This window comes from Lissotriton helveticus, chromosome 9 (assembly GCF_964261635.1).
Source record: "Lissotriton helveticus chromosome 9, aLisHel1.1, whole genome shotgun sequence".
Classification (NCBI taxonomy): domain Eukaryota; kingdom Metazoa; phylum Chordata; class Amphibia; order Caudata; family Salamandridae; genus Lissotriton; species Lissotriton helveticus.
Genome location: NC_136070.1, coordinates 1,020,123,187 through 1,020,267,365, shown reverse-complemented (window position 1 = coordinate 1,020,267,365; position 144,179 = coordinate 1,020,123,187).

Genomic DNA, 144,179 nt, shown 5'->3' with positions numbered 1-144,179 from the left:
AGCTCAACTTTTTTTTTTGCATTGGGAGAAGCACTAATGCTGTTCCAGAGGTGAATACAAATGGCAATTTTCCTCTGTTTTGAATTCAACTCAGAAATTTTGCCCACCCTTACAAGGAAGCATCCACTAGAGGAGAAGGTCCACTATTCCACCTCAGCAGAGCCGGAACCATGAATGCATGCATTGGCAGACTCTGCAGAAACTGAAGAGCAAACAGACTCTGCATAGAATTAAACAGCTGGACACTTGGCTGATGGAGACCCACTTTGGTTGCTTTAGGTACCTTTGGCAGGTCCCCAGATCGCACAGGTGAAAGTAGCAAGGGTTGTGCAAGGGAACAAGGGGCAATGTTCTGCTCTAATACTTACCGTAATCTTCATTATTCCTGAATCTGTTGTCCTCGTCCCATTCATGACAAGTGGGGATAGTCATCTTCTGACAGAAAAATAGAATAGAGGAATGCTGGGACCCTGACCCTAACCCCAACCCTCCCACTGGGAGTACATAGGTAGTACTTACCCAGCATTCAGCCTGAACTACCAAGCCCCCAACAGGAAGGCCGGCCATCCAGGAGGGAGGGTGGTGTGTAATGTGACGAGGACAATGGGGCCAGGAGTAATGAAGATTACGATAGGTAATAGGGCATTAAACCCAAGTCCCTCCTGTCCTCGTCCCATTCATGACAAGTGGTGAATACCAAAGCCAGAAACCCAGTTTTTCAAAACTCTCAACCACACCAAAGGCAGTGACCCAAGGGAAGCAAAAAGAGGGAACCAAAGGAAACAACAGGCAGAGCACCCAGTCAGGAAAGCACCCCACCAAAAAGCAGGGGTGCACCCACCCAAAACAAGCGGAAACGACCAATATGAAGAAGAGGAAAACCCACAGAGGGCATTCAACACCCTGAGCCAACAAGGAAGTAGGAGAATCCACCAAAAAAACACCATAGGCAGCCAACAACAAAAGGACAGCAAGGAGACAACACATGGAAGAAGACCCCAAGTGGACAAACCGATCAGCAAGCCAGAAACAGGCCAACAGGGACACAACCAAGGACTGAAAACCGTGACCATGGAAAACAGAAGGTGACAGCGACACCAAGGAGGGAGCCAACCAGAGAAATGAGAAACAGGGCACCCAGGCCCTAACAAAAGGCAAACCCCAAATCGCAAGCGGAAGGGAGCACGCCACAACGGTGACCAGGCAAAAAAACAAAGGCCCCCCTACAAAGACCTCAAAGGCAAAGCCCCAGAAGGCAAACAAGGGCCAAAGCAACCAACATCAATGGAACCCAGTGGACCTGATAAGACAAAGCTTCAACAAGACACTAAAAACCCACAAGGGCACCCACTGGACAAAAGGCTGACAAGCCCAGCACCACCAGGCAGCCACACCGACCCGGCAGTAGCACAGACACAGAGCGAGCCATAGCAAGAATAGAAGGGAAGCCCAGACAGCCAAACGGACACACAAACAACCCCAAAGAAAGACGAGGGGGAAAAAAGAAGACCTCACAGCCCCCGTCGCAACTAGGCACAAAGGGCCAACCACAGGGCAAACACCAACACCACCGGGCAGTTCCACCAGAGACCAACCCAAAAAGGAAAGAGGACAGGGCCAGTCAACAGGGCATAGGCACAAACCCAAAGAACCAACCAAAGGAAAACCAACCAGAACAAACCAGGAAGGGGGGAAGGACCAGCCAGGGACCAGCCCCCCTAACCAGAATTACCTGGCCCCCAAGAGATCCCAGAGGACGACGCCACCGAAATCCCAAAGAGGAGGACCAGGCCCCAGAGAAGAAAGTCCAGCATCAACCACCAGAGCTGACACAGAACAGTCGCCAGGGACCCAGCCCGGGAGACGAAGATGGAGCCAGAGCAGGAGCCCAGGGACAGTCCAAGAGGCAAAGGCCAAGGTACACACATGAAATTCAGGGAAACACGAACACAACCACTGTACTGCCACCCCACAAGGACCCTAGAGCTGGAAGGGAGCAGGCCCAAGTACCTAAAAGAAAACCAGCCTCCGAATGATCAAAAGACCAACCAGGAGGACCAGACAGTCAGACCTGACCCGGAAAGGACAGGGGAAGAGCCAGAGACCAGAACCCCATGAGACCCAACACCCCACAAGGAACAAAGCCAGCAAAAGAACAACAAAAGGGTGGAAACCACCAGACCCAGACCCAAACCGATCCTGGGCCAGACACGAAAGGCTAGATCAGCACAGGCAGGCAGGGCAAATCTCCAAGCCCACAGAAACCCAAAGAACAAAGAGGAACAACAGGGGAGACCTCGCTCCAAACAAAACAGCCCCAGGAGGACACCCCAACCACAAACCCAGGAGTGGCCAGAGCAGGAAACCACAGCCCCAGAGAAGGCACACACCGACCACTGTAGAAGAGGCACAATGGACCCCCAACTGAACAGCCAGCCAACCCAAGCGTCCCAGAGAACCCAGGACTACAGCAAGGGCTACCCCAAGCGAGCCCCAACACCAGCAGCAGAAGAGCCAAGACCAGAAACAAGAGAAAGAACAATTTAGCCAGTGAGGCCTCCAAAGAGACCCAGCAACCAGCCGACCAAACCACAGACAGGTCAGCAAAGACCGGAGGTCACAAACACAGAATCCACATAGGCATGGAAGGAGCGGGACAGGGCCAACAGCTGAAACCCCAAAACCCCCAACCACTGAGGGGAGTGGAAAAAAAATGAAACCAGCCAAGCCACAGAGGTAACAGAAGCCAGGGCGGAAGCCAAACAGACCGCACAGGCACACAAAATCCATGTCCCAGAATGTACTCAGGGAGAGCAGGAGTAGGGGAGAAAACTTCCAGGGCAGTAAGACAAGGAAACCCGCTACAACCAAGGCAACAGAATGCAAAAAGCAGCCGGGAAGCCAGGGGCCCAGGCAGTTGGACCCAGCGGCTCAACCCTCACTTAGGGAATGCCCATGCAGAGCACAGACAAAGCAAAGGACAGGGAGGTCGGCTGAGATCCCTGGCACACAACCGCCGGACCTCACAGGACCAAAACACAAACAAGACACCAGCCCTACGGCCCAGACCAGCAAGGGCTGAGAACAGAACAGCCCGGATAAAAACAAAACAGCGGCAACAGACAAAGCTCCACAACCAGACCGGGAGCTGGTTGGACATGAAAGAGGCACAGCACCAAAACCACAGCCCAAAGCAGGAAGAGCCCAAAATAGCGAAACACTGACCCAGGAAACATAGCCGCTGGCAGAGGGACAACAGCCCAGGAACAGGCAGGAGTAGAGAAGCCAGAGGAACAAGACCCCACCCGAACCACAGCCCCATGCCCCTGGACAAACAGCAGCAAGGTTGGCAGGCACCCAAAGTGGCAAGACAAACACCACAAGACTGCACTCCTGACAGGGGGAGTGGGGGCACACCGACCAACTGAAACCCCCGTCAGGAGTAGGCCCAAGGGGAGCAGGCAGGGAAGACAGGAGCGGGTAGACAGCCAAAGATCAGCCCAGCTGGAACCACTTGCCGAAGCCACAAACGACAGTACCACCTCACCCCTACAAGGACCAGGACCCGACTGCAGAGGGACCAGCCACCAACCAGCCTGAGACCATGCAAGCAAGAGACAACAGGACACCCCCAATGCTGACACCACAGGATCAGGCAGAACACATACACCAGAAAAAAGGGGGGGCAAGAGGCAGAACATATCCCAGAGCGGGCACAAACCCCACAACACAGCCAGCACAAACACAGACCCCCAGGCAGCCCAGAAGGACGCCAAGCGAGCGCCCGAGCAACAAAGAGCACACAACACCGTGAAATCCAGGCAGACACTCATCCAGGCAGCAACCAGGCCCGAACCTGCTGAACCACCGAGAGTGGAGGAGAGCCGGTGGCACGGCCGGACGCCAAGCCATAAGTGAGCCCACCCAGGGCAACCGGAGAACAGCCACCCGGACCTGCAACCACACATGGGCCAAAGAAAGAAGAACACTCACAGCGGAGTAATGCAGGGGGAACCAAAATAAGGCAAATGAGGGACCCTGGACCCCATCAGCCACAGGACAGTACCATAGAGCAACAGCCCCAGGCAGTCAAAGCACAAAATGAGAAAGGACAGCAAGAAGCACATAGCACCAGGCAGTCCCAGGCAGGCCCCCACATAGGCACGAACAAGGCCTGACCAAGTGCAACTCCTGAGAGGAGACAAGACTAGGGGCAAACAGGGTGGAATTGCCGCAGGCCACAAAGAAGGGCCATGGAAGGAGGAGCGCAGGGCAATGGGGAAAGACACCCAACTCCCACAGCCCAACACCTGCAAAAGAAAAACCCACCAGCACAGAGCAGTCACAGGTGGTCTTCCAAACAGGGACTTTAAAGATTACAGCACCTGGTAGTCCCAGGCAAACTCCCATCCAGGTAAAAACCAAGCCCGACACTGCACATCTCCAGAGAGCAGACGAGAACAGGACCTCGCATGCGGGAAGGCCGTAGGCTGCGCATACATACTCCATAGCACCAGGTTCCCAGGTGGACTCCCAATCAGGTAGAACTGCAGAGAACAGAGGAGACCAGGTGCCAACAGCCAGCTTACAGCACGGGAAAAATCCAGCAGAAAGGAAGGAAACAGGCAAACAGCTATGTAGAACTCACCCTGGGGCAGGGGGGAGCTGGGAGACCCCCAAAACCCCAAAAAGGCCCCCCTCCAGCCAGCCCAAGGTGCACCACCATCATCCATGCCAGGGAAGGAGGAAAGTAACCAGCTTGGTCCCCAGGCACTCCAGGGGCATGAAAGTCCTACCTTTCCACAGCAACGGGCATCCCAAGGTGGTCTCACAGCAAGGCATAAGGCAGGTCCAACCGCGCCTAACTGCAGAGAACAGACGAGAGGCAGTACGGCATGGAAACCAGCGACCGCGGAGCGTCTTCTACCCGACCAGGCCTTAGGAAGACGCGCCTTCCAACGCGGAACCGACCAGGAGGCCAGTGCACCGGCCACAAAGGGCCGGCTGGAAACATCCAAGCCCAGCAGGCCGGGAGGCAGCACAAAAAACACCCCGTCCAGAACAGCCAGATAGGGACTGAAGAGGAACGCCACTCCAGCCCAACAGGAGCAGCATCAGCACCTCATCCCATTCCTGTTGACAGACAGAAAAAACAAACAGGTGGAATGCTGGTTAAGTACTGCTTATGTACGCCCAGTGGGAGGGGTTGGGGTTTTGGTCCCAGAATTTCTCTGTTCTTTTTTTCTGTCAGAAGATGATCATCTCCACGTCTCATGAATGGGATGAGGACAGGAGGGACCTGGGGGTAATGTCCAGGCTACAGCTGGTTGAGCTTTGCTCAGATGCAGTTGTGCAACTGTCAGTCTGGTCCACCTCTCGGCTAGCACTGAACTACTGTGCACCTGCGTTCTGAACTAAATCTTGACAGCTACGTGTCCCACCAGATAAATGCCGCAGTGAACAGGTCAGCTCACTCAACCTCTGTGCAGTTGTACATCCCCCTGGGAAGATGGGGAAGGGAGGGTGGAGAGATCCCGACAGGCACAAGGTGATCCATTCCAGAAACAAACACACATATACACCCTTCCTCTCTCGCTCTTCTATTGCTATTGCTCCTGCCGCACATGCTTTACTACTACTGTGCCCGAGGAAGCATGCACTACTACTGCCTGTCACCTTGTGTATGCAAGGAAAGCATGCAATGCAGCTACAGCTTGCATTACTCTCTGTCTTCTTGTGTGTGATAGAAAAGGATGCAATGCAGCTGCAGCTAGCACTACCGTCTGCTTCTTGTGTGTGCAAGAAAAGGATGCAATGCAGTTGCAGCTTGCAATACTGCCTATCTTGTGTGTGCAAGAGGTTGAAATGCAGCTGCAGCTTTCACTACTGCCTGTCTTCTTGTGTGTGCAAGAGGATGCGATGCAACTGCAGCTTGCAATACTGCCTGTCTTCTTGTGTGTGCAAGAGGATGCAATGCAGCTGCAGCTTCAAATACTACCTGTCTTCTTGTGTGTGCAAGAGGACAATGTGATGCAGCTAGCACTACTGCCTGTCTTCTTGTGTATGGATAGAAGTATGCAATGCAGCTGCAGTTTGCACTACGGCCTGGCTTCTTGTGTATGCAAGACATGATGCAATCCAGCTGCAGCTTGCACTACTGCATGTCTTCTTGTGTATGAAACGCAGGATGCAATGCAGCTGCAGCTTGCCCTACTGCATGTCTTCTTGTGTATGAAACGCAGGATGCAATGCAGCTGCAGCTTGCCCTACTGCCTGTCTTCTTGATATGCAAGATACGGATGCATTGCCACATGTTCTGTATTTCTACGAGAAAGCATGCAAAGCAGCAATCTGTGTATTACGAGCCGTATTTGCGTGTGAGTGTGTGTGTGAGGGGGCTTGCACAGCTGCGCATGTCACCTACCCTATATCTGTTTTTGTTGTGTTGAGGAAGCTTGCACTGCTCCTGTCTAAGTTGCATATTTCAGTAGTGCTATTGCCTAGTGGCCTAGAGCGCTGAGAAGATTGCAATTGGCAAACTATGGGGCAGATTTATGTTGGACTTGCGCCATGTTTACGCCGCCGTTGCATCACGCAACGGCGCGGAAATGTGGCGCATCCCTGCGACCTATTTACAACGTGACGCATCTAGGCAGATGCGTCACGTTGCAAAGCCCTGCGCCACATGAAACCTGCGTCAGGTTTCATGTGGGCGTTCTGTCGCAGGGTGGGCGTTCCCTCGTAGGAAAGCCCCGTAAAACTGATGCAGTGAAATCTACAAGATTTCACTGAGTCAGTTTTATGACGCTGCTGGGTCAAATCCTTACGCCTGCTTTTACGCCTGCGTAAGGAGTGACGCACCACGTTATGTATGGGTGGCCTCTGTACATTGCAGGAGTTGCGTCGCACTTGCGACGCTACTCCAGCAATGCGCCGCCCGTACACCACAAGATGCGTCACGCATCTGCCCTTCCTTGCACCATGGTGCGCCGCATTGTAAATGCGGCGCATCTGTGGTGCCGCAAGGAGGGAATTGCGTGACGCATCAGTTCTGGCGCATCCCTGCTGATTTGCAGAGATGCGCCAGAACTCATAAATCTGCCCCATATGTTTTCTCCTGTCTGTCCCATTTCTCTTTTATGTCCCTTCATTTCTCGTCCTGTGGATCTAAGCCCTGCTCTCCCCTCCCCTGTCTCGCCCTCTCTTTTCTTCCAGGTGTTAAGACTGATCACTACAGATAACTTTGCCTTCTCCTAATAGTCTTCAAATGTCTTTTTAATTGGAGAGGGCCTCCTCCGCCTCTCCCGGCGCTGCATTATTTATAACGCCGCCGCGAGCTCCGCATGCGGCGCGCGCATTCATCACAGGAGACGTCGCAGTCGTCGAGCTCTTCGCAGCCTCCGTGTAATTGGGCAGACTGCGGCAAGGCCTAGCAGCGGATGACGAGGCGGCGGCGGCACGAGGCAGCGCCCGTGGGCAGGAGTGGGATGGGGGATGCTGCTGCAATCCGGGGTCCATCCATGCATTGGATAGTGGCTGGAATCCAGTGTTACCTTCCGTTCACCCCTTTGTTTTCGCAGGCACGCACCGACTGACGCCTTCGCCCCTCCTTCTCCCCCAGCATCAATCAGCCCCGGCGTTAATGTTCGTGTTTAAATCCTGGCACGCGCAGTCATGAGCTGCTGATTAAAAATAATGGAGAGGCATGTGCGAAATGTATGAAACGCGAATATATTAACCATCATCTCCCTCTCCGCTCGATTCCCCCTCTGAGGATTAAGCTCGGCGCTCCTCGCCTAAGTTGTCATGTTTAATGTTGAGTGTTGCAGATCCTGAACATAACGAGCAGCTCCATCCTGGAGGATGACGAGAAGGTGCGCGCGCAAAGGCATGCCGGGGGGGGGGCGCGCGATGGCGCGTGGTTAGACATCAAACAGCACAGAAACACAAACAGCTGCTCCGTACCGAACGGCGAGGCGCCTACCTGCGCACCAGCAGGCAGCAGCACCTGGATCTGTTAAAAAAGGAGTTCATGCTGCAGGACCAGGAAGTGGCCCACAAGGCCTCATAAACTACTATCACGAAAGCGATTTTAGAGTTGGGCAAGCTAACAAAGTAACAGGGCGAGCCACAGCCGAGCCATGGGTTGGGCTTGGCTCTTACAGTCCCATCCTCGAGCCAAGCCCGGAAAATGTTGCAATTTAAAGCATACAACAATCATCACGAAAATATGGCAAAGTCTCTTGAAAAAGGAAAAACATTAACTTAGAGCCATTTCTACCCCACACTGGCTACACTGCCAACAGTGAACAAAGAGGCAAGACAGTTGTCATGTGAACCCTGCACGTGGAGCAGATTCATGTACACAGACCAACATTACGGTTTATTAAATCAAACACGATTGGTTTTTGGTCTGCTGGTATGTTGTATCCAAGTACTTGAAGGTGCTTTCATATGTGAAAGTGAAGAAATAGAAGGACCAGTAAAATCAATTTTCTGCCTAAGATCACACAATTTGGTTCAGCTGGGAAAACACGATTAGTTCATGGTTTCTGGTTTCACTTTGTACAAACCAGCTACTAAATTGTTATCGGTCTCTCTTTTTCCTCCCAAATGCTAGTGCTTTTTTTTTTAACTCCCTGTGAATGAGGGTAGTGTGGGAGGGTGGCAGGAAAAAGCCACACGAAAGCTCAGCTCTTTCAGTGTTTAATTATTTAAAAAAAAAAAGTGCTGGGGCTCTAGGCAGGAGGCCTCTGCAGCTTGCACCACCCATTGCCCCTGCCAGCGCTGGAAAATGACAGTACCTACACAACTAATAAGTAGCACATTGCTTCAAGTGTGACAAGTCAGACTATTTCAGGCCCCCATAGCGATGAAAATACATCTTGGTTGGCAGGTGTTCGTTGTTTTTAATGCTTACTGAATTAATAAACAATTACTGTTCTGCTCATCTCTAAATTATACAAACAGCGCCACCATATGGCAGCTGTCGTAAGTGCTAGTGTCACCAATTATGTACTGGTGCCGACAAGTAAGTGCTGGTGCTGATCACCGGAAACCAACGGCTCAAATTAAGCACTAGGGGGGCGTGGCCAGCAGCCAGCGAAAATGGTCGCAGGCTGAGCCAGGTGCACTAGCCGTCGGCCTAAAGCCCCGAACAATATCCGTCAGCATCCATGCAGACCATGAGAGCTGATCACCATAATCATTGGGGAGGCGCCCTGACCCCTGGGGGGAAAATCGACTGTAGCGGCTGATAGCCTCAGGCCGCAAGAAAGGAATCGTGGCACTGCAGAGCACAAGATGGCGGCACCTGACACCTAGCGCAGAGGCTTACGGCTGGAAGGATGAGTGCGGCGTGGTGCCAGCAGCCGGATCAACGGAGTGGCGAATGGAATCCTGACAACAATCGAGGGTGTTGCGGGAAGACGGACGCACAAAGCATTTTGCGATGACGTGGGAGTGTGGGCCTGCAGCGACTGAGCACTGGCTCGGAGGCCGAAGACCGAGGAAGCACAGGTGCAGTCGAGCCTGCAGTCCGAATACTGTGGCGCAGACTGGGCACCCTCTGCATATCGAGGGGGCTGCAAGGAACAAGCGTCAGTGAGCAGGTGAGTCCTAGAGGAGCGGGGCTCTAAGGTCGCCGTCAGCAGAGTGATGGACCTGCCACCTCCACCCCCTCTCTTGTGGCAGGGAAAACTTCTTGGTCTGTGGCGTGACACGAAATCGGAGTGTTGGTCCGCCGCAGGCAATTGCTCGGACGAGGGCCCAGTGCGAAGGCTGCGCTTTGAGGTTGGTCCAGTGGCGGATGGGTTCCTCACGTGTCAAGAAGAGCCTGTCCCAAGTGCTGGTCGGCGGCCCCCTGGTCAAATAGAAATGGGCCCAACGTGCACTTTGGGTACATACCCTAAGCAGTGGCTAATCATTCCAATGTTTTCAGGCAAAAGAGGCTAGCCCCAATGGTGGTGAAGGATGTGAGTAAAGCTTAGAATTGGAAACGGGCAAGACCATTGAGGAGACTGTTGGGGGGTCATATTTTGGTTCCCTGGCCCTGCCGCAGAACCAATAAAGAAGAGCCTGTGTACCACAGCAGGGGGCGAGACAGAGACGCCTGTTGAGACTGCGCTGCTGAACCAGGAGTACTGTGCCATATCCCTAGACTGCTAAGGCAGGTGGAGTTGCTCCCTGGTCCTGGGGCATAAATCTGGAGGCTGGGGGTCACCCACTTGTGGTGCCTTTAATAAGAGTTACTGAAAGATGGTAGAGAGGACGCCAACAGTGAAACAAGCTGGTGGAAGCAGAGGGGCACAGTAATTCCCCTGGGGCTAAATGTTGTGACATTGGAGAAAACTATACCTGAAGGGGTGGTCACCGGTTTAAGTTTGGATCCTGAATTAGCAGATCCATTGCCCTAAGCCGCTGGGAAAATGGTACGGCCCAAGCAAATGTGTGCTGGACAATCCAACTAGATTGATAAGTACACAGTGCAAATGAACAGAGGGAAGAATGCGACCGGGGCGGAGGCACCAGAGAGCGAGGAAGAGCCATCTCTTAGGGACATCATGCAAGCCATTGGAGAGCTGAGTGTCATGTTGGAGCCGAAACTAGACTCCGTGATGGAGGAGGTGAATCTTCTCCAAGCTGACTTCCAGAAGCTGGCCGACAAGGCATCAACTGCGGAGGCGAGTGTGGGAAGTCTACAATCAAAAAAGAAGCGCCTAGAAGACCAGGTGGCCATGCTCACCATAAACCAGGCTGAAATTCTTTCCAAGCTGGAAGATAAGGAAGGCAGAGCAAGACACAATAATAATAATAACATCAGTTGACCTCTTTCTGGAGGACCGTATTTGAAATAAGCTTAAACCAAAATGCCTGTCTACGTTTTTTTCAGTAGAGCGATAACATCGCGCACTGGGGGCACATCCTGGTGCTCCTCCTTCAACAATTATAGCATGCTTGCTGAATTACAGGGATTGAGATGCTATCCTTCAGGCAGAACGACAGGTGGGGGACCTACATCGTGAAAATGCCTGTATCCGTTTCTTCTCCGACTTCACACTGCAGGTGCAGCGCCAATGACTCACCTTCAACGCAGTAAAAAGAGCCCTCCATGCGCAATATGTGAAATATATGATGCTGTTCCCGGCCAAGCTAAAGATTCTGAATGGAAGAAAGACCCACTTCTTTACAACTCCGGAAGAAACGAGCGACTGGTTAGAGGGTTGGCAGACGGTGGGTCGGAAGGAGAGCTCAACTCCTCTGCCTGACTGGCTAGATAAGAGGGAAAAAGAGAGGTCATGGGTAGTTAACTTAAGAGATGATGCCTGCTTACTATATACGTCTAATCTACAGATAGTGGAAGCTTTTGCCTCATATTATGAGGGCCTATATGCACCGAAATGCACAAGGTCTGAGGGAGACTGCGATGAACTGTTGCGAGATTTTATGCTGCTGACCCTCTCAAAGGAGTTGAGAAAAGCCTTGGACGCTGACTTTACGACTGAGGAGCTGTCCGAGGCATTGAGTGCCCTAAAATCAGGGAAGGCGGCTGGTCTGAATAGCCTCCTATTTGAACTATATAAATGTCTAGGATCTAAAATAGCAATTCCACCGTACAACATGTTCATGGAAGCATGCGAGGAGGGGCAACTGCCCGTGGATCAGCGAGCTACAACTATTATAGTCATTCATAAGGTGGGCAAGCCGCCAGACACATGTAACTCATACAGACCAATATCTCTGCTTAACGTGGAGACAAAAGTCCTGGCCAAAATTTTGGCTAAGCGGCTAGTGGCCATCATAACAACTATTGTACACATAGACCAATCCAGATTCATGCCACTCAGAAGCACTCATCATAACCTGCGTAGGGTGTATGGAGTCCTTCATCTAACTAAAGACCCAGCCAGGCAACAGACGGCATTGATGGTACTTGACGCCTCAATGGCCTTTGACAATGTAGAGTGGCGCTGCTTGTTTGCAATCCTCACTAAATTGGGTTTTGGTCCCACCTTCTGAAGTTGGGTGAGGCTGTTATTCTGTGGCCCACTCACTTGTGTGAGGGTCAATGGCGTGTTGTCCAGACCGTTCCAGGTGAGGATAGGCATGAGACAGGGCTTTCCCCTGTCGCCCCTATTGTTCGCTTTGACTCTAGAGCCACTGACCCATTGGGTTAGAATGGACCCAATGATCTTGGGCATTGTAACACCAGGGAGTTGAGAGGAGCGGATATCTTTGTATGACGATGATGTACTCCTATATCTTGCACAGCCCTACTACTTGATAGCACGAGTGCTGCATATATTCGAACTGTTTGGCAGCTACTCGGGTTTCTCCATAAACTGGGCCAAGTTCCTGATCTTCCCTAGGTCCGGCCCTTCCCCGTGGTTGCCAGCAAAATGCGAAGCCCCAATAGTAACAGAGGGCTTTAAATACTTAGGTGTGTATGTTACCCGAGACCACCAGGCATTTCAGGTGAGGAATCTCACTCCCCAATAGAGAGACTTCATGCAGATGTACAACATTGGGGAGCCCTGGAGTTGTCGTTGATGGGCAGAGTGGTGTTATATAAGATGATGTCCCTACAGCGTCTCCTATATATCTTACGGAATTCTCCCTATCCAATCCCCTCGACGATATTCGGGTGAATAGCGCAGGATGTCCGGACACTGTTGTGGAAAGGAGGAGCACCTAGAATAGCTTTGTGTAAGCTGCAGAGAGGAGTCTACGATAGTGGACTCACAACAACTAATGGTAAAAAATGACTGGGTGTTTGAGGACAGAAATGAGCCGGCCTAAAGAGTGGACAGAATAGCAATGGCAGGGGGAGCTGTGAGTTGCTTCTCTACGCGGGAAAGGTGTCCCCCACATGGCCTAGACACACAGCAGCAGTGGTGGCATGTTAGATGGAAGTGAACAAAATACTGGGATGGCGGGGCAGGTTAACAAGTATGACACCCCTGTGGGTAGGGGACCAGTTGAAAGAAGTAGCAGCACTGGATGGCGCCAAAAGTTGGCAGACAATAGGAATAGAAAAGTTCGGAGACGTATGGTGGAACGGAGCACCTTTACCATTCGAAGAACTGCAGCAGGAATACAGTTCAACTCCGACTCAAAGATTCTCATACTTGAGACTCATGCATGCCATGATAAGCTATATACAGCAAGTCGAGACTCTTCCAGACCATTCCCTCTTGGAGGATAGACTTCTGGCAGACCCCATCCTCTAGAAAGTCATGTCTGCAGTCCCCCATAAACTTATAAATAACAAGCCAGACCCTCTGATAGCCCTTAGAGCAGCCTGGCTAGAAGACTTGGGCAATATAGATTGAAGAACCGGTTAAACCCACTTACTGGGTCTCGGCGACGGGAGAACCACCTAAGTCTTCCATACCTTCCATACTTAGTAAAAGGAGACACAGGAGCCTTCGTCTGCAGGAAGAACCCAGATTTATTCAATAGCCCGGGCTATGGAACAGAGTCCCAAGCTACTTAGAGACAAGACAGAGGAGGCTGCTGCTTTACTCCGCAGCTTACAAGCCTTTTATACTTTTTCATTCCAGTCTTTTGGCTGTTAGTTCATTGTTCAATCAGGGCAGTGTTTGCAGTTGATAACCAGATCCACATGACGTTTGTAGATGGTGATCTGGTCAAGGCTTGGTACACAAATCATTGTTCACTTGGCTTGATCAAGGCTCAGTCTTTCAGTTCATTGTGCAATCACCTTGATCAAAGCCTGGTCTTTCAAGGCATTGTTTAATCACCCTGATCAAAGCCCAGCAGTCAGACCATTGTCCAGATAGCCTGATCACGGTGTCAAGGATGTTTACCAGGCTGGGAGCAGGAGATGGAAAACAAATAATTTACTCAGGGTGTGAGTGTCTGGTGGCTTTCAGTTGAACTGAAAAGAACAGGGGGGTTGGATGTGCGACAGCTCCTGGGCAGAAATGCAGGCTGCAAGATGGCTGTTGTCGTGTTAGTTAGTTTTTCCTCAGGCATCAGCAGAAAGGGCCAGGTGGGTCGTGTGGAAGTGTTTGACACGAGATGGCAATGAAAAAGCAATGGAATCTCGGTACAAATGATGCCGATCAAAAGAACACTTTTCCTCGGCCCCTCCTTTTGCCATTGAGTGGCAAATACTTTAAGAAATGTTCATGTTCATAAGGCCATTGGTTTCTTGTTGGAGCATCATCATCATAATGGTGTTGTGAATGTTAAAGGGTGGAGGCTTGATGGTCTGGACACACATTCTACAGAGCACTGGCAGACACTGAAAGCACAAACAGAAGGAGACCAGGACAGTTACTCCCAGGGCAAGGAAGATGAGGATCTTCCACCCCCACTGGGAAAGGAGGCCCCAGATCCAGCATGTGAGGGACCAGTTGCCTTCATCCAGATGAATTTTGGAAGAAAGATGATGCAGACGTTGGATGGCATCATACACTGTAGGTGTGTTGTCTGAGATGTACACGCAGCAGCTGGAGCCGATCAATTTACACACACCACCACGATGGGCAAAGAAGATATCTAAGACTATTCTGTTCTGAAGCGTTAAGAGGCAGTCTGCCTGCAGCTCTGCAGTGATGTTGGAGAGGGCACCAGCTGTTACTGTGATGGTGGCATCAAGGACCCTGGTCAGTCCTCATACAGCCCGACTGTTGGCCATGGGGCCCCAGAAAGGAAGGAAACCTTTAAAGAAGTCCCTGGTTTCCTGGCCTGCTGTATCCTCGGCTGATATGACACCCCTACGTGAGCGGCGCAGAGCGCCCTTCATTGACAGGTGGCAACCTCCATGGGTGGAATACGTTGGTGGAAGGAGGAAGGCCAGATAGCAGGTACCAGACCAGTTACGGGGAGCCAAGTGTAGGCGCCAGTGCCACAGATGAAATAGGTGTTGGGGGATGCCACCAGCTTCGGAGAAGATGTAGAGTTTAAAGTTTTTGTGATATCACACGTACTGGTACCAACTTTCTTAGTCCCTAGGCCATGAATGCAGACACGGCCTTGCACATTTATGACATTCACAGTGTCTCGTTCATCAGGCAGTATCCTTCTTGTGCATAATCTGGAAAATGTTCGTCTGTTAGTTGAGTTGAATACTACCATCTCACCAAGTTCATCTGGTGATAGTAGCGTTGTGGATGAGCTGGTCGGGCAAAAAGGAGCATTGGCATGGCTGGATCTGTTCCACCAGGGGTCATCCGGAAATGTTCCAAGGGCAGAATTGGCAGTACCATTGACAGTGTAGGCCTCCTGCATCAACATCCACCATGCAAGACAAGACCCAGAGATGGAAAAGGGGTAGGGAAAGAATGGGACAGGGTGTATTATGTAATGTGGCATCAGTCCACACACCCAGCAGTTGGAAGTGTTCATGATCAGCTTGTGTTGGTGAAACATTTGGATGAAGGTGTTGTTGAAAAATTCTGCACGGCGGGGTAACTCGTGGGCTGGTAACGTGTAATACTGGTGTTCTGCAGGAGTTGGGGTAGGAGTTGGTGAGGTAAAAGGATGGTAGATTAGTAACAGTCAACCAAGGATAGACAGGATGAGGGAGACAAACAGCGTAACCACGGTGACCATGAAGCATTTACTATGTCGGAGGCTGACATCTTGTTTCTGGATTCAGGTGTTTTGGATGGCGGCCATTGTGCTAAGCCAGGGACCTCTAGTGGCTGTCTGTGATTGGTGGTTGCTTCATTGGGCGCAGGTGCCAAGGGCCCTTATGGCTTACCTTAGTCTGACACACCAGCACTACTCTTAGCCGGGGAAGATCACAGCCTTACAGCCTATAGGTACTTGGCAAAGTCAAGGGCAAGCCTTCCCTCGGGGGCGCAAGTTGTATCGGTCGGAAGTAGGGACGGTATGGTCGGGAAACAATTGATCTTGGTGTTGAGCAGAGTTAAGGGAGGGTTCCACCCTTCCTTTCAATATGCTGTCACTCTCTGCTTCCGTAGATGTAGAATGCAGTCTGGCATCGCTGAATGGGACAAACGTCGGGACTGTTTCTGTTTCGGAGTCTCCTAGTCCTTCCCTCACCCACTGATCATAGGGGAGGGGGAGAGGCACACGCCTGCAGTGCGACGAATACACCCAATTCTTCCGACCTTCTACTTTCACGGCAGTGTGGGTGGCTAGTAACACCTGACGGGGTTGTGTCCAGCGGGGCTCGAAGCTCTTAGTCCGTTGAAAATTCCGGATCAGGACCCAGTCACCAGGTTGGATAACGTGTCCTGGGCCCTCGCTTTTGTCAGGTATGGCCTCGTGCACCTGGTGATAAAGAGCACGAAAGGTATTAGTTAGACAGTACAGATAATTAGTTATTACAGGGTATTCAACGTCAGACAGTTTCTTAGGCCGCAGAACACCCCATACATTGGCAGGACTCCCGAACACAATTTCATGGGGAGATAGCCCTATCCTGGTGTGGGCCGTTGTTCTTGTGGATAGTAGGGCTAAGGGCAGAACATCAATCCAAGTGACACCTGTCTCGGCTAACATCTGGGTCAAGACAGTGCGTGCACAGACGTCTGTCTCATGTACAAAAAGAAAAAAAAATGTTTGTTATAATCAGGAGTACCGAGGACTGGAGCTGTACACAGAGCTCTTTTTAAATCCTGGAAGACCTGCGTATGCTCTCTAGTCCATGGAAAGGAACTGTATGATATGTCTTTAGTGGTGAGGGCAAGAAGATGTTTGACAATGGCCGAGTAATTGGAAATCCACTCTCTGCAGTATGAGGTTAGACCTATGAAGGCTCGCACCTGCTTTTGTGTCCGTGGGGCTACCATAACAATGATAACGGCTACACGATCGGTGGTGAGCTGCCTTCCCTCCTTCGAGAGGAGATGACCTAAATAGGTCACCTTCTCTTGACAAAACTGAAGCTTTTTTTAAAAAAGACGTTGTGGTTATGGAGAGCAAGGTGGCGTAACAAACAGAGAGTAGCCTCTTTACATGTCGGGCGGAATTTGCAGTAATGAGGAGGTCATTAACATACTGCAGCAGTGTGGAATTATCAGGGAGTTCCAAGGAATCTAATGGACTTTTGAGAGCTTGACTATAAATACTGGGGCTCTCGGTGAAGCCTTGAGGGGCACAAAATCTAAAGCTCTGCCCACCAAGGGAGAAACCAAAACAATGTCTGCTGTCAGGATGTATAGGAATGCTGAAAAAGGCATTCTTCAGGTCTATGACAGAAAAGTGCGTGGCGTCAGAAGGGACCATTGTAAAAAGGGCTGTAATGTCGGGGACAACAGGGTATTGGAAGATTGTTCATGTAAACTGGCTCAGTGACCAATAGTGGATTTGCATCTGCCACCACAAGGCAGAAGAACACAGCCTATGAACAGTAAAACTATTTGTGAAGATCTGCATTGAAAAGACACCTCTTTTCCAAATTTGCTAACATTTTGGAAAGTTACACATTAATCACCATTTTGATGTCCTCACTCAAAAGTTCTTCCAAAAGAAGCAATCAATGTGTAACAATTAAGATGAAAATGTCATACTTCTTGGAGGCAGTGCTGTGGAATGTGGCTGCTTGTTAAAGAATATGCGCTCTAATGGCTGGTAACATATCACACCAATAGATTTGTAGTCAATTAGTACACTAAGTACAACTGATCAAAACATTTTATATGTTGGGAATAAAGATTTACGTGATGCTACGCTGCTCGTCTATTCTAGCCTAGAGGGCTACCTCTTGAAAATGTATTAATTCACACTCCAGATTCCTTTGGTGAGGTGTCTCTTCATGAGCATCTTCAACATCAAAAGTCATGTTGGTAGGAAACACTCACTTCAATCGATGGACAGCACATTATGACGTTATATGGATCTGAAAGAACTGGACTGCAGGCATGGCACCCATGTCAGTGTCAACATTTTAAATGGCAGTCTATAGTAGTAATGATATTTTGCTTGGCATACACTTCTCTCTTAGATATGGAAACAATTATGGAAACAAGTAATGCACAACACTTGTATAATGGGACAATGTTACTGAGGTGAGCTAATGGAATCAAAAAGGACCATTGTAAAATCTCTCTAATGTAACCTTAAATCCTGAAATAACACATGATTCATAAAAAGGCCAAAATAGCGGATGTTTGCTGCACATTCATTGCATCACGTGTAAAATAAAGGGCTTCCATAAAAGCAATGTGCTACTCATTAGAGGCGGCCAGCTAAGCCACTGAAAGCGGTCCCCAACTTCTCCACTTCTTATGCATTCTTCAGGCTACTACCTTTTAGTCATGCCGAACAGCAGCCACACTGTTGTACAAAATGGCTAAAACACACTTGTCAAAGACAATAGCTCTCACATAGGCAAGACCTATTGGCTTTACCAATGCTTGTTTTCAAAAAGCGGACTCATCTGCTTCAATTACTCAGTGCAGGTTTTACACCACCTCTTTCAAAGATCCCTGGGCACCAGAATTCTCAGAATCTCACGTTTCTAATGTGTCCATATGGCTGAGACAAGAATGCCATATTCACGGTGAGATTCAAGGGTCTGTTGTTATTTCTGACTTGAGAGCTCGTGGGAGAGCAAGGCGTCACCGCAAAATGTGCAGCACTTAAACTAAAATACGATCACACCAAATAGGTTTCCTCATTATATATATATATATATATATATATATATATATATATATATATATATATATATATATATATATATATATATATATATATATATATATATATATATATATATCCAACACACCGCCTCTCCTCTCACGCTCTGGATCCACTCCAGCCAAGAAGGGAAATAACGGACACGGACCAAGTAACGTGCTCCAAGTTATTTAATAGAGGTGCAGGTTCAGTCTCATGACGTTTCGGCTCGCAAGAGCCTTGTTCACATGATATATATATATATTCTCTCCACCAAAGTTGCCCTTGTGGAGCCACCACACAAGGAAGGGTTACCGCACACGACGCCACAGGTGATCGGCTGTCAGCATGTCGAAATCCTTCACAGCAGCCATACGCGTTTCGAGCTAATAAAGCTCTTGTTCACTGGCCAAATGATGAGATGTAGGCTTTGAACGTTTTGAACAGCAATTTTATTCAAGAGTCCCGCCCATGTGGGCGTTACCACAGGCATGCTGGTAACAGTAGTCCTGGTATGCCTGAAGACTCGGCAGTTCGTTAAAGCAAGTGCGCTGACATTCCATCATTTACAATAATATTCCCGGTTGGGCAGAAGGTAATTGCAGCATGATGTTCAGCTTCCCAGTATAAGCCTGTGGCTCAGGCCCCCTCCTTTCCTGCGAGTGTTTAATGATTTCCAACACCCAGGATCCGCTGAAAGCGGCGGGGGCAGCTCCGCGACCGGCACAGCCGCTTAAAATTCTCTCCACCAAACATGCCCTTGTGGAGCCACCACACAAGGATGGGTTACCGCACACGACGCCACAGGTGATCGGCTGTCAGCATGTCGAAATCCTTCACAGCAGCCATACGCGTTTCGAGCTAATAAAGCTCCCAGAAAGCATTGCTTCAGGTGGTACACCTGAGCACAATTATTGTGAGGATTTACTGGTGTTTGCGGCTGCCGTCATGTCACCTGGTCTGTCACTGAAGAGGGCGTTGGCCCGAAACGCGTCTGGCAGGAAAACCGAAAAGGACTTTGTTCACGGCTCGTGCCCTTGCTTTGGCATAATTTCCTACCTGTAAGTGCATCCCACCTAGGGGCAACTCTTTCTTCTTTTTGATAGCGGCCAGCCCGGTCGCGGGATTGCACTACCGCGAAAAAATTGCGGGTCCACAGCTACCTTATTTGGGCAGCTAACTGTGGAACAAGAGGTGCCCTTTATTTGCGGGGTGCTTGCAGGAACATCGGCAATCCTTTTAAAAACTTTTTTTGAATGTGAGTGGCGGCGGCGACCCACTTGGGTTTTACTAAACCTCCAGTCCCAGAAAGCATTGCTTCAGGTGGTACACCTGAGCACAATTATTGTGAGGATTTACTGGTGTTTGCCGCATGCCGTCATGTCACATGGTCTGCCACTGAAGAGGGCGTTGGCCCGAAACGCATCTGGCAGGAAAACCGAAAAGGACTTTGTTCACGGCTCGTGCCCTTGCTTTGGCATAATTTCCTACCTGTAAGTGCATCCGCAACTCTTTCTTCTTATATATATATATATATATATATATATATATATATATATATATATATATATATATATATATATATATATATATATATATATATAAAGATATATATATATATATCCATATACACACACACGCAGCGTAGGTGTTATGTGTCTTATTTAAAATATTATCCGCAAAGACACGACTGCATTTGTGGTATATGTTAATAAAAATGGGCAATATTGAGATTATTATCATTCACCATGAGGGGGCGACGGTCCATTTCTGTTAGAGTTTTCAAAGCATTTAATTATACTTCGTAAATCAGATCCTCGTTCTTGGCATGCATCTCGAATTAAGTGCTCAATTGTGATCTTAACTGTATGTATGTAGCACTTACTGCTCCTGACCAGGCGTTGAAGCGTGCATGATTCAGCGTCGCACAAGCTTGCACCCGCTCACATTATTATTATTATTATTATTTTTAAATATACACAGGCATGTTTCTTAAGGCCAGGATCTCTTCACGATGCTCATATTTTAGAGCCATCATGTGATTGTACCTCTTTTCTCATAAATAACGCCTGCTAAGATATGTCCTGCAGCCTACATAACAGCCTTTATTTACACTAAATGACAAGCATTTTCCATATTGAAAAAACAGATTTCTATTTATATACCCATTTTTCTAACTTTCATGACTCGCTCTCATGATTTATGCAAAATGTAGGCCAACAAGCTGACACATTTCTTAAAGGACGCAGACAGGGGTAATTGCAGGGCTGGAGAGACGTATATTTTTGGGAATTTTTTATTTTTATTTTAGATATGCATCAGTGCCCTCAAGGCGCCTCCCTGCGGTCTACTATTTTGAAATCGGTGCATGCATGCTCTACGTTCAAAGGGCGGGGCAGGGCTGACTTTCTGCTGTGCTCTAAGGAGGCTGAACAGGGTTCACGCGTTTAGTAGTCCTTCACGGAGGCGGGGCAGCCGACAAGTTGACAGTGAGAGTCGAGCCACGGGCCTGGTTTGGTTCCAAGAGCCAGTGCACGAGCAGAGCCATGTAAATCATGCAACCAACATTAAGTAAAAATACACTAAATGCGCTTCGAAATTCAATAAAACTCTTTAACAAGCACAACTATTTGACCTTAGTATATCAGATTACATATCAATGATTCGAGATGCTTTTAATACTGATTGTTTTTAAACACGAACTCCGAAACCCCAACAGATGATTGACAGGAATGCCACTAATGAACATAGAAGCAAGTCATTTGAGAACTGCACCCAATATGTAGCTTACATTCTTAATATACGTGAAGTAACAATGTAGTCTTGAAATCAAATAAAAGGGAGGTGTTTTTATACATCGCACCCCATACTCTCATATTTCAATAAGTTCTCATATGCAATAATGAAAAATAGAGGCACAGTGAAGGACATTACTTGACTAGGATCTTAGTGTATTTGGTCCAAAAAGGGGAAAAAATTATAGCAGAAGGACCATGTTTAGTATACATGGTGTGACCAGGGGTCCCCTCTGGAGGAAGCGCACATGCCACCTCCAGCTGGGAGTCCTGCGCACACATACAAAAACATAATTTCTTAAACTTGCTACTGACCGGCATGCTTGTAAACCGATAACAGACAACAGCGGGTTTAAAAACTCACCTCGCTGGCTTGGCTTTTGCAAAAGTCAATAACAGCAGAATCATACAGAACAGACACCAGCGGGTTTTAAAAACTCACCTTGCTTGCTTGGCTTTGGCAAAAGTCAATAACAGAATTATACAGACTTGGTGGGTGATGAGTCCACCCTTACCGTACAGGGGTAGTTCTCTTCTGCAGAGGTAGGGCTGTGTCCTGCTCCAGAAATTATTTGCTAGGGGACTCCAGCGAGAATGCGGTCAAGTGGCCCAGACCGGGTGGGGAGGAACAGCGGGCGAGTCGTTCGGCTTACCGGATTGCAAGAATCCCTCGGGTAGGGTATCTCCGTTGGAGTCTCTCCGTGCACCCCTTACATCCACCAGGCTCGACGTTCGTGGAGTCCCTGTTCAGGCGCTATTTGAAGAACCGGTTAAACCCACCTACTGGGTCTCGGTGGCGGGGGAACCGCCCAAGTCTTCCATACCTTCCATACTTAGTAAAAGGAGACACAGGAGCCTTCGTCTGCAGGAGGAACCCATATTTATTTAATAGCCCGGGCTATGGAACAGAGTCCCAAGCTAGTCAGAGACAAGACAAAGGAGGCTGCTGCTTTACTCCGCAGCTTACAAGCCTTTTATACTTTTTCATTCCAGTCTTTTGGCTGTTAGTTTATTGTTCAATCAGGGCAGTGTTTGCAGTTGATAACCAGATCCAGACGACATTTGTAGACGGTGACCTGGTCAAGGCTTGGTACACAAATCATTGTTCACTTGGCTTGATCAAGGCTCAGTCTTTCAGGTCATTGTTCAATCACCTTGATCAAAGCCCGGTCTTTCAAGTAATTTTTTAATCACCCTGATCAAGGCCCAGCAGTCAGACCATTGTCCAGATAACCTGATCACGGTGTCAAGGATGTTTACCAGGCTGGGAGCAGGAGATGGAAAACAAATCATTTACTCAGGTTGTGAGTGTCTCGTGGCTTTCAGTTGAACTGCAAAGAACAGGGGAGTTGGGTGTGTGACAGTTCCTGGGCAGAAATACAGGCTGCAAGATGGCTGTTGTTGTGTTAGTTAGTTTTTCCTCAGGCATCAGCAGAAATGACCAGGTGGGTCGTGTGGAAGTGTTTGACACGAGATGGCAATGAAAAAGCAATGGAGTCCCTGTACAAATGATGCCGATCAGAAGAACACTTTTCCTCAAGATGATGAGGAATGGATGTACGCGCGCTCCAAGGCCCTAGAGAAATAGAAATACGGTCAAGATTCTGGCTGGTGCAGCTTAATGTGCTGCACCATACATATTATCCAGGCACCAAGCTGTTTAAATGGGGGAGAGCGCTGACGCAGGTTTGCGCCAGGGGTTGCCAGCAGGAAGGTTCATTCCTTCACATCCTATGGGAATGTCCCAAGATTGTACCCTTTTGGCGGGAGATTGCAGAGGTAATGGCAAAAGTGTCAAATGTGGAGGTCACACTGGATGCGAGGAAGCTGCTCCTGTTGATCAAGGGGGAATCAGAAAGACCCAAGTATATTAATATTTGGTTTGACATTGGCGGCGGGTGTGGCAAAGCAAAACATTGCTAGACTGTGGGGAGCAGCCAAGCCACCATTAGCGGCAGAGTGGGAAAATGATTTGGGCTGGTACTAGCGAGCAGACGAAACTGTGTACAAAAGCAGGGGCGGCATGAAGTAGTGGGAGAAGGTCTAGTCGTAATGGCGCAAATACAGACAGAGTTGAGGTGCCACAAGTGTGTACAACAAGTGTGGGTGTATAATCGATTTTGCCTGTTTCATATATATGTAAAGTTGGCACTCAAGACATAAACCCTTGTGGGGGACCCTTATGAGGCTCCGTGGGGGTTGATGAATGTTTTTGCATCCAACAAATTTTCCACATATTTTACAACTGTATTGACATACATGATTAATTACGAAAAGTATGAATTTAACTTGAGCTTGTTTAATAAAAAAGATTAAATAAAAAAAATAGTAATAATTAAGCACTGGGTTCGTTGTAGGATTGTGGTTCCAAGATGACCTCAAGCTGAGCCAGAGCCAGGCTTCAGGATTGAGACTGGCTTGCGCTTTCAGCGGCTCGCCCACCTTTAATTAATTTTAGTATTAGGGTCTGCCACACAACTAGGTCATCCAGAACTGAACACTTCAAGAAATCCCATAAGCACACACGTGTGATCTGCTTGCATTACTTGATTGATTTAAGTGGGTTTGGCTATAAATTACTTTTAATAACTGTACAGAGTGGCAAAAAAAAGCTCATGCTTATTTCTAGCCTCCAGTCTTGACATTACATTTTGGTGAAAGGCCTTATATATCAGACAAGCTGTCATATATAGAAACATATGTTAAGTGTAAGCCAAATTAGGGAGCTTAGAAAAGCCGTTAGTAGTTTGATCAGATTTTCTAGAGAATGATGAGGGCTGCATTTTAGTAGGGGCTGGTTTTGTTTAAGAAAGTTCATTTAGAAAGATATTACTATCCTATGTGCTTAATATAACCAGAAGCTATACCACATCTCTGGGGATCAATATCCTTATGTAGTGGAGCAGCTGTAGTTGAAATCTTACACTTGTTTTGTGATGTTCTCAATGTGAAGGTCAATATTAAGAAATTAGTCTAACATGATGCCAAGTGATTTGGCACATTTGACAATTTTGTGGAAGATGCATAGGGCATGTAGTTTTATTATCTATTGTGTATGAATTATTACAGCATTATTGGGAGAGAGGAGTAGGAACCCTGGCTTTTGTGACTTAAGATTTAGTTTCATCTTGGCCACCCACAATCCAATATCGAATAGACTCTGGATGAGCAGGTCAATATTTTCAGTACTGTCAAATTTAACTTATTGCCGTGTGTCCTCAGAACGCTGGTGGGAAATTACACATGTTTTGCGGAAGATTTCACCCAGTGGCTCAATATAAATAATGAATAGTAGGAGGGATAGGAAGGATCTTATGGTACTCCAAGGAGACAACAGTGGGCATTGAAATGGGTCTACTAGTTTTAATGCTTTGGGTTTTGTCATTCTAGTGCACTTTTAACCATTGGAATACCACATCTTCAATGACATTTTGTTGCATAAAGTATGCAGTAGGAAGTTGTGAACAATAGTGTCAAAGATGATGAGAGTATGGAAGTTTCCATGCTAAGACCTACTCTGAACCAGAAAGGATGAAATCTCAAAGAGTGGATACCGCAGGGAATACTGTTCAGCTAAATGACGATGCATTATCCCATCACTTTGACTAAGAAAGGTAAACCAGCAAGAGGGCGGCTGTTTTGCAGATTGTCTAAATAAGAATTCTGTTTTTTTAAATGCAGTGCAGATATGAACCATCGTAAGTAGTTCTGGAAAACTGTGAACTATTTATAATTTCATGTCTTAGTGGTAGAACTATGCTGACATGTTCTTTAGCAAGAGAAGGAATGATGACGTCAATAGAGGATAGATATGGGTTGGTGCTTAAGATTACTGTTCTAAGGTCAGTTTCTGAAATGAAGTTGAAGGCTGACCAGGGTGCAAAAGAAGCTGTTCTGCTGAACGGGATACTCTCCGGGCTCATTTGGGGAGAAATACTGTCAGTGTCAGCTCTGACCTTCTGAATTTTCTTTAAGACAGATTTAGGAAGATTGACACAGTTAGGGTTCTATAAAAGAAGGTGAGCTGTACATTGGGTGTTTCGTTTAGTATTTTAAAGAGGTCTTTAGGTGTCTTCTTAGCATTATGGAGTTTAGAGTTGAAAGGTACAGATTTACTGAGAAAAGTATTTCTTACCTCTTCATTTCAGTTATTAGACATGGAAGATTAAAAGGAGAAAGGGATGTCCTCCGACTTCTTTACAATGCCCGCAGGACCTTTCTCTGATTATAGATTGGTCTGAAAGGCCAATACTCAGTCTTTTTGGACTATCTGAGTTTGATCTTGAATGACACAAGTTCATTAAATTGCACAGATGTTTTGTGAGTATTAGAGTCTTTCTTTACTTTCTACTGACCACATAACGCAGCCAAAGAACCAATCACAAAAGATGCCCACACTCTATAATCCCAAAGCAAAAACTCCAAGTCTGGGTGAGCTTAAAGTCCCTAAAAAACACTTCTGGAATCATGGACACAAGGCTCCAGGTGGCAAAATTTACAAAAATAAATTCCTTGGGGGCTGCTACACCTACTTCATCCACTAAAGCATGCTCCGATAATGGAGGTGGACACCAGAAGGAAAAGTACATATGCCAAAAAACCAGTGTAAGGCATTTCCAACCATGATCAACCCCAAGGTTTTGGATTGACGGTACTGGTTTATTGACTTTGATGGAGTACTGAGGTCGGTTAACCAGACCTTAGTGCCAGTGCTCTCACCCTTAAAAGGTGTATGTCTAATCAGTGCACCCACAATTGGCGTACGTTTAACTTACTTATAATTCCCCAGTATATAGTGCTAGGGGTACTGATAGAGCGCGCGAGGTCACCCAGCCAATGATTCCGCCGTTTCCGGCTTCAGGGCCCATATACTTTCAATTCACACTATTCATTGACCAGGCGACTTCACGGGCTGCTATCAATTGTGTGTGTTCCCTACTTGTTATGACTCAGTGTACCCGACTTACCATCCACCAACACGGGTACCTATGACATCAATGAATCAGGGGCCTAGCTGTAAAAGGAAAGGCAGCAAAATGCAATTTCAAATGACATTCAGTATTGTTTAAATGACCACGGACAACTGGAAGTTTTAAAATGTTTATCTAAAGTTCGTTATCATCAAGCATTAGATACATAAGAATGAGGCAATCAATAACCAAGATAATGTAAATGATATAGCTATAGAGAAATAACGACAGGGTAACCATTCAAATGTAATATGGAATAAAAATGGGAAAATACTAAAATCTCAGAAATGTTTAAGCCTGGACAGACTATGCATGGGTTACTATAGGAGGGCCTATAAAGAGTAACACGCTAAACTTAAAGTAAAGGGACCTTTAAACAGTCTAGGTAAGGAGGTTCTAGACCATATCAGAAAATGACAAACAGCAATGCAAAATATAATCTCTAAAAGATTGAGAGACATGGGAACATATTAAAAAATATGCAAATGACTTTCGTTCAATAGTTTGCGTTAAAGCATGGAAAAATCGACATATGCAAAGATGTCACTTTATTGTAGCAAAAGGTAGAAATATAGAAAGGTGCAAGTTTTAAAGAACTTAGAGCAGTATTTACCTAGACTGGTGTGGAAACCAAACCCTGGCCACGGGTCAGTTAAGGACAGGAAACCCTCAAGGAAGGATACCCCTCAAAGGACAGCAGGTGCAGAATGGACACCCCGGACAGGACAGGATACCCTCAGATTAGGAATCAGGACAGGACCTCAGGACGGGACAGCAAACCCTCAGGACAGGACCGCTCAGGACAGGACCGCACCCGCAGTTTGGAAGCAACGCCTGCGCTCCACCCTCTCTGCAGCTATCGATCAAGACCCCGATTGGGTCAGCGAACTCCCAGCAAAGTGCTTCACCAGCACTTTAAGGTTCAGTAGAACCTTAGTCTATGGTCAATTTAGGACAGAGTGCTCCGCAGCTCTCTGTATCTTCAGTCACCTATTGAGTACGATGGGTCAGTGACAGGTCAGCTAAACCAGACAAGTCGGACAATTCCCTAGGTAAACCCAGGGTAGATATACTCTTTTGGGACGGTGTACCACCCCCAATGTTGCAAAGTGTCAGAATCCCTCAATTTGGATTGGTCCTAGAGTAGGATTTGAGTAACACACCAATCAGAACACGCTAATTCGAGCCTATATTAGCATACTTGGGTACCGCCTAGAGAGATTGGGGTTCTCATGAGAAATTGTGCAGAAATACGAGTGAAAATAACATTGTAACACATGAGGAGCAACATTCGCCGTTCTCGTAGCGCAGAGGTGGCTTTCCCAGGCGCATCTTGACTGTGGCTGCCAGCTGGCTGAGTTCCACTGTCCAAAGTGGCCACCTTTCAATGCTCCCTGGTCATGCGCAGAAGAGACCGTCAATATGGCTCCCAATCAGTTTGGACCCCCATTCCCCGCGGTACATGAAAAGTAAGCGAGAACAAATTAATACACAGAAATAACGTTATGAAATCACATTCACAGGGTTGTACTTTCAACTTATCATTATAATATATACTTATGCAGTCTAAATGTTAGCTACATGGAAACAGGCACAAGAGCAGTGGCACGAGCAGTACCACATGATGGGCACAGTTATGTATTACGCATGCGCATAATTTTCCCTCCAACTCTGCAGACGCGTCAGGACACGTGAGTGTGGCTGACGCATGCGCAGTAACTAAATTACAAGCGGCGGCCATATTTTAAGTACACGGATTAAATGCATTAGAAATACACATAAGCAAGCTTCATAAACCTTTACTCAAACTTAATATAAATGTTAGTAAGACGTACATTTATTACCTTGTTACACATAAACGAGGTTCTTGAATACAGCAAGGTCGCAAATATGCGAAGCTTTGCTTCATCAATCCCCTCTTTGATGATATTTACTATCATCACAAATAAATGGAACCAGATGCCAACTTTCTTTCACACTTTATACAATTTTATCTCTCCAGCAATCGTTCCAATTTCTCTCTTTCAGTTTTGGTAGGGTGAGAAGTCTTCACCTTTTTGTATATTTGATCATTCACTTCTTCCAATTCAATCTCATCCACACTTCGTTTCACCCCTCTAGCATTCACTTCATGCTTTCCGGTGCGCTTGCGGCATTTGCAGCAAACAAATATGAAAAATAGGATGAGACCTATAATCCCAATTGGCATCAGTACTTTGAGCAATAAGCCTTTACCTATACTAGCGAACCAATGACCTACATTTGAGAGACCATCTACCAGTCTCTTCCAGGCACTATCAACCTCGAGTGGTCTGAGTTCCTTTGCCAAATTAGTAATATTTTTCACATATCTTTTGATCTGTACACTTTTATCCGGAATATAAGTGCAACAATGTTGCGCCTTCAACATCCGGCAGACTCCGCCCTCTTTTGCTAATAAGGTGTCAAGAGCAAGTCGATTCTGCAAAACCATTGATCTGATCGCAACCATTTCGGTATTGACCAGCAGAAATCCATGAGCTGTCTCAGTAGACAATACATCCACTATAGTAGATAATTTGCAAATTCTGTGAGTGTTCAGAACCACTCCCACTCCAGGTATCAGTGCACTGAAAATACTACCCATAATTTCACCTATACTTTCTCTTTTACTACGCACTAAGCCATTAGTATTTTCACTGCTTCCAGCGCCTCCATTCACATGGTATATTTTCGGGAAGACAATGCCAAAATAGCAACTTCCATACCAGTGATCCGGCAATTTGAAATAAGCCTTGTCCCCACAAATATAATAAATTCCAGGAAACACAGGCTCTGACCCATTTTTGAAACCCCAACCTCCAATTACCTTGTAATTATGTTCGCATTCACTGGAACCAATGAAAATGTTATTATAATAGCTAGTCTTCTCGCGGTGAAGACATAGCTTGCCTTTCTTTTCAAAATCCAGCAACAGAGCAGGACCCGCCCCACCAGTTGAGGTGCCTTCCATGTTCTCTGCCCACTTTGGCTTTTTCTGACTTTCGTCATTAGCCTTCTTTTGTATTTTAATTCTCCTTTTCTCTGCCATGTTTAGGAACATCTTTTCCTGCTCATGCAAAGAACAAGTCAAGTTATCTCTGTGTGCGTCCGCTATGTCAATGTTACCTATAGTCAGGAAATAATCTCCCATGTATCGTATTGCGTCACTTTTGGTATGTACAGGATTCAAGTTCCCACGTATAGGAAGTTCAGAAAAGATCACGTCATTGTTAGAGTAATAGTACTGTAACGGTCCTCTTTTGTAAAATAAGCTAGCTAAAATGCTACAGGAAATTCCGTATGTCAGTGGCAAGTAATGGTATGTCACGCCTTCAGCCACAGAAGTAGGTAGCTTCATGCAGACATAGCAATCTTCAATTTCCATAGTCTCTACATAGTGTATTAACAAGTTTGCGAAAACATTTAAGCGTGTCCTGTTTTTGATTCTATGATAATGTAGTTCCTCATCTGATGCTTCTAAATCTTGTTTTGTTTGTCTCAGTGCTCTTTCATGTCTAACTACACTCTGTGTTGTCAGCTCTTCACTGTCAGTATTTACAATTTCAGTAGGGGCAATGTTAGTATCTTTACTCACAGCAAAGGGTATAAAGATTGTTAGTCCTATCCAGAGTAATATCAGGACAACTACACTACAGACACATACCTTGCAGCAAGTTTTGCAACAGCTGCGACTAGGTCTACCACTCACGGTTGAATCAGACATTATGGCTCAGAAATAGTTTCTCGACCCCTCTTTGTGACTTTACACGAGTATCTTACTTTGTGCAAATTCACGGTGGCTCTTCTTCCTCTTCGTCAGAGTACTCAGGGACGGGCTCTCCGTCGCTTACGTCAGTGATATCGAGATCTTCAAGTTCTTCTAACACAAGTGTCCATTCAGGTGACTTGTACTTTTTGTTTTGTCTCTTTATCCGATCACTCCTTCTTTTGGAAGAGTCTTCTGGTTGTTCTGCTATACGAGCACTTCTCCTTTCTTCTGCACGTTTTTCTTCTACTGTTTTTATTCTCAATCTTAATTTCTTTATGTATTTAGGCTCAAGATGCTTTCTTTTCTTAAGTCTTTTGGTTGGTACTTGGACTTCGTTTCCTTCTCTCGCCCTTTTATTCTCATTAGCTTGTGGCAATTCTGCTTCAGTTTCTTCTTCTTCTATCTGACTAATTCCAGGGCTAGTATCTGTTTCTTCTGCCTGGGTACTAATCTGGCCTTGTTCAGGTATACTGTGTGTTTGCTCTTCAAGTGTCTCTGATTCTATTTCCTGAACACTCTCTCCTAATCCTATCTGATCCTGTTCAAGCTCTTCGATCTCTTCATTTTCTTCTGCTCGAACTATTACACTATGTCTAGTCTGTCCCTTCCCGATATCAGGTGTCAGTGGTGGAGTATCAATCACTTGTTCTGTATTCCTCTCTTGTTCAAGATCCTTCACTTGTTCAGTATCGGGCACTTGTTCAGTCTTATTCACTTGTTCTGTATCAATCACGTGCTCTGTCCCTGTCTGACCTTCTCCTTCCTCAATTTTGATGTGAATCTCAAGATTCTGAGGCTCTTCGCCTATGCCTTGCTTTTCCTGACTAGTCCACTCTCTACCTTCCCAAAGTCTTTTATTTGTTCGAATAGGGTCTTCAGTGAGGTCAATCAATGGAATCCACTCTTCTGGCCATATGCTTGGCAGCTCGTCTTCAGCTACTTCTGGCTCAGCTCCTTGGACTCCTTCAGCAGGCTGAGCTCCTGGTAGTTCGTTGTCAACTATTCTTGGGCCAACGTCTACTGATTCTGCAGCTTGACTGGTACTGGGCTGTACGCTGTCAGCTACTTCTGGTCTGGCTCCTGCAGAGTCCTCTGCTGGACGTCCTTCTGCTTCAGGCACTTCGTCTGGTGGTACCTTCTGGGTGTGGCTGGCGTGTATCCAACGCGGAACCCCGGCACACTTGACTGCTGTGGTAGTAACCAGAATCACCTGACGTTTTTCTCCCCACCTTGGCTCCAGGCAGGTCTTCCGAGTGTGCTTCTTTATCTTCACCCAGTCCCCCGGGACCAGTTTGTGGAGAGGAGTCGTTGGATTGAGGATGGCGTCTTCTCCGATCTGGCGAGAGATAGAACGCACTTGGTCACCCAATCTCTTGCAGTATTCAAGTACCAAATCATCAGTAATACTCAACAGTTTGCTTCCTGGTACCCATGCTTGTCTCATTATTCTTCCCATAATTATTTCATGGGGACTTAGGCCTGTTTTGCTATCAGGAATACTTCTGAGTCCCATTAGGACCAAGGGCAGGGCCTTCACCCAGTTCAATTTAGTTGCATCACACAGTTTTGCTAGTCTGTTTTTGATAGTTCCATTTATTTGTTCCACTACTCCAGAAGCCTCTGGATGGTAGGCACAGTGTAGCTTTTGTGCAATTCCAAAGGCCTTACAGAGTTCATCGATGACGTCATTATGGAAATGTGAGCCTTGATCTGATTCAATAGTGACTGGCACCCCGAATCTAGGTATCAGTTCTTTTAATAAACACTTAGCTACTGTTTTTGCGTCATTTTGGGGAGTAGGGAAAGCTTCCACCCACTTTGAAAATAAACAGACCATGACAAGGACATATCGCTTCCCTTCACAACGGGGCATGGTGATGAAATCAACCTGTATTCTCACAAAGGGACCCCCGGACCTCCCAATTTTTCCCAGTTCCACTACAGTCTTCTTCCCTGGGTTCATCTTTTGACATGACAGGCACCTCTGGCAGAGGGACTCTGCTACTTTCCTGAACTTCTTACTGTACCAAGTCTGTTGGAACACTAGAATCATGGCGTCCCTACCAATGTGTGATCCTTCATGTATCAACCTCGCCATTGCGCTAAGTAGGTGTCTAGGTAACACAGGCATACCAGTTGGACCTATAATGACACCATCCACACGTCTTGGTCGACATCCATCTTCCTTCCACTTCTCTCTTTCTTGCCAAGGTGCCGCCTGCTGCCACTCTTTCACTTCATCCCATGTAGGCACTTCCTCAAACACCTGAAGTTGGCAGCTGGTTCCTGGCCCCCCTCGTTTTGGATTCACGATATACCGATCTCTTGCGCACCATTGGGCCACTCGATCAGCATAATCATTCCCTAGTGATACCTTGTCCATGCTCTTCTTATGAGCAGCACATTTTACCACTGCCAGTTCCTTTGGTAACTGGATTGCCTCTAAAAGGTCTTGAATAACTTTTCCATTTCGAATAGGAGTACCCGATGAAGTCAGGAACTCCCTCTGCAGCCACAACTGGCCAAAGTCATGCACAACCCCATAACAGTACTGACTGTCAGTATACACTGTTATGCGTATGTTCTTCCCAATTTGGCAAGCTTTTATCATAGCAATCAATTCGGCTACTTGTGCAGACTTGATGTGATATAGATAACCTGCTTCCTCAATTTTCTCGAAGGACACTACTGCATAGGCAGCACTCAGGCCTCCTTGTTCATGCCTTAGACATGAACCATCTACAAATAATTCTTTGTCATGCTCAGGCAAGGGCGTTTCTTTTATGTCTGGGCGTGGCTTGGTGTTGAATTCAGTTAAGTCTATGCAATCGTGTTCATCATCCACCCCCCCTTCCATATCCTTTGGGTCGGGGAGTAAAGTGGCTGGGTTCAGAATACTGCACCTAACAATGTTTACATTTGCAGCACCCACAAGAATCCTCTCATATTTAGTCAGCCGACTAGGGGTGAGATACTGTGTTTTTGTTCTGGTCAACAAAATTACCACTCCATGCGGAACATACACAGTTACCGGATGTCCCATGACAATTGACTCACTCTGTTCTAAACTGGCACAGGTAGCAGCTACTGCTTTCAGACAACCTGGTAATCCAGCAGCCACTGGATCTAAGGTGGCAGAGAAATATGCCACAGGCCTTCTTGTCGTGCCATGTTCTTGAGTTAGGACTGACAATGCGCAATTATCGCGAGTGTCACAGAATAGGGCAAACTCCTTGGAATAGTCTGGCATTCCCAGTGCAGGAGCAGTACACAGACAATCTCGTAGTTTGGTGAAGGCTGTTAAGCTTTCATCATCCCATTCTACAATCTCCGGTGTTCCTCTCTTAGTCATTTTTATCAAGGGCCTGGCTAGGACTGCAAATCCCAGAATCCACTGCCTGCAGTATCCTATCACACCCAGGAACATTCTTATTTCTTTCTGAGTACGGGGCAACTGCATCTTTTGAATTATTCTCACTCTTTCCGATGTCACTTTTCTGACACCTTTTTCTATCTGGTGCCCCAGATATTTCACCGATTTTGCACAAAACTGTAACTTGTCAGGGGACACTTTATGTCCCTTTTCACACAGGTGATTCAGTAGGGCAATGGTGTCAATCACACAATCCTTATGACTTTTAGACGCCACCAAGAGGTCGTCTATATATTGCACTAAGACAGAGTTCCCAGGTAGGACTAAAGTTTCCAAACATTTTTTCAAGATCTGATTAAAGATAGAGGGGCTCTCTGTATACCCTTGAGGGACCCGGTTCCAGCAATACACGTGACCTTCGAAGGCAAATGAGAAAAGAAATTTGCTATCTGGATGCAAAGGAATGGAAAAGAATGCATGACACAAGTCTATCACTGTGAACCACTCTGCATCCCAGGGAATCTGATACAGAATCACTGCCGGGTTCGGGACAATAGGGCAACAGGGAACTACTATTTTGTTAACTTTTCGCAAATCCTGCACTACTCTGTACTTGCCACTAGGTTTCTTAATGCCCATAATCGGAGAGTTACATGGGCTACTCATCACCTCCTGTATGATGTTTCCTTCTAACAATTTCTTGATTTCCACAGCAACACCAGCTTTCACTTCTGCATTCATCCTGTAGGGTTTAGTATTGGGGTATACCGCATTGTCCTTTATTGCTATCTGTATGGGGTCCACATTTTTCATCAACCCTACATCTTTCCCAGTAAAGTCCCACACCTCCGGCTTCACTGCTTCCTGGAGTTCTTTGGGTAAATCCTGCATGGTCATTCGTTTAATTTCCGAGTCAGGGCGGACTAACATTAATTTATAAATGCCGTCTTCATCTGGGGTCTGAATTTCAACACCCTTTGGTGTGCAAAAGATGGTACAGTTCATTTTGCACAGCAAATCACGTCCCAGTAAGTTTACTGGACTGGTGTCGCAAACTACAAATCTATGCATTTCCTTAAAGTTTCCGATTGAGATCTCCATGGGCTTGGTAACAGGAGTACTAATCAATTGATTGGATACACCCACTACTTGGATGGCTTCTCCCGAGAGGGGTAGGTTTGGAACGTCCACTGTTCTCACAGTAGAACGGGTAGCGCCAGTGTCCAACAGAAAGGTGACATCGTTTCCGTCAACCTTTCCTTCAATGTATGGTCCGGACTGGTCTACCGGCAAGGAGGCGCCAAGTACGCACTCCTCGTCCTCCCCTCTCAGGCCCCGTCAGTACTGGTCATCACAAAGGAAGGTATCATTTAGAAGATACTGCGAAGTTGCTGCATTTCTGTTCTCATTGCTTTCCCAGACTTCTATCTCATCTCCCTCTGCCTGTTTTCCCCTGTATACTTGCTTTGGTGCTCGGGGCACCTGAACTGTTTTTACCTGTGGTTGAGTCTTTCTCGGTCTCTCTTTCTGCGTCTGTGGAGTTAAATCAGGAGTTTTGGAGTTATCTTCGGGCAAGTAAGGACACTCGTTACGCCAATGTCCAATTTCGCCGCACTGATGGCAGGGAAATGTCTTCATAGCCTCCTCCCTGCTCATTTTGGGCCGGGGCTTGCCTCCTCCCCCTCCCCCAGGGCCTTCATTCTTAGCATTTTTGACCATGTTACTCAACTGCTTTTCCTGCTGTTCTGCGAGCTTCACCTGAGCCCACATCACTTTTTCCTTTAGAGCCTTTTTCTTTTCTGCCATCTCGTCCTCGCAGTACTTGGCATACCGCAGGACCTCATCTACCTTCTTGGAGTGCCAACAGATTTTGTTATCTTTTATCCACTGACAAATCTCAGGTCTTAAACCATTTACAAACCTGTAAATGAAGTGCGTCATGTCCTTCATCTCGATGTTATCTATACCACTGTATGTTTTGAACACCTGTAACAGCCTTTCATAATAGGAGTGCACTGTCTCTTCTCTTTCCTGCGTTGTTCTATCTATTCTGGTCCAATCAGTTTCCTTTGCTGGGACCTTTAGTTTCAGATGCTGAATTACCTGCTCATATTTTCTCATCACTTCTTTCGATGGTTCCCCAGTTTTTCCATCTCTCGGGTATTCCTCGCTAGGCCAGGCTATAGCTATTTTACACTCGGTCCATAGATCGACTGGGACCACAATGTCGAAAAACCCATCCAGGTCTTTCCACAGGCATTTCTGTACCTTTACAAACCTTTCCACTTGCCGGTACCATTCAACTGGCTTCTCCCGCAATTTTGGGAAATCGTTAGTAAAGGACACAATATCCTGTCTGGACCACGGAACGTGCACATACCTCCCACCGGGTACTTCGCGCATGGGGCATAAAGTTTCGGGCTTGTCTACTTCTCTCAGAGGGAACTCAGGGGTAGTTTGTCTGGAACGGGCCTCTTCTTTCTTATGTGCCCACCTTGTTTTCCATTTTTCCACGTCTCCCCATTTTTGCAAGACTGCAAGCAATTCTTTAATCTGCAATTTTCTTCCTGACACATTCAAACTTTCTAAATCTTTGTCGGAAAACTCAGCTCGGTATGGTTTCTGCAAGGGCTTCGATCTTGATATATCTATCCCCATACTAGCTGCAGTGTCGGTCAGTTTTTCATGGAGCATCCTAGTACTCCGGGTAAGACTTTTACACATAAACAGCAACTCTTCTTCAGAATAGGTATTCAATCTGTCTAACCCCACATTTCCTGCCATTAATTCCTCTATTTCTACTCTCAGTTTGTAGAGGTCTAAAGATTTCGTTTGCGGAGCCTGTTTTTCTAATTCACGACTCCAATTTTCAATTTCTTCCGGCGTTACCAAAGAGACACTCCTAGTCCCTGTTGCTGTTTCTAATTTAATTTCTTTCGCATCAAAAGGATTATGCCTCTTCTGCACTCCCTTTCCGGTCTGTTTGTTTGGCAGATCCAAGAACACAACATCAGACTCACACTCACTGGACTGATCGTCTATTAGTAAGGGCTCTTGCCTCGGCGGGGCCATTATCGGGTTCATAACTGGAGGGTTCAGACCTCCTTGATTATTCCCGTACAACGGAACCACTGGTCCGATTGTTACCGGAATAGTCAAAGCTTCAGGACTGGTATTTAACTGGGAAATTTTCTGAATTATTTCTGACCTCTGTTTAGCTATGGCCTCTTGCTCCCTTTCATCTAACACTCTTCCTAATGTTCGGTCAGGTATCATCTGTGGGGTCAGTTGAGGCGTAAAACTCGGGGCAGTAGGATGCATCTCACTTGGTCCCCCACCATAATTTGGTTTCGGGAACAAAGTTCCCGTGCCAAATGACCTACGCTCTTCCCCATATGGAGGCTGCAAAAAGGGTACTCCTGAACCTACTGGCTTTTCTTCGTTCTCATAAAGGGGTCTGGGGTAAAATGTTCTTTCACGGGAATATTTTTCCTCTGAGCTTTCGGGCATTCTAGGATATATATTGCGTACCTCCGGGGGCTCGGGCTTCTCAAAATAGGGCAATACCTGGCCCCCTCCCCCCCTACATAGGGATCTGTCCTCCTCCTTAATAGATGGACGTTGGACAATTTCTCCTGTACTGGAAGGTCGAGCTCCCTCATTATAAGGGGGCGGACTTCTCGTAAAGATGTCATCTAACAATTCATCGTCTGACTCTCCAAGAGCTCCCCAATGCTTACACTTTTCTGTCCTTTTTTCTCCCCCCGACGGGGTACATGCTGGCATCATAGGAAACAGACCCTCAACAATCATGCTCTGCCTCCACTGTTTCATCCTCTTATCCCTGGTCTCTTGTTTCAGCCTGGGGTACCATTTGGTCAGACCTTTGTCCATTCGGGGTTTCTCTCTTTCAAAAGCCTCAATTTCCCATTCCTCTAATGCCTCATACTGCGTTAGTCTCGGTCTGGGATGTAATTCATTCATGCGGGTTCTCAAATTGAATAAAATTCTACCATTAAAAGTACCGTCTAACGGAAAAGCCAATACTCCGTCATCTTTTGTGTACTTCACCCAATTCTCCAACCACACACAGGTGTTGTACCCTCGGTCAAACATCATGAATGAGGCAGGAGTATTCGGTGGCGGGACAACAACGCCTTCCCTAGATTTAATCGGTTTGTCCGTTTTAAAATAATTCTTTACCCTACTTACAAGGGACATCTTTCTCTTTCCTCCGTACATAATATCGTATCTATTGGCTTTCCACTGATCCCTTTCGAACCCTTGGTTTCTCGGATCGGGTCTAGTCTCTGGACAATACGAGTGCCACATACGATTTCTACGCTTAACTTTGTTTACAAAGCTACCTCCAATCAGAACGCGCCTTGCAATTCTGTGCGACCAATGAGGTGCACGCGTTCAAATAATTTCGACCAATGGGTGCGCGGCCCCTTCGTGAGACAGTTCTCACTCCTCGGCGCTTCACCCCTCCTTTACAATTCCAGCCCCGCTACCCGCCCGCTGTTTCTACCAATCCCAGCGCGGCACGGAGTGACGTCAGAGACGCTTCGCGACTGACTCCCTCCCTTCACAAGGTAACGGAAACTTTCTTTCCTTTAAAGTGCTCAGTGCTTGGTTATTTTACAACAAATACACATTCGCCACAGTGTTCAAGTGTCTAGACAGTATAGCTTTGTTTCGCTGCAAGTAAACTACTTCCATTTACTTTTCACGCGCTGCGGGCAGATCTCTTCCGCCTACCCTTCACTCTAGCATCAGTGAACCTGTTATTCCCCTAAACTCATCCACTTCTTTCCGGGATATGTTCCGAGTCTAAGGTTTCTCAGCGGACCCCTTTGCTTTCACCCAAGCTCCGAGGAACCTGCTACTTTTCCGATGTGACCCTTACTAGGTTACGCCACTATGGGAATTTTGCCAATGAACCTCGTTACTGACATTTATTCACACATGTATTCAGAAAAACCCTAGTTAGTGCTTCCTGGTTATCCTAACCTGCACCTAACTTTCCTTTAAGCCTGTGACCTCAGGACAATGGATTCTATTCACCACTTGCCCTTTCAATTCCCCGGGGAGTTCGGACAACAAGAAACTAAACGGTTGACAAACGCATGGATTAATACATATAACAATATAAGAACAAGAATAATAACAATACAGCAATTCATGAATTGTTTTTACAAGATATTATTTGTGCGTATTCACAAGAGATTGATCAGGTCTCTTTAGAACAGCCGCTCTTTTAGCAGCATTAATGTACTAGCAGCTTCCGACTCAACTAGTCTAACTAATCCTGCCTAACCTTTAGCTAGTCCCTAACCATACCTCTGCTTACCAGAAAACTGATAGAGCGCGCGAGGTCACCCAGCCAATGATTCCGCCGTTTCCGGCTTCAGGGCCCATATACTTTCAATTCACACTATTCATTGACCAGGCGACTTCACGGGCTGCTATCAATTGTCTGTGTTCCCTACTTGTTATGACTCAGTGTACCCGACTTACCATCCACCAACACGGGTACCTATGACATCAATGAATCAGGGGCCTAGCTGTAAAAGGAAAGGCAGCAAAATGCAACTTCAAATGACATTCAGTATTGTTTAAATGACCACGAACAACTGGAAGTTTTAAAATGTTTATCTAAAGTTCGTTATCATCAAGCATTAGATACATAAGAATGAGGCAATCAATAACCAAGATAATGTAAATGATATAGCTATAGAGAAATAACGACAGGGTAACCATTCAAATGTAATATGGAATAAAAATGGGAAAATACTAAAATCTCAGAAATGTTTAAGCCTGGACAGACTATGCATGGGTTACTATAGGAGGGCCTATAAAGAGTAACACGCTAAACTTAAAGTAAAGGGACCTTTAAACAGTCTAGGTAAGGAGGTTCTAGACCATATCAGAAAATGACAAACAGCAATGCAAAATATAATCTCTAAAAGATTGAGAGACATGGGAACATATTAAAAAATATGCAAATGACTTTCGTTCAATAGTTTGCGTTAAAGCATGGAAAAATCGACATATGCAAAGATGTCACTTTATTGTAGCAAAAGGTAGAAATATAGAAAGGTGCAAGTTTTAAAGAACTTAGAGCAGTATTTACCTAGACTGGTGTGAAAACCAAACCCTGGCCACGGGTCAGTTAAGGACAGGAAACCCTCAAGGAAGGATACCCCTCAAAGGACAGCAGGTGCAGAATGGACACCCCGGACAGGACAGGATACCCTCAGATTAGGAATCAGGACAGGACCTCAGGACGGGACAGCAAACCCTCAGGACAGGACCGCTCAGGACAGGACCGCACCCGCAGTTTGGAAGCAACGCCTGCGCTCCACCCTCTCTGCAGCTATCGATCAAGACCCCGATTGGGTCAGCGAACTCCCAGCAAAGTGCTTCGCCAGCACTTTAAGGTTCAGTAGAACCTTAGTCTATGGTCAATTTAGGACAGAGTACTCCGCAGCTCTCTGTATCTTCAGTCACCTATTGAGTACGATGGGTCAGTGACAGGTCAGCTAAACCAGACAAGTCGGACAATTCCCTAGGTAAACCCAGGGTAGATATACTCTTTTGGGACGGTGTACCACCCCCCAATGTTGCAAAGTGTCAGAATCCCTCAATTTCGATTGGTCCTAGAGTAGGATTTGGGTAACACACCAATCAGAACACGCTAATTCGAGCCTATATTAGCATACTTGGGTACCGCCTAGAGAGATTGGGGTTCTCATGAGAAATTGTGCAGAAATACGAGTGAAAATAACATTGTAACACATGAGGAGCAACATTCGCCGTTCTCGTAGCGCAGAGGTGGCTTTCCCAGGCGCATCTTGACTGTGGCTGCCAGCTGGCTGAGTTCCACTGTCCAAAGTGGCCACCTTTCAATGCTCCCTGGTCATGCGCAGAAGAGACCGTCAATATGGCTCCCAATCAGTTTGGACCCCCATTCCCCGCGGTACATGAAAAGTAAGCGAGAACAAATTAATACACAGAAATAACGTTATGAAATCACATTCACAGGGTTGTACTTTCAACTTATCATTATAATATATACTTATGCAGTCTAAATGTTAGCTACATGGAAACAGGCACAAGAGCAGTGGCACGAGCAGTACCACATGATGGGCACAGTTATGTATTACGCATGCGCATAATTTTCCCTCCAACTCTGCAGACGCGTCAGGACACGTGAGTGTGGCTGACGCATGCGCAGTAACTAAATTACAAGCGGCGGCCATATTTTAATTACACGGATTAAATGCATTAGAAATACACATAAGCAAGCTTCATAAACCTTTACTCAAACTTAATATAAATGTTAGTAAGACGTACATTTATTACCTTGTTACACATAAACGAGGTTCTTGAATACAGCAAGGTCGCAAATATGCGAAGCTTTGCTTCATCAGTACCTCGGGCCTGTAGGTTAAACAGTATCTCATTGACTGCAGCACCTACTGTGCCATCAGGAGGGAAACAAAGCAAAGTATGACTCGCAGCCCACCATTGCTGGCTGGCAGATCAGGTTTGGAGTGATAACTTGACATGGCAAAGCCTACACCTCTCTTTTTAATATCTCTAAGGCGACTCTACTGCTCCCTAATCGCAGGGTGCATTATAATAAAAAGTTGGACATGGTTTTTTCTTAACTTAATGTGTACTGTCAGTAAAAACCCAGCATTGTTGTTTTTACGGTGGAAAAGCTAGTAGCTCATTGGTGAGTACAGAGTCACACACTGACAACTCAGTAGTGCTAAATTCTGAACTGGACTGCTAAATTTTATACTTCAAGGTAACAAAAGAACCACTACATTAAACCTGACTTAATGGTCAGCTAGAATTGTGATGTGACTTATGATATTTTGACAACTTTAGTAAGTAGCCACTTTGTTGCACAAAGTTTTCCATTAACCATTTACCGGTTGCTGGCTACAAGACAGCTTTCTGCCCTCCTGGAGGGCAGAAGGTGGGACTAAATCTCAGGAAGGAACAGAAAGGGCCTGCTGATGGGAGAGGTGTGATCTTTCCCGATAGTATACCAAACAGGGTGTGAGCCCAAAAGGCGAGTTTCACGTGGGAAGCCACTTTAAAGGGTAAATGGTGGACACACACAAGATTGGCTGCTATTCTGCTCTTGCAGACAGGTTGGCATTGGTGATAGAGAGTAGAACACAGTAGCCAAACCGTATTTTCTGTGGGCATGTAGTCTACAGGCAGCCACACCTCTGGGGTGGGCAAGGGAGCTCCACACACCAGGAGAAAGGTTCTGCCATGTTGGGAGTGGGCAGAATAGAGCATTTAGGGCTTGCTAGATACCACATTTCACAGGATGTAATCACTAGGTGGGAGGGGACCTGGTGGCCCATTGGCTAGTAGTCGCCAAAACCCCTTAGGGCATAACCTGGGCATAAAAGTGGCACCCAGACCGCAGATCACATCTGTACTGAAGAGGGGACCGAAGAAGGAGTGTTCTACTGTTCCATTGACCTAGCAAAGAGTGACTGCAACAAGACTTGACTGCACCTGCTGCTTCTTTGGCTGGCAAAGTGAGGACTGCTTGAGGTAAAGTAATTCCCGAGACTCAGACAGAATAGTGACTACAAGTCAGTTGGCTGCCTTCCTGTTACAGCTACATTGCAATAAAAGCTGAAGAAGCCTGTCTTGGTCAGTTGGTAGCCAAAATTGTCTGACCACTGCTGCCTGCCAAAGTGCAACCTGGGAGACCAAGATTGACCCTCAAAAGTTGCACCAAGTTTGGTGGACCCAGGAGAGTCATTGGAGTGCAGTTAGGTTGCCCAAGAAGGAAGATAAGTAACCCCAAATAAAATGAACAACTGGTTTTGCTGAAACCGGAGACTAGTAGATCAGTGGTAACTGTTTTTTGAATGGATTTTAACCGAACTTCTAGGGACATCGACCCCAGTGGTCAAAGTAGCCCCACGTGACTGTGGACTAAGGAGAAGCCCCAGAAAGTCTCCTGTCTCTGGATCTGCATCCTCAGTATCCCTCAGCAGCTTCACTTCCTATTGCAGGACAACTCCATTGAAGTGTATGGCAATACACCAGTAGAACCTGGAACTAGATTGGAGACTGTTTTGACTGCAAGGTAACTGTCCAACCAAGCCTCAGTGGCCCTTGTAACTCATTCCCCGCCAGAAATGGTCAACCAAAGCTGGCCGGAGTAGTATTTTACAACTTTATAAAAAAGTTTTCCAAAGTTTCCAAAAGCAACCACTAACAGGTATAGCTGCCCATGTTTGTTTATTTTTCAAGTGAAATGCAGTGATTCATTCTTTGGTTGATAATTTATAGCTCTTGAACCCTCTGGTGGTCTTTATGGATTTTGTTGTCTAAAAATTGATAACAATAACACCTATTTTTATAAATTGGTATTGAATTCTCTTTGTGTTGTATTTTTTCCCTATTCAGCTGTTTTGGCACTTCTTTAATGCTTTACACTTATTCCTTTGATTGAGCCTGACTGCTCAGGGCCACAGGTGCCCAGAGGAGATAAGGGTTTTTTAACTAATTTGACTGGACCCAGTACAGGTAGTGAATTTATTACATGCTGAAGACTCACAACCATACTATATAATAAACCCCTTTCTGCACAGCCCACATGGGATATTGTGGGCCATTATGGGATACTCTTTGCTTGATTTAATGAACAAACAATGAGTGGATCGATGCACTGTTTATTCAGCCGAAAAGCTGCTTTGTGCTGTGATCCTTTCTTTTTGGTGTGGTGCCATGTATTTGCTATGCCCAGAGGTCTTGGTTTCCTCCTTCATTCCAGTGGGCATGGGCTGTTCCAGACCAGATGCCGTGTGCCAATCTAACAGATGCAGATTTCCTTTCCCAGGAACTGAGTCAAGCACTGTTAATTACCCTTTTGTGTGAGGAGGCCTTTGATCCCTCTGCTGGGAAGCAGAGTAATTACATTGTCCCAGTAGAAGGAGCAAAGGCCTGGTGTCTGATTGTGAACTGATCCAGAACTGATCATTCCTGAAGCCTCATAAGATGTGGATGTGGGTTATTGAGAGCTGGAAACTTGTGGTTAATTTTTTACCCCAATTTGGAACCTTGCTGGACCATGTAGAACTAAGTGGAGCAAAACTGTACTTTAAGGCAGATTTCAGCTATATGTATTACACAGTGGAAACGCCACACATTTCCCAGAAACTACTACAAACCTAGACTATGAATGCATAGTCATATTATAAGGCCTACCCCAGGTCAGTACCAATCGACACACTACCTATGTGCAGATACCCGTCTGCACACAACAGTAGTAGCAGAAACGCATCTGGCACATTTCTGTCCAAGGCCTCTCGCTGTAGCTGTGCAGCAGAAGCTTTATCTTAAGAGGCGGACCCTAGCAGTTAGCACACACAGTCCAATTACTGTGAATTCACCATGAGTGAGACTCAGGGAGCAAGAGTCACTCACAGTATAATTCCAAAAACAGGGCAATCAAAAATGAAAAGTCATAGTTGACTAAATAGGCAGAACCCATTTGCTACACTGGGTATCCTAAACTTAACTTGAAGGGAAGTTCAAATCGTCTAGTGAGATGGGCTTTCAAGAAGATATCGGATTTATCATGAAGTTGATTATGTTTTCTACAAAAATGTTGCTACCTTCAGGAGGGTGGAAAACTGTGCGCAATCTAGTTCTTCAAGGTGTGTGGATGTCAATGTCCACAGTGACAGCTTAGAAGTTCATGGCTGAGAGGGTATTTAAAATAGATCAGAATAGGAAGTTTTTTGCAATAATGGCACGTGCTATGGTATTTGTATCTCTTTGACAACTATGTAAAAGAAAATCATGGCCCTCTACACAATATAGCGTGGGTCGCTAGCATTTAATTAGGCGAGCCGGACAAATATACAAAGGCCATGGACCATTCTGGACTTTCTGCACACAGAGGTTGCACAGGGGTTATGTTACTACCCTTAACTTCCCCTTTAGAATTGCACCATAATAAATGTAAAAGGCTCAACCTGCGGAGTAAAGACATTACATCCTCTTTCACTCTGGATCCTGACACATTGCTGATTCTGAAAGCAAGCAGAATTTTGAAATTGGCTGTCTGGAAAAGGCATATTGATAATCACATTTATGCTACTCTGTAGTGATGGTTCAGTCAATCTGGTATTTTTGGGATGCTCCCTAAATTATACTCAGTTGTTTAAAACTGTCAATTCAAGGATTCATAGGTCTAAGCATGGGTTGGCAACTTGCTAACAGCTCTCAATTCTAGTTCAGTACTGGGATCCACACACAGCTTCACCTGTGCAACTATGGCTTGGTCAGAAACGTGGGACACAGCTCTGTCAGTGCATCCCTTTTTATCCTGCAACACCCTCTGTCACACAAAACAACAGTCTGCTAGTGCAGGCCTGCAGACTTATTACAACTCCCTGATTGTTTCTCTACTATTGCAATTCACATACAGCTATGTCAATAAACCTAACTCATGCCAAGATTCTAACCTCCAGCTTATCAGGCAAGAAAACAACTACACATAGCTCTACCAATGTACATAATTTGTGGCCTTCAGGATACCCTACTATTCGGGTATTTCAAAATGGGAGACACTACACACAGCTCAATGAATCCACTCCAACTTAAACATGGAGAATCCCTTCCTACACAAGAGTAAACACTTGCTCTGTGTCACCAGGGGCAACATGCTCCAGTGCTGGGATTTCCAGATACAAACCATTATTCTCATGTGTGTTCAGAAGATTCAATTGTTTCGAACCAGGACTCCGAGTCCCATAAGACCTAGGCTGGTGTGGTGCACTGGGTATGCTGCAACATATGTGGTGGAGTATGATGCCCACCAAACTGACGGTCTGCCCGCTCTACTTAGAGTTGGGTGGACAGTCATGTTTCCAGCTGTGGTGCTCCTGCTGGCTCCATCTGTGAAAACTCTACAGACATCTTGACAGACTTTGGGCCGTCAGCCTAAGTGCATCAGACCACCCGCTCTATTTAAAGGAGATGATCTGATTTTATCTTCGGGACTGCCAAGAAAAGCTTGGTGGTAATGAACAGAAAAAAAGAAAAATGGACCCAACCCCCATGAGAAGATTCCCAAAGTGCCAGGGTACATTTTATTTTACGAAAATAAAACAGGCTCCCGAATTGGGAGTTTGTATTTGTCAAACAAAATATTTTGCTGAACAGCAGCATGAAACATGGCAGTGACTAAGCCAACTCTGAGGGGACGATTTACCAACATTTTGTGCAACGCAGCGCAACAAAGAAACTTCTGCACTGCTTTGCATGAAAGGGAGACATCACAATTTTTTTTTCTCGCACAGCTTACAAGGGGATCAAAAGCCCTGATTTTCGAAAGAAATCCTACATGCGGAGGACTCAATGCAAACAGATACTAAGCATTGTGTTTGGGAGAATTGTGAAAGCTCACAAAAGACATATTTTACAACTAGACACGCCCCAAATAAAACGTCAAACCTCAGAAAGAGTACTCTTTCGAAAAACAAAAAAAATTCTGCTCTTATATTAAATATCTTTAGTCATTAGAAGCAAATCTCTTACATGCAAATCCAGATATTACTAATTTCGCTTGAACTGTATTTTCTGTGCGTTTTTGACCTTGCAGCTCAGTTATCATTGTTAAATTTGTTCTTTCACTAGTAATGAAATTGCTTGACCTTCATGAATCGAAACAGAGAGCAATACATATCTTTCCACGTACCCAAGAGGAACCTCCGCTCCGCCGGCTTCGCCCCGGCGGAGGTCCCCCGCATCCGCAGAAACAGAACGCGCAGGAGAGCCTTCTCCTACATCGCAGCCAAGACCTGGAACGAGCTCCAGGTGAACATCAGGCACTCCCCAACCCTGCACGCCTTCAGGAAGGACATCAAGACCTGCCTCTTCAACTGATCTGGAGTTGCCCCCCTAGCGCCTTGAGACCCTCACGGGTGAGTAGTGCGCTCCTCAAATCCCTGATTGATTGATTGATTTGTTGATTGATTGATTGATACATAGAGAGAGTGAAGATATCTGCAGGCATAAAAGAGTCCAATCAGCAACTGGCATGAAAAAGATAATTTTAGACAGCAGCTGAATTACATGAAAAGTGCAGTTAAGAGTATGCATAAAAAGATCTAAAAAGATTGCAAAAAGCAAGTGCCATTAAAAGAGAAATTGATACAAGAAGTTGGTGCACCTAAAAGTTCTGTTTTTTAGCAACACTGGCTGTTTTTTTTAAAGCTGGCGAAAGAGTTATATAGAGTGTACTTGCTGCAAAATTTGCAATAATGCACTTATATGTTGCCGTACCTTCCTAAACAGACATACACACCTGGATAAACCTGGCCTATCTGGGCTGTTTTATTTCCCGACAATATCCAAACTATACATCTAAAATGTCTCTCACCACAAAGATTAGTAAGGCATTTTAAACTCTCTCTTCAACAATCCTACTTTTTAAAAAGAAAGAAACTACCTTACACAAACACAGAGTTGCTCACAACCGATTTCCGGGGGTTGGAGGGCTTTCAGCACTAAGTTACGACCTTCGATATGAAAAGGACTGCACCTGAAGTGGTATTGCAGGATTCCCATCAAAGGAAGGGATGTAATAGGACGTGATATTACATGACATGATATATGATACTATGAGGATGCAAATAAACAGGTAGGAGAGGGAAAAAACACAGAAACGGTGATGGAAGAAACGCTTGCAATAGGTCTAACCATTGGAAAATGCCTGGGGTAGCCCTAAGTTGGCAGGGTATGCTCAGACGTGAGTCCCTTGCTCACTTTGCTACTGGAGTCAAGCAAGCCCGGCAGAAGACGGCTGTAATGCCAGAAACCGGTCCTGGGAAGCTAGATTCCGGTCCAGGGAAGACATGGCTTGGCAGTTCGGGCTGGACTGTTCCCATGAGGCACAGGGTCAGACTGATTTGCATATGGCCATGTCTGAACAGGGGTGGCGGAGTGAGCTAAAGAACGGTGAGGGATTAAACCCAGATCAGTTGACTGGGGGTGAGTGTTTGTATTGTCAATGCTCCGTCCAACACCACCTTTGGATTTTCTTTGTTCGCCCTAAGTTGGCAGGGTATGCTCAGACGTGTCCCTTGCTCATTTTGCCACTGGAGTCAAGCAAGCCCGGCTGAAGACGGCTGTAATGCCAGAAACCGGTCCTGGGAAGCTTGATTCCGGTCCAGGGAAGACATGGCTTGGCAGTTCGGGCTGGACTGTTCCCATGAGGCACAGGGTCAGACTGATTTGTATATGGCCATGTCTGAACAGGGGTGGCGGAGTGAGCTAAAGAACGGTGATGGATTAAACCCAGATCAGTTGACTGGGGGTGAGTGTTTGTATTGTCAACGCTCCGTCCAACACCACCTTTGGTTTTTCTTTGTTCGCCCTAAGTTAGCAGGGTATGCTCAGACGTGAGTCCCTTGCTCACTTTGCCACTGGAGTCAAGCAAGCCCGGCTGAAGACGGCTGTAATGCCAGAAACCGGTCCTGGGAAGCTTGATTCCGGTCCAGGGAAGACATGGCTTGGCAGTTCGGGCTGGACTGTTCCCATGAGGCACAGGGTCAGACTGATTTGCATATGGCCATGTCTGAACAGGGGTGGCGGAGTGAGCTAAAGAACGGTGATGGATTAAACCCAGATCAGTTGACTGGGGGTGAGTGTTTGTATTTTCAACGCTCCGTCCAACACCACCTTTGGTTTTTCTTTGTTCGCTCAAAGTTGGCAGGGTATGCTCAGACGTGAGTCCCTTGCTCACTTTGCCACTGGAGTCAAGCAAGCCCGGCTGAAGACGGCTGTAATGCCAGAAACCGGTCCTGGGAAGCTTGATTCCGGTCAAGGGAAGACATGGCTTGGCAGTTCGGGCTGGACTGTTCCCATGAGGCACAGGGTCAGACTGATTTGCATATGGCCATGTCTGAACAGGGGTGGCGGAGTGAGCTAAAGAACGGTGATGGATTAAACTCAGATCAGTTGACTGGGGGTGAGTGTTTGTATTGTCAACGCTCCGCCCAACACCACCTTTGGTTTTTCTTCGTAGCACTCCAACCCACAATTTGTTTACCCCCATGACACCTAAGATTAGACCCAGCCATATGCAAATCAGGCTTGCTCTTGCTCCAATAGGAACAGTATAGTCCAAACTACCCAATCAGGTCCTCTGAACAAGAATACAAATAACCAAGACTGGCTTTGGCATGATTGAGCCTTTTCAGACCAGTGCAGCTTGGTTCCAGTGGAACAGTGATCACTGGGCCCACATCCGGCCATACCTGTGGGCACTTAGGGCGTTACATCAAACACACACAAGGTGATTGGAGGATGCCTGCAATAAGTGTAACCACTGGCAAGTGCTGGCGGTAGCATTCAAGCCCATCATTCTTTTGCCAGCCATGCCACCTTAGATTGGACCAGCCATATACACATTAGTCTTGGTTCTGCTCCAACAGGAACAGTGCAGTCCAAAAGCTCATGTTAAGCAAAAGAATGACAGGTTGGATTGTTTCCTTAAGGGATTGCCTAGGGTTAGATTTACTACAAGCATTTTTCCCACCACCTTTTTTTTTGGTTTGAGGAGAGGGAATGATGGTAGTTGCTTTTCTAAACAGGGAGATGAGAGGTCAGTAGGTCTGCAATGTCAATGGGCATATGGAGTGCATGGCGGCTGCTAGTGGAGCTGATACTGCAGGACTGGTAAGGGAGAGTTGCTGGTTCACTGAGGATGGTAGTGGAGGGAGGGTTGGTGATCTAAGAAGTGTATGAGCACTAGTGGAGCAGGATGCTGGTGATAGACTATAGATACAGCAAGACTGGTATTGGAGAGCTGATACTAGTAAACGTGTGCCAGGGGCCCACAGTGTTGCTCAGAAGCCTGCAGTCAGTCCCACTGAACGTCAGAGTGACACATACCAAGGCTAAGTAGTCTTGATTCCACCTCATGCACTGTTCCTTCACAACCACACACCCCCTGCTCCCATTACCCCACTCCTCCGGGGTCTTTTTCATCCTTGCTTTCTTTCTTTGTCACTGTTGTTCCATCTTTTTCTCCCTCCTTCTTTCACTCTTTTATGTTTTTCTCTATCTTCCCCTTGGTCAAAGTTGGAGGAGGAAAAAGAAGCGACAGTCCCCAAAAATGATTGCCAGTGGACCCCACCTGCATACACCGGCTCATATTGAGCACTGCTTACAGGCAGGAGTTGGAGGATCAATGGTAGTAAGCATATAAGGGCGGTTCGCCTCCCAACGCCTCGCTCTTTAATTTAGCTCTCTTCCCTTTCACTTTCTCTCGCTTCCCCGTCTCCTGGTTCTGCCAGTGAAGCGCTCTCACCGCCCCCTTCCTTTAACCTCGTCCCCTTGTTCCCTCATCTCTAAAAGAGGTCGGTGCTGGGAGCCATAAAAGCTGCACCTGTTCTGCTCTGCGGCTGTCTCCCCGTTTACGGGAACAGCGTGTACTGGAGCGGCCCTCAGAGGCCGCTAGAATGACTGCAGCGTCCTCCGCGCGCTCTGAAGCGCCTGAAACCGCCTCAGCCGCGCGCGTCGGTGCGACCTCGCTAAAGCGTAAGAGTGATGCTAACAAGGAGAAGCAGCCTATGAAGGAGGTGGCCGCTGCACGCGCCTCTCCTGCGGCCCATGTCCAATCTGATTGGACAGCTTAATGGATGTGCGCTCCGAGCGCAGGTCCCCGCGTTATCCCAGGCCTCTAACAGCGCTCCGGGCGAGCGCCCTGTTTGACTGCATCCTCTATCGGCTTTTTAATGCCAGTGATTAGTCAATTCCATTTATGAACTCTGTTTATTGCCTGGAGAGCTTCCCGCCCCCTTGACTTGTGCTTCAGAGCTGTTTAGCAAGGAATATATACATTTAGCGGAGAGAGACAGAGAGAGTGTGGAGCAGGATGGAGAGGTTTGGAGAGAAGGTCAGAGAGCAATAAATATAAAATATAAGATACACACTTCTTATGTTTTCTAAGGTCTCTTTTATTGAACTCACTGTAGGGGCCGGCTATCACTGAGGAGCAATGATAAAAAGGGACACTGACACAACTATAAGTTTGGTTGGACAGGAAGTCCCGAGCGACTTCCTCCCGTTTATTTATAGCCTTCCGGCCACGCCTGGCCTGAAGGTGTTACAATGTGTGCAAGTGGTTCCGGGGCTCAGCCGAGACCCTCGGACCACTAGAACGCTACATCCCTTCCCAAGTTAGTTCTTGTTTGCTGTGTTCATACATTGTTCACGAGTAGCACATATATATTCTGCTAGTCTCTGACTGGGCTTAGGGTTAGGTCGGAGATGGTACATCTGTCTTCCTCTTGCTGGCGTTGCTGTTCGCACAGGCGATTGCACTGGTGATACTGGTGCCGGTAGAGTCGGTTCCCCTTCATGTGTTGTTGTCCTGGGTTGTTCTTCACGCCGTCCCGCTGGCTGGTCATCATTGTGGCTTTCAAAGTTTTCTTCAGCCTCTGCTGATTCCGCTGGGATGCGTTTAAACCAGGATACATTGCGGGTCACCTCCTCTCCATCTTTGTGTGCGGTGACTGCGGTGCCCTTGGTGTCCTTGATGACCCATGGTTCGGGCTCATATGGTGTCCTGAACTTGCCCCCGGGTCTTCGTGTCCGCAGTAGCACCGTATCTCCCGGCGCTAGGTCTCTACTCTGTGCTCTCCTCCTTTTGTCGATCCGTTCATTGTTCAGTCTTCTCCTCCGCTGAGTCTCACTGGACTTGTACGGTTCTGGTGCCCAACCTTCTGTCATCGGGAGACTGTCTTGCCGATTCCCTGCAAACATCAACGACCACGGTGTTCTCTGTGTTGTGCTGTGTGGCGTGCTTCGATATTCTCCTAGGAACTGTTGTAGTGCTGATTCTGGGTCGATTTCCTCAATATTTGCTATCCATAATGCTTTGTTGATGGTTCGCATGAACCTTTCGGCCTCACCGTTGGCTTGCGGCCACTGTGGTGTTATGCGGTGATGTCTGATCCCCAGTGTACTCATAAAGTCACGGAATTCACTCCCCTGGAAAGGAGGCCCATTGTCCGTCTTAAGGATCTGGGGACGACCAAACATGGCGAATATTTTGCTCAATATAGGCTGAACATTTCTGAAGCTGGTGGATTCAGCTAACTCCACGATGGGATATTTGGAAAATGAGTCTATGAGAACAACCGTTGTTCTCCCATCTGGGAAACTTCCAAAATCCATGCTAACCCAAGACCAGGGTGTAGGGGCATGTTCCTCTGTGATGACAGGCGCTGGGTTTTCAGGAGTGCTGGTGAGTTGGCACAGTCTGCAGTTCTTTACTAGGGTGTCGATGCTGTTCTCCATCTCTGGGAACCACACTTTCTCTCTCATTCGGCTCTTCATCCGCCGCGTTCCTTGGTGTCCTGCATGCGCTAACATGGTGGCTTGTTCTTGCAAGCTGAGTGGTAGTACTATGCGGCGTCCCCTGAGAATCAGTCCGTTCTTTGCCATGCTTAGTTCGTTGTGAACTTTCCATATTTGGCCTATCCTAGAACGCTCATTCTCTGACCAGTCATTGTTGTCCCTTAAAAATCCATTCCATGTTCCTGTTCGTATGGTGTTTGCCACCTTTTGTAACACTTTGTCTTGAAGGTAATGTTCAATTATCACTGGAATGGACATGGCCTGCGGGCATGCGCTCTGAGCCAGGAGATTGATTTCTTCTTCAAACAGGGTCTCTTGTTCTTCAGGTACCATTCCATCTGCAGCTGGGTGACGGGACAGAAAATCAGCTGGGTTCTTTTCACCAGGTCTGTAAATTAGGTCCATTTGATACTGTTGTATTTGAATTGCCCACCTCTCTATCCTAGGGGGTGGATGTGGAGCGGTTCCTCTGAACAGTGGAATCAGTGGCTGGTGGTCAGTGACTAAGCGAAATGGACATCCTGCCACATATAAATGAAAATGGTAGCAGGCCCATTTCACTGCCAGCGCTTCTCTTTCAATTTGTGAGTACCGGGACTCTGTGGCTGTTAGCGCTTTGCTGGCAAACGCCAACGGGGTCCACACACCTGGCTCTGCTTCCTGCGTCAATAATGCTCCGAGCCCCACCGGGCTAGCGTCGACTAGGATCTCCGTTTTTCTGCAGGTGTCAAAATATGCAAGCGTTGTTGTGTCTAACAGAGCTGCCTTAATTTTTGTAAATGCGTTCTCTTCTTCTGTACTCCATTTCCACGGTGCATCCTTCTTCGTCAGGTTGCGAAGCGGCTCTGCTATGGTGGCTAGGCCGGGGATGAACCGCGCACAATACTGCGCCATCCCTAGAAAACTCCTCACCTCTGACGCTGTGGATGGGGCTGGTGCATGTTTTATAGCGTGTGACTTGCGGGGATCCACCTTTACTCCGTTGTTGTCGAATACGTATCCAAAGAATTCCACTGATTTTTGGAAAAACTTGCACTTTTCTTGATGGAGTGTGACTCCGTGTTCCGATAGTCGTTTGAGTGTTGCGCGTAGTCGCTGGTGGTGTTCCTCACTTGTTTTTGAGTGGATGAGAATATCATCGCTGACGTTCAATACGCCTTGCAATCCCGATAAGATCTCTTTAACAGTGTTTTGGAAAATCTCGGCAGCTGACGAGATGCCAAAATTCAGGCGTTTGTAGCGTCGCAGGCCCAGGTGCGTGGAAAATGTTGTGATATAACGGCTTTCCTCCGCTAGCCGGAGTTGATGATATCCGGCATTGAGATCGAGCTTAGAAAACCATTGTGCTCCGTTGAGGTCAGCTAGAATGTCATCGACTGTCGGTGTAATATGCCTCTCTCGTTTGATTGCCTTGTTCGGCATGCGCATGTCTATGCATATGCGTATCTTCCCAGGCTGACGAGGTTTTTCGGCGATCACCATTGGCGAAACCCATGGGGTTGGACCAGTGACTTTTTCTATTACGTCTTGTTTTTCTAGGTTTTCCAGCTCCTTTTCTACTGCTGCTCTGAGATGGAAGGGTATTCTTCTATGCCTGAGGGCGATGGGTTGTATTGTTTTATCGATATGTAACTTTATTGGCGGTCTTTTGATCATGCCCAATCCTTTGAACAGCGATGGAAATTGCTGTAGTAACTCGTCAACTTGGATGCTTTTGACGGCATTTGCGAATGCAATTAGGTGTAGGTCTTCGGCCGTGTGGCTTCCAACTAGGAGGTCGGCTTCTTTGTCCACCACGTGGAATGTTGTGGTGACTTCGTGTTCTTCCGCTTTTACCTGTACTACCATCTTGCCTCGCAGCGGGAGTGGCTCTTTCCCGCCGTATGTGAATATTCGGACCTTGGATGGAACCAGTTTTGGTTTAGGATCTAAAGCCTTATAGTGCTGGATGCCCATGACATTCACTGTAGCGCCTGTGTCTAGCACCCCGGTTGTCGGGGACCCATCTATGACTATGTTGCACTTGGGTTGCGGCCGTCGTCTTTGTTTCAGCTCATTTGTGAATGAAACGAAGTAGCACTCACCATCTTCATCTTCCGAGGAATCGTCGAGCCTGTCACACCTTTGGTATGTTGATTTGACGCTTCGTGGTGATTGTTCAATTTCCAGCTGGCGGATCGCCCCAGATAGTGACTTCCTCCTGAACGATCCTCTTCCTCGGCCTCTTCCTCGGCATACGCTGGAGAAATGATTCGGGATCCCGCAGTTTGAGCAGGTCTTCCCGCGTGCTGGGCAACTCCCTGCCTCATGTGCTTCACGCCCACAGTAGCCACATTGTGGTTGTCTCTGTGTTCTGGTTGGCCATCTGCCTCTTCCACCTCGGCTGGATTTGCTGATTGCATCAACCCTTTCTTCCTTGATTGTCGCTCCGTTGTTCGCGTTGGCGTTCAAGACTGCTTCCATTGCTGAGGAGCGTGCATCCGACAACTCATACGATCTTGCCAGTAGGAGGATTTCCTCTAAGGTGATCTTTGGTTGGCGGAGGATCAGCGTCCTTAGGGGTTTGTTTCTGCACCCTTGTATGAGCTGGGCTGTGACTTCTTTATTCGAATCATCCTCTGCGCACGTGCTGACCAGTTCACGTAGGCGGGCGTGGAATGCATCCATGCTTTCTCCTTCCCTTTGCCTGGACTGCCTAAATTTGAATCTCTCATAGTGTGGGTTAAGTTGAGGATCAAAGTGTGCATTTAGTGCTTGCACTGCGGCATCGTAGTTGTTCGATTCCCCAGTGTTCGGGAGGTGTGCAAATACTTTATATATTTCTTCACCACCAAAGTGAAGCAGTAGTGAACGCTTCACTTCTTCATCTTTTTCCCTGGTGGCTATAAAATAGTTATTTAGTCTCCCTAGCCATGTAGCCCACCTAGGTGCCGCCGTCGACGGGTCCGCCAGTCCACTGAATGGTGGTAATGCTTGCACTTGCGCATGCGATGAGTGTTGGGTTGGTATCGGCGCTGGTACGTGTTGTTGGGGTGGAGGCTGCACTGCTGCATTTTGTGGAAGCGCAGCATTACCTGCATTACCTGAATGGCCTCCTCTCACGTTTTCCTCTGGCAGGTCAGACATTGTGGGTGCCGATGTGCCCTTTTGGCTTTAGTGTGATGCCTTTCAAGTGATTGTTGATGCTTTGCCAATGCTTGTTGGATTGTTTGTTGGTTTTGCTAGTGCTTGTTGGCATTAATGTGTCCCTCTGTTGTGTAATTTTTTCAAGATATGGCTGCCAACTGTCTGTTTTGCTTCACACTCTATTGTTTTTGCCAATGTTTTTTTTTTTTTTTAAACTGTACGTTTTTCCTCTTCTAGTAATGTGCCTTGGGCAGCTGGGGTTTCTGTACACTTGAAATCGGCTTCGCCGATGCTTTTCCCCGTTTGCTGTTGAAAGCGCTGCTCCGCGCTCGTGTTCCTGTCAGTTTCTGCGTGCTTGGGGCCTAGTCGGGCGCCGGACCTTGCTTCTGCGCATGCGTGTGCTCTGCGCGGCTCCTGAGGCGTTTCTGGGCCTCACCCTCGTTTTCTCCTCCGCCCGGTGCCTAACGCAGCTCCCGCTCACGCTGCTTACCGGGATGTCTTTCTCGCGTGCCTTCTTCCTTCGTGGGCTGAGGAGCGCCACACAGTCTCGGGTGGGGACAGCTTCGACGCCCTCAGAGAGGACTTCGCATGCCACTCGTCGTTCCGGATCCGGACTCGCCACAGACGTCGCCTGCAGGTAGGGATATGTACGATCCCGCCCTCGTCCGCCAAAATGTAGGGGCCGGCTATCGCTGAGGGGCAATGATAAAAAGGGACACTGACACAACTATAAGTTTGGTTGGACAGGAAGTCCCGAGCGACTTCCTCCCGTTTATTTATAGCCTTCCGGCCACGCCTGGCCTGAAGGTGTTACAATGTGTGCAAGTGGTTCCGGGGCTCAGCCGAGACCCTCGGACCACTAGAACGCTACACTCACTATCAATATTTCACATATGTAAAGAGCACATGGGAGGTAGCAGTGTTGGCTAGGATGACTAGATGGCCACCCGGCGTTGGCCAGGGGCAGAATTGCTTCCAGGATACTGATCTGCCAACAATCTCTAACACCACCTAGTACACCATCTTAAATGTAAATGTAAATGTAGTATACTTGTAAAGCGCACAGCTGCCCCAGCAACGGGGCGTCCCGGCGCTGTATAACTCTGGGGAACCCGTCCTGGCTTTCCCTGTGGGATGGTCCCTTGCTGGGAGTCCCCAAGGTGGAGCCAAGCATCCCCGGAATTGGTGGGGCCGTTGTGGAGATTAGGCAAGCTAATGCCCACAGTTGCCAAGTGGAACCCCTGATTAGAGTAAGCACCGAAGCGAGAATTATCAAGTCCGCTGACCAAGGTCCATGACCCTGCCGCGTCGGGAATTGAACCCTGGTCCCGGGCTGACTTCTGCTCTCAGGCCTGCTGCCTCTAACCAGTGAGCCACACTACTCCACAAGTATACTACATTTACATTCCAGGGTGGGATTTGTACTGAAAGCAAAACTTTTGTAATGGACTAGTACTAGGATCAGTGATTCCATACCGGCCCCATCACTGGTCTCCTCAGAAATGCCCACCAAGAAATCACACATTGCGCCGTCCCCAGAGCAAATAAGCTCATGCACATTTTCATTCCACATACCTGAGAGTAGATGTTTTCTTGTTTAACATGCATTCTGAACCTTAGCCAAATTCTGATATTTTCTCAGCGCAAATATGTGCTCCCCATACAAAATGTAGCTGGGGATGCTTTTTGTGCTAAGAAACAGAGCTAAATGCAAGAGAACATGTATAGCGAGCAGATGCTTGTTCTCACTAAATGTGCTTCTGTGTAGGAATTTTCTCAAAATGTATCCTTAATCACACAAGCTGGTGTAACCTCCTTATTATCCATATTTCGGTGCCAATGAGTAACACAGAATTACCAAAATTACTACGATTACTCATCATAATTGGAATTCTGCCATGGCCTGCCCCTCACCCAGCAGGGAGAAAAGCGGAACTTGGTCCACATTCCTGGTTTCAGTAGCATAATGTCTTGGCGATCTTCCTTCTTTTGATGATATGGTGCTATTGAACTGAGTTTGGGGTTCATACTCCCACATTTATTGTCCAAATCCATATACAGATGTTATTTAGGGCCTCATTTACATTAGGGCGGATGGCCCGCCATTCCGCCATGGGAATATTGTAATGAGCTTCCTCCACATTGTGGAGAGACTGGCCGCCCAATTTATAAATGAATGCCAAACAGGCAGCAACTTATAAAATCATTGCCAGGAACCGCTATTACGGCGGTTCCTGCCAATAAATATTACCCTGTGCTACGGGGCTGTATCAGCAGGACGTAGCCCTGTAGCATATAGTAATTGTTTTTTTATTTACAAATGGGATAAAGGGGTAAAGAAAAAATATAATGTTCCCCTCACTATTGAAGTCATCTCCCATGGTAGGGGGAAGTCTCATAATGGTTTTACTGTTCCTTAGTGACAGGTTTTACCTGGCGGTAAGAAACATAAAAATGTATTACATGTCTGTCCATATAAATTGTGTGGAAGAACATAAAAGCACTATTAGGTGTGGGAAACAGAACACTAGACTGACAAAACATTTCTCAGAACTACAACACCAGGCAGACTCCCTGACCTGGACGGTAATTGACAAACCTAATCTCTTCCCTACCACACCTGACCGCACACTCAAGCTTTTACGCATGGAACAACGATGGGTGTTCAGGATGGGCACGTCCAGGGTGGGACTCAACAATGAGATCCCGTGGTTATCACTGACATGACCATCTTCTCTAAACCAAGACTTTTATGCTACATTTCTTCACTGCAGATTTTCTTTACTTAAGAATCCGATGAGCTCAAATAATTTGCTGATTGCTGCACCTGTGTGCCTTGAATACCCCCCCCAAGATTCTACTCTGTATATTTATTATAATTTCCCCCCATCAGCGCAATTTCATATTGACCACATCTGGCGCGCCAGACTTGGTATGTTCCATAGGCTGTCATTGTATATACATTGAATTTGACATGCTACGTTTATCCTATTGCAGTCTTGATCCTTTAAACGGACTTTCCATCCTATTAGTCACCCTGATAGCCTCACATACCGCTCACGTACCGCTAGCGTGCATTAGGTGGTTTATTGCGTGCGATCCTTTGCACGCATTTTTAATTATCTCAAACTCCTTTTTTACGTCCAAATCCAGCGTGTTACTGCTTCTGTTAATTGTTGCAGTTTTTGTTCTGGTTTGGTCTTGTCAGGATCACGGTGACGTCACGTCCCATGATCCGTCATGGTGTTACTACAACTCCTATGACTATGACCCTCTGCAGTCAGAAGTGCTTCCTTAAGAACCACTGCTTCCAGGTCATTCGGCAGTTCCTGTTGGTTGGACAGACGCCGTGGCCCACACAGCAAACTTTTTGTGGTAAGTGTCTTATACGTTTGTCGATACTTGTAGCTTGCTCGTCAGAGCCTTGTCTTTGACTTGTCTATAGACTGACCGCACTCTGGATGGTTTTCTCGACTTCATGCGGCGCTATATATTTTTCAGCTCACTTATAGCCTACTATCGAGCCCGTTATGGTTGTCTGAGCCAGTTCTTCGAATCCTATCGATATGTGCGTTTTTGTGCCTCTCATGCCCTCTTAGGGAGTCCGGATCCCTAACGGTGAGCGGTTTAACATCGTGCTCTCCTTTACTATTTCCATTACCGGCGAGATGTTAAGCGCATTTCTTGCACCCACATTAACTACTTCAGGTCCCTACTTTTTTACCTTGATACTTAGCAATGTTATGTGGGTGTCCTTTTGGGTCCCAGACTGGTCCCCTACCCTTAAACCCATACCAGAGTTGTTTCAGTGCATCATTGGCTAGGTCTCCTTTTTATCGTTTTGTAGTCTGAGTGTCTACCAGTATATGTTGCACTGTTATTCACCAACACTGCATTATGCGTTGTGGACTATTTTCTTTTCTTCTCTTCAGTTCCTATTTTACGCCACCACTTTACTTTCTATATAGGTTGGCGTTTGTACCTTTTACGAAATAGTACCGGACAGATGTGGTAACTCTATCAACCTAAATAGGTGAGTGCCATAATAATGTTTACTGCTAGCAGACTAACAGTGAATAAGCCAGGCTAAATATGCTTTGGCTTCTACTTGTCGGTAAATGGTGTGACACAGTTTGAGATATACATTGATTCTTGTTTGTTTCCACTACAGGTTTGAACAGTGGATGTGACTGAACACGACAATACCTGGTTCAGTATTGTAGATACCATTGTTTGTTCCCTTTTATAGTTTGCACTATTTGCACCCACTCACTATAGCAGTAGCTGTTCTCTAAAGATCCATAAGAAAGCCTAGACACTTATACAGGTTACTAAGGCTGAAACATGTCGATTTTACTAATGTAGCCATCTCGAATTTGGATAGGCTCATTACACAGTTTATTGTTTTTAATCCTGCCACAGGGGAGCTGAATACATTTTGTTGCTACCTCTGTAGGCTGTTTTAAATCACACACACATAACCAGAACTGCACGTTACTCTTTCCACACACCACGCTCACATAGGGTTGTTAGGACAACCCGTGTGCCCACATTTAAAACATCCCTGAGCTCCCTTCTCGTAGAGAGGAGGTTGTAGCCCACGCCAGAACTAGGTTCTGACATGAGGAGGTACCTCTATGATGAAGCATGACACCACTGGTGTGTGAGGGGAGTTGTCCTTAAAAAGGGATATCCCCTTATATCACTGTCGGTCATTGTGTATCTTGTCTGTTCACACTCATGTTCTACTGACATACCCTGGATCCGTGGGTTCCTTTTTGTGTATGCAATTTATGAGTGGGGATTATACCCACCCTGTTCCTTAAACTTCCCTTAGGCCCCCCTTTTGTGTGTGTTATTGAATGGACATGTAGCCATTTCTCCAATGGCCCTTCTCTCCAGGGCAAATGGAGAAGTTGGGGAACACATAGAGAGAGAATACTCTCCACCGTGGCCAAACTTAAGGTCCGCCTGCAACTAAATTTGGCGGGTGGACGACCATATTGGCCGCTAGGGAACTTCATTGCTGACGTGATGGGGAAACGACCTTTTTAATGAAGGCATTATAACGAAATGCCTTAGTAACAAAACCGGCACCACAACAGAGTCATTACTATGCACGTCTTTCCTACAAATGGCATTACAACTAAGGCTTCCGGTTTTATGGTATTTATTTTTTTGACATGTCCGTCTGTATTTATCCATATTTATTTCGGGTTTTGTGGGAAAACGAAACTGAAATTAGTAAATTTCCACATTTATTTAAGCCGTAAATATGCACTTATGCTTGAATGCCTGCCATGTTTCAAAGCTGTAGACATCTGCAAAAGATAAATCATTACACTTAAAAGGAAATATGCACATTTCAGTATCAACCGTGGCAATATCTACCTCTGTTTTACTAAAATTCCTTTCTTTTTTTAGCCCCCTAACCTATCAATTCACACAGCCATTGGCCTGGCAGTCATAGCAGACAGTATTTAGAATTATTCAAAAAGAAACCCAATTTCCGATTTTATCCACATTTAAAAATAAATACAGACAAGAAAATACATGTTTCCTGTCTGTATGTATCTGTAAAAATCTGTAAAAACGGAAAACAGGGAGCCTTAATTACAACCCATGCCATTACAACCAAAATAATACTAACGTGGCACCGGTGTCGTGAAGTGAAATACTGGTGGTGTTGGTGTTTGGTTTTATTTGACATCGGATTTTAACATGGCAGGAAGACACAGCTAACATTACGGCAGGATGCCCCGTCGGTTACAGCTTACTTGGTGTTGAGGCTCACCCTGTCGCCCATCCATGGGAACCAGCTTGTTCAGAAATGTCCCACCTACACTGACTAACAATGCTGCTTGAGGGTGTGGAGGGGTGGAAAATGCACATGGTGTGGGTCTTAGGGCTTAGTGCAAGGAAAGGGGCGGTTTAAGACTTGAGACGTGAAGGACATATGACCGTACATTTATCAAAAATATGCGCAGATAACAGAAGTGAATAACAAACATAAAAAAATATTACTCACGAACCACATATTCTTAAGGAAGTGTTTACTGTAAACCCTGCAATGGCCCTCCGTTTTCTGAATGAATCAATGAAGCAGGGCTGTGTTCCTAGAGCCTTTAAAAAAGCTACCATAGTTCCCCTTCTGAAAAAACCTGGGGCTGACCCTCTGGCCCTACTCAACTACGGTCCCATATCTCTGCTTCCCTATCTGACTAAGATATTGGAATCAAAATCACAAAAAGAAAAACGGATGATCTAACTGTTATACTGAAAATGTGTGTGAGGAGGTGTATTAGGGGAATGGACAATTTGTCTTGTAATGACGAGAACCCTTACTCACCCAAAGGTGACATGCTTCATCATTGGGTTCCTTCTTGCACACTGTGTCCGCAAGGTACACAGTGTGGGCTACAACTCTCCCACAGGAGAGAAGCGTGAGGTGATGTGCGTCCCCCAATGCAATGGGGAGCGAGGGGCAGAGTGCAAAATAATAATGAAAAGTGAATTAAAACTAACTCCGGGTAGACAAGTATGTCATGTTGGCATTGTGCTTTCATTGGAAACTGACACATGGCCTACTTCTGTACCTATGCTGAAGATAGAAAGAGATTGTAGGACCTAGGAAATATTTCAATTGCACTTGGAAAGTGTAAATCTCCCATTGGGTAATTTAATGTAACACATTTTTCTTCAAGTGCACGTATCATGTATAAAAAAGTCTCGTTATATACCAGCGGGAGACTGGTTTGAATGGAAAATATGTCACTAAGAGACATTTTCTGCTCAGTCCCATCCGTTACCTTGCTAGACTGTTTTATGTGTAACACACTCCTGGGTAAAAATAAGTGACACAAGATACCGGCAAACCACATCTCTATACTAAAGAGTAATTTTATGAAATATTCATGGAATTTTAAGATCACTTGATCGAAAGATCTCCTAGATTTTACACACTTCTAGCCCCAGGCATCCATTCAGAGACCCGGGCCATTGCCTACAAGAATGGGGTTCATGGCCTCCCTCCCTGTAAACAGGAGACATATACGTGTAGGAGAGAAAGAAAAACATAGAGGGAGTGCTGCAGACTGACAATGAGATAGTGAGAGATGTTATGTTGCACTGTAGGGATAATTGAGGGAAATGGGAAGAAACATTGTGTTGCATAGGACTGATATGCCATCATTCTAACCCGGGCCTGGCCTGGCCAGCAGCCAGCAGTCTAATACTCATATCTGCATGGTCCAACAGTAACTGCAGCATGAGTCAAACATCACAAGAAAGAGTTTGTCTGCCTTTGGAAGCTTTCAGATTGTATGCAAAAGTCTCAAACTGTGTTTAGCTCAGCCAAGCATTGACCCCCAAAGTTTTGGCACGTGAGCCGGGTTTGGGCATTAGAAATCCTGATTTGCCATGGGAAAATATGACACATAGAAGTTATGGGTGACAAAGAAACAGGTAGGTAGGTAAGTATTTTATTTGTTGATTAATTAAAACCATTATAACAAAAAAAAGAAAACAAATACTAGTCTAACACAATGACTAAATAAACGTAAAGGGATAGAGTGCATAAATTGAGATCGAAAACCATTGATTAACATTTTCCAGTTAGGGATTATAGTACTGCAGATATTTTCACCAGTTTGATAACATTCTAAAAAATCCAAAATACAATACAAAGAAACAGAATTATACAGTCTCTGTGAACCATAAATGGTTGTGAGAGCGGGAGTGAAGCCAGAGATAGTGCTTAGGAGGGAGGATCCATAACCTCAAATATGGGTGGACCAGACAGGCCTTTTTCTTCAGCAACCCTGCATATAGTTAAGTGTGTATGGTGCTCACACATCATCCTTGCTCCTCGACCCACGCACAGTCTCTCTTACCTCTGCCTTTGTCTCTATCTCGTATAAGGCTTTGAGCACCACATAAAGCCCACCGGAATTTGCAAGGAGATACATCCCACTTGTACAAAGGCATACTTGTCTTTCTTACAGCATTACAAGAGGAGCTCACACACTTTAAAAGTCTGGATTAGAACATTTGGAGATAAATAATAAACACTTCAAAATACAGGATCCAAAAGAGAGAAACATTGTGGACTTCAGAGGCACAGACTCCAAATGTGCTAGACATTAGAATTTTGCTGCTAAATACCCTCTTTCTTTCTGATATTTTAGCAAGCTTTGCGTACCGTCAATAAATTGTAGATAAATACATGCAGACAGATTTGGAGCAGGGTAGTTTTGAAGGATTGCCCAAAAATGATAAATCCTCCATGTGCAGCCAAAGTGATGCTAAGCTGATTTGTGGCTCGTAAAGCAATGCAGTGTCACATTGGAGTGCGTCATGCATCAAAAATCCCTTAAAAAGCGACGCATTGGAAGAAAACAATTTCTATACCTCAAAAGGGAGAGATGTAGTAGGTGGCGTAGGCAGCAGTGGTCAGGACCACAACCACAACACCAGCCAGGATGTCCAGACAGAACGCCAGGGGAAGAGGAAGAGTAATTTCAGTGAAGAGGGGAATAACATTCTAACAACAGAGGTGAGAAAGCATGAACAGCAACTCTTTGTCACCTCCAAATTGCCATTAGGGATAGTAAGGGGCCATTAGCAGTCCATAATGAGAGAGAAATAACAGTGTAGGGCAAACTAAAAGGACAGTGCTAGAGTGAAAGAAGGACTGGCATGATTATAAGCGCAGTACCAAGGAGAAACTTGCCAAGAACCTAAGGGCAACTATGCTGACTGGAGGAGGAGGAGGACTTGAGGACCAGGAGGAGGTGGACCCCTTGGAGGAGCAGGTAGCATCAGACATCCCAGCACAGTTGGTGGCGGGAGTGGCAAGACAGGACATTGCTCGCTTTGCGGACCAAGACCTACAGGGTAGGTGGCAACAAGGGACAATATGCCAATAAATGTCATGCTGTGCAGCGCAACAAGCTACCTTCCTGTACTGTACTGAGTGCAAGGTCAAGTCAAATATCTTTATTCGATTGTTTGCATTTGACAATCATAAAAGTGCATTTCATAGCATAAACATTTGACACAGAAAAAAATAATAAAATAGAATATTTCAAAAAAAGCGACGGGCACAAGCGAGATAACTAGTTAAAAAGTGTAAATATACAGTTGGATAAAAGTAATATACCTATCAGTAGCATAATTTATTAACCTTCCATACTTTTCCTGAACTTAAATGCTAATTTTAAAAAGCTACATAAAAACATAGTGCATTCAGAGTTTAACATTTAAAGGTAATAAAGTGTTGGTCTGATTTGTGCAAAATTCAGCTTTAAAAGGAGAGGTTTTAAAAACAATTTACGAGGGACTGTATAATAAGAGCAGATGAATAAAAAGTGTACCAGATCTTGCGGAGACTTATTGTCGCAGCCGCAAGCTGGCAACACTTGGCCTCTATGAGCCCCACTTGGTACAGCTAACAATAAGTGAAACAGGTCAAAGCGAAACCTTGTCAGCAAAAAACGTTCGTAACCAGACATGGGCCAGGATAGGTAGGGTTCCATTTGTGGGCAGGTTTTTGTCAGAACATGCAGCCTCACACTGCTTTTCTTGAGCTCTCTTTCCTCCCTAGCTAGGTACCTAGATGACATAAGGGTGTTCTTCACATAGTTTACATCAGGTTTAGTGATTGACTCTGGGGCTAGGAAGAGGTCCAGCCGTCCCATTTCGAGAAAACATCTTCTGACATAACTTATCCATGGGATCTTGTACCTCCCTTCCCACGATAGTGCTTCGTGTAAGATGTTTCTGGTGAGGGGTATGTCTGTATTCAGCCAGCAATTTAGCCAACACAGCAAAGGATTTGCAGCAATTCTGTCGCTTAAAAAGGGCATGCCTAGTTCTTCATGGACTGAACAATTTGCCGTTCCCCTTGGGACCCTTAGCACTTGTTTTAAGAAGTTATTTTCAGTAACCTCAAGGTCGTCTAGAGGAACAAAGCCCCATAATTCACTCCCGTAACACGCGACAGCCGTGCTTTTGGCTTGGTATAGCTTCAGCAGGGCAGCCATTGGGCTATTTCCCATTTTCCTTGCGAAATCTATTATTGCTGCATTAGCCCGCACTACTTCTCCCTTCTATTTTCGTACCGCTGGTGCCCACGTTAGTTTGTGATCAAAAAGAACACCAAGGTATGAAAAGGTCTTGGTTATCGTTATTTTTTCACCGTTGACTGAGTAAGGGTATAACTTTCTGGGGCCTGATCCTGTCATCATGGCGAAAGATTTCGAATTGTTGATGCTCAGGCCTTGAGAGTTCATGAATACGAGTAAGGAGTCTAGCAGGGTTTGGAGGCCAATTGCGGTTCTGGAAATTAGGACGGCGTCGTCCGCATATAGCAGGACGGGCACGCCCTTCCTTCCTATGTATGGATAATCTGTACCGGTTTTTAATAAATGCTCCTCCAAATCATTAATATAAAGATTAAAAAGAAACGGGGCTAAAATACACCCCTGTCTGACTCCCCGATTTATCCTAAAATCCCTAGTTACTTTCATGTCTTGGGTATAACGGACATTTGCTCTTGTGTCCTAATAAAGGTCGGCCAGAAAATGTATTAAGTTTTGCTCCACCCCCATTTTTTGCAGGACCTCCCAAAGCCTACCTCTGTCAACGCAATCAAAAGCGGACGATAGGTCCATAAAGGCAATATGGATGGTCCCTTTTCTGGCCATGGTGTATTTACCATTTATTAGGTACAGATTCAGACATTGAGGTATAGTTGAATGGCCTGGTCTGAACCCGTATTGTATAGGCGACATTATGTTATTTTCATTTGCCCATGCTACCAGTCTATTTAAGATTATACCCCCCACCACCTTAGCAACTGAGTTAATCAGGGAAATAGGTCTATAACATACTGCACTGTTTCGGTCGCCCTTCTTAAAAACGGGCACTATGGTTGAGGACCCCCAAGACTTGGGGCAGCCAATTAATGCTCCGGCGTTTATTACTGCAGTAAGGACGGGAGCCCATAGGTGGATGTTGGATTTAAATAAATCAGGGGGGAGGACGTCAGGGCCAGGAGCCTTATTGCAGGTTAAACCCCGGATCTCCTTCTCTACCTCTCCGGCTGTAAAGCACAGCCGAGCTTTCTCAGAAGTTTTAAAATCAAATTCCGCTTGTGGCTCATCACTTTTAAAAATTGCACTAAAATGGGACACCCACTCTTCCTCGGGGATATTAGTTCCAGGCGAAGAATTACTGGGATCATCAAACAATGGCTTATTAATAATGTTCCAGAACTTAGAGCTATTACACAGGACTGTGGGGTCGAGCAGAGACTCCCAGGTGCGTGCTTTTACTTCTCTTTTCTGGAATGCCAGAGTTGCCTTATATTTAGCTCTCAAGATCTTTATGAGGGCAAAGTCTCTTGGGTTAGTCTTTAATGCTTTTTTAAGATTTCGCCCGGCCTTTGAACATGCTTGATCAAACCATCTAGGTTGGCAATCAGACTGGCCCTTCGCTGGTATAGTTAACATTTGACCAACTCGTTGTACCACATCAGAGAAGGCATTTAGAGTCATTTCGGGCGATGTGGTTGGGGAGACACAAAGTCCAAGTTCTTGGCCGCAACTGATGTTAATTGAGCTGTACAAAGTGTCACTGTTCACCATTGACCATTTCAATCTGCGATTTCCGTTTATTGACTTTAAGGACCCACAATCTTTGCGCGTCTTCCACTGTTCAAAAATACCTCCTCCTACTACGATGGAAATGGGGTTATGGTCGCTGTGGATACTTATTTGAATTTGAAAGTCAGAGGCTAAATGAACAAGATCGCTGGAGAGTAGAATATGGTCTATGTAGGATCCACGACCTGAGCCTTTATAAGTGGGAACATCAAAGATGTGAGAATCCGCCGTCATGGACATAGCAACAGTTAAATTCCTATCGTCAATTAAGTTGTTAACATGCGTCCCACGCGTCAAGTGGTCAAAATGAAAACCAGACCTGTTATTACAACCTAGGGAGCCGATAGGTGTCATTTCTGGATTGCCACATGGATGCGCGTTAAAATCACCGGCTACTAATATATTTCGGGGCAAACTCGCCGCTTTGGCTTTTAGAAAGTTATGTAGATGGAGGATGTTACACTCCCCTTGTGGAGATACTGCATTGTACAGATTGATCAGGGTAAGTGCCCTTTTACCTCTCCTAAGCTCCAGAGCTTGGAAATGTCTATTTTCAGTTTGTCTATTGGTAACCTTGCAGATGAGTGCAAGACTAATGTATGTTACCAGACCCCCCTTTGATCTTCCACTGTTTGACGGGACTGCTGGTGAGAAAAAACTCTGAAAGCCCTCAATATGTACATTTTCTTCTTCCAACCATGTTTCTTGAAAACACAAAACAGTGAATTTCTTTATGTATGAAACCCATGTTCGATCCTTTACCTTAGCAACTAGTCCAGCTACATTCCATGATAGGAGTTTTATGATGCTAGGTGGTGCATAGCCTGGGTCTGCTGCCTGTATCGTGTATGAGGGTATAGATGGAACTTGATTACCTCTGTCTATCATTACATCTGCATGCACTTCACTGATTGAGAGAGAAAAATTTACCTCACTGGGGGCAGGGTTATAAACATGGGTTATGGGATGTAATGAAATAGACCCATTTTGTAACAGCGTGTTTTTAGGATAATATGCTAGCGGTTCTGTTATGCAGGTTTCTACTGACTCTTGGGTGGGAATTGGTGCACTCTCTAGGTTAATGCTCTTTCTTATATTCGGAAGTACTATCCAATTTAAGGACTCAGGATGGGCAGAGAAGGGCGAGGATGCTGTTTGTCAATCAAGCGCATCCAGGTAGTCAGGAGCATGGAAAGCATCAAATCTATTTGAGATGGGGACCCCATATTGCATATTTAAGTGGTATGGTATAAATAATCTCGTTGTTGTGTGTGGGGTAATATCTCCCTTCTCTCTTGAAATGTTGAAAGATGGTTTTTTGGCCTGCTCTCCCATAATGGTTCCTGCCTTTGGTATGTGGAATCCGATGAGATACCCTGGCCATAATGCCCCGGAGTTCCCTTAATCGGTAATGAGCTACTGGCTCGAGCATCCCCCCCTGACCGTAGGTTGTCTGTGGTTTCATTGTGTTATGTACCGAGGTGTTGGAGGGATAAAAGTAGCTTAGATGCATCGTACGGATCAGGCTATTTGTCACACCACTTTTCCAGCTAATAATAAAGTTAGCCGCACGCCTATCTCCAAAATTTACCACAATACAATCACCCTCAGTTGATTTGAATCTGGTTCCCACCCAATCTACCCTTCTCACATGGGAAATGTGTCCATTTATATGATGGGGGATCGGTCTGTGTGTGGTCAGCCAGTGGCTCACCTTATTTTTTAATTCCACTTGGGATTCTGTCCTTTCACCGACTAGTTTAGGTACACCAATCATAACGATGGTGTATGGGCTAGATTCAGGGGGGAGATTTATATAGAGTGGTCTTTTAGATGCCGCTGGTTTTAACGGTTTATCCCCTACTGTATTTGTGGTTATAATCAGATTTGGGGTTTTACTATGACACGGCGGCTCAATGTGAGTTGTAACTGGTTTGGCGGGGGAGCCCTCAGTGGCCCATTCGCTTTCATCATTATCAGTTTCAGACAGAATTGGAGCACTAATCGGGGTTTTGGCCACTATAAGTGATGCATTGGCGGCTGCATAGGGATTTATTTGTGGATTTGTAGGGATTATAACACCCTCGTGGTTTAGCAAAGGTTGTTTAGTAGTGGCATTTTGTGTAACTCTCTTGGCCCGCGCATTTTTAGTGCTAGTTGAGCCAAGAGAGCTGCTTGCTGGCACAAAAGCGGAAGTTGATTTTGGTGCTTTCAGTATTTTTAGCATACAGGAAGATGCATCGTTTTGAGCCCTCTCAAATTTCCCTAGTGCCTTCTCAATGTTGATAAGTCTCTCGTTGATAGGCAACAGGAGAGACCTGACCAGCGTTTCTATTTCACTCAGGAGAGATTTATTAGATGTTAATGACTCGTCTATCTGGCTTGGCTGCTGCTGTGTTACCGTGTTTGTTTGCACCGGCCGATTTTTGCTTAAAGATGAATCTGGGCCTTCACTAGATGGTATGAAGGCCGGAGTTGCTGTATTTATAGCACGTTTAGCCAGTCTAAAATTTGACCAGATGTCCTTAGCTAAGTGTTTCTGTTTGGTTATTGGACAATAAATTTTCCTCATAAAGGGTGTTGCTTTATGTTTTTTCCTGCGTTGCTGCTTTACAATTGGGGTGGCACAACTATTATTAGGGATAGGTTGCGTTGTAGGTGATAAATCCCCCACAGGTACATCCCCTGGGACTAGAGAGACTGTGGGCGGAACACATGTAATCTCGCCAGAATTACTGATCCTGATAGGACTACTATCCCTGCTATTTACTAAGAAAGGTGAAAACAGATCTGATGGAGTATTGTCTCTAGTTTGGGAGCTTGGGAGCCCCGTAAACGATAACATTAATATTGACTCTTGGGAGTTCAGTGTGTTGTCCATAATATTTATGTTGTTAGTTGTATGCTGTGAAAGATCGGGAAAGCACAGATCTGGAGTTACAGAAAGACGTCTCTCAGTATTTTGTATGGCATCTGCCACTACGCCAATCGTCTTCTGGAGCATAAGATCGATAGCGGTTAAAGTTGGTAATGGCGTATTAGAGACATTTTTAGTTCTAGTTGTAGATCTCGTAGTCACTGAAGTTTGCCTAGTGTTCGACATCCTTTAGCTAGCAATGGTATGTGGTATCTACTAGGTTACAATTTAATTGCCAACTGTAAAATGTGATAATAGCAAAGTTCACCTTGGATGATATATACGGCAGAAGATGTCAGGGAGGTGGCCCGTCCCCTGAGGGCCACAGAGGGCCCGGCCTTTGCCCGGCTTAGCCCGGCGCGGCCCCGCGCGCTCCCGCGACGCGGTAGGTTTAAGCCGTTTAGGAGCGCCTCCTGGCGTGTTCCGCCTCTACGCGACTTCCGGTCGCGGAGGCCGCTGGGAGTTGTAGTTACACTCTCCCCCTCGCTGCGGCAGCACTGATGGAAGGAGGCTGCGGTGGGGGGAGGTGACAGGCAGCGGTGGAGCAGCGGCGAAGGCGGCAGTGCTGAAGATTCGTGAAGGGCTCTCTGGCAGGTTAGGTCGGTGGTTTTCCAAAGGTGACAAAAGAGATCATGCAGGCACCCGCTCCACAGCAGGTGTAAGCCGTTTATGAGCGCCTCCTGGCGCGCTCCGCCTCTACGCGCCTTCCGGTCGCGGAGGCCGCTGGGAGTTGTAGTTACACTCTCCCCCTCGCTGCTGCAGCACTGATGGAAGGAGGCTGCGGTGGGGGGAGGTGACAGGCAGCGGTGGAGCAGCGGCGAAGGCGGCAGTGCTGAAGATTCGTGAAGGGCTCTCTGGCAGGTTAGGTCGGCGGTTTTCCAAAGGTGACAAAAGAGATCATGCAGGCACGCGCTCCACAGCAGGTGTAAGCCGTTTATGAGCGCCTCCTGGCGCGCTCTGCCTCTACGCGACTTCCGGTCGCGGAGGCCGCTGGGAGTTGTAGTTACACTCTCCCCCTCGCTGCGGCAGCACTGATGGAAGGAGGCTGTGGTGGGGGGAGGTGACAGGCAGCGGTGGAGCAGCGGCGAAGGCGGCAGTGCTGAAGATTCGTGAAGGGCTCTCTGGCAGGTTAGGTCGGCGGTTTTCCAAAGGTGACAAAAGAGATCATGCAGGCACCCGCTCCACAGCAGGTGTAAGCCGTTTACTGAGTGCAAGGGAAAGGGGTGGAATTTCTCACATGTCCAGTCATACATCACATAAATGTAAGTCATACTACCCAGTTACATGTTTTACAGCTGAGTCTAGCTCCATCAAGTTTGTCCAGAACATGTGTAATATGCAGCACCAGTCCAGGTTCTCCCTTGTGTACTGGGACATGTAGTAGAATGTATAACATAAGTGACCAGGACTACAAGTCCCACAATGGAAAGCAAAAAACCTGGATTGGAACTCCACATCATGCATGGACACGTGAACCCTGCAATCCTGACTGTGACAATGCAGGCCTACTTGCGCCATGAGGCTAGTGTGTCTGTCTCATGCCTATGCAGCCAAATCTGGACAGTAAAGCACTGGAATGGAATGGGGTTGCCAGAGGTTTAACTCCTCACCTGGGGTTCAGGTGTGGTGTATGTTAAGTATCACAACATACGAACATGCAAAGAGCCATGTGTATAGTCACTAGCATGAAACTGCATTGCACACTGCTGTCCCAACGTGCAGGGTGGAGAGCTCACAGGTGTTGGCTGCCATGATAGAGACCACCCTACCTCTTGTCAGGTACATATTTATCTTGCGAGTGGGTGTGAATGGAAGTGATGACCATGAGTGTTTGTAGGAAGAATAGATCTTTTGTGAGTCTGGTGGGCCCCTGGTTCTGTAATGCAATATAGGTGTGGCTGAGCACATTGAACTGGTACTGAGTCTGAATGGAGAGACATTGCATAGCAAGGAGGTGAGACGTGACGTGTGTACTTCAAGGTAGTCTGAGTGATACTCATGCACTGCAGTGTCTGATAGTGTCACCCTTGTGATGCAGCTTGGAAGGGATGCTATAGAAGAGGGCATTGGTGTACTACATCCTACATGTGATGTGGACTTGGGAGAAGATATAGCATGTCTCAGGAGGGACTTGGAAAGAGAAATGTGTGACTATGCCACATATATTAAAGGAGGTGGATGTTAAACAGGGAATTGTGAAATGACAAGATGAGATAGGTTTCCATGCCGATGGCCAGGTCTTAGGGATGGTTGGAGGGTGAAGTGTATGGGCCTAGTTGTGTGGCCAACCTGGGTAGGTACATGTCGCAGAATATCATTACTACTAGCATGTGGGGCACAGCTTGAGCCATAGTCCTCCGATATAGGCAGCCATGTTTGTTAATTGCAAATGGTGACTCACATTGGGGGTGTTGGTATCACATGAGAGTCAAAGTATGATCTGTGTGCCATCATTGTGTGACAGAAAGCTGAGTCCCTGGGTATACTAGAGGAATGGTAGAGGAGTCATGTACAGGCACAAGTGAGTGGGGCTGAGTGGAGCGATGTGTGATACTCTGCAGATAACCAAATCCGTCAATGACAAAATGGGGCGAGCGACAATGGTAGCAATCTTGCTAGTTTGACTGGGACTATCCCCTCAGACTTGGTACACAGTGCCAAAGGTTCAGAACTATGGCGACAACTGTATGCGTACTAAAATCACATGAGAATAAACAAATAGGAAACCCATGGTAATTTCATTCCCTTACACATCCCTGCAGTGTAACAAGTTTGCTAGTAGTGTAGAGGTGTGTGGATCAGTGTCAAATATGAGCCCTTAGCCACATGAATGCATAAAGTGCATGCAAGACAGCACAACAAGGCAGACTGGTGTGGTGCAGTGTGTGTAAGGCAGACTGCTGGATCAAAAACAATACATGATCCTGTAGTGTAGTTCCTATCTTCCCAATAGGCTCTGCGCATTGGAATAATACCTACAGCAGTAAAGGCCTAGGCCAGACGTTAACTAGGTCTACTACTGTCGATACTAGACTTAAGTTTTGGGTTTGCCAGCGTAGCTCAGAGTTCGCTAGAAACTTTCTCGAATGTTCAGGAAAGAATTAACTCCCCTGATTAGACAAGAAGGGATTTAGTTTCTGACAACCATAGAACATGACAACTTTGCTCTCCCCTAATCAAGAGTGTATCTCCAGAGTCGTGTGAGCACAAGGCAATTATTTTACTCAGTCAGTACGTGCATTCTTAGTCTCATCAGATTGTAGAGAAAAGGAAGAGACGGGCGTGTTCAATAAAAAGGTGTTATTTATTGATCAGTCTCTTTTCTCGTACAAGAGAAATGGATCGATATTATTGCAATACTTATAGTTAAGTAAAGTGCATACATTAAAAGCAATAGTATAAAATAATACTGTAAAAACATTGATATGGTTTCTGAGCCATATGATGTTTAAAATGATTAAAATATATTTACATACACATGTACATTTGACTAAACGTACTCAACTGGTGTTTCTAAATACGCCTACCCCGTGTACCTGACCTAAGTCTAATGCGTGGGCGGGAATAGAAAGTTACACTTTAAGTTAAGTTTGTTTTTGCCAAGTGAATAACTAAAGAATTCTCTGTGAGGGGTTATTCAGCTCTGTACCTGGAAGTTAGGATGAATGAGGAATGGTATCTCTTTCTCTGCTCTCGATATTCCAGGCTGCCTGCGAGGGCTGCCCGAAAGCGCCGGTGCTGGGTCTCTCGGTAGGAGATAGCAGCGCGTCTCTCAGCGCGTCAGGAAGGCGGGGCTGCTGCCAGCGGGGTCTGCTCTGCTTCTGGGCTTCGGCAAGTATGGCTGCTCCGTCTCGTCACCACGCGTGTGTTTGCATAGGGCAAGATCGGCAATATTTATACATTAAAGGTGCCGAGATTGACGTAAGGATGGACATAGATGCGTCAATAAAGATGTCATACGACTTGCTCGTTAGCACATTCTTTTACTGAAGTTCTCTGTGAAATCAAAACAATGGCCGCACGGATTTTCCAGGTTGTCATAGGTTTGATTTGTTATGAGAACGTCGTATGCCTTATCAGGGGCTGGAGGAATGTCGCTTGTCTAATTAGATCTCAAGCGTTATGACCTAATCAGATAACACGTTCCTGTGCCGTAGTGTGACTGCGTCAGATAACGGTATCTGCATCATGGGGGCTTTTCTTGCCTCATGGGCTGACTGTTAGTTACTTGATAGTTAGTTTAACCAGAATAGGGTCAGGAATAGGGGGATCGATTCAGAACCTATAGGAATACATGACACCCACTCCACGCTAACTATGGTCATATTTACTAATCTATGCATAGTATAACATAGTACAACATACTATAGAGTATAGTGTATACCTCACCACCCCAAAATACATAAATGCATTTCGAAATTTTCAAATATACTGAAAAATTGCAGTCATATATATTGTATGCACTTAAGCTATGAATTAAACGCGAAAGTAAACATGCATTTGTAGACATTATTGCTTATTTGGTATATGAGAAATACACATGAAATGGCTCTTAATATGGCTATACCGAAAGAAAGTTCGAGACCATTTCATCACATGATAAAATATTTGTGAACATACCAGCGGGCAACTAAAGTTTATAAAGTATCTAAAAATAGAAATCTTAGTTCTCTAGGAATAGTTTCTTACTTTAAGCAGAAGATAAGTGTCCCGAAAATTTAGTAAAAATAATTTGGGGCTGCTAAAAAATTGCTGTCCGTGAACTGGTGGGAAAAATTGTTCATGTGACTATATTTTCAAAGTTGAAGGCCGAATTCAGGGAACGCCGTGTGCGAGCTTGCTCAAAAGTCTCTATTTCTGTTCTGGAGAGAACATCATATCATTAAGGCTTTCGAAAAAACTGTCAACAGCTTCATGGGAAAGTTCCACTAAGTCGGAAATAGGTGTAACCATGCATTCGTGCGCATGATTGTCTCCATTGACATTCTGATTCGCATTGCTGACAGAAGGTCGTACCTGATTAATGCTGCTTTCATCTTGAACTTCACTACTCTTCAATCGTAGTGGTGAAGACTCCACGAATGCCGTCATCAGGATTGGCAGCCTTTGAGGGCAGCACAAAGCGTGAACCTTGGTAGGAACCAACAATGTATCTGCATCCACTGGCGCATCCGATTGTAGCGTCAGACAGGTGTCTAACACGCATTCTTCTCCGCATAGCAGACATCTCAATACAGGTAAAACACATCTTTGCCACATTGGTCGAAATGATAGAAACCAAGTCATGTTCAGGTCTCTAAGCCGGGATAGTCCCAGGATTTTTGATATCCGGTCCCGGTATCCAATGGCTAGGATTGTATCTTCCATTGTCGCGAGAGTTTGATCTGTGACATGGGTTGCCATAACGAAAAATAAGGACTAAGAATAGGATTCCTGCAATTAGTCCCAGGATCAGGGGACGTCCGCCAAAAATCGAATGGACGAAATCTGGAAAAATACCCAGTATGGCTTTGAATGGTGTTAATGCCATCGAAAATACTGTCTTAAATACTTTTGAGACCCCAGTGGTATCAGAAATATTTAAGATTTCGCTCAGGATTTCCGCGAAATGTACGGGGGAATTAGTCGGTAATAATGTATGTATCTCTGCAGTCGTCCTTGCGACTTGTAGATCATACGTTTCTTTTGATGACGTGAGCCTTGTAGGCGTCTGAAGAAGCACTGTTTTCATTCTGCTTAAAGTATCTATTCGAATAGAAGTAATTTTCAAACTGGGCCATGCCCTTGCCTCCCTGTCTGGAAAGGAGCTGGGGAACAAAGAACGTCCACAGCACTTGACCTTCGCAGTCGTAGTGACTAGATAAGGAGTCCTGGGCATAAGACTACAACATTTGCGGTCTACAATAAGAATGTAACTCCCATTATAGAGTCTTTGAAAGAATGGTTCTATTTCGGTTGCAGGTGCGCCTTGCTGGTGACATGAAAGGTTGTATGAATTCCCTTCACAGGCTCCATGCAAACTAATTCCGTTACACAGAAGCGTGCCGCTTAGTGACATAGCACAATTGTTGCCACTAAGAAACACTTTCTGTCCTTTATTACTGACACATGCATGTGAATAGGGCAGGTTCCAAGTTGTTTTAAGGTACCCCTTTCCCAATCTCTCGTACATGCCAGCCTGTATATATTTTTGGCAGTATTGAAACCTGAAGGTTGAGATTGGAATATTTATGATTCCGTGTATTATCCATTCACTGACAGGTCGTTCTGACATTGTCATTGGTAATCTTTCTAGTTTTTCAATGCTCAAGATTGTATAATCAGCACCCTTTTGCGCCATACCGATTTGTCTATCAGTAAGGTTAAAGATTTGGAATAGTGACGTTGTGTTGATTAAACGCCAAGGCACATAGCCTGAACGCAGATTTTGTAACGTCCAGCCAAGCTGTACAATAGAACGCAATTGTGACTGACCATGTTGTAATAACAGTAAGTCTTGCGATAATATATCGATTGCTGAAGACACAATGCTGTCCAATGAAAAAATTCTGGAGGACAGAGTCATTAACCCATTGTCCACTACAGAAAGTGATTTTTCCAAATTAATACGGTCAATTTCCCGTATTCTCTCTGCTGTTTCAATTTGATTAACCTTCCAGGCCTCATTGTATGCTGCATATACAGAGGCTGCTATGAAACGCTTTTGACGCTGTTTGCGTGGTCCCATTATGAAATCACGCAAGTCAGCACCATCAGTAAGTAAAGTTAGGTGTTGCTTAATTTCAGGCAGTGTGGAAGTTTGTAGCCACTGAAGGCATAATTTGCCCACACTGTAGGTTGTTATTATCCCTGGGTGATGTCTTTGGGGATATCTAGGGTCTGGCCTGGTCATTTTGAACCCCTGTGTTTTATTCAGGAATCTGTCTTGACAGTTATTTGTATCTGTGGGCCAGATCAACCATTGTTTCCAATTAGGATGTGTTCTGTTTTGGTTTAATATATGGTTTACGTCTATCTCTTCATCCGTATCAGAGCTATTGCTAAACATTGTTGGCTTTGGAATAGACGGTTTATTTAAATCTTTGATTTTGGCTAGGCCAAGACAGGTGGTTTGTTGAACAGTGTCATTTAAAAATATCATTTGTTCTGGGATCATGCAAGCTCTAAACAAAGCTTCTAAACCCTGTACTTGCCATTCTTTTGTACCCCAAACACTTTTCAAATCAACATTTTTGTCCCAATAATTAAATCCTAAAGTATTCATTTCCTCGAAGAATGAATCTGAATATATCAACTTTGTGTTGGTTATCATGGTTTTCATCCCTGTCTTGTTTGACAATTTATAATAAAATGTTTCAGCATTACTTGTGTTAAAACCGGAAAAATATGAATATTTGTCGTAAACAGTTCTTGAGCTCCCTTTTGGAGGTGTTGCACAATGTTCCCATTGATTATAGTTTAAAACATTTCTAGGATGTGCAGATTTATGTAAAAAATGGTTACCATAGTGGTTATAGCAATACATACTATCATAATTTGTAGAACCTTGCAAATAATCATGTTTTGTAAATTTAGCAGACATTACTAAGTCAGACATCATGTTATTAATGCTTTCGAAGTCCCAATCATCAGCAAATGAGTTTGGTTTTGCAAAGTCACTCAAGGAGATCTTGATTTGGTGTGGGTATTTCAGGATCTCGACCGGACCATAAATTTCATAGTCAGTGTTGTCCCAGGCTACCCCACCAGGTATCGGATTGGCTGTGAAGTTGGCTGAAGAAAGTTCTCTTTTCTCGACGTGTGAAGATGTGTGTGGTTTGAGGACCAAGTTGATGTTCTGACTTGCTGTGTCCATTTTAGCATATTTTCCCTCAATGAAGCGTCCCAAAGTTAATACCATGATGAGCCAAAGTATGAGGATAAATGCACCAAAACCCACCCAAAATTCAATCCATGGAGAAATCAGATATGTTTCTTTCAGTTGGTTCAATAGTTCCTTAGCTTTGTCTTTAAAGGATTTTGATGATGGCTGTGTCTTTGATTCACTGAGGCTTTCAGAGGAATCATCGAAGTTGATGAAGTAGCCGGATGCAGTTCTGTCAATTGTTCCAATTGCTTCAGGATTTTTGTTTCTTGAATTGTCACCTGGTACTTCATTATAGATTGGTGTGTCTCTGCTAAATGTTTTTATTTGGGTTTTCAGAGGTCTGAATTCTATTGCATCGTTGCATAGTCCTTGTTGTTCTTCTGTAGGCGTTTCGAATGTGATGAGCCTCTTTGTTAGGACCTCTGTACTGGTAGCAAACCTTGGTGTTCTGCTACTTATTGGGAGTCCACTTGGCCTACTGTTTGTTATCGGCCACATGTTGTGGTTTTACCAGGTCGATGGATACAACTCGGTTCTCCTTTTTACCAGCAAGTGGCGGTAGTACAACTGATCTTGTCCCGTTGACAGACAAGACAGGAACTGCTTTTCTGTAAGAAGGCCCAAATTCCTTCTTTACCGCGATCTTCTCCCTGACTAGATCCCCGACTTTTGGAATCCAGACAGGTCTTGCTGGGACAGGTGGTGATTCTTCAGTGGTTGTTGGCTGTTGTTTCAACTGTATGTTGCTCAGGTCTTTCCTTGTTTTGTTTAAGTCCTGCAAAATAGCCAAACGGTCTTTGACATCAAAGCTTTTTTCTTTAACCACTGAAGTCTGACTGTCGAGGTCAGAGATAATCATTCTAGTTCCAAATAATAATTCGTACGGACTGAATCCCTTCAGAGAATTTCTTGGCAAGTTATTTAGACTACGTTGGACACTTATTAGATGTTTGACCCACCCAGCTCCCGAACCTAATATCCTTTCCATTATAGATTGCTTTCTGCCTTGGTTTTTTCTTTACACCATCCCGTACCCTCAGGAAGGAAGTGAGAAGATTCCCGCTGGACTGTGCTCATTCGGCCATGTTTCCCCCCAGGCTGGTGGGCTTGAGTGAAAACAATGGTCGAACGTAGCATGCTCTTAGCGTATATACCATTTAGACTCGCAAATCTTTGTATAACAGTCCGGACGTCAGCCGAGTGCTGGTGATCTACATTATAAGTGGAAACTAGCCTGTATATGTTAATCGCAAGTCCTGCTTTTTACTGGTGATATTATCTGCCTTGATACGACGAGGTATTAAACTGTTTCTCTCCCCACTGCGATCTCTGTTGCAGTTTGGGCAGTTTTTTACAAACATGGTGTAATGCAGGCTCATGCCTGGCCACCAGTACCGTGATTGTAATTCTTCCAGAGAATCTTTTAATTTAAGGTGTCTGAGACCCTCGCCCATGTGTGCGTCTGCGATTAACAAGCTTCTCCTGTCCATGTTTGGAATCACTCTATCCCCCACTCCAGGGATTCGAGCAAAAGGGACGGAGTTTGCATCGATTATGTATGTATAATTGAGTGGATAGTTGATCGGTAACGCTGAGCAGTCGCCTTTTGATGACGTTTTCACCGCCAGCATTGTTTCACCGTCAATGTATTTAAATGTACGCTTTTTTCGATCTACGGGAGCCGGTATAGTGGCTGCCGCTGCGGCTGTTTCAGCCAATGAATTCCCTACAACGTGAACGCCATCACGCTGATGACTCAGTGAGTGTGTCACGTGAGTCTTTGGTAGTTCTTTTTGTAAAAGAGCTATTTGTTCCCAGAGCAATTTCTGCTTTATTGGTGCATCTGTGTCATCTTTGTAACCGTTCTGAATCCATGTCTGCAAATCCTTGTTATATGCTTTGACGCAGTAATATGAATCTGACACTATAAGTGTCGGGAATTCGCGATCCGCATTATCTAGCGCCATTTTTAAAGCTAAAATTTCAGTTTGTTGTTCTGAATTACTTTCTACTGAGTGTGTCTTTGTTAATAGAGGTTTTAGTTTACCTCCGCGCCACACTTCTTTTGTAATCTCACATGTGGGGTTGTATGCTTGTTCTCCCCAAACGGAGGGTTGAGCATGTCCGTCTGTATAGATTACACAGGCGTAATGTCGTAGAGGTAGAATGTCGATTGGCAGAGGTATGTTTTGACAAAAGAATCCATTGGAGATGTCCAAGGTTGTTTTGTATTTTTTGCGCACTATGTTATTCATTAGTGCAGCACTGTGTGAGTTTTGCACTGCAAAGGTTTTGCAACATGTGTTAAGGTGTCGGTAATCCAAAACTAGACGATATGAATTGTCTGGTTTGGAGACCGGAAACAAAGGATTGTTCATTTGTGAGGTGCAAATTTCAATCACCCCCTGGTATTCTAGCTGATCTAGTATTTCATTTACCTGTTTTTTAGCTTCTTGCTTAATTGGGTACTGCCTTTGTGCAGTGGGTTGTGTTTTTAACTGGATTTTGTGAGGAGGAGAATCCTCATCCCATCCTACATGATTTTTATATAAAGCAGGTGCTAAGGCCACTGCCCACTTTCTAGCAAGTGTGTATTTTTTATGAATCGGGATTTGATTCGAGAAGGCAGGCATAATTACTTCTTCGCCATGAGGGTACTCCCTGACAAACTCTGGTGGCCAGTCTTTTTCAGCTAGAAGGATATCATAGCCCTTGGAGAGGTTATCCCAAAATAGTCCCCTTATTTTCCTAGTCTTATCTCCCTCTATACGTAATGTTATCTCGTATATCTTGTGGGGTTTGCTAACTCTGGTGTCTGCAGTTTCCACTTGAAGATATTCATTCGTGTCCACTGTCTCCAGATGATTCATAAGGACTTTGCGAGCTATGCTCACTTCTGCTGCGCTGTCTAGCATTGTCTGAGCCCACTCTCCGTTTTTCAGTTGTGTCCTCAGTATTCTCGGCATTGTTAACTACCTTGATACTGGCTACCTTCTTTTTTGGAAATTGTAATTTCTTTTTTTGTTGAGCAGGTTCCTTGTCTTTGGACTTGGCGTGCTCTTCTCTTTGTTCTGATCGTCCTCTTCTTTCCGATTTCTGCGAGGAAGTCTGAAAAGATTGAGAGGGACGTGTATCAATGTCTTGATATCTATCAGGTTTTTTAATATTATCCCTATTTCTAAGGTTATATCTTTTCCCAGAGGGGTCACTCTGGGGTGACCTGTGTCTCTGGTTCGGAGATTTCTCCCTTCGCCTAGGAGACCTTCCTCGGGACTGGAATTTCTTTTCTTTTGGATTGGATTGTTTGTTTCCATCCCAGTTCTTTTTTGGTGAATTATTATTAAAAAATATTTTTTCTGGACTTTCAGTCAGTTGCGGTTTTACTGGTATTCCACCTAAACTGTCTCTACCTAGTTCTTCATAAGATTTTTCTATGATTCTGGCAATTTCAGCTGGTTGGTCTGCTATATCTGTCTCTTTTAACCTCTGGCGGATCGCCACGTTTGCTGCTTCACCTTTTATATTGGCTAGTAATATAGCCGAGACCTGCTTGAAGTCTTTCAGTAATTTCATACCAAGAGTTAAAGCTGGTTCTGGACCGTATTCATCTTGAATTTGTTTTAGCACATCTGGTATTACCGAAATGGATGGAACACCGTGCGTTTTCGTGTAGATTGAAGCAAAGACTGTACCCCAAGTGTCACAGTCCTCTATGTGTGGTGCGATTCCCATTGGGAGACATATAGTCAGAATCCTGTGTTTTTCTAGCGGGGTGGTGTCAGGAAACACCGCCTCTATTTGGGTTATTTTCTGTGCCAACCAGAATGGTATCTGTTCCCGTTTAGCCGGAACTTTACCTAGGCAGGATTGGATGTTCTGTGGTGTGATTTTATTTGTGTTCCCCTGGTAAAGGGGTCAGCTGTGGAAGTTTAATCGCTGGCTGAATTGTTGAAGTCCGCATTACATACTGGACTAATTGTCTATGAATTTTTAGTAATTGTTTTAGCTGTATTAACAGCTCTCCAGTAGACATCCCTTCGATGTCTGGGTGTGGTGTGTATCCGGCTAAGACCGGCCACGTTGCTCCTGGTCTACCTAAAGGACCGAGCCTTGTAATGTGATTGTTATGTATTAGGGCGCCATCAAATAAGAGCAAATGCTCTTGGAATTTGAGTGGTACTTCCACCTCCTCGAAAGGAGTGTAAATGTCGGGTGGAACCTCTATTTTGTAATAGTGGAAGTACTTTGTTACAGCATTTGCTGCTGGAAAATGTATCCATGTATAGTATACCTCTGTCTGCCGATATTCGTGTGCCTCAATTACGAATATGACTGTGCCACCTCTAGGTGTCAGTCCATTTTCTATAAGTTTTAAGGTTATAGATTTCCTTTTGCTGACCGGAATGAGTATTATATCCGCGTCTGCATCCTTTAGTGCAGTATCTGCTGCTGCTATTTCAGCTGCTAATCTAACTGCCTCTCTTTCTTCATCACTTTCTGACATTTTACTGTCAGGATGGTTATTTTGTTTGTTTGCAGATCAGGTTTCTTATGGAACAAAGATTAGATGCACAATACTTTGGAACAGTGTATCCTTCAACGTTGACTAAACCAAGAACCTTACATAGGAGTTCCCTCCTGCGGGGTTTTGGAGGATATTACCTTTCACCCACTCCAGACGTCTTTGGAGTATTTGGGAAAAGGGGTCTGAGTGAGAAAGCACGACTGAGTTACTATAAATGTCTTACGTTAGTTTTATCGCCCTTTCCAAACGCGTTGGGCGCCATGTAGTGTAGTTCCTATCTTCCCAATAGGCTCTGCGCATTGGAATAATACCTACAGCAGTAAAGGCCTAGGCCAGACGTTAACTAGGTCTACTACCGTCGATACTAGACTTAAGTTTTGGGTTTGCCAGCGTAGCTCAGAGTTCGCTAGAAACTTTCTCGAATGTTGAGGAAAGAATTAACTCCCCTGATTAGACAAGAAGGGATTTAGCTTCTGACAACCATAGAACATGACAACTTTGCTCTCCCCTAATCAAGAGTGTATCTCCAGAGTCGTGTGAGCACAAGGCAATTATTTTACTCAGTCAGTACGTGCATTCTTAGTCTCATCAGATTGTAGAGAAAAGGAAGAGACGGGCGTGTTCAATAAAAAGGTGTTATTTATTGATCAGTCTCTTTTCTCGTACAAGAGAAATGGATCGATATTATTGCAATACTTATAGTTAAGTAAAGTGCATACATTAAAAGCAATAGTATAAAATAATACTGTAAAAACATTGATATGGTTTCTGAGCCATATGATGTTTAAAATGATTAAAATATATTTACATACACATATACATTTGACTAAACGTACTCAACTGGTGTTTCTAAATACGCCTACCCCGTGTACCTGACCTAAGTCTAATGCGTGGGCGGGAATAGAAAGTTACAGTTTAAGTTAAGTTTGTTTTTGCCAAGTGAATAACTAAAGAATTCTCTGTGAGGGGTTATTCAGTTCTGTACCTGGAAGTTAGGATGAATGAGGAATGGTATCTCTTTCTCTGCTCTCGATATTCCAGGCTGCCTGCGAGGGCTGCCCGAAAGCGCCGGTGCTGGGTCTCTCGGTAGGAGATAGCAGCGCGTCTCTCAGCGCGTCAGGAAGGCGGGGCTGCTGCCAGCGGGGTCTGCTCTGCTTCTGGGCTTCGGCAAGTATGGCTGCTCCGTCTCGTCACCACGCGTGTGTTTGCATAGGGCAAGATCGGCAATATTTATACCTTAAAGGTGCCGAGATTGACGTAAGGATGGACATAGATGCGTCAATAAAGATGTCATACGACTTGCTCGTTAGCACATTCTTTTACTGAAGTTCTCTGTGAAATCAAAACAATGGCCGCACGGATTTTCCAGGTTGTCATAGGTTTGATTTGTTATGAGAACGTCGTATGCCTTATCAGGGGCGGGAGGAATGTCGCTTGTCTAATTAGATCTCAAGCGTTATGACCTAATCAGATAACACGTTCCTGTGCCGTAGTGTGACTGCGTCAGATAACGGTATCTGCATCATGGGGGCTTTTCTTGCCTCATGGGCTGACTGTTAGTTACTTGATAGTTAGTTTAACCAGAATAGGGTCAGGAATAGGGGGATCGATTCAGAACCTATAGGAATACATGACAATCCAAGCTACATCAATTTCTATGGGGCTGTGTGGGCTGAGTAGTCACCAGAGGGAATGTAGGCACCATGGTGACTTGGTGCAATGTGCACAGTAGTGGTGTCAATAAGTGAAACTTGATTCAGTATAGCCATCATTAAAAAAAAAGGCAAATGCCAAGGCAGATGTGGCCCTTACCTCAAGATACCCACCCCGAGAGGGCAGGCCAGCAAGCTATTTAACTGTGTTGCAATGTGTGGTATGGCACAGAAATTCACCATTGTCACACAGTGGTCCAGTGAACAATGTAGAGATAGCGCCATCTGAAAGGCAACTACAGTGAAACTTGGCCTCAATTCCTAGGAGTAACATATCTCCTACATGTCAATGTTGAACTAAAAGTGAATGAGAATAACATCTGTATGTCAGTCAAAGTTACTCATGTCAATATCAAGCATAAATTACTATTAACATATTCCTGTTTCACTGCTGAGGGAGAAACATCACAACCTGACCAGCAGCCTGTCCTGGATGACCAATCTGTTGACGATGACATCCTGCCCCCATGGCCGATGACACTTTCTAGCTACTCCTGGACTCCATTGGAATACCTTCTCTGGTCCCGGCAAGGGGTGACAGTGTTGCTGGGTCTCCAGAGGAACTGCAGACCAAGGAACATGCCCCATTTGCCAGCCAAAGCCCAACCCTTGACTCCTAGGACCCCCAAGTTGTCTTCCAAAGGTGAGTGGTAGGAGTCTAGTGGCAGCTTGTAGAATGAGGTGTGGACAGGTATGAAGACCATTGTGGGCACCATAGAGGCAGTCCGTAGGAGCCTCAGTCCAAATAAGGGTGCCTCTGAGGCGATCAAAGGCACCTACCCTATGCTCCATAGAATAGCACTGTCCCTGGCTGAGCTTGTTGCTGCCATGAGGCAGATGAAGCAACAACATCCCTGCCAATGTGACACCAGTGAGGCTGCCTCCCAGCTGAGGGACATCCACACCATCCTCCAATCTATGGAATAGAAGCAGGACTCCTACACTGCTACTATGGGTGCCTTCCAATGTGATGTTGGTGCCTAGTTGACAAGCCAACAGGCCCTTGTCAGTGATCTGCTGCCCTCCTTGCTGGCGCAGACAAATGGTTCTGGGACAGGGGTGTCATATCTTCAGCCCCTGATGTGTGTATGCTTCTTGTACAAACACCACCAGTCTCAGGGGAGGCACAACACACATCAGAGCATGAAGATGTGGACTACACCACCCCCCGGCGATGAACTGTTAAGTAACATTTGTCTGTGCCTATATGCCCATTTCTCATTGAAACAGTGTTTAACATCATGCCATCTCCCTTGTCACCTGGTACTGTCCCTTTTTTGTATGCCCACCTGTTAATCTGATCTATTTGCGGACTGTTGATGAGGCCTACCTTCCATAATGGCAAATTGGACCTCGTCCTCACTAGAATACTCCTCACCACAACATGTCACATGGCTGGATTACAAACAATCTTAGGATTGTTGCCGCAAGAACTGCTACTTTGAAATTGACTATTTACACACCTGTAGATAAATGGACTACCATGAACAAGTATGTTGTTTGTCTGTGACAAATAGGACTAATTAGACCATGGTGGATGTGTTAATACAAACCCCACTTTTTAGCATCCCAAGGAAATTATGCCCCAGCCCCTATCACATGCTCTGGGTGGACATGGTCAAGCATCATGTAAATCCACTGCCATGGCGATATGTGGAAAGTCCTATTTATCTATTGAAAATCATGGTGAGAGAATAACCATTAATAAATTACTGGTACACAGTGAAAAAGCCAAACTAATCACTGAAATGCCGACATGCACAAAAAGGGTCCTGTGAGGCATGTGAGCCACTAACACAGTTTCACACAACCACAGATATCTTGCCCAGGGACCATGACAACGTGATCAAGCACATATGTCAGCCTCAACGCTTACATTGAATATATCTCATAAGTGCTATAGTAATGCATGCATTGACAATATGCAGATACCCATGACCAGACTCCTTCAGATTTTGCATGATAGATACCCCACTGTAGGATGTCAAAGCTCAGTGCTACACCATGGATTTCAGTAGTCATTAACTACAATAACTAAGTATTTGTGGCCATGCATCAACTGATAAATGGTGTTGTAAAGCACACTGGGATACATAGGGTCAATGTATTCCTCTGCCCCTGAGCGCACTCACATGCATTGAGTGTGAGTGTAACCACACATGACATCAATAGTACAATATACGCACATAACACATTTTAGGAAACAGGTCACAGACCCTGAACCAAGCTACACATCCCTATGGTAAGAGGGAACGGGAGACTCATTGTTTACTAACTTACCAAGTAGTTGCACAAGGTCACATGCAAGAAGTCCTCCACTTAGCAAGTACTCAATACCAAGGATGCTTGACGTTTCCAGGCAGGTGTGGGCCACATTCATGGCAACTAACCAGCTACCAACAATGACCTACCCCTATAATGGTGCAAGCGTGAGTGCATAAGTGGCAGGCACCAGTGTGTGACCCGGCGCAGCCAGGAAAGGGTACTCTGGAGTCACAGAACCATCCCTACTATACATGCAGCTTCTCTTACGCACACAGTGCTGCAGCAGGAGGCTATCTAGGTTAGGCTGTTAGTCAATTTACACAAAGAGGACCAATGACGGGGCCTAAAGAATAGTGAATAGTCTTTAAGTGACGCAATTTTGAGGTACCCTAACTCTACCCTACACTATCCTAACTTACCCTAAACTATCCAAACTATTTAATACAGACGACAGTTTTAACATCTATCCCTCACCCCGCTTAATACACATACATCAGCACAATGCAGAAGACAACCACATTCTGAACATACAACACCTATACTTTTAAATCAAAATTAATATGTGTATATTTTTTATTTTTTATATTTTTATACTTTTTAATTTTGTTTTATAAAACACACTCAAAACATAAACCCCCACTCACTAAAAAACATGCCCATCTATAAACACACCTAAAACGTACGACCTAGAAAAACATTTAACTCTTACACTAACCTACAACATACCTATCCTAAATCCTATTCTACACTATGTTTAAATTACTATCCCTAACAAACTACATATAAACAACTGGGGAAAGAGAAAATCTCAAGGGAGAATCACATCTGGGCACTAATGTGCTCCATTGCCTCCTGCAATGTGAACATGATGGTCCGCAGACTTCAGAGTTCACCTTCAATGGCTGCCATCCTAAGTTTGAGCTTCTGTAGGCCCTTTAGCGACTGTGCCTCAAATATTGAGCCTAATGGAGGGTTGTGTCCATGGCCTGTGTTGCTTGCACTGACTGAGCAGAGGATGGTCCTGGAGTAGCCTGTGGTAGTCCCATCAGTTGTTGTGCACCCTCCTGATGTGCTTTGGCCTTTGAAGGTCCCTGTTTATCCCTCCTTCTTGTGTTCCAGGTACCGGCTGCCTTTCCTTCTTCATACAATATAGCAATCTTCTTGAATGACTTTGTCATGTGCCGAATGTGGTGGTGGTGCTCCAATTTCATGTGGTGTTGCTTTTCTTCTTTTGCTATCATGTTGTCTGGAGAGGTACTATGTATCAGTTAAAGGTGAAATTGTACATGTCTGCAATAATAGGCTTACATTTGTTGAGCTTCACATGTGGCATGTCAGCCCAAAACCACATATTGGGAAAGAGATACTTTTTTCACTTACCTGACTGCCGTGAGGGAAACGGCCACAACTCCGGTCCACTGCACCTCCTTTTGCCCGCCGTGAGGGGAACGGCTTGCTTCACTATGCTCTCGCGCCCCACCAGCATCACCGTCGCCACTGGGACTCCATTTACCAGGGGTCCCGGCGGCCGTGGCGCGAGAGTGACGCCACCAAAGCGCCCGGAGGCGCGCTAAAAGGCAGGAGCGCCGAGCGCTCATTGAAGAACGCTATTTTTTCACTTACCTGACTGCCGTGAGGGAAACGGCCACAACTCCGGTCCACTGCACCTCCTTTTGCCCGCCGTGAGGGGAATGGCTTGCTTCACTCTGCTCTCGCGCCCCACCAGCATCACCGTCGCCACTGGGACTCCATTTCCCAGGGGTCCCGGCGGCCGTGGCGCGAGAGTGACGCCACCAAAGCACCCAGAGGCGCGCTAAAAGGCAGGAGCGCCGAGCGCTCATTGAAGAACGCTATTTTTTCACTTACCTGACTGCCGTGAGGGAAACGGCCACAACTCCGGTCCACTGCACCTCCTTTTGCCCGCCGTGAGGGGAACGGCTTGCTGCACTCTGCTCTCGCGCCCCACCAGCATCACCGTCGCCACTGGGACTCCATTTCCCAGGGGTCCCGGCGGCCGTGGCACGAGAGTGACGCCACCAAAGCGCCCGGAGGCGCGCTAAAAGGCAGGAGCGCCGAGCGCTCATTGAAGAACGCTTTTTTTCACTTACCTGACTGCCGTGAGGGAAACGGCCACAACTCCGGTCCACTGCACCTCCTTTTGCCCGCCGTGAGGGGAACGGCTTGCTGCACTCTGCTCTCGCGCCCCACCAGCATCACCGTCGCCACTGGGACTCCATTTCCCAGGGGTCCCGGCGGCCGTGGCACGAGAGTGACGCCACCAAAGCGCCCGGAGGCGCGCTAAAAGGCAGGAGCGCCGAGCGCTCATTGAAGAACGCTATTTTTTCACTTACCTGACTGCCGTGAGGGAAACGGCCACAACTCCGGTCCACTGCACCTCCTTTTGCCCGCCGTGAGGGGAACGGCTTGCTGCACTCTGCTCTCGCGCCCCACCAGCATCACCGTCGCCACTGGGACTCCATTTCCCAGGGGTCCCGGCGGCCGTGGCGCGAGAGTGACGCCACCAAAGCGCCCGGAGGCGCGCTAAAAGGCAGGAACGCCTCTCGCCCCCGCGAGTCGCGCGCGGGAGCGCCCGGACGAAGCCCGGACAAAGGGCAGACAGTCTTAGACAGTCCGAGACAGGCAGAGACTGGACTGGGCCATATCCCCTGTTCTCCAAACAAGGTATTTACATACTAATTTGTTACTGCACTTGGAAAGTTTAAACAGACCCATACATTTGTCTTTCCTCCTAATTGTATGTCCCTGTAGCATTTGTGACCTGATAATTCCTCTCAAGTTCTTTTTATTCATTGAAAGCTAATCATGCCCAAAAAAGGAGTGGCAATTCCTACCAAAACAATGGATAATTATCTGGTTCAAGTAGTGTCAAAAATAAATTGCAACAGGAGACAGTCACTGGGACTTAGTCAATCTCCTGACCTACAGCTCTTGAGCCCAACCCCACTATCCATACAGGTGGAAACTTCATTGCTGCAAATTTCCTTTGATCAGACAGCTAATAACAACTCCCACATTTGTGATAAGGATGATCAAAGTAATTCTCTGGCAGCTAACTTGGTAAACCCCATCGTCCACGATTCTGAGAAAAACATTAGTTCTGAACGTGAGATGGTGGCTCAATCTACAGACGGTGACCTTTCTACCTCTTCCGAAGAGGAAACTCGACCAGTCAGAACCACCAGAAGAACCCAGCCAAAAAGATCAGGCCTGCGATCTGGCCCAAAGAAAAAAAGGGCAACCCCTCCTGGGAAAACCAGGGCTAGAAGTACGGAGAATGGGGTTGATAGGATCAAATGTTCCTTGGACGACGATTTGCTCCTCAAGCTAGTTGATATGATGGATTCTAAAATTAAATCCATCATTAAGCCACTGGTCGCTAAGATAGACAAACTAACTACTGAAATAAAAAAAATGGCCACAATACAGGCTAAAGCTGTGGATGAGGCTGATAAGTTGTCTACATTAGTGACAAAAGTAGCCCAGGTAACTGAAGAAAATCCTGGGAGAACAACTATGGAGGGGGGCGACTCCATCCCATGTAACCAACAGGGTCAGGTACCAACAAGTTCTAACAATCAACTAGATGCAAATGATGGTGGTTTGACAATACCAAATATCACGCCTGTATTATGCTCGGACAAAGATTCTCTTCAATTTATAGAAGAAGCTTCTCCTGTGGTACTAGTGCTGGCCAATGTTCCACCCTTGGCGTCTGACCAAGTGGAAACTTCTGCTTCATTGACTAGCAAGGCGCTGCATTGGCTGACAGGGAATATGCTGATGGCGCCTGGAGGGAAACAGCAACTTGCAGGAGAAATCAAGACAGCTAAGAGGGTTACTTGGATAGGGAATAGACCAGAAAGGTTTAAAGGAGACTGTGTAACGGTCACCTTTTCACATCCGGCCGTCTTACCTAATGTGTTGACTAATGTTCTTCCGCCACAAAGAAGAAGTGGAACAGTTGTCCCTCTCACTCTAAAAATCTTTTATGGCGAACAACAAAATGTAACTTATCCAAAAACTCCAGGCCCAATATGGGATACTGCAAGAAATGGACGAGGAGTAATGGGTTCAGTTAACGAATGGGCTTGGCCTGTAGGAAATAGATATGAGACTTTATCAGGGCTTAATGAGTGTGATTGACTCAGAAGGAGAAATAGTATTGTAAACTATATTATACCATGTGGAATTCAAGCGGGAGTTGTACTACCTGAGTTAGATATTTTGAAAAACGATAGCTCCTTATTGGAGATAAATTTTATTAGCCAACAAAGTATTTCTGAGAGTTCACATGGAAATAGTGTTTCTTATTGTTGTCCAACTGCCTCTAATAATAATATTAATAAGAATGATAAAACATGTTCTAATTTGGTGGCAAATGAGAATTCTGCAAATGCAAATACCTCATCCCAAATTCATATGTCTGACCAAATTACCGGCATAGTAGCACCCAATGTTAATGTCGCTGCTGTTTTTACCCTAGTGTCATGGAATATAGCAGGCCTGGAAAGTAAAACTTCATCTCTTGACTGGCTAGCTTTCCTGGATACAAAGGATATTATCCTACTCCAGGAAACTTGGCAGGAAACCCCAGAACCAAAGCAAGGCTATTTACATTTTTACATCTCGGCTACTCCGAGTTTACGGGGTAGGTCAAAGGGGGGACTGGTGACATGGGTTAAACAAAATAGTGGGTACTCTGCTTTCCAGTTGGTGACAAACACCCCTGATATTTTGTTAGTAAAACTTCAGCAACATCAGTGTAAAGATCTTTATGTCTTTAACATCTATTCAAGGGGCTTACCAGGTGGGAAAGCCACTGAGGCAATTGAACAATTAGATATGCTTTTAAAACAATATTGTTTGAATGGCAACGTTATTGTTGCAGGTGATTTTAATTGTTGCTTCGAACCCCTAGATCATTATGATGTAGACCTTACGATGGAAGAAGATTGTATTTGGAAAATCCCTCAGCTGTCTTTATTACCTATAAAAAAATGGTCAGAGGCCGCATTGCAAATAAAAATTCTGTGTGTGGAGCATGGGCTTCGTGCCACCAATGGAAGAACTGGCTCAGATACACTGGGTGCCCCTACCTTCAATAATGGTATATCACACAGTCGTATTGACTATATCCTTATTAACAAGGAGAATTGGATTAGTGTCATCGACATGTGGATAGAGCAGCGGGCCGAAAGTGATCATGATCCATTAGTTTTGACACTTAGGTTGTTTGATCTATCTAATAACGAAGCACAAAGCGATAATGTGCAAATTTCTCTTTCTAATGATTATAGACGTATTAGATGGTCAAACTGTGTTATAAACGAAGAAAATGTTGCAGCTATGAGGGACTTAACTATCCAGGCTACAACAGATCTAAGGAATAACCATGATGATGTAACTTCAATATCAAATGTCAGCAAGATCCACAATGTGTTTTTCAATAAATTAAAATCCTTCTTTGTAAAAAAGGTCACTAAGAAACAGAGTAGGCCAACAAAGAAAGAGGATCAATGGTACGATAGATCATGTAGGGTTGCCTACAAAGCTCTGTCAGACGCAGTAAAGACAAAAGATATAGTGAAGATAAAGGATGCCCGTGCCATGTATAAGAAAACACAAATCAGGGCAAAAAGAGACTGGGATGATGGTTATTGGGATGACCTTCTGAAAGCCAGTAACGAAAGATCTATGTCCACTTTTTGGGACATTGTTAAGTGGGGAAGGGGGGCTAAAAGAGGAGAACCCACGAATCATGTGTCACCTAACGCCTGGGTTTCCCATTACGCGTCCCAGTTTGCCTCGGAGGACATAGAAGAAGATGGGTCTGAAGTATTCTCGGTCATAAACCTGAGTACTGGTTTCCTATCCTTCACTAAAACTGATGTCCTAAAAACTTTGAATAACATTCCGAAAGCAAGGGCCCCAGGCATGGACTTCGTCCCTGCTGACCTATTTATGCATGACAGGGACCTTTGGGCTACCTATATACAGCTGTTAGCTAATGGCATTGCAAGGGGCTCACCTATTCCGGAGACCTGGAAGGGTGCCGAGATCATCCCAATCTTTAAAAAAGGGGAAAGCTCGGATCCAGGTAATTATAGGCCTATTAGCCTCATTGCATGCATCCAAAAGGTAGTGGCAAGGCTTGTGTTGCAGCGTATTCATGCCTGGATAGATGAGGAAGATATTTTGTCACCGTTACAGGCAGGGTTTCGCTGCCATACTAGTACCATTGACCACGTTTTTAGATTTGTTTTAATATACTGGAGGGTAGTTCTACTTGGTGGGGGTATGCTGTTTGTAGCCTTTGCTGACCTCAAATCAGCTTTTGACTTGGTCCCTCGTGTCAAGTTGTGGAAAGCCTTACACGAACAGGGCATCCCAACTGAAATTCTATCTTTTCTAATTAGATTGCACGAAGACAATTTTGCCCAAGTCCGTTGGAACCAGCAGGGAAGCGTAACAGATAAATTCCCCATTGCAAGGGGAGTACGCCATGGCTGTGTACTAGCCCCAACCCTCTTTTCGCTATACATCAACAGGGTGATCAGGTATTTTGAACAACAACCGACCGACGCACCTAAGCTGGCCCGGAAACTGATCCCCCTGTTGATGTTTGCGGACGATACCCTGTTAATATCAAAGACGCAACAGGGGTTACAGAAGGCTATAAACGTCTTCGAAGCGTTTTGTGCAGATCATGGCCTTGTTGTCAACACAGCTAAAACAAAATTCATGGTTTTGCATAAACGGAAACACGTGAGAGGGAAGGTGGTTATAGACGGGGCCCAACTTGAACAGACCCAAGTCTTTAACTACTTGGGCATTACTCTGTCCTATAAACTAGATTGGCAGCAGCATACCAATCAGCTGGTTACGAGGCATGCTCAACTGGCTGGGGCACTCACCAAGGATTTTTTTTATCACATTCTAGGCCTATTACTCCTCTTTTAAAAATTCATAATGCTAAGGTGGGAGCAGCAGTCCTATATGGGGCGGAACTCTGGGGGACCAGTAACCTCAGTAAGTTGACGGTCGCTCAAAATAATTTTTTTCGTAATATTACTGGACTACCAGCATCCACTCCTTTGATACCTCTCCACTATGACCTGGGAGCTCGTAGCTTTGATGATATGGCTAAATACAGATCTGTTGCCTACTGGAGGAGATTATGGGTAACCCCGGAACTCCTCCAGTATGCTCAGGGCTTCCTCGAAGTTAGAGATTTAGATAAATCCCACAAAATTCAGTGGATGAGGGAGGTTAAAATAATGTACATGGCTATGGGCCTATCTGCATTATGGCTTGACCCCGTGGGAAATGTTTTCCCACCAAAAAAAATACTTCGTGAGCTGTATTGGAACATGGTTGAGCTCAGGACATTTGGACGTTATATAGATCCATCATTTACTACTAATTTCCTAGAGCTCAAGCATGCCCCGGCCCTAGAACCCTATTGGGACTGGATTACTATTCCAGGGGACCGGAAGAAGTATCACCAATTAAGGGTGGGGACACTACCACTAAATGCATTAACCGTAAAATGGCATGGGAAACAAAGTTCGGTGTGCCCATTTTGTCCTTTTTGCCCCGACCAAAGGGAAAACATAGGGCATGTAATGTTTGCCTGTCCTGAATATAATGCACCAAGAAAGTCGTGGCTCAAGCCAATCTGTGTTCAGTTAGGCTTTAAAACTGCTAGCGAGGCAATTAGGATATTAAGAACCGATACATCCCAGCTAGTAGTTATAGCCATGTCTACATTTTTACATTGGATGTGGATAATTCGGGCCCGTAAAATGAGTTCCGTGTAACCCCAAGGCCTGCTGATATGTGCTGCTTATGTTGTAATTTGATTAAGTAATGTGCATAGAAAATTTGACTCTCCTAGCAATGAATGTATTATTCTCTTAACCTAGATTATTTTATTGTTTCCTTATTTAAAAGTGTGATTTTTAGCTATTTAAATTTTTCTAATTATATATGAGCTAGTTAGCTTTTTTAAGGAATAGTGGTAATGCTTGATTAAATGTGGATCTATCATCTATGGGGTGGGGTGAAATGTATTGTTAAATGTCTTTTATGATTGAAAAATATCGAATAAAGACTATTTTGATTTGATATAAACAATATACTTTCTAAACATGGACTTTTCCTAATGAAACAAGGGAAACACACTCAAATTCTGACTGTGTGGGTACACAACATGGCAGTGTCAACACAAATGCACATATAACCATATCATTCCTGAGACTGAGTTGCAAGCATGTTGTTGTGTCCATATGGAATTGAATACATGGTCCACAAATGGAAACCTTGGTGTTGGTTTTGCAGCCTCCAACTGGGTATTTTTGTGGCCATTAACCTTTGTGAAATAAGTAATATCAAGCAAGTACAGGTAGTATGCCTCTGCACTGGTTAACTCATCTGGCAGATACACAAGGCAACGTGCATTGTTGCATTGGCTGACTCTGTGCCAGGTAGTCAAAACATAGCTGGAGGATGGGTAGCTACCTCCCGTAAAACAGACCAGTTGGACACTTCACCAATATTGACTCAGGCAAATACCAGGAACCCTAACATATAGCTTATGGTATACTGTTCTTGCAACACCATGGTGACCTTAACACATCAGCAAGGCTGCTTTCCTAGATGAACGTTGATGAAAAGGCTATCCATGTCAGGAGTGTGTACATGCATGCTGCAAATCTCATGTGTACAAGTACTTAGTGCTGTATTTAGTAGGTAATCATCCACCATGAGTCAAGGGTGACAGGGTTTGTGCTAGCCAGTAGAAGTAACGCCACCGGTAAGTGAGCAGTGTAATGGGCTGTATGCTGCTGATAGTGTAGACCTGCATGTGGTCCTTTCCACAGTGCTTCAAAATCAGCAACTCCCTGACAATGGACGAATGTTTCTCAGAAATAGGACATTGGGTATATGAGGCTATGATAAAGACATTAAACTACATTTCCATGTGCAAACTGGTGACATGTGCCCGTGTACTCCATCCTAATGTGTCTGCACTGAGGTAGGATTCCTTACATCTTGACATGACCTGCCAAGCCATATGTCCATACCCTGCCAAGTGGACATCTATGCTTGCAATGTGCATCAGATGGGCAGTCTAAAGATGAACCATCCAGCACCACAGTAAAGTAGAGTTTCTGTCCTACATGCTTACACCCTCCATGGCATTTGTGTAATCATTCTTCTGTCACCCCATCTCATATATATAGATGATATGGACTACTCTAAGGGATGCTCAGGTACCCCTGAGGCAGGGTTACAGCTGCCATATCTCAGGTTCATTGTGGCAAAAGTGGCGAAACAAAGTAAATGATTACTACTGACAGTGTACTCACACCTCTACAGCAACACATGTTGAGATACCAAATGCGATTTCTCTGACCAATGATTAGGAATAACTTTGCCCCCTCACAACAATATATGCAGGATCTATCTTTGGAAGGATTGTTGGTTTGTGATGTCTAGCCTGCTGACCCAGTCACACAAGTTTGTCTTAATATCAATATTGACTTCACACATAGCTACTAGTAGATGTATGGATCACAAAACATTTTAGTTGTTGATCAGCATAAATGCCTGATCATGCCAATTTTTGTCACACTGAACTTTCATTTTGGTATCAAGTTTACACGTATGCTGCATATATGAGCAAAATATGATGCTAAACAACAGTTTTATAAGTTGTATTTCGAAAAAGATTTTTACTGTAAATATCATTCCACGGCACTGTATTGTTGACTATTGTTAATGCTGTCTGGGATATGTGTTACAGCTCACCAGCACCTGTCTCATGTTCCAGTATGGACATTGGCAAGCATCCCGTGTCCAAACAAGCTCAGCCTAGCTCATTCCACTTTGCTGCAACACTTGTTGAACCGTAGTTTGTTACTTTTGTGCTAGGGTATATGTGTAAGACACTAGAACTTTTGACCATCTGTATATTTAGTAGCAGGTATTGGTACATGTGCCATAAGCATCTAAACTGTAGGCGGGCAAACATCACCATAGTGGGTCAAGAAGCATGATTCATGTGGGCCTGCTTACATTGCCCACATTATATTACATTAACATACATCCTTGTCCATTTAAAATGTTACTGTGTGCAACATCATTTGTGATTTTACATTGACTGTAAATTGGTTACAGGTGAATGATGATACCCCGTACACATCACAATGTTGCGACTATCTTAGATCACACACTATCCTTACAGAGCCACAACCATACACTATTTACACTCTCTGGTATCATTAGGATCCCTAAAGGTCTCCACGTCAACCCAGGTGTATGGTGCAGGACCACCTACAAGACACAAATGTGAACATTGCTTTGTGAATATTGGAAATACACACTGTCTACATATGATGCACAGTAAAATTACATCACAGTGATCTTGTATATTCAGCGCTTGGCCATGGATCATGTAGCAAAGTACAGATGGAATAATAAAGGACAGACAGATATGCAACGTGCGCAACATTTTAAGGTCAATTTCACAATATTCATGTCTTTAGTGCACAGAGTAGGCTCAAAGCATGCCACCTTGCAACATGGTGCAAAGGTGCATGTCATTGATGGCTATATCAAATCTGTAGCCTGAAAGGGCCAACTTCTGGAAGTAATCACATTGCCTGGGACATGTCCAACTCTCTTATTGTGCTGTACAATGAAGCACACATTAGAAGGTCAACATGATAGGAGACTGATCATTACTTTGCTCCTTACATATCACCTGGGCAGGGTATTTCAACAACTACAGTCATGCTCTGTACAGGCACGTATGTAAATTCAGGTCATGTATACAAATACAACCATGTGAAATAATTTTTTAAGACCACAACACCTTGTCCAGCCATTGACATTGCAAAACTTGAGGGGGGCCCCCACGCTCTGGACTCAGTCAGGTGGTTCTAAGGCCAGGTTCCCCGTCCCTGCACAGTGCCGGAGGGGGGACCCTGGAGCTCTAGGGCTTTCCCACACTGAAGGGGCTATTGTTACGCTACTGTAAACATCCCCCTGGGGCATGGTGTTACAATTTAACAGATTTACCCTGTATCTTGGCATCTTACCCTTCAAAGTATCTGCCCCTACTGTTAAGAAATAGATTTTAAATTATTTTTATATGCACTCAACTAAATGCATATAGTAAATATGTACTTACCTACAGAACCTCCAACTTCCATGCCAAGGTGATCTAAGAGATCGGCATCCCGGGCCACCACATCCACTCATCGGTGGTTGAACTGGTGCGATCGACACCAAACACCTTGGTCATGTGCCACTGGACTGTCTCCTTGGTGGGGTAGCCCTGGCTGACCTTACCGGCAGAAGCAACCATGCTTGGCACATAATGGACCAGCAGCCAAAACAGACCCCCAAACTCTTCTTCAGAAAGGTTCTTTGTTCTGTCCTTTGCCAGCATGGCCCAAAACGCTATATTCCCCCTTAACCCTATACAAATACTCCTTAACCTTATCCCTACCCCTACCCCTAAAATATGAACCCCCTAAAAAGGCGTACACCCAAGAATACAATGACAAACACAACACAATTAACAAATACAATACACAATTATCACAATTGGCACAACACAGGGACAACACAGACACCGACAAGACCAAAATACTCCTCATCACCAATCCACTACACAAGCCAGCACGGACTAACAGACTATAGGTGAAAGTGAAAGTAACTTCACACGTCCTAGTTTGCAATTTGCAGCAGCCACTGCATAATTTTCTGAGTGTATCCCACCCGATTTCGACAACTGCATAATTTTATATGCCGCATCGGTACAGAAATAGCCAATGCATGATTAACGCACAATGCATTAGCCACAATGCATTGTTTTCAAGGCATTGGCGTTGATGCGTTGCTTCCGATGAGCACAACGGGTGCAATGTGATGCGCAAATGGGTCAATACGTGGGTTCTGACCCATGCAACTGGCCTATTATCTAGGATACCCTGTAGTGAATTGTGCAATGCAGGTAAACACACCTTGGGTTCACTTGAATCTCTTTTCTTACCTGACAGGCTTAATATATCTGGATGTGTGCATTTTCAGTAGTCAAAGTGTGCCTATGTTGGAGGTTTTGCCTTTTTCGTGGTGACAAGCTGAATGACAATATATTTATGCGAAACACACATACATATTGTAACTTGTTAAGACATTCCAATGTTTTTGTTCCTTTGGTGGTTTGTAGTATGCTTGGGTGAACGTAGGTAGCTGCGGAGTAGGCATCTTTCCAGTCAAATCCACGAGTTGCTATGTATATGAAATACACTTTTGCATTCCCTATAATGCACAATATCTAAATTCAGACCATCTAACTAGATTCCTACCATAAGATGTGTAATGGATGAAATACACACTCAATGAAGCACAGAAACTGGCTGATACAGCCAGTCTACAGCGTATGTGGCATCCTGCTTACCGATTAACTGGATAAATATGATTGGTATGGTGTTAGGCCAACATGACACCTGTGATTGTCTAGCAGACATCAAATTGCACACTAAACTAGGCAACTTCCACCATGGAATGTTGTGGTACAGATACATCTGTTGTCTGGGCTTTGTGTCTGAAACAATATGTGTGGCAGATGCACAGTGCACCTTGGAAAATGTGTTGCCAAATTTGTTTGCCTATACTTTGAGCATCAAAAAGTCTAGCTTGAGTAGGTTAGACAATTGTGATTAATCATGAGTGCCACTACATATAACAAATCACTGCATTGCACCATAGAGCGGGCCCTTGACCGTTGCATGTCGGCAGCCATTCGCATCAGATGGTAATATGTGCATTTACTAACAGATGACACCAGGCAAACCTGAAATGCGTCAGTAAGTACTATCTTCAAAGGAATGATATTACCTGTAGTTAGACCTTAACATTTTATCTTAATTTAAATTTTATTTGTGCACTGTGTGCAGCAGCAGACATAGATAGAGCACTAGGGCTCACAGCATATTTTGGTTCTCAGTAAGATGCTCCATAAAGGTCACATCCATTCCTGCATGTAACAGTTGCATCCTTGACTCATGGGTAAAGTGCACCTGCATTGTAGCTAGATAGCCAATCCAGCACCAGCACAGGTCAAGAGGCAACATTTTAAAGTGTTATGTTAGATACCGTACAATTCTTGCTATGTGCTCACAAACACAGCTGTGGTGTAGAGAGACTATCTATGCTGCAATGTGTGGCCATGCCCATTGTATGCCCCTCTGTTTCCACTCACAGGACATCATGTAGACCATACTGAGATTCACATACGTAAGACGTCAACAAACATCATGAGGTGCAGGACACACACCCAGTCATCACACACTGTTTTGTACTACACTCACTTTGGACTGTGGCAGAGGGTCTGTAGCTGACCACACTGTTGCAGCACACACAATCTCTGCATGTGCACACTGTTACACTTTGCATACATTTTGTTGTGTAGGTCTTGCACAGGCACACGTGTTTGGCACACGGTGTTATCATGGCCACATATATCAGAACTCATGATGTAGGTCTGAGATGAGTGTGTTACACAACAACAGACCTTTGGAATAGGTGAGTGAGCCATTAGTCATCACTGCAGTGAAACATGGTTAAATAGTCAATGGTACTTGTGATGTTCAATCCACATGATGCTGCCATTCACTCATGATCTCTGCCTTACTCCTGTCAACATTAGTAGCAGCATATCTACGCTGAGGGCAGGCTTTTGGGTGTGCCTTCTGGTCCAAGGATACTGCATTCCCTGACACAGGCATATGTAATGGCACACACTCAACTTACTTTTCATCTTTGGGTGGATACAAAATATGTGATCTGCTCAACTATGCACTTTTACACTCAGGTCAGAGGTACATAACGCTTGCCATGCAAAGGTACGTTTATACTCCATCTGAGAATGCGCAATGAGTTAGTGTGTATGCACATGCAGTTTTGTCTGACTTTTAACCCAGATAAGAAGAGAACAACTAGTGAGGGCAGGTGGATCACCCTGTGGATCTGGCAACAATCAGTAAAATGAAGGGAAAGGAAATCTACCATCAGGAGATTTACTTAGGAACAACCAGCATGTGCTGTTCCCGGTTGACTTAGCAACAGCCGTTGTGTAGCCGGTGAGATTTTCAGAGAGGCTTGTTCAAGGTCCATTGGAGCACTGCCAGCTGGGACTCTCCTTAATTGAAGCTGAAATAGAATTGTAACACAGCGGGAAACCTGCATCAATCAGGGCGCACTGTTCAAGTGGTTGAGAGAGAATGACTTGAAGCCAGTGGCAGATTGTCCAACTAGTAGAATGTTTACAATGAGCCTGGACGAATACAGCTCATAGTACAGTGACGGCATGCCGACAGTTGGTGTCCTGTCAATGGAGGAGAACGCTGTCTCCTATTTTATGGAAAGCCTCACATGCATGTTAATGATCTTTACAAGTGACAGCTTTTACATATTTGAATGACAGTAGGCCTTTGTCCATGACACCAGTCAGTCCCTCATTATCTCTGATGGTATCTGCAACAACATTATTTCCAGCAAAATGCTGTCATTTTGCATGGTAACAAATTGGTGAGACACTACAATGTGAAGTTATTCTAAGGTATAGTAGTTGGCCTTTTGTGTTCCAAACTTCACTGAGTGCCATCTGTTGTATACTTTGCTGCTGCACAACACAGCAAAACTGCTAGCAGTGGAGCTCTTCCCTACTCATGTGCAAGGGGGAGTAATGATCAATTTGGAATAGGAAATGTGGCATGCCTGGCCTGTACCTTTCATGCAGTACACTGCTTCACATTGTGCAATTGATAGAAGAGACGCATGGCCCCATGTTGCTCAGCAGATCTGATGGCATGATTATTACATTTTGATGGGAAACTTGATGTTTACTGGAACTGTGACATAAATGACAGCACAAATAATGGATTCAAACATTTATTTTCACGTTGAACCTTCTGATTATGTTCAGACATTCCGTCCATCAAAGTCCATGTACTTTAAGAGAAGAACATGTACTTGAAGAGAAGAAATTCTGCACAGTCTCAGTCACTGTAGTTTAGATCTCTCCACCATCCTCATCCTATATTGGGTCCTGCTCATTATGGTCCTTGTCCAACAGGACATTTGTCTGGCCACAGATGTTGTGGAGAACAGCATATACTAGGGTGATATTGCAGACCATAGGTGGCAAGTATAGCAATCTCCCCCTGACATGTCCAGGAACCTGAACCGGGAATTCAGTGCACCAAACGTTCTCTCCATGATGTTGCTGGTCTTAACCAGTGCCTGGTTGTACTGCCGTTCAGGCTCAGTCTGTGGATGCACAATTAGGGTCATGGCCTATGGCTGGGCACCATATCCTTGGTCAGCTGAAAGTTAAAAAGAAATTACAACTATCAATGTTTTTGCTCTCTGTTACAGCTACATTCCTGTCCATGTGTGTTATGTGTACTGAATGACTCATGCACATTTCATACAGTATTTCACCTCTGTTACTTATACAATTGGCCATAAGTTTACACAAGTCTCTTCCAGTTCTCAGTGTAATTGCAATGGCCTGGTACATTGTACACTTTTTCATCCTGACTTTTATGTTTATCTAGTAGCCTACTGTGATGGATATTTAGAGATGTTCCTGATCACTCTATGTTATGTGCACTCACTATTTGTGTGAAGTGACAGATTTTGATCAGATATTTGGCTAGTTGGTCTTAGGTAGGTTCTGACATTGCCAACATGTTTAACACTCACACATACATATGTCCATGTTAAACCACAGATGTTGTTGGTGGCCTACATAACATTGGCACAGCTGTTTCATAGTTCACTTACTTTAACATGTGATTTTAGAGCATACATTTGCTGCAGTTTAAACATGACACATGGATTGTTATGCAATTTGGCAGGCTTCATCTATTGTTTTTACCAGAGAATGCAATGGCCCTGGTCCTACTTGACCTGTCTGCAGCTTTTGGCACTGCCTCGTATAGTTGTTTGATTAGAAAACACCATCAAATTGGACTCCATTCTAAAGCCCTGCAGTGGTTTGGGTTGTTCATAAAGAATAGAACTCAAACTATCCAGCTGAGTACTAGCAGATCTCGATCTTGTTGGGCTTGGCCTTTTTTGGCTAAAGTTCCCTAAACTCTTTGCCTTCCCCCTAGACCTATTTTCTGACATGGTTTTGCCAACTTAGATGCTTTGGGCACTTTGCCACTACTGATCAGTGTCAAAGTGGAAGTGCTCCTTGTATAAAGTGTAATGGTAATTGGTTGTCCATGATTGGTATGTTTGCCTTGCTAGTAAAGTCCCTAATAAAGTGCACTATGTGTGCCAGGGCTGGTAATGCAAATGCTACTAGTGGGCGTGCAGCACTAATTGTGACATCCAAACCAGTAGCCTTAAAGAGAGCACTCAGGCCTGCCACTGCAGTGCATGCGCGCAGTTTCTTAAATTGCCATGTTGTCCTGACAAGTGCACCCACTTGCCTGGCCTTACCCTTCCCTTTTTATGCACATCAGACACCCGTATGGTAGGTCAAGGTACCCCCCCTAAGAAGGGTGCAGTGCATGTGCAAGGTAGGTCATACATGTACTGAGGTGTGTACCATGTCCTCACAGTGAAATAATCTACATTTCATTTTTCACTGTTCAAAGGCCAGCTTGCCCATAGGACAGAATGGGGGCGGCTGTGTAATATGTTTCCAGCCTATCTTCCCATAGGCTTAAGATAGAGAGGTAAAGGTAGTGTGCCTGAACTTACAATTCAATAACACATCTTTTTGTGAAGGTGGTTTTTGCATTGTGTGTTTAGAACCAACTCTTTTAGGAGTGGCAGGGTTTTTGTGTTTTTAACATTTCTGTGTGTCTCTGCCTTGTTGTGGATTGACTTTCTGGATTTGAATGTGTCAGGCTCTGGGGAATGTCTTGACCCAGTGGAGGGGGTGAGACAGCAACAGGCTGACCTGCATCTGGAGTGTAGGGGGGAGGAGTAGCCCCTGGAGGTGAAGAGGCCAGGGTTGTCGCCATAAAACAATAGCTCCATCTCCTGCTTGGTGATTGAGGATCCAGACCCCACTATCAAAGGAAGAAGGTGTCACTGGCAGGGAGACGCCCAGAACTGGTTTGGACAGGGTCAGTGCCCCCCTGAACACAAAAACTTCAAAGACATTAGGGATATAACTATAAGAGCTGAGGCCCCTGTACTTTGGATTGCTCAAGACTGAAAAGGATTGAAACTACTTCATGGTCAAGAAGAACCTCTGCCAAGGAAGAAACAGCTGAAGAGACTGAAGGAAAAGACTGACCTTTGCTGTGTGTTCTGTGGCTGACCTGCAGTTTGCTGATTTAACCAAGAAGAGGCTTAAGGGACTTTGCTGTGTGCCGTGTCCCCCTGCCTGAAAGGACTTTGCTGTGTGCTGTGTCCTGAAGTAACTTAACCCCAAGGGCCCGAGGAGAGCTGGCTCCGTGTTGTGGAATCTCAGGAACGCAAAGGTTTCCAGGAGTGTCTCAGTGACGCTGTGTGTGTGTGTGTGCTTTTTGCAGCCTGAGACGATACTCAGTTGGTCTTCTCCATGGGGGAAAACATGAAGAAACTCAAGGCAACCTGACCAACTGCCTCTCAGAAGTCGCTGATTGGATGACACAGCATTGTCTTAAACTTAACCCTAAGAAATCTGAAATCCTACTATTCATTGGTGATCCTCGAACATGGAACTCCTCCTAGTGGCCTACTTCTCTAAGACAAGCACCAATTCACAAGAAATCAGCAAAATACCCTTGGAGTCATCATTGACGACTCACTCTCCATGCAGGAAGAAGCTATGTTTGGACAGAAAGATGAGAGGCAATACAAATTTATACGGTGATATGTCAGTGTTCAATGAAAGTTCTTTTACAGGTTTTTTGATGTGAGTTGAAGATTCTTTATTTTTAATATTTTTTCACAAGTTGGTACAGCCAATGCATTTTGCCCTGTTGGCGCTTGACTGTATATGGGAGAAGACTGTAACTAAATCAGAATGAGTCACAGACTTGGAAACGCCTAAGGTGACAAGGGAGACACCGCTGATCTATTTCTCAACCATCTTTACTAAGGCTACCTGAGATGCTATTTGTTGCTAGCATTTCTCCCGAAGAATACTTGAACAGCGCTTACTATAATACTTTGCCCTGAAGAAGCCCTCTCTAAGGCGAAACGCGTTGGCTGTACCAACTTGTGAAATGAATATAAGAAATAAAGAATCTTCAACGCACAACAAAAAACCTGTGAAAGAACTTTCATTGAACTCTGACATATTAATGTATAAATTTGTATTGCCTCTCATCTTTCTCTCCAAACTGTACTTTGTTTGTGGCCATGTGGCAGCTGGTCATTTGAGTTGGGCAATACGTGTGTCATCATACTTTAGTGACTAGACTGGGTAGTGCAGCATTGATGAACCTGGCTGCCATTGTGTGCCTCGAATACTGGAACAAGTTATGGCCACCTGCGGAAAATGCTATGTCAAAACAATGTAATAAACTAGGACCCCCTGTGTAGCTATAGAGCTATTAGGACAGGGCAAAATACCAAAGGGAAAAACGTTCCTAGGCAGCACAATTCAAACAATATTACATTGATTTATCTAGCATTATGTGGGGGATAACCCAAGCTCAGTGCAAATGACAAACTACTATTTAAAACATATAAAGTATTCTTTTTATTGATAATTTTTTTTAAAAGGTTTCTTTTTCAAACCTCAAAAGGACAAAATTCAAACATAAATATATGTAGCGGTGCCTATACATCAAGAAGGATGTATTTACTAAAGTAACGGGCGGTAAGCTCTAAATGAAAAGCAACACAATAAAGACAAATAGTAAAATAACAACAATTATGCAAAACATGTAATATATGCAGAAAGTTCCAGTTAAAAACGTGAAGAATTTGGAGCTGTAGATATACTGTGGCCGATGGTTTAAAAAAAATGCTATGACATCCTCACACTACTGAAACAGCTGTTCAGGTGGTTACCGGTTGACTGGCATAAAATTATAGTTCAGTCATTGATAACTAGCAGACTGGATTATGGCAATGCCCTGTATGTGGGCATGACATATTATCTCTTCTCTAGACTCCAGGCAATCCAGAATGTGGCTGCCAAGCTAATCTGTAATATGGACAGATATAGCTTGGCTTCAGCCTGCCTGGCAATTCTACATTGGCTGCCAGCAAGGAAAAGAACCAGATTTAGGCTTCTTTGCCATACAAAGAGGCCACTATATAACACTGGGCCTGAAATTCTTCAAGACAACTTGGAATTTGACATTCTGTCACACAAACTGAGATCACAAGACTTAGCACTCGCCATGGCAAAATGGATAAAAAAAAAAGTCAGAACAGGTGCTGTTCTTTTTTTCATCTGGCAGCTGACTATTAGACTACTCTTCCTTTAGACCTTAGCTTGACCATGAACCACCTATGGCTTATTAAAAAACTAAAAACTTTTTTTTTCAATAGATATGTTTTTCTTAGCATTTCTTCTTAAATTCTTGTCAGTCCTCACAATTGAAAGGATAGGGAGCTTTCTAAGCACCGTGAGATCCCTCAGGGGATGAGTGTTGCTTTATATAAAAACAGTAAATAATAAATAAACAGAAGTTGTCACAGTGCACTTTGATTGACACATATGTATTGCAATGTGGCCATCTGTATGTGGGACACACTGATGTGGCTACACATGTATGACCCTAACTTCTTAGGGGATTGTGGGGTATATTACCAAGCAATAGCGATAATTATCGCTATTGCTTGGTTAGAGACAAAAATTTACCGCTGAGCTGCGGCGATTTTTATCGCAAATAAACCTTGGTATTACCAAAGTTTATCGCAAATGCGATAAAAATCGGCCGCAATGCATGAATATCGCTGAAAAGTCAGCGATATTCATGCATTATCGAGCTAATGCTCTTAGCCATGTTATCCACCTCCCATTGGATAACATGGCTAAGAACTGCTCAGGGCAGGTGTTAGCTTTTGGAGATATTTGCGCTTAGCGCGAATATCTCCATAAGTTGGTAATAGGGAGATAGCGATGTTAGCAACTGTTTCCAGTTGCTAACATCTTGGCACGCCCACTTTGTATGTCATTAGTGATAAATATCACTGACGTGCAAAGTGGGGCCCAAGATGGTCGCTATCTCCTACTAGCTGTCGCTAACTGGTGTTAGCGACAGCTAGGTAATAGGGAGATAATTTTATCTCCACTTTCTTGGCTTTTAAAACCAAAAAAGCGGAGATAAACCCCCTTGATAATATGCCCCTGTGTTCTTCTATATCTTTTCTTTTGTTATTCATTACTTTGAAATTGTATGTTGAGGTTGGTATCTGGAGTACACTGTGGTGCCTTGTCCAGGTTGGAATTTATGCTATGTTGATGAGTGATGTATGACATGCTTGGCAGCATTGTATTTGACTTATTTAGTTTCATATTGCTGGATTCATATGCTTTTCATTTGGACTACTTACACCACAGAACAGGCGAGCAATCAAATTGGTTACATCAGTCAATGCAGCCATCAACCTATGTGTACATGTGTATGTAGACTGTCAGTATTGCTGAGACATATGTGTGTTTTGTACTGTTGGTGTCACAATGTTATCCAGTATAGACATTTACACATGTCTGGGGCCTACACTGACTTGGCATGCCACACATGGCCTTCCCACATTGTTGCTGCAGGGGAAATCAGTTGCACATGTATGCAATCCATGGCACCTAGCATGTCTGGGAATACGGCAAGGGCATGGAAACCTTGCTTGGTCTCCAGCTGCTGTTGTGCTTTGGGGAAGAGGAGGTACTGGGGCGTTAGGCAAATGATGGCATCCGGGACAGACGGTAGGAAGGCTGAGAAAGGTGGTTGTAATATTTCTGTCACTCTGGCTGTTGTGATCTGGAATGAACCAGATGCCAGCATGTGTATGACATCCATCAGTTTGGCCTGCGGAGGGATGTTGGTGAGCCTGGCAGTTGGTAGCTAGAGCCTTGGAGCTATCTGGTTCAACAGTTCTATTATGAACTCCCTCCTGAGTTGGTGGTATGTGATAACCTCATCCTCCCTGAGATCAATTTGGGAAGTCTGTGGGTAAAAAATATGCTCCCTTCTCCTACGTTGCCTACCTGGTGATGGTAGTGGTGGGGGTGGGGCTGGTGGTGGGGGTCTCTTCGCAACTCTCAGCTGCAAAACAATCACCTCCATGGCATAGTTGTGCTTGCCAAACTGTTTTGTGTGGCTTATCTTTATGTACCACAGCCAATGTGTCATTTCCTATGCCTGGTTGCCGATATGCAGGAATTTTGATGCATTTCAGGCTCTGTGCGCCACTTGCCGGTGATGCATCACACATTGACAAAACCATAAGTATCACTGCATGGGTTTTATGGTAGATTTTATGGGTGAATGCCTACCTTAAATATTTTAGTCTTTGCGTGGTGCAGCCAGTTCTGCCGCAGGCTGACACAGGCCTACAAGAACTGACTCTTTTGGCCACATGCATGATACGAAATAAAGTTTGCGCCGCCGGTGCACCCAAATTTGTAACGCAGTGGCAGCACAGCCCTCTTATAAATATGACCCAAGGTTTATAGGCTCTGAAGATCTACTCTGAGAATACACACAAGGACAGAGGACATTTTACCATGTAAAGTGGACATTTCTAGAAGTTTATCAGCATGCTTTCCTTCCTACCGTGACTCTCCCCATGGCAGAAACAGCCACTATGGTTGGAAATTCTCCACAACTGTTGTAGAGAACTGAAAATCTGAAAAGATTTACACTGTTTGTGTAGTACTGGTGGTATCTCCACCATCTTGGTTGATGGCACGATCTAAATCTGTCTGTTGTTTACATAGATATCTTTGTTTCTGTAAAGGTAGACTGACACTTTCACAACCACCATGTTGTTTTAAAGCCACATTTATAATATACTCCTGTGTTATACCAAGATGTGTAGGCCTTCTCTTGTGCCAGAGCAGAAGCTTTGTTTTCACCTTGGCACTCATCAGCGAGAAAGTCAGAATACTCTTAGATCTGCGGAGAATCCTCGGCTGCTTACAAAAGATAGTCTGAGCATTTTTCTCATGAGAACCAGGGGCACGTATCTTACATCCTGTTATCAGTGGTTTCTATGTGGAGAAAATGTAAATGTATGTACGCATGATATGTTCACTAACTTTGTGAGTGCGAAGCCACTTTGGTTTGTTTGATGATTACTAGCTGCTTTGCTTTTTGATAATAACCATGTTCGGGGCTTCCAGTTGGATAAAAGAGCGATTTTTATATACCTTTAACCACTGTAACATATGTGCAATTCTGTAATAGAAAAAGTGGTGTAGAAAGCCCAGGGAAAGACTGATGTGCATTGTTCACTGACTGTGGTACTGAAACAGAAAGCTAGGCACAGGCAGATGATGTGAAAAGTGAACATTATACTCTATGTATGGCCCTGAAACAGGAAACCAGGCACTGCAGTGAATCAAAAAACAAATGTACATTGTGCCCTGACCGTGGTAATGAAACAGGAAGACGCAGCAGATAACAAGACAAGAAGTGTATAGTACCCTATCCATGGTCCTGAAACAGAAAGCCGGGCACAAGCAGATGATGTGAAAAGTGTGCAGTATGCTCTATGTTTGACACTGAAACAGGAAACCAGGCACTGCAGCGAATTAAAAAAAAACACGTGCATTGTGCCCTGACCGTGAAACTGAAAGAAAAAAAAACGAGGCACAGCAGATGGCAAGACGTGTATTGTGCCTGGTCCATGGTGCTGCTGAAATAGAAAGCTAGGCGTGGGCAGATGGCATGAAAAGTGTGCAATATGCTCTATCGAGTGTCCTGAAACAGGAAGTCAGGCACCGCAGCGAATACAAAAAAAGGTTAATTGTACCCTGACCGTGGCTCTGAAATAGACATATTAACAGAACCGCCCAGAGATACCACAGCTGGGGCATATTATATGTGGTTCTGTAACACACATATTGACTGGGTGACTTATAGAAACCACGGCTAGCATGTATTGTGCCCTATATAACCTTTTGTAATAGAAATATGTAAAGGATAGTCTATAGAAACCACAGCTAGCTTATAGTGTGCTCCCTGTCAACGGTACTGAAATAGATATATCGACAGACAGCCTCTAAACCACTGACTGTGCGTGCTGTGACCCTGGCTATGGTGCTGAAATAGAAATATTGACAGAACAGTCCATAGAAAACACAGCGAGCGTCTATTGTGCCCTGCCCAATGTTACGAAATAGAAATAATGAAAATAATATCATGATCGAACGGCTCATGGAAACCACAAATAGCGCACATTGGGCCTTGCCCATGGTCCTGAAATAGATATCTCGACAGAACAGCTGATAGAAGCCACTGTGGGTTATTTTTTTTTTTTTTTTTTTTTTTTAAATGTATACAATCACAATTACTGCTGCAGGTTTAAACACAGCTGGCATAGATCATTAGTACAGTACTGTTTATGCAGTAACCTTGCTGGTTAGATTTTTGATAGAGAGATAGGTGTAAGGAGGAAAGGACAGAAAAGTTAGAGATGAGAGAGAGAAAGAGGATAGGACAGGCAGATGGAGAGGTATACATTCTTGGTTTAACATTAGCGACCGTTATATCAACTGCACTTCGTTTTATCTCAACTCGAGATCATATGTTGGAAGAGGTAGGCAGGCAGGGTAGAAGGATTGAAAATGTTCACACTGCCCTGTCCGTGCTTCTGAAACACATATATGAGCAAAAAAGAACAGGTTGATAACAGGCGACGTCTAATGTGCGCTGTTCATCAATGTAAAGCAGAATTTAGAATTTGGAAAATTCCTCAGATATATTGCACCGAGTGTAGTGTGTCCATACCATGGTGCTGAAACAGAAAGTTAGATACACAGACAACTTCAAAATTCAAGCATTGGCAACGCTAACAGGCCTGGGATTGGCTGTCAGCAATTTAATAGGTTGTTTGCAAAATGTTATTGTTGTGGAACTTGCTGAGCCCTTGTTAATCTAAAAAAAAAAAAGAATATTGGCTAAGATCAAAATTGTTTTTTGGTCTCAAACAGGATACATTTCAATAGCAGTCCCTGGGACTCTGAAGAGAACTACTTTGTGTGGGAGTGTGATTCTAGTATAAGGGCAGAATGCTGTCACTCATACTGAAGGTAGCCAATGGCTGTAGTGGGATTACCCAGTCAGTGCTTAATTCGAGCCAGTGATTGCCTGTGGGTGACCAGCACTTACTTTTCCCATCAGGTATTTACCAAACTCAAGTGAGGGAAAATAAACAGCTCGGAAAGATGTAGGAAGAGAAAGACTGCAAAACTGGGAGAAAGCAAACTGAGAAAAAAGGGGCAGAGAGTTTCTGGTACCTGATTAAAGAAGCATAAAGTGGTTTTAAACTACCAGCATTAGTATCCGACATGTCAACATCTAATTGCCCTGCAGTGGACTTCTGAGTAGAGCTCTAGGTACTGGCACTTTTTCTTTCTCAAATTAAGCACTGCCCACTGCCTCATGCTGTAGAAGGTGGACAAAAATGTGAATGCCACAATAATGGGCCAAAGGATGAAGAGGGGTGGCTACCATCCCTATAAATATGTTTATTTTATATCTCATTGTAGAAAAAACTAACGGCCTTGGCTAATTCCAGACTTAAAAAATATAGGAGCAGATTTACGAGTCCTGGCGCATCTCTGCAAATCAGCAGGGATGCACCAGAAAAGTTGCGACACGCAATTCCCTCCGGATTGCTGGAGTCGTGTCGCAAGCGCGAAGCTGCTTCAGCATTGCTCAGGGTTGCCCTATGCCTAACATGCTGCGTCACTCCTTACACCTGCTTAAAGCAGGCGCAGGGTTTTGAAGTAGTCTGGACTTAAACGTGACTCCGTGAAATCTTGTAGATTTTACTGCGTCACTTTTACGAGGTGTTCCTGCGACAGAATGCCCACCCTGCGCAGGTTTCATGTGGCACAGGGCTTTACAACGTGACACATCTGCCTAGATGCATCACGTTGTAAATAAAGCGCAACATGGTGCATGGTTTACGCCTCCACTGCATCACAGAAGTGACGCAATGCTGGTATAAATGTGGCGCATGGGTCTTGTAAATCTGCCCCATATTGTTCATGATTTAGTGATGGAATATTGTTCTAAATTAAACACACACGTGCACACACACAACATAACATACCTATCATTACAAATGCCGGCTATTGACTGTAATGAAGTGTGCATTTACTATTCTAACTCCACACACTCTTTGATAGTAGAGGAAGTTATAAAGGAGACCAAGGCAAATATATCTTCACATTTAATTTTTAGATATACTTGCTTGAAAGTACCTAAACACACTATTTGGACCAGTCCTTCTGACACACACACACACACATATGGACGCACACACACACACACACACACACACACACACACACACATCCATCTCCACCCTCCCCCTCCTAAATTTAGCTAGAGGAAGATAAATACAGCAACAAAGGTCATAGATCATGTATTGTGGATGGAACACAACCAAACACACCATTGCATGTATGTAAATGCACCTTTATAAACATACTATCATCATGCAGGCTTAGGTACTACATTTGTAATGACTTTGCATCCAAACCGCAGTATGCTACTGTGTCATTCTTCTAGTAAAGTTGTGAAGGATTACTCACTGTAGCTCACCATTTTTAAAGCAACTGAGTGGCTGCATAATACTAAATAGAACATTTCTTTTGGCGTGACTTAGAGTTCAGTGGTAACTGAAGATTCTCTAATATCTGGGATAAACTTAAAATGTGGAACACAAGCCACCATCTGATTTTTCCTCTCAATATTATTCCTATGATTCAGCCTGTGAATTGTACTCTATATGCAAGATTGTCTATTACATTTCACCGTCCCATGACACACCACCTTGATTTAGATATTTCTATAGGCATTTTTTTTAAATGCATCACATTTTGTTTTAAGGAAAACAGTCTGTGTTTATAAAAGTGATTGCTTTATTCAAAAGCAATCACAGACATGGTGGTCTGCTGACCCCAACAGGCCACTGTGCCTATGATGGCAGTAATTCGTAATGGCACACAATTTATTACCTACCTCATGCGTATTAATGAGGTTGGTCAAATTGTGACCCCCTGTGAATTTTCTGAAAAAAAATATTTGAATATATATCGGTTAGCAGAAAAGCAATACATTCAGTAAAAGTCATTGCGCAAGTTGCGACCAGTTTTACTGAATGGATTGTATGAACATAGGGCACATCGGGCCAGATGTACTAAGGTTTTTTAGGGGCCCAAAAGGGTTTTTGACCTGTTTGTGCCTGCAAAAAACCTGTGGCCCATGTACTAATCCTATTTTGTGAGACGCCAATCAAGTTATGACTCGCAAAATAGAATTAGCGACTCGCTATTAGGAAGGGGCGTTCCAAGGCGTCCCATCCTAATAGCGACTCCTTAAGCTATGTTTGACTGTTTGACGCAAAACAGTCGCAGTTTACCACCCTTCACAGAAGGGTGGTAAACCACTCGCAAACGGGAAGGGGTCCCCTTTGTGAGTGGCTCTCAAAATACTTTTTAGGGCAGGCAGTGGTCCCAGGGACCACTGCCTGCCCTTACCAAAATGAAACTGAAAAATTTATTTTTTTATTATTTAAATGCACCCCATTTTCCTTTAAGGAAAACGGGCTGTATTTAAAAAAAAAATCTTCTTTATTGAAAAGCAGTCCCAGACATGGTGGTCTGCTGATCCCAGCAGGCCATGATCCCTGGGAGTGCCACCATTCCCACTGGGGTCGCAAATTGCGCTTGCCTCATTAATATGAAGGAGGCATGCAATTTGTGACCCCATTGCGAATCGCAAACAGTGTCTCAGAGACTGCTGTGCATCCAAATTTGCGACTCAAAAATTGGAGGGTTGTACATCTGGCCCTTCATGTTTTCATGTACTGGTTGTTATCTATGAGCCACATTCCTTCCTGGGGTGCTAGTGGCACAAAATAAACATAGGCCCAGGTTCTCAGAGAGTTTGCGTTGGGTTTGAATTCCTTTTTTAACACAGACCCAATGAAAAATCCAAGTTGGTATTTACAAACCAATGGAGATTATGATTTGCATAGGTTTGTAACAAAATGTAATGCACTGCTGCTGCCCTGCTTTCCTTAGGGCCAAGGGTGCATTCCATGGGTGGTACATGGGCATTCCCATGCATCCACTCATGGGTTTTGATGCAAATCCATATCTAGAAAGATTTGTAGACATGGATTAGCATGAAAATCCTGTGCCTCACTGAGGCTGGCATATCGAGGAGAAATATTTAAATTTCACCTCTTGTTTTCCTGTTTGTATGTATGCTGCATGCACGACACATGCAAAGAAGGAATTGCCTTAAAAGCATAGGGCCTCATTTATGAAAAGTGACGCATCGCTGCGTGAAAACAGCGATGCGTCACTTTTCACTGCGCTCTCCCTGCGACACTAACGATGCGTCATATTTACAGTATGACGCATCATGTCGCAAGGAGTTACAGATACGTCAGTATTTCTGACGTATCTGTAGGCGCAAGAGTGACGCATTGCTGGAGTGTGTCACAAAAGTGATGCAACTTCCGCAATGTGTACTTTCACATGGGCAAGTCCCATGTTGTTAGTGCCTGCGTCATCTTACGCCTGCCATGAGGCAGGCGTTAGATTTTTATGCATTTGCGTCCAAGAAATGACGCAGTGAAATCTTATAGATTTCACTGCGTCACTTCTATGACTCTTTCTTGCGTCAAAACGCCCCCTTGCATACATTATACCTGGCGCAGGCATAATGTGGCGCAGGGGGTTACAAAGTGAAGCATTTACCTAGATGCGTCACTTTGTAAAAATGGTGCAACAAGGCACATTTTTTACTCTGCTGGTGCGTCACAAAAAGTGACGCACCAGCGGCGTAAAAGTGATGCAAGGGCTCATAAATAAGCCCCATAGTTTTTTGTGCAGGAAGTGGCCCCCTCCCTGCACAAAACCTATACTGACCACAATGCACACAACCTTGCACTTTGTCGCTAGGGGGCCTGCGTTGGCGCATTGCTGCTAAAACTGCACCAGCACAGGGCGCGAGCTGAACGGCGCCACTTCTATGTAAATATGGTGCAGATCTGCTTGCTCCAGTTCATGCAACAGCTGCTTCAGTTGCAACAGCTGCTTCACTTGCTCAATTGCGTTGCATGATTTATTTATAAATCTAGGCCTTAGAGTATAAATTACCTGACATAGCAACGTGCACGTGAAGCACATAAGTGCTAGAATGATGAGACACGTAAGCACTTTCTGGAAAGAAAGGCGAGTAATGAAAGTGACAGGAGCTGATATTTTCTAAGCTTCTGTTACTGCAACTGTTAATACTCTTTTTCCCCTAATCGCTTTAAAGGTAGGAAGACAGATCGTCCTTCACCCAGGTGTCTTTTCGACGGGTACGTTTCACACACACACACACACAAACACACACACCTTATTCTGTGTTTAATTTGAGCCTTGGATCTGAATGTGTGAGCAGTGTAAGATGAAATAAATTGTATTTATTTAAACCAATCTATAATCCAATAAGATTGCCGTGCAACAGTGCAGCACGTAGCTTCGGGAATCAATGGGGTTTTCCCCAAAGGACGCTGTCACATAGCAAAAGAGATGCAATCGTATCTGCAAGGACGCCGGATTTGCTAACACATGTAGCTTGGTTGCAAATAAGATTCATAAACAGATTAGTCTAATGTTATTTGGGCAGCACCCTCTTGTCTGAGCAATTAGGCCCGGCGTTTCCTGTGCAGATAATCCAATTAGGCGCCTCGGAGATGTGGCAGGCGGAGGACGGGACAAGAAACACCTTTACTCGGCTGTCAAATTAAAGATTCACATGGCGCGGCGTTGTCTCCTGAGCTGGAAGACAGCTGCTGCTGCAGAGAAAGGCAGCTGGGGGCGCCATGCGCAAGGGAGGGGTGGGACGAGCATTGGAAATGCAAGGTATTCTGCACACCCGCCACAATACGTTGAAACCTCAATTTCTGATAAAGGTTTTTCAACCCTTAGCATATTATTCACTCCCATGGGTTGTATAGTATATATGAAATATCGGAGGTGGACCGATCTAGGGGCGTTATTTACAAATGGCCTTAGCAGTCGTGGGGGAAATCTCCGCAATGAGATTATTTTACACAAAGATACATTCGTTGTTTAGGCTAGGGGAAATTAAATGATTTGCCCAGAATCACATGATGTTGAGATGATGCCGGGACTCAAACCTGGTTCACAAGTTTCAAAGTGGGAATATTATGTAGTGATGCTGGTTAGGCTTCACCATGCAATGCTCACGAAAGATCCCAAAGATGGTCCTCGAGTTCACAATAATAAATACTTAGCTCAGTCCAGGTAGAGTGGCAAAAAGCATTGAGGCTTTACTAGAGGAACAAACGTGTTAAGCATTTCAGAGTACCAACATGGACGAGATTCTGTTCTGAGCACGTAGACTCCCCCTCAACTTGAGGTGCCTCCGCTATGAGTGTGGAGGCCCTTTGTGAATAAGGCCCTCAGTCTATGAGATGTTCCGCACTCAGTCTCCCATTCCAACTCACTTGTATTGTTCTCTAGAGTTCAATACTCACACCTCGATCTGTTCCAGACATATGTGGAACCCCTGTGAATTCTGTTTTCCCTGCAAAACATCTCATTACTCCAATGAGCTAATATCACCCAACCCTAGCTCAAAGTTTGTCCACCAATGAAATCCAACGCCACATTGCCCACTTAAAAATGATTCAAACCTGCATGTCCATCATCTACACGAAGCTCAACTCAACCAAAACTAAGATTGCATTCAATATTAGTGGTTACAGGCATCCACAAATAGATATCTGTCCTTGCACCTCAACCTTATCAGTTGTGCCTCTGACCTCAACACCCGAAACAGTTGACTTGGAGACACCAACCTAACAATGAAGGGTGATGTCAAAAATGAATCAAAAGCTTTGTAGTCCAATTGCACCACCACTGCAGAATAAATTCCTTTCTATCCCCTAACAACTCCTGGTTGCCAAGCACCAATGGGGTAACATTTTGCTTAATGGTTCTTCGATGCACAATTGACACCCATAAAAGATGAAATACGAACAACATAACAACCATTGGCAATATTACCACATTATCCTCATCCTAAATACTGACTTTCCCTCCTGTCCTTAAATTTAATTTATTGAATGGTGGCTGTTGCAAAGTGGGGATTTTAGAAAATTAATGTTACCATGTCTCTACCGTGACAAGACCCCAAAAGCTATGTTTACTGTGGCAGGCATATCTCTCCTATATACAAAGTTAGATTACAGATTAAAATATTAATACTGCTATCTCAGGATTGAGACCAACTAGAAAAATAATTAAATCAATATTTTTAATAGTTAGGAAGAATACAATTTAATGGTGAAGCAGGATTATTAAAGGAAGGCAACATTTAGAAAATTACTTTTTCCATGCCTGAACCTTCAGGAAGCTAATTGGCATGGGCCTCTGACAGCGGGTCAGCCTGAACTTGGCCTGAATAAGGTGTGACTGAGATGTGAACTTCCTCCCTGGAGCTACACAATAGGTCAGTTTGATTGACAGGCTGACCTGAATGGGCAGGGATGACTCCTGTGGAGTTTTATATAGCGCAATCTCGTCCTGAAGTTATTGGAGTGCTTTACACGAGCACCGGTTATGTTAGACAAAGGGACATTCCTTTTTTAGGCTTGGGGAAATTAAATGATTTGTCCATAATCACAGGATGTTGAGAAGATGCTGAGACTTAAACCTGGTTCCCTAGTTTCAAAGTCAGTATGGGAAGGTGGAATGTTACGAAGTGATGCTGGTTAGGCTTCACCATGCAATGCTCTCGTAATATCCCAAAGGTGGTCCTTGGGTTCACAATAATAAATACTTAGCTCAGTCCAGGTAGCGTGGCAAAGAGCCTTCAGGCTTTACTAGAGGAACATGTTATGTAATTCAGAGTACCAACATGGACGATAAGTAATTGACACAACTCAAAAGGAATTCTGCACCAACGTATACAAATAAAGCAGTATTCTATCTTAATTTAGACACCAAAATGAACAAGATCAGATACATATAATGGGAGGTATGGATTTTAGAAGAAAACATAAATTACAGAAATTCATTAATGCAGAACTTTTGCATTGCGGTCAATGGGAAAAAGTGGTAGTGCCAATAGTTCACTTTCAGGTCGAGTTGATGGGAACCCAAGGAGGGTATAGGTTTATCTTGCTTGAGAAGCTTGGGTGAAGAGTTGTCCTGGCTATCCTTGGTGCTGAAGCGGGAGCCACAGGAGGGCAGGTTTTATCGCTTACAGAGTGATGGTGGGGAACAAGGGGCAGAAAGTTGACAACGTAGCCACTGCTGATGTTGGATGAAGGTTTTGAGGCATTCCCTTGAGGTGCAGTGACAAGTAAAGAGGTGGCTGGCTGACTGTCTAACATCAAGCCTTGGCAGCGGTATGAACGATAGAAGGTTAATTTAATGTCCAGAGGTCCTGGGGAACACAGTAACCACCTGAAACTTTGTGGAGGTCAGGACTACATTTCCCACAATGCACTGGACCATCTACTTCTGGGCAATCCCTCAGCAGGCCCAAAGGCCAGCCATTTGTCGGTTTCCGTACATCGTTTTTTACAGGGGACATATACCACTAGTTCAGGTGAGTCTGGTGATGCCCTTGGCTCTCAAAGGGATTCCTCTCTCTCGGGGAAGCGAGCTTTGTTCCAGGAAGAGTTGTGTTCATGCAGTTCCAGGAAGGTTGTCACAGGTGCTCAGTGTCATACCTTTGGTTTGTGCAGCCCCTATTGTCGCAGACACAGGTCTCTTCTTTTGTCTTTGTTGCAAGCAAGATCAGAACTGAAGTTCTGATGTCAGGGGAGGACCTTAAATCCTAGATTTAGAGGCATAAGGAGTGTGGGTGCAAGTGGCCAATGGGATACTAGCCTACTGGTTAATCTCCTCCTGAAGTGACCACATCTAGAGGTGTAGGTAACATTTCCTGCACAGAACCCACTATTCTACCATTCTGAAAAATGGAAGAAGTCTTCCTTAGCTGTACAGACCAGTTATCCCACCCTAGAGGTGTGGCTAGCCTTCTGGGGGTACCTCCTAAATACCTAGTTTTCCCACCAGTGAAGGTGCAAATGTGCCTGGGCACAGGGGGAAGGCTGGTTTGTCCTTTTGGCGGCAGCCTGGTTGCATATCACTGGTGGCACAGCCTTTAAAGCTCACTGCCTTGATGTGCCACTTCACTAGCCAACCTGTCAGGTAGGGAGGTGTGATCTCCTTCCCATCCAGGCCTTCTGACCCCTGGGGAGTTTGCCCTTCCTAGCAGGAGGTTAGATTCCTGTCTGTGTTGCAGCAAGTGCAGGCTGGCAGCCAGAGCACAGAAAAGTCTGGGGCAACCAGGTGGGCAGCCTCTAAGGTAGCCACCTGAGTGCATGCCACACCATCCTCAGCACGGAATTTGTGTCAGGGATGATAAGGCACCTTGTTGATACAAAACACGCCATATTTAGGTGGTACCATAATGGAGTTGCTAACCTCGAGTTTGCCTGGGTGCCAGCCCATATTATCCTATGGACCATCTATTACTTATGGTATCCTGTAATGGTAAAGACCACTATAGGGACATATAAGCTTGTACTTACTTGTCCACAACTTAAATATAATGCACTCTACCACCTGGGCTCAGAAGGCCTTCCTTAGGGGTGACTGGCATATAATAACAATAGTGCATTGACTTTGCCACACATGATGAGGGCAAAGTCAAGTTTGAGCAGTTTGCACTAGCTCTGCAGTCTGCAATGGCAAGCCTGCTGCCAGTAGTTTACTTGGATCATTCAGGGTGGCACAAACAGTGCTTCAGCCCTGGTGAGGCCTTTAACATTCATGCCCTGGGTACCACAGATACCATATACTATGGCTTATAGGGAGGGTTAAAACCCTTTGCCAATTGGGTTTACTAATTCACACATAACAGTTTTAGGGAGAGAGAGCACTGACACTGGGGACTGGATAGCAGGTTCCCGTGCACTTTCAGAGTCATAACCATCAGCACTGGGGCAAAAATTGTGGAATGACCATACAAAAAGGGCAGTTTTCTACAGTCAGCAGCTCTGGCTGTAACACCACATCCTCTCCCCAGCACTGTCGATTCCTCCTGACAGGTCTACCTTAGGCACATGTAACACCTTTTTGCTCTAGAGAGGGACCAAACTTGACCAGATAACAATTATTGTGTATCTCCTTTCTGGTCACTGAGGGACACTATTTTGTTTTACTAGACTTCCTTCTCTCTCCTATTTCATTGAGTCCAGAGCTTGCTTCAAACTGGGCTTTAGTGTTAGATATGGAAGGAAACTGGTGGTTTCCCTACAACCCTCCCATGCACACCCCAGCCCTCCAAGCCCAAGTTTAGTGGCGTGCCTTTGAGTCCCCCAACCCACTTGCTAGTGCCAGCCATAAACGTAGAACATCAATGCACCATCCTGAGAACGCATCTTGGACCTGCGAAAGATCAGAAGAGGACTGGACATGCTGTCTGTGATTAGAGAGGTTCTTTGAACAATTGGACCAGCTCCATCTTGTACCCAAGACAATTGGACTCCAAAGATCAGTTGACTGAACTCCAGTTTTAGTACAGGGACACAACAAGCTGACAGAGGCCTTTTCCCGGAAATGGCCATCTTAAAAGTAGCTACTGCACTTGAGTAGGACTTTGCTTGTGGCCTGTGTCCGACACCCTCAGAGTCTCTAAGTGTTCTCCCATGAAGTCCTGGGGGCTTTAAAATTGTGCTTCTGAGGTTGTTCGGGAACTAGAAGAGGGTTGGTGAACTTTTTAAAACTTTTCTTCCAGCGCTTCAGTGGAATGTGCCAGAAAAAGTATCTGAGCAGCAGTTTCCACTCAAGTCCTATTGTGTTTTTTGACTTGGAAAATATTTGGTAAGAAATCTCCAAAACTCCAGTGCTCCAGCAGTCCCAACATGCTTCAGATTTCCTCATTTAGTTCCTTGGCAATGGATACTATTTTGGTGGCAGCCCCTGAGGGAGGATTTTTCTTCTCAAAAAGTAACAAAGTCCCATTTGGTGTTGGCACTGTCCCACAAAAAGTTGACAAAGTCACTTTCTGAAGTGGGTTTAGAAACTTTTTAATACATTTTAACTTCCAGACTTTCACGAGGACCAATTAACTTATCCACCAAGTGCTCCATCATAGTCAGCCTCAAATCACTCCAAGATCCTGGTCTACTGTGACCATTGACTATTATTGGCACTTTGCGTTTCTTGGCTATGTTTACTCTTAAAACATTAAAAAGCCAAATAAGTGGTTTTCTTACTGTTTCTTTTGTCATTTTGGTCTTATTTTACTCATAAAATATTTCTCTTTATTTTAAAATTGTTTGTGGAGTTTTATTGATTTTTTTGTGTGACTTTTTCTATTTTGTAAACACTGCTTCAATACTTTACACTTTCCCCTTGAAATATTGTAGCTCTAATACAATTTACAAAAATATAATGCCATTAAATGTAGATTTTCTATTATTAACTCGAACAGGTCAATATTTTTCTAAACGATATTTAGGATACAATATTTTTGTCAGATGATATTTAGAATAGGGGAATGCAACATTTGTGTAATTTGCTTTCACATAATTATGCAAAATTTTCAAAAACGTAAGGGAAATTACACATAATTACATAGAAAGCAAAACCTGCATTTGGTGCTATATTTTAGCACAAAGTGTATCCTCGTCCATTTTGGATGTGAGGATGCATTTCATGCTAAGCAAATAGCGCAGACAACACAAGTGTTGCAAACAGCAGTCACTCAGATTCGGGTAGTCCGTGTTATCCCCGTGCACTGATGTAAACTTTTGGCCATATTTACATGGAGTTATCGAGAAATTACAGGAATTTTGTGTAACAAGCGTAACATCTAATTACCAAAATTATGAAAAGATTATGCCTGCGTTACATATATTTCAGCGGGGTCTAATTTAGAGCTTGATTTTCTGACACTGTATCTATTAAATAATGTTCAGGATTTTCAATGCTAAAAGCGGACTTGGGGCAGAAATACTACCTATATTTTGGTATCTGTGTCAACCACATACGACTGCCCTAAAAAGAATGGAGATCCCAAGATCCCGAAAGGCTTGATCAAAATAACTGTCCTATTCCAATCCACCCTAATCTGTAGAACAAACACCTCTCACCCCTCAACCATCACCTTCTACAACAATTCAGTAAGTAATAAGGGATCTACCTCTTCACTCAGTATTCCCATCTGGTAAACAAACGTTCCTGCAACCTCCCACACATTGACTGTCCCACCATCCTCCCACACTAGCACCAATTTGTCTATTATTTAATTAGCTTCTCCCTTAAAATATACACTGGTACAGAAGCAAATATTTTCTCTATAGAATGTAAATGCCTTCAGTAGTTTGGAAATGTAAATGACTTGTATTTAGTGTGGAATGCACACAGTTCTGTTATTTATTGGCGAGTTCTTAAACACCCCTTGCTGCTTGCAGGATGATGCATGGTAGGCTTAATTTAATTTGCACATTTGCATGATATTTTTAAATCTATATTTTAATCATATTGTATGCATGACGCAATGATATTGCTTGGCTGTTTGCTTCCTCATAAAATAATTACAGATGAACAAAGTCTGGAGAAAATCAGCAGTTTGTCTCATTGTCATAGAGAGACTGCACGGTCGTTTGTTGAGTGATGGCAGGCGTACCTCTCCAGAGGCGGGGCTTCCGCAAGCACAATACGGCTTCCAGCTACCACAGACATATTCCACAAATGATGAAAAGCAAGAGAGGAACAGAGTGACAAGGTGGAAGGGGGGAAGGGACAGCGAATGAGAAGGAAATGGATGGCATGCAATGCAAATGAGCGCTTTCTGCGTTGAACCTCGGCTTGAAGGCGCTCCTGCAAAAATGAGGTAGCGGGAGATAAACAGAGCCCGTCAAATGAGATATGATTAATGTGTGGCAGTCCAGGGTGGGATAGAAGTGTGCGGAGTGCTGCGAGTGAAGGAGTGGTAGAAGGACGCATGTTTCCTTCAAATAGGAATGTCCAGCATCAGTTCATGATGATGGTGGTATCCAAGATGACTATTGTACTTAATTACTATGCAAATGATTCCCATTCAGATTCACTGTATGTAAATTTATCTCACAAGGATATCCTAAAATGTAAATGATACACACTCACATTCACTGTATGTACATTTATCTCTACATGGATATCCTGAAATGTAAATGATTCCGATTCAGATTCACTGTATGTAAATTTATCTCAGAAGGATATCCTGAAATGTGAATGATTCCCATTCAGATTCACTGTATGTAAATTTATCTTAGAAGGATATCCTGAAATGTGAATGATTCCCATTCAGCTTCATTGTATGTAAATTTATCTCACATAGATATCCTGAAATGTTGGCATCCTCCGCCTCTTCCGGACCAATGCTCAATAACCTTGATTTATTCATCAGATTTCGGCTCCACAAACAGCACAAGCTGATCATTACCTCTCACACAGAGAGTCAAAAGAACAAAATGCTCTTTCTGTGTTCGATTTTTCCTAAATCAATCTGCAGAGCTGGTGACATTGAAGATCGCCCAGAGACTCTCTGCTTCCCAACAGTGTTGCAACTTAAAATTCAAAATTGGAGGATGATGGAGATCACGTCAAGGAAAATACAAATAAGTGATTTTAACCTCCCCAAAAATTACTCTATGGATACATGCCAATCAGTGATATATAAATGTAAGGCTGTTCTGTGCATTACTAAATGTACTAATTCAACTGTGCTCTCACTTAGACTGCTGAAACACACAATGCTTCACTGAAAGTCTGTTGTTTCTAAACTGAGCTGGGTGAGTTGGACAGCACCTGGTGTATGGTATGTGGACTTTTTCTCTGTCGTTTGTTGCATGCCCCAGAAAGCAGAAAATCTACCTTGGTACAAGAAATGACCCACGTATTATGATGACTTCAGGCCCGATGTGGGATCACTTTTGTGATAAAGCCCAAAGATGCAACATGATCCTTTGTCTCCTTGACGATCCAGGAAGTGCCAGGCATTCTTCTGCGTTCCAGTATGGAAAGCGACAAAGGACTGTTGTCTGCTACCATTCAATCCAGGGCGGGGCCGCTTGGTGATCTCTGTCACTGGGAGGGGGGAATTCAGCCTAAGTATGTGATGTGTTGTTGGAGTGAAACTGCCCTCCTTTTCATCAGATAGACCTACAAGTCTAGAGGTCAACAATGAAAGCAGAAGACATTTGATGTTTGCCTGACAGTAATCCTGGACTCTTAAGAAAGGATAGGCAAGCTGCCAGGGCCAGAGGTCCAACAGGAGAGAGTATAGGTTCAATGCAGAACGTTGTAGTACAGTTACTTGAACACAAATAATTTTACCAATGTCCATATTTTCCCAGCACAAGAATAACCTGATCGCAAGTCCAGAAAGGTGGAGCATCTTTGAGATGTGTCCAATTCCTATCCATTGAAAGTATTCCCATTCTCCAAGACCCTGCACACTGAGCTGTGGTTATCTGACCATGCAACAGACAAGAAAGGAGTATAATCTTGGTGGCTCTGAGAGACCATCATGGAAGCCATTAACTCCTCACTTGTGCATTTCAGGTTGGCCATCCACACAGACCTGTAGATTGCTTCATGGAAACTTTTGATTTGATTTACCAATGTTTCAGCATTCAAACAATTCACCCACTGCTGTTCAACACATAGCACTGCTGCTGCTAGGTTGTTCCCTCCAGGCCCACTATCACCTTGGGTCTCATTTTATCTAATCCAGCCACTCATCCTACTCTCAAGAACCCCAATGAATGTGATGACCAACAATCCCAGACTATACCACTGACAGTGCCCTCCCTGGAATTACATGTACTCTGGGGAAGTAATTGTTACCGTTTTTAACATTTTAAGCTTTCAGAAATTAAGACTATAGGGCGCTTCTAATATTTACTTGGCAGATGTGGTCTGATCTGCCTGATAACTTCTTCTGCTTAGTTGCTAAAAGGAGCTGTTAAGCATCTGGTCAGTGTCATCTGTGGAGGGCATATCTGTGTAGTGGGGGCTCTGGGGAATCTGAGTCACTCTGATTACTTCCGATTGGGAAACTATGCGGAAAACTCTCCTTCATGGCAGGTTTGTGGCAGGCGTGTTATTGCCATTGCAATATCTCAGGGTATCTCTCCTTCATGAAGAGGGTATTGCTGCAAGGGGACTGGCAGGGCACACTCCTCCTTAGTAGGGGTGGGCATGACATAACTCATGAAATTCCATTGAGCGTAATCACTGGGATTACCTAAATATTCTGCGAGATTACATGGAATCACATGAAGAGTAAATCTGCATTTAGCAGTATTTTCTTAACACAAAAATGACCCTTTGAATTCAAAGTGGACGGAAGGATGCATCATGTGCTAAGAAATAGCGTTAAATGCAACAGGATTTGAATAGCGAGCATGTGCAGCACACACTTTGTGCACTTGGGGTAGGATTCCCCCACAAATTACTCTCGGCATTTAGTGCTAGTTTCTTATAGCCAAATTAGCACCAAATGCACCTTCTTGTTCAAAATGGACGCCAGGATGCATTCTCCACTAAGAAAATAGTGCTAAATGCAATAGAACATAAAGAGCTGCATGAGTAGCCGCTCATGCTCCCCAAATGTGCTCTTGTGGTAGGATTTTTTGCCCCAAATTACTCCTAATTACGCAAGCACTCATAATCGCATTATTATTAGTAATTCCGCATTAAAGTGTACCATGGAACTACTGGATTTTCTCCAATTACTCCAGTATAATTCAAATTACTCCCCCACTTACTCCTTACAATTACTGCTCTTGAGACTACCTCAAGTACATATCAGAACAAAATAATCTTCAGATTGTCCCAAGGAGTTACTGCTGCAGTTTGGGTTTTTGGTAAATTCTCAAGAATAGTCATTGATAAAATACAGATTTTCTCCCATGTGCAGGGCGAGCTGTCTGGATCTTGCTCAGATCAACGAAGAATCAGAAAGATATGGCTGGCTTGGGAAGTTGTCCAGCAGGAATCGTCTGTAGAACGAAGTTCCACAGCTCACTATCAGAGCTCACTAATACGTTTTTTCAAACTCTGCAATCTGTCTCACCATGTCCTTGGGCAGAATGGTAAAATCAATCTCTTTGTGTATGTGTGGATGTGAGTGCCTTGTCTTGACTGGCAAGCACAATATACTCAAAACCCTGAACCCCCAATCCTGGGGCAGAAATGCAAATTATTCTTTATACACATTTAACCTACAAATAGAAAAAACCTACTGTGCTGGAGAAGGGCAAGCACCCTGCTGAACTACATTTCCCACAACCTACACAGGCACTTCGTGCTAAATGCACAATCATCATAGCTACCCTTGAAAATAAGCAATGAATTAAATAACATCCTCTGATTTATCTCTACATATGCTGAATCAATCTACGTAGTCCCTCTCCCGCCAGATGCTCCCAACCCATCCTGTGTCAGAACATAGGGAATTTGAAAGAAGATGTTAGTGACCTGCTCAAAACAGGATCCACCCACTGGGCTCACAGACATGGTGGCATAGTAGGATTTTCGTGACCATACTGCAAGCGAGTAACTTACTTCCCTGAAACCACAGGTAGGCAATAAAAGATAATTATAACTGCAAAAGGGGCAGTGAGCCCTTCTGATGCCTGGGCCTAAGTACAATTGCTGCAGCAATTATAGTCACACCACTATACAGGTACAATCATCTAGATGCGGATGTCTGAAGCATACAAAAATGGCCACCATCTGAGGACCAGTAGAAGAAGGAAGGGGTCAAGCACTTAGAGGTAACCTTTAGTTATATTGTTAGAAACATTCTCTAAAAAAAGCATCAGAATCCCTTTCAGAGAGCCACGGGGCATGCAGGGGCTACTGGGCCCAGCCGTGTTGGTTGGGACTTTTTGCTCCTGATGTCCCTGGGCCCGGTTCCCACTCAACTCCTTCTGTTCTTGACTATCGTTGGTAGCTGTGATTGAGCAGTCAAGGCTCACAGGGTGGATTGGGCGGGATTTAGTGGTCAGTGAACACAACATATAACTCAAAATGCAACAGGCCAGTGAACACAACATATAACTCAAAATGCAAACAATAACTAAATGTCCAGGCCAAGCATTTACTTTTATAAGAAAAATTAGGATTTTAATTCTAACTCTACACAGGCAAAGAAATGCGACAATCAAATACGTTAACACAATCCCCCTTGAGGCCGGGGCTCTAGTTGTTGTCTGGTGAATACCTGTCCCACTTTCCTTTGTGTAATGTGTTCAGCATTATCCCCCATTCACTGATAGTCACATCAGGGAAAGCAAACTATTAGGTCATACTTAAGAGTTCTCCCTCCTGACCTTTTAGGAATTTAGTGAAAAGTCTTTATGATACTGCAGCACCATTAGCAGCAATTTCCCCAGGGTCCAATTGGCCCAGTTCTATTCTTACCCTCTCTCGCAGCACAGAAGAGTTCAACAATGTAGCAGGAGCTGTCAAAAACGCACCTACGACTCCTGCTCAGTTCGGAGCGGCACACGTGGCAGCACCCAGCGGCACAGTCTCTCTCTCTCCTGAGGACCGCTGCTGGAGGTTTACCAGATTTTGGAGCAGCTTCCTGCTCTTGGAAAAGTGGTAATTTGACTTTGGTCAACGGGGGTGGAGAATCCTTCCTTCAGCTCCCGACCAGAGCAAGCAAGGAAGCGAGGTAATCCATGGCACAAACCTGCAAGTCTAAGGACCTCCTTACAAGGTTGGCAGTGTGGGGCAGTTCACCACTATCCCACTTCCGCACCGCCAAAAACGAACACTGTCTGCCCACCTGATTACAATACAAATCATTGTCAGGCAGGTGGGCAGCATAGCGGTCCCATGGCAGTACTGAGGTACTGGGTTTTTCAGAACCGGTACCGAACCGGTAACCCAGTGGTGTCAGGGTACACCCTAAGACCTCGAGTACTTTCCTGATTCAGACACAGAAACTCAGAGTCTTCTAGGTGGAGTCAAAGATCGAATTTATTGGCTGCAACCAAGTAACAGGCGTCCTAGAAGTACAACAGCACGGTGTGTATATTCTCAGGAGACTGCTCAATCTTACAAAACCAGGCTTCTCTTTTTATACGAAATATTGTGCTTTAGGCAAACATTCTTCACATTTTAGTATACCATTCACATGTTTTCACTACAAAGGAAAAACAGAGTCATGATGACAAGCCCACATTACAGTTCGTCCAGCCCATAACAAATCACCCGGCAAGGCCCAACATTTTCATCAGATATCGGTGGTCCCCCAATAAAAACGGGCACCTCCTCATCATAAAGCAAGTGAGAGAAAAGAGCAGGGACATGTGTGAGCAAGATTAGGCAGGGTGTGCGTGCGATGAAAAGGGTTTTATGGCATGTTGTGCCTTGATGCTATCTCGTTCGGCCACTGGGAGAGGAACTGACCAAACAGGTTCGGCCTGGGGCAATGGTTTCAGCTTGCCCAGGTCAGAGAGAAGTCAATTAAGGTGTACGTGTCCTTGGGAATCGAATTTAGCTGTATTATAAGCCTATGTGAGGGCAATCCACAAAATGGCTGCCGTACACAAAATGGTAGCCAAGGGTTGAGGACGAAAATGACGATTTCGAGGTGAAATCGTTACTGGAATATGACGAAAATGCTTGTACATAGTGTACTAGCCATTTTCGGTCTTTTGATATAAAAATCGTCATGTTACGACAACGTTTTATTCACGAGTTCAGAATTTTCAGAACTACAAACCCTCCTTTTTCCCTTACATAGGCAATTAACCTATCCTCATGCTAGTCTGAGTCCAGGTCTATATTCCTAAAGTCATTGAGATGTTGCTGTAACATCATCCTAGTACTTAGCTCGTCTCTTGATACAGGTTTCCTTACACATGATGTAGCACAGAGGCCACATATTGCAGGAGCACACTGCACGCACAGACAGAGCAGGAAAAGAATGGCTAAGACCATCCCAATGACCATCAGAATTTTCCATCCCCAGGCGGATATCAGTTCCCAGAACCATCCCATAAACAACCAATCTCCTTTATCCACATGAATAGATTCAGAAATCTTATGTAGTTTGGAGATGGCCTGGTACACTGTTGGAGCGTTATCTGGAATGAAAACACAGCAACTCGATTGGATCAATTTACATACCCCACCTCGGTCTGCAAGTATGACATCTAATACGACCCTGTTCAGAAGGGTCATAAGACGATCCGACTGGAGCTCAGCAGTCAAGTTACTAAGGGCACCGGCAGTTTCAACCACGGTGGATTCAACCACCCTTGTCAATTGCCTTATGTTCCTGCTGTTAGCCATCGGTCCCCAGAACGGCAGAAAACCCTTTACGAAGTCCCCAAATTCTTGTCCTGCAGTGTCTTCTTTACTCAAGGCACCTCTAACTATCCTTGTCTTGTGGTAATCTGCCACTGCTGTGTAGGTGGGAGGCAACAGGAACGAAACAAAACATGTGTCCGAAAACTCAGGGGGCAACCATGTATAGGCTCTATCATGGCAGATGAAATAGGTACCCTTAGCTGCTAAAAACGAAGGGGAAGTCTGGGCTGCAAAAACATACGTTTTAGTGCAGATACTCTTCCCTAACTGAGCTCTGGGATTCTTGCCATTACCTTGCAGACACAGGTGACCCTGATGGGGTACAATCCAAATCGGGGAAGATCTCTTAGCTTGCTGTTTCTCACTCAGAGTAGCTCCATATCCGGTCACGTTCCATCCTATGTATACTAGTGTCTCATCTCTCGGGATAGTCTCATAAGAAATGTCTTCCTTTATCATATCTACTATACCCTTAACTAGAGCACTATTCTTAGGATTGTCTGTTACAGAACGTAGGGGGTAGTCTTCATGTGCATAGCTGAACATTGTTCTGTATGCCCACACAGAACCATTGTGGCTGAAAGGCAGGACCAGATAAGGGATACCTTTATCCGTTGTGTGAGGCATAAGACCACACACCCAACAGTTAGTCGTGTTCATTACTAGTTGGTGTTGGTGTAAAAGCTGAACAAAGGAGTTATTAATAAACTCTAATCTCCTAGCGGATTCATGTTCAGGAAGGGGTTGAAAAGAATGAGAGGAAACAGTAGAAAGAGGAGGTATAGGCGATGTAGTGGGTGCAAATGTAACTCGAAAAGAGAATAAAACATACCCTATTAAAAATATCATCACAATGAATAACATGAAAATGCACAATATCAAAAAGCTTTTCTTTGTCATCATTTTACATATTCTGTTTTTGAAGTTCGTTTCCTTGGCAGGTCTCTCCATCTCGAAAAACTCCATCCTCTATACAATGCTGCCCGCGATAGGAGGTTGTTTCTGCTAAGGAATGCTTCTGTCAGTCTAGGGCAACTCCCTTAGACCAACCAGAACTGTCGACCTAACGTCGTCAGCTGCACCCCAAAGACTTTGGGCAATCGCGGCCCTAGCAGCGGAACCCGGATGGCGGTTCGAAAAACAAAAATAAGCAAGTTTCTCAGATGGGAGAGCTGCGCTTTCAAAAATAGCAAAAGGAAAATTTTATTTATTTGTCCATAGGTCTCGGCCTCAAATTATAACGTTTTCTCCCAGGTACTGTTTGGTCTTGGAAAAGGAGTTCAGGTTCTGTAGTGTCCAATCGAATTGACGGTGATACAGCTGGTTGCAAAATATTGTCACTCTCCTGTTCAGTAAGTGTTCCTTTTACACGTGCATCACTGAAAGGCAGAAAACGTGGCACAGTTTCAGTCTCTGAGTCGGGGACACCCTCCTGGACCCACCGGTCGTATGGCAGAGGCAGAGGGATCCGCTTGCACTGGATCCCGTGGATCCAGTTTTTCTTCCCCTCCACTCGAACAGCTGATCTTGTTGAGAGAAGAACGAGATGCGGTCTGGTCCACCTGGGCTGATCGTTCTTTGTTCGCTGGAAGTTATTTACTAGAACCCAGGATCCAGGGTCGATCTGATGACCTGGAGTTTCAGAGACCGGAGGCAGGGTGTCATGGACCTGTTGGTGTAAAACACGCAATTTAGCCGTCAATTCGTACAAATAATCAAGCAAAACAGGGTGTTCGATTTCACTTTGTGGGCATTGGCACTCCCCATATGTTGGCCGGGCGGCCAAAAACAATTTCATAGGGACTAAGTCCCACTCGCGAATGCACAGTCATTCTGGTGGATAGGAGTGCTAAGGGTAGAGCATCAGGCCATTTAAGACCAGTGCTCGCTTGAATTTTGGCCAATTTATGTTTCAATGTGCCATTGTAACATTCTACTAGTCCAGCTGATTGGGGGTGATTTGCAGCGTGAAATTTCTGATGAATGCCTAGCCCTTCACATACTTTCTTCATCACTCGACCCACAAATTCACTTCCATTGTCACTCCAGACCATTCTAGGCATTCCGAATCTGGGGAAGAACTCTTTCACAAGGGCTTTAGCTGTGGACAAGGCAGTATTGTCTTTTAGGGGATATGCTTCTACCCATCTTGAAAAGGCACAAACAACAACGAGTACGTATTTTAAATTGTTGCACCTCTCCATGTGGATGAAATCTAGCTGCAAAACCTCGAACGGATACGTTGGAGGTGCAAAATGACCAGCTGGAGTTGGGGTTCCCCTACCAGGATTGTACTTCAGACACACCATGCAATTCTTGACAACATTCTCTGCACACTTAGGAATTCCAGCATTTTGCCATACTGGAGCCATCAACTTGCAAATCCCTTTCACACTGATATGAGCCATTCCATGAGCCATTGTAAAAACTGCAAGCACATACGCATCGGGTAGCAACCATCTCTGATGCTCTGACAATTCAATCCAACAACCATTTGCATCCATTTTACCCGTACTTTCTCTCCACACACTCAATTCTTTCTCTGTAGCTTCAGCTTGAATAGACTTCACACTCTCTATCGTGTCTTCACACATTCCAACATCACCAATTCATCTTGCAGGGCCCGCAACATACATTCGACTCATCACATTCCTTGCAGTTTCTTTTGCTATTTCGTCAGCAAATGCATTACCACGACCAACATCATCAGTCACTTTCTTGTGCGCACTACATTTCACAATCGCAACTTGCAGGGGCAAAGTCAGTGATTCAAGAAGCTCATTCACCAACTGACCATGCTGTATCTTAGCTCCATGCGAAGTCAGGAACCCACGTTCTTTCCACAATCGTCCAAAACTGTGAGCCACACCAAATGCATACTGGCTGTCGGTATAGATGGTCACTTTCATTCCTTTTGACAACACACATGCTCTCGTAAGTGCAATCAATTCTGCTGCTTGGGCTGAATTATGTGGGATACGTGCAGCTTCAACAATTGTATGCAAAGTCGTGACAGCATATGCTGCAGCCGTATCACCATTCGGAAGCTTGAAGCATGAACCATCCACCCATAATGTACCATCACACTTTGCAAGGGGGTATCCTGGAGGTCTATTCTCCCTTTCGTTTCTTCTTCTGTTCTAAGAAAACAATCATGCTGTTCTGAAGCATCTAACTCTGTTACAATTGCAACAACGTAGCTGGGTTAAGTGTGTTGCATCTTTTTATGTGCACATGACTCGCTAACAATGTCAACTCGTAACCTGACAATCGAGCACTAGTTAAGTGCTGTGTCTTGGTTCTGTTTAATAATGTGTCCACTGCATGTGGAACCATCACAATTAACGTGTTATTCATCACCAGACCAGCAGACTGTCGAATAGAAACAGCTGCTGCCGCTGTGGCTCTCAAACAACTTGGCAATGCTTTAGCTACCGGGTCCAAAGTTGATGAAAAATACGCGCATGGACGCTGCTTGTCTCCAAAAGACTGAGTCAACACTGATAATGCACAACCTTCTTTCTCATGGACATACAATGTAAAGGGCTTGCTGTAGTCGGGGGTACCCAACACAGGAGCCGAACATAATGCTGTGCGGAATTCGGAAAAACTTTTCCGACACTCTTCAGACCATGGGACGGGATTCGGTGTATCTTTACACGTTAATGCCACCAAAGGTTTGGCCAGCAAGGAAAAATTTGGTATCCATTGCCTGCAATATGATGTAATGCCCAAGAAAGCACGCACTTCTCTCTGGGTTCTTGGCACACTCAATTTCGCTATTGCCTGAATTCTTTCTGGGGTCAGTTTCCTTGCCTCCTTCGATAAGAGATGACCTAAGTAGGTCACTTCTTGTCGACCATATTGCAATTTTGAGAGAGACACTTTGTGATGCAACTCACACAAATGACGCAACAAAGACAACGTGGCTTCTTTACAGATTTCCTCAGTATCTGCAGCAATAAGCAAATCATCAACATACTGAATGAGGGTAGCGCCATCAGGTAAAACAATCGTATCAAGCTGTGTTTTTAAAGCTTGACTATATATTGATGGACTTTCACAGTAGCCCTGGGGAGCGCGTTTAAAGCGGAAGCTTCGACCTCCTAAACTGAAGCCAAAAATATCCCTACTCTCCTCAGCAATCGGGATGCTGAAGAAAGCATTCTTCAAGTCAATTACCGAAAACCAGGTGGCAGAAGCTGGAATCATAGTCAATAGGGCAGTAATGTCAGGAACAACTGGAAATTGTGGCACAACTATTTTATTCACCTCTCTAAGATCAATCACGAATCTGTAAACAGGTGGCTGGGAATGGTCAGTTCATTTCAAAACAGGCAGAACAGGACTATTGCAAACGTTGCCTCTTGTCTCTTCAATCACATCTTTTTCAATCAGATCATAAATGATCGCTAGCAAAGCTTTTTCATCTTCACTAGAAATTTTGTATTGGGGAATGCGTGGCATTTTAACATTGGCTTTCAATGTTACAACATATGGCGGTATTTCCAAAAGACCTACATCATTAGGACCAGTAGCCCAAAGAATATTAGGGAGGGATGACAATTCTGTTGGAAGTTTGTCCTTTGCCAAATACATTTGAAGAAATCACTTTCTTACCCAGTGTAAGTTGTACTCCTGAGGGAGAACAATACAAAGTCGCATACAATCTTTTTAAAAGGTCCAATCCCAACAAGTTTTCACCACAACCTGTTGTCAGAATAAGGGGTGCTTCGAATTCACAAGGACCAACAGAAAGAGACAAAGGGTCAGAAATCGGATTTCTAACTGGGGCGCCAGAGAAACCTACTGAAACATTCATTTCGCCAGACAAAGGTGCGCCAGGGAGTTTGGAGTGCATAATAGAACTCTTTGTAGCACCAGTATCCAACAGAAAAGGTTCTGACACACCTGATGTAATTACCTCAACGTATGGTCCACTCTGATCTATTGGAACTGAAACAACTCCCTCTCTTTGTCTATGGCTGTCCTAGCAATCATTACCTTCCATATGCTCATCTTCTGCATAGTAATCATCAGCATAGTACTGAGCCGTCCTACCAGACGCGTTATTCTGCTGATCAAAACTATTCATTGAATTTTGAGGCGGAAAGGAACGTGCGTTCTGGGGGACATTTCCATGTCCTCTACCTCTGGGAGTTTGTGAAATACCTCGACCTCTTGCACTGGAAACACCATTCATGCGCTGTAATAAAGCAGGACAACCATACTTAAAATGATCCTCCTCTTTACAATATGCACACTGATTAGGACCAACAGGGACACGTGGTTGAGTATACTCGACTCTTTCCAAGTTCCTCTGAAACTGTTGAGGCTGTTGATAGTTATTCTGACCACCACTATTCTGACCACCACTATTCTGACCACCACGTGGCGGATACGCTTGCTGTAACAGAACCTTCGTTTTTAACTCTTTAGTTTTCTTCTCTGCTCTATCTTACTCATCTTTGTCTCTATTTTCGTAATATTGTGCAGTAGCCAATATCTGTGCTGAAGAGGAAACTGCCCAAGAACTCTCTGAATCTTTCAACTTCTTACACAACTCGGGAAGCAGATTGTGCACAAATTTATCGACGAACAGTCGCTGACCACCTTCTGTACTCATATCTTGACCACTGTGGTCGACAAAAGTCTCTTCAAACCTGGTGAAGAAATCAGACACCGTTTCATCTTTCTTCTGCTTACACGCAGACAACTTATCCCAATTTACACGCATCGCAGGCATTATAGTTTTCATGTAATCAATGATCTTACCAGGAAGTTCTGCTACTAAAGGCTCCGGTTTAGCACCACCAATTTGTAGGGCATCTGCAGCAGCAATATTAGCCCATGAGTCACGCAACTCCTGATCATGATCTGTATGACGAATCTTTCCCCATAAAGGCTGTGGAACAATGTTCCCAAACAACATGTCTATATCCGCTAAATTCATGATACATGACCCAGCAGTCTGTGACAACTCTTTGTAATACCCTGCGGGATTTTTACGGGGATCAGGTAATGTCTGCTTAAGGGCCAAAACTTCAGCTCGCTTCCATGGGACATGTACCCACACACGCTGGAAATGAGGCTGAATAGGTGGGTTGGCTGCTAGGTCCCCTTCCCTCCATTGTGGGGGAACTTCTCTCATGGGATACTGTCTCCCCTTCTTCTTAACAGAGGAATCAGACTCAAACAACGACCTAGAAACACCTTCAGTCCTAAGCGACAACAACGTCGCAACTGCTTTCTTAACATCTGAACCCACAATTGCGCCTTTTGAAAACTCAAACTGTACATGGCTCAACTCGGGCGGATTAGAGTCCAAATCATTTTCCTCTAAATCTTCACACAGAAAAGCACACATTTTCTCAAAAACGTATCTTTGTTTTGATGCTTCCCACTGATGGAAGACATCCATAACAGACTCTAGACCATATTTTGTCGGGTCAGTCACCCATCTATGTGCCAAATGATTTAACGTTTCTTTCTCCCTAGAATCAGGCTGTTGACTACGCAACTGTTTATGCTCAGAGACAGGAGCCGGACTTGCCGCTCCAAAGAAAGGATATAGAATAATAGTAACAGTACTAGCCACTCTCTGACGAACAGAAGGAGAAGTCGATGAAAAGACAAGCGGGAAGGCAGGGTGAGGCAAGGCAGATGCAGAGGCAGTATCAGGAGGAGTACCAGGAGTGGTAGTCGTTATAGTAGTTAAAGTTGTAGGAAGTATAGGAGGAGCAGATGTCAAAGTCGGTGGCCCTTGAGGAGGCTGCACCGGAGGAGCAGGAGCCAACTGAAGAACAGCTGGTGGGTGCTGTAGAGGAGCAGGAGGCAATGCAACCACGGGTTGCGCAACTAAAGGTTGCGGAGGTGCCGTAGCATTTTGCGCATAAGGGGGTGGCGAACTTAACAAATGCGACATTAGAGGATCTTTTTCAAGGTCTTTTGCTGCATCTTGCTGAAGAGGCGGCAAAACTGGATAACATTTATCTATTACCATTTTACGTTGCCTGTGCAACTGCTCACTCATCTGTTCTTCTTCGTTATCTTTAAACTGCATAGCAGCTTGCATTATCGAAATACCCCTTTCTCTCTTATTTTTCTTCGCTAATTTAATTTCCTTCTGTTTGGCTTCCTTACGCCATAGGCGGAAAGAGTCAAACATCGCCGGCCGGGCTTTCTTCTTAAAAAGTTTAACTTCGAGGTTATCTAAGATTTCCGTGTCAAAGCTACCATATTGGGGCCATTTTAAAACACCATCTTTTCTGGTGTATCGGATCCATACTTCATTATATGTGATGGGGCCTACTCCATGTTTCACATACAATTCATAGGTTGGAGTTCCAATCGGGGGAACCGGACACGAGTCCTCCAATCGGGAATCCCTATTATTACAACCAAGACAAAACAAATTTCCAAGTCTGCTAAGACCAGGCATCTTCGCTCTCTAGTCTAGGTTCAAACTTCAAAGGATTATCGATTACGATATTCTCGTGAATACACGAGTCCTTCGGCTTTGGTACTTGCAAGTTCCAAATCAAAGATCCCAAGGGATACCAAACTAAGAACCAACTAAGGACTGGGAGACGCTTCACTTATACTTAACTGAGATATCGATGACGTCACCAGAAGACTCGTCTATCGTTTCGCTCTACCAAACATCAAGGGTCAAAATCAGGGCGATAGCCAGGGCAGCAGTCCTTTGTAGCCGTCGGGAAGCGGGGAACCTCGCAGCAAAGACTTTCGGACTACGTCGACATGCAGGGGTCGATGAAGTGGTGGCCTTCCTCCAGAATTTTCACACGAAGCTCCTCACGAACCTCTGGCTTGGACCGGTACCGTTGGTATCGCCCCACGTTGGGCGCCAGCTGAGGTACTGGGTTTTTCAGAACCGGTACCGAACCGGTAACCCAGCGGTGTCAGGGTACACCCTAAGACCTCGAGTACTTTCCTGATTCAGACACAGAAACTCAGAGTCTTCTAGGTGAAGTCAAAGATCGAATTTATTGGCTGCAACCAAGTAACAGGTGTCATAGAAGTACAACAACACGGGGTGTATATTCTCAGGAGACTGCTCAATCTTACAAAGCCAGGCTTCTCTTTTTATACAATAATAATAAGCTTTAGGCAAACATTCTTCACATTTCGGTGGATCATTCACATGTTTTCACTACAAAGGAAAAGCAGAGTCATGATGACAAACCCACATTACAGTTCGTCCAGCCCATAACAAATCACCCGGCAAGGCCCAACATTTTCATCAGATATCGGTGGACCCCCAATAAAAACTGGCACCACTCATCATAAAGCAAGTGAGAGAAAAGAGCAGGGACAGGTGTGAGCAAGATTAGGCAGGGTGTGTGTGCGGTGAAAAGGGTTTTATGGCATGTTGTGCCTTGATGCTATCTCGTTCGGCCACTGGGAGAGGAATTGACCAAACAGGTTCTGCCTGGGGCAATGGTTTCAGCTTGCCCAGGTCAGAGAGAAGTCAATTAAGGGGTACGTGTCCTTGGGAATCGAATTTAGCTGTATTATAAGCCTATGTGAGGGCAACCCACAAAATGGCTGCCGTACACAAAATGGTAGCCAAGGGTTCAGGACGAAAATGACGATTTCGAGGTGAAATCGTTACTGGAATATGACGAAAATGCTTGTACATAGTGTACTAGCCATTTTCGGTCTTTTGATATAAAAATCGTCATGTTACGACTAAGTTTTATTCACGAGTTCAGAATTTTCAGAACTACAGTACAGTAAAAAGGTTCAATAAGCCTTTAATACTGCTCCACTGTGGGACCGCTACAGTGAATTCTAGCATGGCATTGACTGTAAAGTCCTTACCATACTGGAAATGGGGGAGAGTGTGCCTGCATACAGGGGGGCACAACCTACCTGCATGGGGCCTTTGTTTCCCCACCACCAGCTTTTACATGGTAGTGCTGACCACCATGTAAGGCTGGTGGTTGGGAAACTGAAAATATGAATGGTGATGCTGCAGAAGACCCATCAGCATATTCTGAGCCCCGGACCGCTGCACCACAACCAGGGAACCTGGCGGTTGTGGTGGTCACACGGTCGCCAGACCACCAAACATAACATGGCAGTCAGGCTGGACCACCACTGCTGTGGTCTTGCAGTCCATGGACCACGAGACTCGTGATAAAGCCCATAGGCTCAGTCTCTCCTTCAGGCAGCGGCCCGAATCCTTTGACAATTATGGTACTGGCAGCTCCTCCTGGCATGACAGGTTTCCATGATGTGTGGTGAATTGGGCGTAGGCTCTTTCAGTCACAAGTATTGGCACTCCTTGAGACGGTGCTTTACCTGCAGCCCCCTCTGGTATACGGTGTCACCCCAGCATGGCTGTACTAATGTAAGAGGATCTGCATGGTGTTCAACATACAGTTCAGTCTATGGTAGCCCTGAATTGGCATACAGGGGTCACCCCAAAAAACTTGCACACGGAGGACAGCCCGATCTGTGCTAAGCTGAATCCTCACACCTCACACTGTGAGTCTTCCCAGTAGGCTCCCCACTGGACCCTGCTTCCTACAACACCCTCCACGTCTTCACACTGATCTTGGCAAGCAGACAGGTGGTGGTGCTCCCGGCTGCAGAACAGGTGGTCTTGATGTCCCTGGGTGATGTCCCCTCACCCAGCAGGGAGTCGAGCAGGACTTGGCCCGCAGCCCTGGTCACAGACAGACATCTTGCAGATCTTCCCCTTCTCACACACCCTGTCTGACTTCTTGGCAGATGACACATTTTAGGCACTCAACCTCCCCTTCTTGTATTCCTTTTCCAGACACCAAATGTGATTAGGGTCTGGATCTTTTGAAGTTTTATGTTGGGGTTCTGCTTCATTTAAAGTGGGCCCTTCTCATTTCCACCTTCCTTCCTGAAAGAGGTCAGTCACAGCATGCACAACTCCGAAGCTGAATGCCCACACCATAATTCATGGGGGTGACCAGAGTTTACACCTCAATGTCAGCCACAGTGGTATGTGCTTCTAAGGGTTAATCCCAGACTTTCAGATCCTCTTATCAACTCCACCTCCCTTCCTGACATGTGTCCAGGCCACTTCATTGTGATGTAAAAACTGGATCAAAGAGCAGTCTTTTCAGATGTAAAGGGAGTCTCTTCCTCCCCTCCAGTTTGTCAACACCTAGCTCACAGGAATGCAGCAATACACAGATCTGTCTGTGGGTATTCCTCTCCTCCTTGTATCTTCAATAGGCAGGCCCAGGCTTCCCAAAATGGAACTCAGGGTCCTCCATAAAAAGGAAGATTGCAGACACACTCACTCAGTGTATTTTCATAGCACACTTTCCGCTCAGCACTAATACCTCTATGCATTGTGCCCCCAAACAGCTTAGCCAGTTTGCAGTCAGTGTGCTCTCCTTTCTATAAGTCTTTGGAAGGTTTGGAACCTTTAAGAAAGAGTGATAAAAATATTCGCCTGGTTTTGCAGTCACTCCACGACTCGAGCTTCAAAGAAGGCGTAGAAAACAAATGTCTTACCTCAGAATTTCTCCCCGTCGCACTCATAAATAGAAAATAAGTCTTCAATTTTCCTCTGCATTGATCTGATAGTATTTTTTTTCTTGGAACGGATCCATACTTCATTAGTGATGTCTGTAGAACAATTGAGGATTGTTTCGTGACCATCTAATAGGAAGATCGTCAGATACACAAGGACACCAGAGTACTGTTAATTAAAATATGAACTGCATCCTCAAATGAAATCTTTACAATAATCTATGCAGAATCTTAATTGTTCAGAATGGTAGGAAATGAACACGGTCAGCTTATCGAACAAAGCCATTCAAACTGCAAAGGAAAACTCCATTCATGAGAGGAGGTGCTGCTGAGTTTTGCGTTAGTCCTTAAGGACATGGCCTCCTTCAGCTTACAGCTGCCAGCGGTACTGCCACAGGAACAGTAGCTGCTTCTGACAGAAAGTGGGTGAGGATTGATAACAAGTTGCAAGCTGGAGAGGTCTACAGTGCTGTTCTTGAACCTGCCTTTAGGGGGAGCTGTAGATAACTGAATTCTGAGAGGAAATAGAGGTGCCAGAGGTTATGGGGTGTGATTAGTTAACTGGCTGTATCACATCTGCATTTCAGCTGGAAGGGCTGTATGGAATTGTTAGGAATTTTGGGCAGACTAGTACTTTCTGGCAGGGCCAGCTTTAGCACTGGTGGCACCGGGTGCAGCAATCTTTTTCGGCAACGACTTATGACCTCCTCCTCGGATTCCCTCACTACCACCCTGCAAAAGTGCCCCTCATCTCTCCATAGCCCTTCTCTCAAAAACATTTCATTTGTTTTAAAGCGCTGGTAAAGACAGGCATTACTAATCCACTCAGCTATCCACATAAAATATCGATCTGTTATTTGCAGCAGGCGTATTAACCCTCTCATCTACTTTATGGCGAGTCAAAACAGCCTCTAGGCATAACTTCCATCACTCTCTCTCTAGTGGGAACATTAATCACAAGAGTTACATTACATTGACGTTTTTATTGCTGCCTGAAAGCCGGATGCCCAAGGAACTCTGCAGCAGGTGCTTTGAAATCTTAATTTATGCTCAAACACAGCGACTCCCCCTCCTCAGGTCAGTGCCCCCACCCAGATCAGCGCCCAGTGCAACTGCACAAGTCGCACTACCCTAAAGCTGGTTCTGCTTTCTGGATTGCATGTCTTTACAGGAGGTGTTTTGGGAATGGTGTAGAGGTGCTGATTATAGAAGAGTGTCTAATAAATCCTGTGCTGCCAGTTGTTCACAATAGGAGATACTTGGAAATGCTTCTTCTCCCGCTTTGGCTCCTAACTTTAAGACTTTTGTTATTCACAGAAGGCATTTAGGAGTCCTAAAGTTAGGACTCCTAACTTCTGTGAATACCGAAAGGAGTAAGTGCCTTCTGTGAATACCAAAAGGAGTAAGTGCCTTCTGTGAATACCAAAATGGTAGTAAGTTTAGGATTTTGTCTTAAGTTAGTTCTGTGAATCAAGCCCTATGTATCCATGCTCACTATAATCCATAATCAAATTACTTTCCCGGTCACAGTTTAGGATCAGTTGGCAGACGTTCACAAGCCCAACAATACATGGCAGGGTGGATCAGGTACTGCAGCCATATAAGAAGTTGTTTACCCATGTGATCCAGTTAGCAACATCCAGTGCATATGCTGTTTACTCTCAGATCACCACAGGACGATCAGTGTCTTTACTTGAATTTAGGTTAGCCATAATTGAAACCATTACTGCTGAAGAAGCAGTAGCCTCTACTTCATCTGCTGTGAAGGATGTTGCAAGGCCACAGGATTGGCACTTTGCTGACCGTGTTCCTGCAACAAAGAAAAAGAGTTGATCATGCTGTCATTGCAGAGTTTGCTCTAAACTTGGAAAGTGGAATAAGAGTTAGCAATAATGACCCCAGTGCCTTTCTCAGCCAGGCCTATTGTACGTAACAGGAAAGGATCAAATCGGGGGCAATGCCAAGCCAACATGGGCTTCACATGGTCCCTGGTTGATCTGTTTCTGTTTATGGGCGATACACCCAGCCTCACAACTTTGACTACTTTTTTATTGAGAGACATGTGGGAAGGCTGGTTTGTAGGAATTTTGCTGATCTGCACAGATTTCCCTCACAGAAATGTGAGGAAAATGCATGATTTTGGCAAAGTTTGATGCTTGCAGTTCATTGTGGGCAACAAAATGAAACCGCACCCTGGACAACCAGCTGTCTAGTTTTGAACACCCGGGGGAGTTGAGGGCTTTTAGTTTTCAAGAATGTCTGGGCAGTGCGCTGCCATCCTCCTTTGTTTGTTAAGGTTTCCTTGAGCTGATGAGCTCCGATTGATGCACCTGTGCTCAATGAGTGATATAGAGACCTGAGAAGACTGTGAACAGGATTTCAGGAAACTCTAACGCAACTTGGTACAATCTGCTGAAGAAAGACAATAATACTGAAATAACGGTCTAGAGAGACACAGCACTGGCTACACCAACAATGATAAAAACAAGTCTTCTACTGAAGTAAGTGTTACCATGCACTGCATTTACTGCAATGCATCTGAGTCAACTGAGTAGTGAGATTTGAGGCAGTAGGCTCGCTTCCCCCTTTGTTTTGTTCAGTTTAGTTGAATGGTGCCAATGTTATTAAGGAAACAATTAATGCCTTTTCATGTGAACTTTGACTTACCCTGACTGCAGAGTTACTATTACTGTATCCGCTGCACACACACATATACTTATATATACTAATGCATTTTTTATTTTCTTTATAACTTTAGCACCATTTGACAAATCTGTATCAAACTTAAAAAAGACAGTTCAACCACTTTGGACCATTCATAGAAGGTTTTGCACAGATCCAGCAAGTGGGGGGCTAATAAACAAAGTTTGCTCTCCTATACAGAAAAAAAGGTGATCTAAATTACAAAAAATGTGTCACAAATTTAGAACTTTACTCTAAAAGCGTGCTTTTTTGTGATGCTAATCCGTTCACTAGTTATCGGTAAAATAGTGATTAAAACTGTGCTATTGGCAGGCATTAAATCTTACATTTAAGAGATAACTGGTACTGCACTATTTTGGCGGATTCAAAATTCAAAAAGACTCAATTTTTTCGCATCAGCCATTTCAGGACTATGGATCCTTGAATAGATTTGTTGACTAGAAACGGTTTGATTGGCTGCCCACAACATTGGCAAAAAAGGGTGCAGCTTCCATTAAGGGGCTGAGTGACTCGGTTCTCGTGACCCAAAAAATAGGATGATTGAGCTGAGAAGGAGGCAGGGTGAGTGACTGCTGACCATCTGGACCATGTAGGGTGCTCCAAAGATAAACCTGGTGTTAAAGAATACTAATAAATAAAAGACATTTTGACATTGATCCATACTACAACTGAGCAAGTCAGTGAAGCCTCAACTGTGGTTCAGTTCTACAACTTCATGTGTCACACAGCAATCATCTCTACCATAGTGTTGCAGTTCTATGCAAGCTTTGTTTGCGGGTACCAGATCTCAGGTACTGGTTCCTGTACTGCAGTACCAACACCAGCAAATTATGCTTGTAAGGGAACACTTATGGTTTAGCCTCTCTGCAAAGGACACTGTTTAAATACCTATTGAGGGATGGGTGTGAAGTCTGGCCACAGGCCAGACTGTGTGGCCAACCTCTGCTCTGTACAGACAAAGGATGTGCGCAGTGGAGGGTTTGGCTGCTTTTGAATGGTTGGGCGCAGGTACTGGCCAGAGGCCAGGTCCTGCAGCCAACCTCCTGCCTGCCTGTTCTGGTATGGGTACAGGGTCTATGCAGTTGAGAGGTAGATCGGCTTGCAACTTTCTCACCGGAGAGAATATAGTAAAAAGCCCTTGAAATTAACTGAAAAAATAAAGGTTAAAGTGGCATTATAGTTAGGTGTTGAAGTGAAAAAGAACTTGTATATAAAAAATGAAAAACATTGAAATGCCTCTGCTTTAGTTTAGTGAACTAACTTTGACATTGGTGTACACATCACTGCTGACATCATCGTTAAATGATTGTGTCAGCTAATTATTTTGTGGGCTGGAAGTAATTTAACAGGTTAAAAAAGAGTCCAATCCTTTTAAAGAATTAAAAAGATAATGGACACTACTTTTGCTACAGAGATTGAAGAATGTCAACTCACCCACATTTAGTTGATGTCACCTACCTATCAGTTGTATTCATTCAACTAAGAAAAAAATAACCTCCATGTATTTTAATGGATTCACATACTTTTTAAAGGCCAACCACGAACAAAAAATTGTTTGTTATGAATTTATCTTAATTGAAACACCAGCTAGAAGAATAATTTACAAGACTCACAACATTTACAATCAAACGGTTTTCATATATGCATTAGTCAATGATAATCCACTTTTGGCAAGGTGCATTGGATAACCCTCTGTCATTTTTCAAATACACTACACACCTTGCTGAGAAGAGCAGAATGGCATACAACTTTAGAGCCATGCTTAAAATCACACTATGAGTTAAAACGTATAAGTGGTGACCCCTATATTGTACATTCTTGAACAATGTAAAATTACTCACAAACATCATGGAAGTACCACATCTAAACATAAATACCCTACAAACCCCCACTTAACTTAAAATATGTCTATAGCTCAGTATTACACCTTTTTCACAGGGGCTTGTGGCCAGCCATGTACAGATGGCTAATCTTCTATGAACACAAAGTTTTACTTTTCTCACAGAATTTCGGTGACAATCTTTGCATTAAGGCAGAACCTACTTTCAAAAGTGCCTTAGCAACCCATACCAGGTACATTCAGCCTTTACCTCGTTTAAGAAGCAGTACTGCTTGCACTTGAATCTTTACTGATAGGTAAAACATGCACCATGTGATCTCCCCCATGCATAGCTCCACTTTGCTCCAGGGCACACCGTATGTTTAATACATGCACCCACATGTTTAATCTGAGACATATTTGCTAGTACATGACTATAAACACTACTA